Below are 144,179 nucleotides of genomic sequence, written 5' to 3'. Positions count from 1 at the left end.
GACTATGGACGCAGGCGACTCGTCATCATCTGCCACGTCGACAGCAAACACGGGGAGATGACAAAAGAAAATTTTCGGCCGACCGCACGGGCCGGCCGTCTCTATATTACCAACTGCCAGAGCAGGCTAAAGTCTGTCCGCAATATAACAGTTTCGACTCTAAACAAGGATTGACTATTTTTTGGGGCCGATCGCCGGGACTGGCCTCTCTAAACCTGCTAGGCTCTGTAGTGTGCCAGGATGTATTTATTCTGTGAGGCCAGTGGATAAGACTAGCCTCAATCTGTTTTTTGTCGCTTCGATCCGATCACAGTCTTCCAGCGCGATGCCTGAGATCGGCTCTTGCCCTTCTGCGTCCCAGGCGTTCATGTCTGCGAGCGAAACCTCGCTGGAGTCATCTGAACGGACCACCTCCACTTCATCGCCATCCCATTGGACCAACACTGGTGCATCGTGGAAGGAACACAACAATTGGCGTGAATCCAATCCCTCCCAAGCAGCACTGTGTACGTACTCTTACTGTTGATGATGAAGAACGAGATTGGGACGGTCTTGCGGCCAACTGTCAACTCCACATTGAGGACGCCCTGTGCCTCCGATGGCTGGCTGTTGAAATCATTTAGCATCACGTTGGTCTTGATAAGATCAGCAGCAGAACGACCCAATCGGCGCAGTACTGAGAACGACATTAGATTGACCGCGGCGCCAGTGTTGACCAACATCCTGTTCACAGGCTTGCCGTCGATGTGGCCCTTGAGATATAATCCCTTCTGGTGCTTGTAGCTTTTCTCCTTGGGCTTCTCGAAGATGATTGGCTGTGGGCCAAGATCCAGCTGCGCGATGGCCAATTCCTCCGGTTGGGGCGCCCGAAACTCCGACGGGAGCACGAACACCATATTCACATCAGTCGCTGGCTTTTCATCGGCTCTTGTCTGCTTGGGGCGCCACTCCCTCCTTGGAGGGTGCCTTTTCACCCTTCGCGGGTGCCTGACTTGCTCCGTGAGATCCCAACGCGATTTCCTCAGCACGTCGAGGTACCTTGCTTCTGCCTCCTCGAGATTGCGTAAGCGCTGCACTCTTCATTTCTGTGAGCGGCTGAGCCCGTCAGGACACCATCGTGGACGATGATACTTATCTTCCCCTTCTAGATCAAGATCATCATTGGATGGCCGCTCAATATGGTCGTCGTGACGTGTTTTGGGCCCCAAGCGCTGGAACACCGACGTGTCGCCTAGCTGGCGTCCCCGAGTCCTGAAGAACGGGCAATGCCAGTGGTCGCACATAGCCTGGCGCCTCCCCAGTGTCCTCCCTATACGGTGCTCATACTCCTCCTCTTCGATTCATATCGGCGGCACAACTTGTACTGATACTGGAATTTTTCAAGAAGCCGATTGGAAGCTGGGAGTTGATTGCGGATTTGACGCACTTGTTCTTCAGTAACATGTTGCTGCTCCGGCTCGTCTTCATCCTGGAGCCATTTGCCAGAAGCGGTCTCTTTCCTCTGCTCGTCACGACGGCGCATGGGTCCCGCCATGTTAATCTGGAACGCCAAGTTCTGGCCCTCAGGTCTAGAATCCGATAGCTCCACCACATTAGCTTGTGGGAATGGTTGACTGTCCACCTTCATCGTGCGTTGGGCTAGAATTAATCGGCCTTGCTCGATAGCCGATTGGATCTGCCGATGCAACTCCTTGCAGTCATTCGTGGCATGGGTGAACGAGTGGTGCCACTTGCAGTACAGCCTCCCCTGCAGCTCTTGCGTCGTTGGCAGCTTGTGTTTCTCTGGGAGCTTCAACTGCTTTTCCTTGAGCAATAAGTCGAATATCTGCTCTGCCTTGGCCACATCAAAGTCAAAGCCCTTCACAAGCCCCTTCTGTTTGACCCACTTGCATGGGACGGGGTTTGCCCCCCGGGTCCATTCTGCCACAGCCACTTCTTGTTCCCCGCTAGAATCATCAGAATCATCTGCTTGGGCCACATTCACATGGCGCTTGAATCTTTCCTGGTACAGATCAGGGTGATAGTGTTCATACGCTTTGAGCTTCTGTACCATATGCGCCAGAGAGGTGAATTCCAACTAAAAAGCCAGATCCTTGATCGGCTTTGCGAGCCCCAAAACTGCCAAATCGGCTGCCTCCTTTTCTGTGATGCGCGATGAGTAGCATCGATTCTTAACCTCTCTGAAGTGTTGCACGTACTCCGACACACTTTCCCCTCGCTTCTGCTTTACTTGGGCGAGGTCGGCAATCCCGGCTTCAGCAGCCTCTAAGTGATACTGGGTGTGGAACTGATCTTCCAGCTGCCTCGAAGTCCGGATCGAATCTGGGGGCAGTGACGTATACCACCCAAAGGCTGAACCCATGAGAGACTGGGAGAAGAAATGGACCCTTAGAGGATCCGACACTGAGATCATCCGGAGCTGCGTTAGGATTCGGCTCACATGCTCGATAGAGCTGGCCCCTTCTGACCCGCTGAACTTGGTGAACTCCGGGAGCCGATACTTGGGTGGCAACGGGATCAAGTCGTAATCACTTGGATACGGCTTAGAATAGCCAATCGCCTTTCTCTTAGGCAAGATGCCGAACTGGTCCCTTAATATTGCACTGACCTGCTCCACACTCAGAACTCCTGGGGCCGAGGGCTCAGCACTCGGCCCGGTAGTGTACTTCGCTAGCCATGCCTGCTTCTCCGCATCTGTCCATGAAGCTCCTGTATTCGCCAGCTATCCCGCGCGCGTTCGGTTGATGTTATCAGGTATGTACACACACGTGTAGCCGCGCGGGATCTCCTTGGGAGGCTCGCTCAGGAACTGGCCTTCTCTAGGGTCACCGCCGATCTTGTGGATGACGTAGATCGGCAAACCTTGCGGTCCTGGGGCCGTGAGTGAGTACGATACTGGTGGCCTAGAGTGGAGCAAGGCTTCTCCCCTGTGACTCACCAGGATTGGTCCTGATGGGGAGTACTGGTTCTTGGTTAGCTCCTGGACGACATGATGTGCCACACGCTCGAACTCATTCACTAGGCTTTCTGAGTGCCGATGAAGCGTGTGAGCCACCATGTAGTTCATCTCCTGGCGCAGGGCTCTGGTGCGCTCCTCTGATGGTACGGACAAGTCAACATTGTCTAGAGCGCCTTCGGATGAGAACCCCTTCCACCTGATGCCGTGGTTGCGGGTCCTCTCGAAAGAGCTGATGAGATCGACTTCGAACTGAGCTTTGACCTCATCGTATTTCTACTTGTGTTCTGGAGTCAGCTCTTCATATGTGACAGGTTTGGTGACCGGCGGAATCGGTGCTTGGTCCTGAGGTCCTGTCATCTCTGCGGCGGGCGTTGTTGCTGATGAGGGTCCCACTAGGTGTGCCAGAATGTGTTGTCGGTCAAAACCCACCGGCGAGTAGCGACAGGCAACACGAAGAGCCGAGAGGTTGCCGGGGCGCTGGCAGGAACTGTTCCCTCATCAACGGCCCGCAATCCTGGCACACACCGCGGCTTTCTAAGACGCAGGGCGTGCCACCTGACCTATACCTGATCAGGAAGGTGCGAACGTGCCTTCGACGATTTGCCTACAAGCACAGACATGTGTAAACATTAGTCCGAGCCGTGGTCGGCTCCCCGGGATGACTTTTGCATCAGCTTTAAAGAGCCGATCGAGTCCCGGAGTCAGATTGGATCTGCATATCCAGATGGTAATGGATGAAGAAAATAACTGTAAAAACTGCTTCAATTAAATCTAGCTAATCTAATCCACGATGGTAAAAGCTTCACTGCTAGATCGGAACATCCTACACATAGTTAGGCCTAACGAGCGTAAAAGATAACCAAACCTTAACCAGAAAAGAGGCCTAAGAATAAGCGAAAGCCGATTCCCGGATCAGTCCCTATTAAGATCAAGGCAGAGCATCTAATACATCGCCGGATCGTCCAACCCGTTTGCAAGGCCTAAACTAGCAGATATTATGCCAATTCTTAAGTATAAGAACAAACCATAACATATTAGATCTACTAGATAAAAAAGAATCAGAGTGTCAACTCTACGCGACTAATTCCATGCAACGAGAATTAGTATAAGATTAAAACATGATCGCGTAGAGATGGCATGATATACGTAGATGGTAAGCAACAAAAGCACGATGAATCTACTAAAAATCATGCTACGAATATCAGGATAACTAGCACTACTCGCCATAAAAAATGCTTCAGTACAAGTAATACTAAGGTGAAAGCAAGAACAACGCTGCCCTAATCGGAAGAAGCGATCAGGGTAGCATGGCGCTTACTTGGATGAAACCCTAGAATTAGGGGTGGCAGTGCGCCGAGAGTTGTTGTTTGCAAAACGTGATGACGTCCCTTTTACAAATATCATAGGGTACATATTTATAGTCCGGAGACTTGGAAAAGAATCTAAACTAACGTGTCCATATCGGACTCTATCTCTAACTCAAACTGAACTAAATCTAAAGATACATGGCCCACATGGCCCAAACGCTCACGCAGGAGCCGATTCGTAAGCCTCCTTTAACTTCTTCATTAAGCCCAACTCACTCGCGGCCCATTAATTAACTTGTTAATTTATGGCGATAACAGTGGGTTCATCTTCAATCCATACTGACGCATCCTCTCAAGATCAAGTCTTAAATCAGCCAAATGATGATTCAAGCCGGCCGATTTAACTACAATATCATCAATATAGACCTCCAATATTATACCAAATAAATCATGGAAGATCAAATTCATAGCTCTTTGATAAGTAGCACCAGCATTCTTTAATCCAAAAGTCATGACAACCGACTCAAACAAACCAACGAAACCAGGACATCTAAAGGCCGTTTTAGACGTGTCCTCTTCGGCCATAAATATTTGATTGTAACCCGCATTACCATCAAGAAAACTGATAACACGATGTCTAGAAGCCTTATTGATCAACATATCGGCTATAGACATAGTATATTCATCTTTAGGAGTAGCTTTATTAAGATCTCTAAAATCAATGCATACTCTAATCTTTCCCGAATCTTTCTTTTCAACGGGCACAATATTAGAGATCCACTTCGCATAATGACAAGACCGAATAAATCCAGCATCTAATAAATGATTGATTTCTTCTTTTATTCGGTCATACATAACGGGATTAAAACGCCTAGAAGGTTGTTTATAAGGTCTAAAACCGGCCTTGATCGGCAGCCGATGCTCAAACAAATGACGACTCAAACCAGGCATCTCAGAGTATTCCCATGCAAAACAATCGACATATTCTTTCAATAACCTTATTAAATCGGCTTTACAATCATCCGATAAGTTTGCATTTACAAAAGTCGGCCTTGGAATAGAACCATCTCCAATATCAAGTTTTTCTAATGGATCAGCCGATGTAAAAGCTTGGCCTAACTTATCAAAATCATCGAAGTCCTCAATGGCCTCGCACATATTGTTCGTCTTGTCCCGATAATGCTCAATGCGCTGCTGTAGCCAGTCTATGCTGGATCGGTCGGACCGGTCTGATGCACCGGTTTGACCGGTCGGCCGGTCTGAGGTAGTGGTCTGACCGGTCGACTCTGTATTGTCGCCTTGCTGCATCATAGAAGTAAATATAGCCGATTCTCCATCGGCTTTAAGACAGCAGATACAAAACCCTCTTTGGTGCAACTGATCAAGTCATAATCGGTCAAGTCCAGGACCGATAAGCACTTGATGTGATCATGCGCACCAATAAGCTTGGAATCGGCAGTTCCAATGAAAGAAGAGGTATCACCATGCACAACCTAAACTTCATCACCGATCCACTGAATAAGAAACTTGTGCAAGGAAGATGGTACACATTGATTGGCATGAATCCAATCACGTCCAAGTATGAGATTGAAGTTACCTTGTACCTCGGAGACGAAGAACGCCATTGCAACCGTCTTGCTTCCAACGGTCAACTCCATCGAAGCAACCCCCTTGGCACCAATGGGATCACCTCCCCCAATGCCGCTGACCGTCATGTTCGTCTTGATTAGCTCTTCGTCCATCACGCCAAGTTTCTTGTAAAGTGAATAGGGCATCAAGTTCACAATTTCCACACTGTCCACAAGCATGCAAGAAACTGGCTTCCCGTTGATATGCTCCCTCAAGTAGAGAGCCTTCAAGTGATTATCCGAATCCTTGGGCTTTTGGAAAATAGCTTCGCGTGGCCCAAAGTTCAGATGAGCAGTCTCTTCCTCCGAAATCACCCAATAGTCATCAGAAAAGCGCACAACATTGATCTCCTTGTTTGTGCGTTTCGGAGAAGCCTCATAGTCCACCAACTCCTCATCTTCTGCTGCAGGAGTTGCTGGAACCTTTGATGTGCCAGGAGCCGAAGTAGGAACGATCTCTTCGGCCTTCTGCTCGGGCTCAGGATCGACCGGGCTGACCGGTTGCTCTAAGCGGTCAGACCGGTCCGGGACACCAGTCAGACCGGTCGACTGGAGTGGTCCGACCGGTCCTGTGGGCTGGTCAGTTGCCTTGACCTGCCATACCTTGCCTTGAGGGATCCTTGGTCTGTACTTGTCGAATTGCTCATCCCTCAACGTCTCCGCCTCTTTTTCCTTCTATTCTTGGCGGCGAAGACGCTGCAACCTCCTCTTATGAGTATGTGTCAACCCCGGTGGGCACCACCTAGGCTGAAAGTACTTCTCCTTATCCTAGTTCTTGAGATTGCTGCTGCTGAATTCATGATCATTGGCCAACACAAGCTTCTGAGAAACATTGACCGATTGCTCAATGATCACCGGTCCTTTCTGTGCATTGTGATCCTTGCCTTTGCCATCCTCAACTTGCACAATCTTGACTTGAGCCTTCTCATAATCAACTTGCATTGGCACTAGCTCATCCTTGTTCTCTTTAATGCGATACTCTTGGCACACTGGACGAGCTTGGGCTGGCCTCCGTTGAGACCGGTCTGACCGGTCCGGGTAGACCGGTCTGACCGGTCCGAGGTTTTGCCCCTGACCAGATTGGTGCTGTCCCAATCGGTCGTGAACCTGCTGCTTCAACCTGTCAAATACAGGTCCTCTGGAGCTTCCCTCCCCCTGGAAGTGTGGTGGATACGGCATCAGATAGCATTGCATTGCATCCAAAATCCCCCGTTCTCCCATGCTGGAAACTGAGAATCCAAAACCGGTGGAGCCCATGGCATAGTATCATATATCGGCTGCATCTGCTGAGGAGGGAACAAAGTAACCACATCACCCTTGCGCTTGCTAGATTCTCCCCTAGGAGATGAAGGTGCGCCTTGACGCGGAGGTGACCTTGATCTGTTTTTTAGGGGCCGATTGTTTCGAACGGCCTTTGAGTACTTGTTCAACAGTTGGCCAAAGGTAGGCTTCTAATTTGTGAGCTTGCCCTGCACCTTTGGCTGATTAGTCTTCCATGTACCCACTTCCGGACATTTAGGCTTGAACGTCCAGGGCTAACCACCAGGGCAGTCTGACCGGCCACCAGGACCGGTCTGACCGGTCGGAGAAACCGGTCTGACCAGTCTCGGCTGAGCAGCAGACCGGTCACCTGAAGAAGAATCTCCATGCCCCCCGAGCGTGCGAGGCTTAAGTATGATCCTTAGATTCCTCTTCCCATCAGGAGTCTTCTCCTGAATTACCTCCCTAGCCAGAATCTTATTATCAACAGTCAACGGCCTATCATCACCAATGATCATATTTTTGCCCTTTGCCCCTTCTGCTTGATCCGGCCGAATCAGCACCTTTGCATTGTTGAGATCAATGGTGTGGACTGAGAACGGAGCTTTATCAATCTTCATCTCCGGAAAGGCCAATCATCCTTCATTTATGGCTGATTGTACCTGTCGATGAAACACATTACAATCATTAGTTGCATGAAATGAAGAATTATGAAACTTGCAATAAGCACGCCGCTTTAGCTCCTTAAGCGGCGGTATAACATGAGTAATCTTTAAATGCCCATGTCGTTGTAACTCATCAAAAATACGATCGTACTTAGCCACATCAAAAGTAAACTTCATCTCCTCTTGCCGATTCCTTTGAGTCGGCTTGAGAGATGTGCAAGTAGATGGTTTGGCCGAGGCGGGCCAAACAAACTCAGTGGCATATACTTCCTTATCCTCATCGTCCGATGAATCAGAATCATATTCAACAATATGCGTGTTTGAACGATGGGACTTGTAAGTATCTTTTTCCTTTTTAAATTTTACCTCTTGGCCCAAAGCCCTTGCCTGAAGTTGATTTATAGAATAAAAACTAGAACCATCAAGCTTTTCTCTATAACTAGAACATAAACCCGCAAGAGCCAAATCGACCAAATCTTTTTCAGAAAGCGACAAATTAAAGCATCGGTTTTTAATATCTTTAAACCTTTTAAAGTATTCATGGATAGATTCATCTCTACCCTGCCTAACCGATGTCAAATCCGTCAACTTAGTTTTGTTATCCCCGCTATAAAATTCATCATGAAATTTTTGTTCTAATTCGTCCCAAGAACGAATCGAGTTAGGGGCTAACGACGAAAGCCAAGAAAAAGCCGTTCCAGTCAAAGATAAAGAAAACATGCGAACGCGCAAAGACTTGCTAGAAACAGCTTCCCCATGTTGAGCGATATATTGGCTGATATGCTCCCGAGTGGACTGGTTATCATCATCGCTAAACTTGACAAAATCAGGAACATGCCAGCCAGCGGGGTAAGGAATCAAATTGAAAGCATCAACATACGACCTACGATATAGCCGATTCTTACCCGAAACAAAACCAAGTTTTTCTTTAATCATATCGGCCAGATTTTCCTTCGTCCTAGCAAGATCGGCCTCATAGTTGCCTGTAGATGTTTGGCCAAAATGATGTGTCGCAGGATCAGTAGTGGACATCGTTTGTGCAGCATATTGTGGATTGGCCTTAAGCCAATCATCCCAAACATCTTTGGGCAAAGATGGAGGAAACGGGTGTTCACCGTGTGACTTCGTAGTATACGGTGGCACAAAATCTGCCAATTCTTGCTCTAGGCTATACTCAGCCGAAGTAGGAAGAGGTGCGAGTTGTGGCTGTGATGCAGAACCGAGCACCATGGCACCGGTCTGACCGGTCTGAGTGACCGGTCTGACCGGTCCGCCCGCCGAGGCACCGGTCTGACTGGTCGGAGCGACCAATCTGATTGGTTCGGCCCTGGACGGCTAAACTGAGCCTGGTAGGGGTGTCCGTCCCGCGAAGAAATTCGGTGGCATACCATACTGATAATACTCTGTTGGTGCAGCCAAAAGACTAGGATTAGGGGGAAAATTAGAATTATCATTGACAGGTTTCTTACCCTTATTTTGTAGACTCAAATCCAAAAGTAAATCTTGGGACTGTTCGGATCTACCTAAAAAGCTCTCAGTGAATTGCTTAATGGAATCGAATGTAAAACTTACATCGCATGGAGTGGAAGCAGATGAAGCAGCGAATGTGGGCATGATGAATTTATCCTTCTCGAAAACGCCTTGCCGAGTCTTCCCAAAGCATGCAAGTAGTCTCTTCTTGGGCTCCTCCTGCTCCTTCTGGAGCGCAATCTCGAATTGCTTACGGCTCTCCTCAGGTATGTCTTCATACTTGATGTCAACGGGAGTTGAATCTGCCTTGGAGGGGTTAGACTTTTCACCGGCCATTGAAACTGATGAACGCAGATCTGTCCCCAGCGGAGTTGCCAAAAAGTATATTGACGCAGAATTGGTCAACACACAAGCACTAGAACACGCGGATCGCAACGATCAGATCACCAGCGAGAAAACCTGGCGACCGGTCAGACCGGTCGCGCCAATCGGTCAGACCGGTCGGACGCAGAAAGTCCCGCGAAACCTAGAACCTCAAGGTCGGGAGGGACCCCGTCGGAGCTCGAAGATCTAGGGTTGTCTTGGAGTCGGCAGGCCACCCAAGACCCCCTTGAACGCTGTCGAGATGAACAAAGAACAGTACGAGGTTGAAAAAGCTAGGGTTTGAGTAAAAAGTGAAAATAGTAGATTGATTTGTTTCGATTGGGTAGAAGGACCTCAATCGGCCGTGGCCTTTATGTTTATAGGCCGGGGAGGACGTACCCCTTCCAAATCGGGTTACAAACGGACTCTACAAGCCAAATCTAACCTGATTCGGATTACACAGAGCCAGACCGGTCGGCTGCGCACTTTACCAATTTTCGCTGGCAACACTATCTTTAATATGTCCAACACAAAAGCAGCTTGATGATGTATGAGTAGTCCGCTGTTCCTAACAAATGGAAAAATTAATTAAATATTATCGAGCCCCATAAGGAAAATAGCTAGCATAATGGACAAAAGGAATATCGTGTTACAAAGGTGTATGTAACATGATCCCATTCACTACTAGAGAATTGATCATTGCAATCAGACTATCACTGCCGGTTCAAAATGATGGGCCTCATCACCCGGTTTGTAATACGAACTGTTGGTGATACCTTGCAGAGACATCACCAATGGTTCGTAACACAAACCGGCGGTGATGAGGATTATCACAGTCGGATTGGGTTTGGACCCGACAGCGAAGGGGTTCTCCCCAATTTTGCATCAAAATGAAGCCCGTCAGATTGGGAGTTCTCTCGAGAGTTCTCCTAGCTAAAGTGTAGACAGGCGACCGAGGCGAGTTCCTGATGATTTCTCGATCTCCTCCACTGAGGAACATGCGGAGCGAGCTCTTCGGCGGCGTGCGGCGCCTCTACGGGGCGAGCTCTGCGGTGGAGCGTGACTCCCCGTGGAGTGAGCCCCGTGGCGGGACGCGGCTCCTGTGGAGGGAGCTCGGCTCAAGCGACTTTTGTAGGGGGTGGCCGGCATCGACCTCCTCTGTTCCTCCTTCCCTTCCGGCGGCCTCTGTGCTGTCGGAGAGGATGGGGAGCGGGGAGAGAGGTGGCCGATGTATATAGATTTTGTTTGACCACCGGTGGAGTCGTCGCTAGCGTGGGCTATGTTGTGCCTGGCTTCTTCGCGGAGGAGTTGAAGCAGGTCTTTTCGAGTGGCGATGGCGAGGCGGCGGTGTCATCAGCGTTGGGGAACAAGTCCCTTCGGCCTCGTCCCTGCTGCAGAGGCGCTCACTCTGGTGCCGGTGCGAGGTTCGTCAGGGTGGAGCCTCCTGTTCCCGGCGTGGAGCTCCTGTGTTGGAGGCAACGGCCAGCGATTTATCGTCCCGGTTGGGAGGTAAGTACACTGGCGTTTTGGTTTGTATATGCAGCGGCGGCTGTGGGTCTGGCAGATGGTAGCAGACTGGATCGAGCTCGAGTTCTCCTCAACGATGGTCGGCGGCGAGTTTTCATCCAAGATTGTTGGATCTTGAGGCGCAGCCCTAGTCGACGGGCTTTCGGTGATGCCTTTATCTCATCTGTTTGGGTGAGTGTCTACTTCAACTCTTCTCAAAGCCTCGTGGCGATGGAGCTTCGGCGGATCTGGGAAAGACGGCGAGCCAACAATGGAGCCCGGTGGGTGGCCGGTGAAATCGGGCTCGGGAGGTTTCGAGATGCAGAGGTTCCTAGGGGCTTGATTGTAATTCTTTTGTTTTTGAGGGACATGTCTACAAAATAGCTGTCCTCTGTATCCTTCTTGAGCATATCTGTATTTGTATGGACCCATGTACTGAATCTTTAATTTTAATACAAGTATATTCTGATAAAAAAAGAAGCACATCTGTGCCCTGCCTCCCAAATCGGAAAAGATCTACATAACCCCCTCAACTATTGGACCTGAACTATTTAACCCCCAAACTACAAAACCGGTTATTCTACCCCTGTGCTTTCCAAAACCGGCCAAATAACGGCCCAAGGTGGTTTTGGTGGGTGGTTTTGTTTTTTCTTATTTATTTCAGCTGAATCTTTGAAAAATTATAAAAAATATAGTAAAATCCAAAAATTGAAAATCAAATTTTCTTGAACTCTATATGAGTAGATCCACACAGTAAACAAATAATATGGTTTGCTATATATGTTTTTTTTCTGTAATTAAATAGAATAATTCATAGCTGCATTTTTCATGGTCCAATTGTGGTGAAAGTTTTACGGTGGGCTAACTAGTGTATGCTTGAACTCTAGTAAAAACATCATACTCATTAGATCTTGTGTACTTTATAAATTTATTTATGTTCATGCTCGTTAAAGTTAAATAAATCTATAACTAAATTATACATGATCCAATGAGTATGAAATTTTTACGAAAGTTCAAGCATACAATAGTTAGCCCATCATAAAAATTTCACTACAATTGGACAATGGAAATTGCAGATATGAATTATTTCCATTAATTGTAAAAAAGTATAGATCTAAATCTACAACAACAATTTTGTACTAAAGTGTACCATATTATATGTTCACTATGTGGATCTACTCATGTAGAGTCCAACAAAATAGGATTTTCAATTTTTTGATTTGTCTATGATTTGTTATGATTTTTCAAAGATTCAGCTGAAATAAATAAAAAAGAAAAAGATAAAACTACCCTCCAAAATCGCCTTGGGGTTATTTGGCTGGTTTCAAAAAGTTCAGGGAATAAAATAACCGGTTTAATAGTTTGAGGGTTAAAGTAGTCTAGCCCCCATCGTTGAGGGGGTGATGTAGACTTTTTCTCTCCCAAATCCAATAGTTCCCAGCACCCGCTCGTGCCACCCACCCCCTGCCCCGAGCCCCTACCTTGCCGCCGCCCCTGTGGCTAGGTGCCGCCGTCCTCGAGACTCGGCACCGCCGTCGCCGAGCCTAGGTGCCATCGTCCCCGAGCTAAGGCGCCGCCGTCCCCGAGCCCAGGCACCTCCGTCACCAAGCTAGGGCACCTTTGGCCTCCGCTGCGCTTCGGCTGGTAAGAGAGCTCGCTCATCCTCTCCTTCGCCGCGCCGCCTCGCTAGCTTCTTTACCTTGTAGCTCACCAGGGCCTCCCTGCCCTGACCCTGTCCCCTTCAATGCTGTGTTCAATTGCTTGGCTAGATCTATCACTAAATGTGGACATTAAGTGATAGGTGTTATGTGAATTTCATTTCTTGCAAAATGCTGATGCTTTCTTATTTACAGCCCTTGGTTTGGCTGACTGAGTTTAGTGGTATTATGTGATTTTAGTGGATTACTGAAATTTGTATGACATTGAATTTAGTAATCCATACCAAATAAAAGAGGCTATTAAGTGATTTTAGTGGACAGCTTGGATTAGATTGAGTACTTAAAGCTAAGCAGAGGCTTTGATGTTTATCAGAGGACTACTTTAAACATCTTCAGTAGTCATTTTAGGAAAGATGCACAGCATAGTAACCCAGCTCAGGATGCAATGCAGAACAAGGTAGGCCTCTGTTGAAGCATTTGCATGCTAATTGGCATTATGGTTTAGTTGTTGTCTGAACCATTTACCTTGGTTGAGCTCGTACAATACTAACAAAATTTTTCTTTGTATATAGCTGAGCCTTCTAAAAAAGTGGGCTCAATGAAAACAATATATTAGTATTGAGAATTGACAATGTAGATCGCCGATTTGCTGCTATCCAATTGGCTATTCTAAGTTCCAGGTAACTGTCACATAAAGATGACTTGCTCCAAATTTTGATACTTCATAACTAGACCGAAGGCAAACAAATCCTCGAGGAGATCCATTCAGGCATGTGCTTGGTGCACATTGGCACGAGAGCCCTGGTCGGCAAAGCTTTCCGCGAAGGTTTCTACTGGCCTTCGGCGGTGGCAGACGCCCTCGAAATGGTCCGCACATGTCCTAGTTGCCAGAAGCTCGCCCCTTACAGCAAGTTTCCGCCAGACGAGGTGCAGCTCATACCTCCGGTCTGGCCGTTACCACGATGGGGCATTGACATCGTAGCCCCCCTTCCCACTGCTTTGGGATATTATAAATACACGGCTGTCGCAGTCGAAAACTTCTCCAAGTGGATCGAAACTAAGGCTCTCCAGGATATTACTATCGAAGCCTTGCAGAAATTCTTTTGGCAGAATATCGTGTGTCGCTTCGGCTTACCCAAAGAAATCACAGTGGACAATGGAAAGCAGTTCGATTGCATCACCTTCAGGCAGTTTTGCACACAGTTGGGAACGAAGCTGTGCTTCGCGTCGGTGTATCATCCTCAGTCCAATGGAGCTGTAGAGAGAGCCAATGGTATCATCTTCACGGGCATCAAGAAGAACATCACCGAGCAGCCGAAGGGCTAGTGGGCCTGAAAGTGATCGGGTGCTCTAGCCTAAGAGGGGGAGGGGGTGAATTAGGCACTAATAAAAACTTAGACCTATGGCTCCAACTCGTTTGCACAAAACTAAAACTAAAACATGCTATCTAGATGTGCAACTAGGTTGTTCTAGTGTGAAACCCCTATCCCAAAAGAGTTTAGCAACCTATAACCTTTCCTATCAAGAAACTATTCTATGAAAGTAAAGGCACACAAATTGCTAGTAAGAAATACGGAAGCTTAAAGAGAGGGATAGGAGATAGCAAACTCTTGACGCGGGTGTTTATCCCGTGGTTCGGTTAACCACAAAGGCACACCTACATCCACGTTGTTGTAGCACTCACTAAGAGTATTGCTACTCGGCCACCAAGTCTCTTCCGTGAACACAATCACGGTCACCTTGGCCCCGGGTTCCACTAAGGAGCTTCTCCACAAAGGATGGGGGTCTCCACATCCCCCGCACAAAGTGTCGTCGCCGCTCCACACCAAGTCGGAGGGTCAATGACGTTGCCGGCGAGCTTCACGCTCCAAGGTGCCGGCGCACCAAGCTCTTGTTTTGGTTCACTAGAGAACCACAGCACAAAGGCTCAAGGCCTCGCTATCACACTCACCAAGAGCTAATCTAGCACTCACACTTTACAAAGCTAGTACTATAAGCTAAGGATATGATCTATGAGCTCTTGTATGGCTTGGAGATGTTCTTGGATGTGTATGAGGTGTCTTGAGACTCCAGCAAGCTTCAAATGGCCGGGGTGAGGCATATATATAGGCTACCAAGTCTTGTAGCCGTTGCTCCAACGGTCAGCTGAAATTCTGAGTATCACCGGAAGAACCGATGCCTCTTGGCGGGGTAGCGTCGGTTCATCCGGTCACTCATAGCCCGAAGTAGCCGTTGAAGTCCTAACAGCTGACGCAGAGACCACCGGTTGAACCGATGCTTTGTACCGATGCATCACCGGTTCATCCGGTGCTTAAGAATCTTCTCCTGGGCGCTGATGTCATTGCACCGATGCAATACTCCGATGCACCGTCGGTTCAACCGGTGCTGAAGAAACTTCTCCTGGGCACTTTACATCGTCTCTGGAACATAGGACGCCCAATGCACCGATGCCCTTTCTTGGACCGTCGGTCCAACCGGTGCCTATAGGCTGACTTGGCTTCGTTTCCCTCCTGCACCAAATATCATAGCGTCGGTTCTTCCGACAAGCGTCGGATGCACCGATGCCCCTGGCGTCGGTTCTTCCGGTGCTCCTGATCCGAAGAGCTTTCAGGGCGCTGCCGTAGGGGCGGCCCTTCGGGCCTTGTTACGCCTATCTTCTCTTTCTCTTTGTCATCACTTGAACTTAAAAGCCTGAGAATGATCATCTTAACAATCATATTAGTCCAAGTGTTGTGTTGTCATTCGATCACCAAAATCACTCGAAATGGCATAAATGGTGCCATGTTCGTTACTGGGCCGATGAGCTACCGAAGGTCATTTGGTCCCACAATACAATAGAGTCCAGAGCCACCATGTTCTCGCCGTTCAAGCTCTTGTACGGCGAAGAGGCCATGAAACCGGAGGAAATCAAACATGGATCCTGTAGAACGGAGATAATGTCACACGAAGATATGAACACTATGGTCGACACCATCGAGGCCGGCAAAATGCAGGTCGCCATCAACTTGAGAAAATACCAAGACGAAATGAGGAAATGGAAGATGTAACACCCTAGTTTAAATTTCAGCATTTTATAATAAATTTAATTGGCTTTATTTAAATTTCTAAGGTTTATTGTGTTAAACTTGCATTTAATCTAAATTTTTGTTCTATAAGTAATTAAAATTTTATCATAGGTTTAAATTTTTTGTGTTGCATTCATGCTGGTGCATAGTTTTAATTATTTGAGTGTGGTTTGAATTCAAATTGTATTTGAATTCAAACTTTGTTTGAAATAGGAATAGAAAAGAGGAAAGAAATAGAATAGAAAAGGAAAACCAGACCCAGCCCGACAACCCGAGCCAGCCTTTCCCCGCAGCCCGACCCACTCTCCCCTGCGGCCCACATCCCGACTCGCCCCTCCCACGCGCTCGGCCCGCTGAAACCGCTCGCCCCGCGTCGTCCGCGTTTTCCCCCTATCTCTCTGACCAGCTGGGCCCGCTGGCAGAACCTTCCTCTTCCTCCGCCCAAAATCCTCGCCGGACTCCCTGTTCCACCCGCGCCGCGCTCCGCTGCCCCGTGGGCCATCCCGGACCTGGCAGGGCCACTCGCCAGCCACCCTCGCACCTCTTCCTTCTAGAAGCGCCGCCAACCGAGTTCAGGAATCATTGCCGAGCCATTGCGCGATCCCGTTTCCTCACGCCGGTCACGCCCGAGCCCGCCGCCGATTTCTCCGGGGATTCCTTCCTTATCGCACCCCCAGGATCTCAGCACGGCCTCCTTAAACACAGCCCGGCCTCCCCCTGCGCCGCACACGCCCACCTCTGCACTCCAGCGCCGCCAGAGCCCGAATCCCACCGCCCCTGCCTAGCTCCGCCGTAGCAGAAACTCCTCGCCGCCGCGGCTACGCAGCTCCGCCGCACCAGAGCCCACCGGAGCCGCGCAGAATCCTCGCCTCGACTCCAGGAGCATCACAGAGGCCTCCTTCCTCGACTTAGGGCCCTGCACCACTGGAATCGAGCCTTGACTCCACCGCCGGTGAGTTGCTCCGCCGCCGCACTTCTCCTCAACACCGGCCTCCACGGACCTCCCTGACCGCGTGGCACCGTCGCAGGATCTTCGCGAGACCACCCGTGGAGCCCAGAAGCCCGGAGGCGCGCCCCAACAGCCGGACCCCGAACACCACCGTGCGCCGCCGCTCGCCTTCAACGCCGGCCTCCCTGCACATCCTCCTTGCTCGAGCCCGAGCCCCGGTGAGTTTCCGCACCCCCTCAGGCCCCCTTTGGTGCTGGTTTTGGGTAGGCCGTAGCCCCTGTGGACCCCCGAACGGGTTGCGCCGGCGAGCCTCACCGCCCAGAGCCGCCTCGCCGTCGAGGGCCAAGCTCCCAGCCCTGCAGTGCCTCCCTAGGCACCCTAGTGCACTACCCATGCCGGAGCGGTGCTCCTGGGCCAAACCACGACCCAAATAGAGCCCCGCAACACCCCTATCGCTTTCTCCAGCGACCCCGCCGCCGCGGAGCTCTGCTCCGGCGACCTCCCGCCGCCGCCCCGAGCTTCCCTCACCCTGAGCCATCCGATCTCCAGCGAACGCTCCAGATTAGATCGGCGCAGCCCTTCGCCCTGCGCCCTCAGATCGCGATCCAACGGCCCATAACCGGAGATACCGGTTCGGCCTGTCCTTTTTTCTAAAGAGACCCTCGGTTTTGTTAATATCAAACCGCACTCCTTTGTAGTTCAAAAGTAATTGCAGTTATGCCCGAAACTTTGCAAGGACCCCCCTGACCTTCCTAGAAATTGAACCCGCCGTTTTTGCGAGTTAGACCCTGAAGCTTTAGTTTAATTACGTCTTAGCCCTCGGTTTTTGCAGAAAACCCCCTGGAACGTCAGTTTTCTTACGAATAAACCCCTAGACCTTGTTTTTAGCGTAGATTATGCGTTTTAGCTCCGTTTTAGGCGTTCTTTATGTCCACGCGATCGTTGTAACGCGTAGAATAGTTTTAGACTAGTTTAGTGTGCTGTTTTTATGTATTGATGTACTGTTTCTTAGTTTTGTTAGTATTTGCTTGTATGCTTATTATTGTGCATTGTTTTGGCCATGTGTTCGTGAGTAGACGTTGATCCATCTGAGGAGCCCCAGTACCAGTACCTGGAGCAGCCGTCTTCCGAGCAGTTTGAGCAGCAGCCTGAGCAGTACGAGGAAGGCAAGTATAATATGATCAACCCATCACTTTTAAATACATTTACATACTGCATTTTAATACTGTATGCCTATAAGGATTTCCTAGCCACTTTATATCCTTTATATATACCTTTGGGTTGCATTTTGGTTAGTTGTGCTAGGTTGCTGCGCTATAACACACTCTAGTCCTTTTAATTAATTTAATTAATGGTTTACTTGAACTTAATTCTGAGAGTGGCCCTCTGTGCTTCGTGCTTGGGTGGCTCACGTCTCGTTAAAATTGGTTTTGTTAGAAACATGGTTTAGGGGGCCAGCACGGTGCTTAGTGCTTGGTTGGCCACTCTCCATAAGGACCGGTTCATAGAGCGACAACCTGGGACAACAGCGCTACCACAAGACTGGAATGGGACGGTCTTGGCTTACTAATTAGGCCATTTTGGTTCGGGAGTAACTTACCGACAGGGCATGGGGGGTGGTGAGCTTCAATGGTGGCCAGGCTACGAGGCTGGTCTGTGTGTCTTGTACCCCCTCGAGGTGGTTACCATCGTTGCGGAGCCTGATTCCTTAGCGGTTACACCTTACCAACGTGTCCTTTGTAATGGCCTCGTAGTGAGTCGCTAGCCATCTCACCTAAGGAAGTGTGATGAACAACTGGCGTAGCTCACGACTTGTGGGTAAAGATGTGCAACCTCTGCAGAGTGTAAAACTGGTATACTAGCCGTGCTCACGGTTACGAGCGGCCCAGATCCTCCTTTTGATTAGTGGGGTTAGCCCCTTCCGACGAGGGGGTGCCTCTCGGGGTTACCTTGGTGGCTTGGTTTTAGTTTGGTTCTCAGTAGTATCATAAATTAATTCTGATTAATTACTATGTAACTGGGTTAATGGTAATTCATCAACTCGTAGTAAATAGCTGTAATAAAATTTTGCCAAGACTTAAAAGCTAATGCAGTTGAGTCAGCCAACCTTAGAGCCTCATAGTTTGTGTTATACTTGTTGAGTACAAGTTGTGTACTCACTCTTGCCTCTTCTCTACTTTTTCCTCTTGGCTACGCTACTGCTGCTCAGTTCCTGCCGACACGAGGGAGTTCGTCCAGCGCTACCAGGACTACGAGGACTTCTAGGCATTCGTCTCCCAGTCGACGTCCCTGTGGCGCCCTGCTTCAGTTTCGGAGAGTCTTTCATCGTATTTGTACTTCGCTTCCGCTGTATCAGACATTTTTGTCATTAATGTCATAAATAACATTCGTATTTCGATTTATTATATCTTATTCGTGATATGTGCTGTGATATACTGTTCATTCTGTTGTATATACGTGTGACTTGATCCTGGCACGTATATGATTGCTCGGTTTATGTTCTTTTATAAACCGGGTGTTACAGAAGAACAAGAAAGTTAGGCCTCGGCACGTCAAAGAAGGAGACTTGGTCATTAGAAGAATACCGAAGATAAAATTGAAAGGCAAAATGAACAACAAATGGGAAGGACCATTCATGGCCAGACCAGAAGCATGCAAGCTTCGGTCGCTAGATGGCATCGACGACCCGTACTCTTGGAACAATGACATGCTGCAGAAGTACTTTGTCTAGAGTCATGTATAAAAGCCACCAGAGGGTAGATAACCAAAGGGGCTCGTAGTTTTCCTTTTATCCTTGTGTAACATTTTCATTTTCATTTCTTCGCGACAGGGCCGCATGATGTACCCAAGAAACTGTACTCTTTTCCTCATGGGGGAATTCTTCGTGTAGCCACTGCGGATAATGAAGGTGTAAGGTTTTAATGAGGTGGAGTTCCTATGTAAACCCCTTGTGGAATATGGACAAGGCCCCCAAAGAATGAGCACACAGGTCAAACAACGGGCACCGAAGCTCTGATGCTCTACTTCCAGAGAGCAAAGTCATCGGTGCGTGCCAAGTGCCAAGCTCATACGCCGCTGAGGTCAGAGGACCCGGCACCCCTTTGCTTCACTTCCAACCTTTATAAAGCCGTCAACGCGTAATGCCAAAAGCAAGGAAAGTCCTGTCGCACGAAATGTCGAAGGCTAAGATGAAACCCATTTCGAGCTAAAGAGCCGATGGCATATTAGAAAGAAAAGTCCTGTCACGCATAATGCCGAAGGCAAGGATAGTCCTATCGTGCAAAATGCCGAAGGCTAAGATGAAACCCATTTTGAGCTAAAGAGCCGATGGCATCTTAAAAAGAAAAGTCCAGTCGCGCATAATGCCGAAGGCAAGGAAAATCTTGTTGCGCGAAATGCCGAAGGCTAAGATGAAACCTATTTTGAGCTAAAGAGCCGATGTCATCTTAAAAAGAAAAGTCCTACCGCACATAATGCCAAAGGCAAGGAAAGTCCTGCCACGCGTAATGCCAAAGGCTAGGGTGAAACTGTTTCGAGCTAAGAAGTTGATGTCATCCTAAAGAGTGCACGACATCGAAGCCGCGACCCTGACACCCCGGCCAAGTGTGAGGTGGGCGGGGGTGGCTCTTCGCACATGTTCCTCGCACATGATTGGAGGTCCGGGTCATCGCTCAAGGAAAGAAAGGGGGTGGTGCTTCACAAACAGAACATGCACGGTCGCCACGCCGGCCTAGTACGCAAAACGAAGACTGCCCCGGACCCGTGATTAAGCAAGGGGAGGGGGGGCGCTTCGCGTCTTTTTAAGGGCATATAACCGTGGAACTAGGACCCAGTAAGCCAATAATGAACAAAACCGAAGTATCACGTGGATCAATAGTCATTACAAACAAAAGAACATACGAAGGGGCCTCGCCCAAGACATTTACATATTACTGACATCGGACACCTCATCTTAAAAGACTATGCGGTCCGCCTCTTCAACTATTTCGCGAATCATACTGGTTATTATCTCCTCGACCATGCGTCGAATGAATTTGTCAAAGGCAGACCCTGCGGCCGAAGCAAGCGCAGGTCAGCTATCATCCAAGGCATTAGTTCACTTGACATGATATGTAAGACCGGCGCATAGCGGCCCCGCGTCTTCGGGCTCCGGTTTAGGCTCCAGCAGGCCCAAAACCAAAGAGGCGTCCAAGCCTTCGTGCTGGTTCGCTCGGCAACGGGCTTTGTCAGCGGCAAGTTTAGCCCGTTTCCCCGGATCGTCACGAAGACACTCCCAAAACAGCTTCCCCTTGGCGTTGCAACGTTCATACTGGCAGACGTGGGCAGCCCAGAATTGGAATGAAACCGTAAGAAGGATATTTGGAATGAAACCGTGCCCAGGACTCGCCATACATAAAAATATTGTCACGATTCCTCCTCAAAGGTATGATACCTTCAATCACCTGCACAGGTTCCATCGCAGGGTCCTGCATAGATACCGAAGGCATAAGCAATGATAGAATAATTACAACGCTTTCAAAAGGCAAAGTCTCTCCCTCACACCTCTCTAGCATCGCTAGTGTCAGCAGCGCCTGCAGTTCTGGCACCTTTAGCGTCTCCGGCACCGCCTCCAGAGGTGCACTGGACATCCGCATTCCCGGGTCTTCGAAGCACTTGATGGGCGTAGGCCACTGTTGACGGTCTATTTCGATCCATTTTGACCGTCAACTATCACACAAAATAAGGGCATCAAAGGGAATAAATGTTAGCATAGGATGATTTACTGACGAATTCCATAGATGCTAGTCTGAAAATGTGTGCAGGTGAATTTGGGCCAAAAATGCAAGAAACTAGCAAGTATGATCCGAGGCATGAATTCCTGGACAATCACAAGCACTTGACAGCCCCACATGAGAAGGAAACACAGCCCATGAGCCTAAACATGTCATCAATCCAGGGTGGCACCTTCTCGATGAATCAAGCGCGTTCATGAGGACCCACGGACCCACTAGAGGTAGCAAACCACCTTTAGAAGGGCCCACTCACCCATAACCGACATGGGGGCCTTCCAAGCAACTTCTAGGACAAAAACCTAGGCAAACGGCTGGTCCCACCGGTCGGCCGACCAGTGATCGGTTATGGGAAGCTTCATCCTGGGCCCATCTTCCACGTGTTGTCTCTTCATTGGATGGCAAGGTCGGTTCCATGTGAATGGCGGTGCAACTCCCGGCCGAGCACCCTGGTTAGCCCCTATAAATATGAGGGGAGGGGAGTAAGAATAGGACACCCACACCACCAACACATCTCACACTTGCACTCTCTTCTCTCTTTTGGAGTTTAGAGTTCTCTTGTAAGAGTTAGGGGTAGAGGTATGCAAGAGGGGCGCCGGAATATTGGCGCTCTTCTCCATCTAGTACTGCTACGAGAATGAGGGGGAGTCGAGGGAAGTGCCAGACCTGTCGGCACTCTTCTCCCCTTGTACCTCGACGGATGCTTATCGGTCTGCTAGTGTTCGTGACTTATTCAGTATTCATAATTATCTTTCAAGTTTAGTTAGTAGTTTTATGCTGTTTACTGGATTGAGTGTCTAACAATATTATAGTAGTTAGTTCTAGTCTAAGGCTCCTGATAGAGACGGATGTCCTTGCACACGACTAGAGTTAGTAAATGATAGTGTAGGCATGGTGCCTAGGATAGACATTACCATTCGATTGTTGTGCCTCCCATAGTTTGTAGAGGTAGCCTGTAGGTGGTGACAGCCTTGTTTAGTGCTATCGTAATCCTCCATGTTCGGTTGCATGATAGTAGCCTATGCCGGAACTTCTGGTCTGACCAGGCGAAGCCGGTGCCCGACGTGAACAGCTGATTTTTAGTTCTCTCAGCCCCTTACCTCTTCCTTAGTGTGGTGTCCTTGGACGAATTCAAGCCTTAGATAATATACTCACATTCCCTGTGGATACGATACCTACGAATACTCTTGGGTGAAAGCTCCGACAATTTCGTGCGCTTGCGAATTTCATTCGTGATGCTAAGAAGTGTCAACAAGCTTTCTGACGCCATTGCCGGGGACTAACAAATCTGGTAGCGATGTTCGGAAACATCAACAAGCTTTATGGCACCGCTGCCAGGGAACGACAGCTATATTATCTTAGGATCTAATTCGTCCTCATATCTTTTTTTATTTTCTTTGATTCTACCTCAACCCCCGCTACCCATGGAGCAGCTATCCTTTCGACAGCTCTCTACCCCAAGGGGCGAGTTCTCAGAGCCATCACCATCTTCCTCATCTAGCTATGAACTAGGCCCTGGCTTTTTTGCCATGGTTCGGTATTGACCCTTCTCTGGAAAAATCAATGAAGATCCCTGTGATCATTTGTGAGAATTCGAGGAACTATGTTCAGGCCTGGTAATCTTAGGCTTGACACAGGAAGCCTTGCGGTGCAAATTTTTTCCCTTCTCTCTTATAGAAATAGCGGAACAATGGTACACCCGCACGATAGGGAGTTTGAGCGGCGATTGGGAAGAGCTTTGAGTTGACTTTTGTCACTCATTCTCTCTCACCGAACACATAAACTCTCTACCGATTGACATCCTCGATTGTGAGAAACTAGAGGAGTCCATAGGTGCAGCTTGGGCTAGATTCTTATGCCTTTTGGCATCTAGCCCAGACTTATCTATACCTGAGGATGTATTATTGGACATCTTTTGCTCGGATCTAGACATGAAGTCTTCCCTAGACCTCAATTTCACCGTCGGAGGTTTTGTTTGCGCACACAGGTCCAATGGAAGGAAGAGCGATCTTAGATAGACTCTTAGGAAACTCTTTTTCTTTCCTGGTGACCATAGCGAATCCTGTTAGAAGGAATCCACGTCGAGCCATGAGAATTTCTCAACACTAGGATCCGAGCTTTCATCTTTCACATCCCCTTATTCATATGTTGAGCCCTCTCCCGAACCACGAACACTGAAGGAAGAAGAAATTCAACCCTCAGAGTTCTCTTTCTGATTCGAGGATGATAATTCAAGAAACATCAAAAACATCTTGAATCATCTTAGGCACGAAGAGCCTACAAAATCGTTGTGTCTCTATGAGACCCTCGATGAAATTTCCCACCATTCACCCACAATGGATTGTTCGAAGGAGGTAAGGTGAACTTTTGAAGCAATTCAGATTAGCACAACCTCCACGACCATCCCTTGTTCAATGAGGGGAAATACCGTAGATGCTCTTTACGACCCTGCTTCTGAGGATTGTATCATACCCGAGTGTCTAATAGATACTCTTGTGGGTAACAAGCCTCTAACTCCTATCGACAAATATTTTATAAGTCCTTCAGGACTCTTCTTTGAATGTCGGGGGATTGCAAGGGACGTGCCTATTGCGATAGACAAAATTGAGGTGTGCCTAGACTTTCACATCTTCGATGTCCTCGATTTTGATCTTCTCCTAGGCTCTCCTCTCGAAAAACTTCTCACATCTTATCAAGGGAGCCTAGATGAATTTCTTAGGGAAACTGCTTCTGCCACTGCTACCTCTCGTTCAGAAAATCTTTTGGCAAAGCATTCTCCCAAGCAAGACCCGCTCGAGGAGATGATACATATATCTCCGTTCATATCATCTGAGACCATTATCTTTGAGATTGCAAAACCCTTTGGTTCCAAGGAGTATGGCCTAGAAGATACCCTTCACTTTTGTGAAGACGAACGATCGTCATCTCCCTTGATTGAGTTAGAGCCTCTTCCTGCTGGCCCAAAATATGTTGTTCTCGACCATGATCGAGACACAACTCTGATCTTTCACAATGAATCTCTAGAGATAGAGAATCAACGGGCCAAGAAATTTTTTGAGGTGCCGACTCTGGAGTTTGATGATAAGAATTCCAAGGATGAGCATGGGACTGACATTTTTGTAATACCATACTCATTTAATTTTTCTCTAGAGCCAGGCAGGCTTAGTGCCCCGTGCACATAGGAGGACTACAACAACCTTAAAGTCCTCTTTTGCAAAATCCTCAGAAGGCTGGTTGTAGATGTTTATGTTTATCGTAAACATTGCAGATTTCATGGGGCACTATGGCACTGACCTTGTAGCTAGCTTCAACAATTGGTGGTGAAATCATGACACATCATCAATGATAGCTGCAAGAACCCCTATGGTCAATCTTACAACCATAAATAAAGCACTACCGGGAGATAACCCGGATTATTATTTACTTATTTCCTATTTAATAAAAAATTCTTGCTTTCGACATGAAACAAAGCCCTTCTGGTAGGTCGCCCGAGGATCACCATTTATGTGCTCATGCTTATCTCTCTTCGAATAAAGCTCAATGATGCTACATGTGACCTTTATATGTTCTTGTATGCTCGAGTTTGAATGTGTGTCATGAAACACATCCATAGGCCTTTTAAATTAAGCATGGTGGTTAGTTTAAAATGTCTTCTTCAACTAAACGTGACATAGAGTTAAGTTTGATTGATGAACCTAGAGTTAATACCTTTATAGATATTGGTTGTGTATGTGTGGACTTACCCCTGCAGGAAAGCATCAATTCCAAATGGGTGAGTCGTTGAGCTGAATTCAATGGGAAGGTAAGTTAAGGCATTGGATTCGTGTTGCACAACATCATCATGTTGATGCAACTAGAATTAAGCCTTGCTTGAGTAAGTATCATGGTGAGATTAAATCTTAGTTTTAATAAATTTAAGGGCTCCCTGGTTCTTAAAACCGGCAGATCCATTCATTTTTGTTTTTGAATAAAGCACCAGGTACAAGAACAAGTGTGGGGGAGATCTCTCGAAACTTCAACGCACATCTACTAGAGATCTCCCACACTACGTGCACAACATCGAATGAACTAGTATGCAAAAGGCTGAGACGAACTGGTACTAGCATTGGTCGGCAAAACCTCAGGTATGGTCAACTAGCACTAGCCCCCGTTCGTTCTCCATCGCGACGGTTTGTTCACCATACCCCTCACTCTCCCGAATCTATGAGTTTAAATGATATCCATGACTAATCACTAAAATTAAACTCAAAGATATCCTCTAGTTGTGTGTTTCTTTATGATTGGCTTGCAAACACTTTATTCTTCGCTAAACCTGAACTTGTGAATCATATCTTAGGGATCCATAATTGTTAAGTTGTTGAACAGTGAGACAGGGTTTGATGAAAGAATCCTTGTTTTATCTGGTTATATGTCTGGGAAATTTTTATAAAAAGGAAAACCTTCATAGCTTTACAACTCCACGTGTCTGTCCTTCTAGAGGCATGCGTCAACCTTCATGATACAACATTTATACATGTGTGCCTTGTCATTGCATGGAGCTTCATCAAATTTTGTGACCCTAGTGAGATACATTTCATACTTGCTTGATCAAGATCACGTACACGTCACATGCTAAACTTCTACACTGGAAGTTAGCTATTCCATTCCATCCATTCCGCAAAATAAAACTCCATGAAAATGATCTCTCTCTCCATATTATCGTTCAAATGAGGCATGGGCTATTCAAAAAAGAGAGAGAGAGGAAAGATGGCATGCAAAGAAGCATGGCCCATAGTGAGCGAGAAAGAAAAGATGGCATGCCAAAGAAGCACGACAAAAAAAAGGACACATGAATGTCAAGAAAAAAAGAGAAAAAAGAATAATATAGCCATGACCTCATGACATTCAAATAAAAGGAGAGAGGGATTCATGCAAGGAGTCTTTTATTTTGATCATCCACCATCCAAGCTCCACACACATGCACGATCTTGATCAACTTGTATGACTTGTCATCTCCATGGATCCATTATTTGATTTTGCAATATATGTGACACATGTGCATGCTTCCTCTTTACCTACCATGAGCTCCACATAAGCTATCATTAGAAGCAGGAAGAAAAAGAAGCAATGCCTTGGTGAGGATATATACACATTGAGCGACATGAGAGATCCTATGGGGAAGTAAAGCTATGGTTGGTCTTTGCAAAATAATTTTCAAAACCCCCAGTCATATAGCAGGAAAGTGGAGGAGACTGAAGTCAGCACCATTCTACTCTTCAACTTCCCAAACAAATATGGTAGACACATCAAAATTCACAGGTAAAGGTGAAGCCAAGAATAATCTGTATGCAGGTGTCATATCATATGGGAGCCGGGTCCGCTTTAATCCTAGCCTTTACTCGGGACCAGCAAAGAACTAAGTGTGGGGGATCTTGTTGACGGTCTATTTCGATCCATTTTGACCGTCAACTATCGCGCAAAATAAGAGCATAAAAGGGAATAAATGCTAGCATATGATTATTTACTGATAAATTCCACAGATGCTAGTATGAAAATGTGTGCAAGTGAATTTGGGCCAAAAATGCAAGAAACTTGCATGTGTGATCTGAGGCATGAATTCCCGGATAATCACAAGCAAAAAATGGCCCACTTGATAGCCCCACATGAGAAGGAAGCACAACCCATGAGCCTGAACACGTCATCAATCCAGGGTGGCACCTTCTTGACGAATCAGGCGCGTTCACAAGGATCCACGGACCCACAAAAAGTAGCAAACGACATTAAGAAGGGCCCTACTCACCCATAACCAACATGGGGGCCTTCCAAGCAACTTCCAGGACAAAAACCGGGGCAAACGGCCGGTCCCACCGGTCGGCCGACTATGGGAAGCTTCATCCCGAGCCCATCTTCCTTGTGTTGTTTCTTCATTGGATGGCAAGGTCGGTTCCAGGTTGAAATGAACCGGGTTTCCAAGTGGCGAGCCCGACTCTCTGTATCGTCGTGATAGTCCCTGGATCAGTAGCTATCAGATACAGAACTCATTTTAATTACATATCACAGGTGTATCTCATGTTAAAATCATTAGATGGGTTTATTTAGTACATAATCCAAGGGATTGTAATACGAATCTTTGAGTACAAGCCCCTTGGGCTAAAGGGAAAATAGACAGAAAACGAAAGCAATAGCTAATCTTCTGGGCATCTTCATCTTTTCGACTCTTCTCCACAGGCAGTTCGGAGTGTAGCTCGGGCCATCCTTAACTTCTTCCTTCTTTGTCTTGGTGTAATCCTTCACCCGGATCCTGCATCTAATAGGCTATCCCCAAGGATGGGATAGGTTCACGTCACCATCCGTATGTAGCTTTTTGTGGATGCATCAGTATAAAGATTATAGTCAAAGGATAAGGCTGGGGGTTTCCTATGCAAGCAGCAATTATATAAACATATACTTCAACCAAACACCTCACGCGGGCCATTCTGGCATCCCGGACTCTCGGTCAACACACACCTCCAAGAACCCCCCCAATTTTGGTACGAGAACTCCCTCTCCTCGCACCTCAACTGCTATCCGAGCAGGAAAACAAAACTACACTACTAGGAAATTGGGCAATAGCGATGAGTTCTCCGTTGCAACGGCACTCATGTAGATGCAATAGGGTTTTGTATTGCATCCAAACTGTAAAATGGTGGTAATATGTAGTCATAGTGCAATGGTGTATTTTTGTTGTGACATGTATGGATTTCGGTTGCAAAAGAATGGGGTTACTACAACCATTTCCCTATTTCTGTTGCAATTGGTTGGGTGTATTGCCACGGCATTTCAGAGTTGCATTAGTGATGCTTGGCATTGCAAAAGAAATGTGATATTGCAACTTTATAAGGTTGTGTTGCTTTAGTTTGCCACTATCGCAACCGTTTTCTTGCGTTGCATTACGCTTGGGTGGGGTTGCAAGAGGGAGTTGGGTATTGCATCGACGAATGCCACTGGATGCAATAACATGTTCATATTGCCATGGTTTGTTGTGGATGCAATAATGTTCAAAGTCATTGCAATTACTAGACCCTTACTGCAAGGAACATGATCCCCGTTGCAATAACTTGTACATATCGCCACGCTTTCTGGTGTTGCAATAGACCTATTTCTGTTATGGTGGGCCTCCAATATAGCCGCATCAGGGCATGTGTGTGCTATCCCCTTTGCGGCTGCGGTGTCCCCTTCCATCGTGACACACTGGATGCAGCAATATGCTCATATTGCCACAATTTTTTGTGGATGTAATAATGTTCAAAGTCATTGGTTCTAAGTGAGAATGTGTTGGGGATGTAGAAACAACTGATGAAACTTTCTCATGGCTTGAGGATCCCGCTGCTGGAAGGGTTTCTGTGAAGGATGTGTTCTCTAGAATACGGTCTAAGAGAGCTTCTCCTTTGGCTGTGGTTTTATGTGTGAACGACCAGCGGTGATATCAAGCTGTAGGGCAGATTCCTTGCTAAGCCCTAACCAGTTGTGTTGAAGCAACATGTGGTTGGGAATAGACAAGTCTGCACCGGCGTGAGTGAGCTGTGAAAACCTAGCCCAGGCTGCACCTATGGTCTCCTTCTCTTGCTGACGAAAGTCGAGGATCTCTTTTCATAGGGTAGCAATGCGAGAAATGGGGAAGAATGCGAGACAGAACCTATCCTGTAGTTCTTCCCATTCTCCATTTACCTTTCCTACATTATGGGCGTACCATTCTCTCACCCTCTCATTAAGAGAGAAGGGAAACAACTTCCACCGAAGTGTGTCTTGTGCCATGCCTGCGATTAACAAACAAGAGCACAACTGCTCGAACTCTCATTGGTGGTGGTAAGGATTTTCGCTACCGTAACCTGAGAAGGTTTGTTCCCGAACCATGGCTATGAAGCCAGGGCAAAGCTCAAAGATGGAAGTTGTGATTGGCTTCGAAGAATGTGGTGGCTCTACGAACTCGCCCTTGGGAGTAGAAAGGTTTTGGATTGAAATGTTCTACGTGGTAGAAAGGATAAAAGAAGCGAAAAGGTAAAAGAAAAGATACACAAGCAAACTAGGTTCGAAGATAACTACAGCAACCATTCTCCGGTAACGGTGCCAGAAATACTTGTTGGTATTTCTTAACGTTCACAGATAAGATCCGCAAGCGCATGGAAGATACCATTGTAGCACTTCACCCGGAGATTATTCAGGGTATCGTATTTCCTCAGGGAACAGGAGTGTAACGATGTTCTAACTAGTGTACCCTTGAAGAAGAAGAGGTAGGAGAGCTTCGGGTAGTGTGGTTTACCTAAAGATAAGGATCAAGGCAAGGAAAACTTAGGCTTGTCACTCGTTCACTTCGGGAACCGGTCTGACCCAGGTACTGTTAGGGACCTTCGGCTTGCAGCTCTATGCCGCACTCAGACAGGGGGGAGTACACTAACCACGAAGCAGCTTCGTAGCGGACCAACGGGCTGTCACCACCCGCGGTCTACCCCGCAATTCTATGGAGGACGAGGCAAACAAAGGTAAAATAAGACCTAAACACCACGTTTAAGCTATCGACTACTACTCTAGTGTTGTGCAGGGTTACCCGTCTTTATCAGGGGCCCTCTACTAGAGTATCCGTTACGAGAATGGACGATGAACCCGCAAACGAATGAATAACTTAAGAATACTAAACTAAGAACTTACCAGAAGACGAAGTCTGGATACTTACTCAAACGAATCATATCCGTCGAGGTACAAGATGAAGAGAGGCCGACTAGTCCGGCTCTTCTCCGATCCTCCTCCTCACACACTCCCTACTCTAATAATATAAGTGGAATTCTCTCCCTCTACTACTTCTTGAATCCTACTTGAATGTGTATGTGAATGAATTTAGAGGGGTGAGTGGAGGCCCTTTTATATCTTGTATGGTCGGTTCCCACCATCTCTTAGTATGGAAACCTGCTCAACCGCCTTTGAGAGGACAAGACAGAATCACTAGCCAAGCTGCACCTGGACTGGTGTCAGTCCAGCTTCGGCCGACCCTATGGTCGGCCAGCCCCACATTGCCGCCTCTGGTCACCGCCTTTGGCTGGTTGACTGACAGGTGGGTCCTTGGTTCTTTTGTACATGGGCCAGGGTTTTGTACATTGGTTTGTTCTGACAATTGGGCCAACTTTGTAAGTGTGACACAAGTTTGGATTTTCTATGCATTTGTGTTGTGTCTTGTGCTCGTTTTCTCCTTATTTCACATATGGGCACATGCAAATCAAGAATCACCAAAACTCGTGGAATTGGTTAGAATTAAGTCCTACTACTACGTTAGGTGATTGAATGTTACGAAAAGATGCAGGAGTTGATTGTTCTATTTCTGACTTAAGGACCATCAACAGAGATGAAGTCCACAGCCCAGTCAGAAGAGATCTTGGTTATTGGCTTGTACTCAATCCACTTTGTAAACTTATCGACTGCCACTAGTGTTGGTAGTCCTTAGCCTAACAGAATAAATCCGCAAGCGTACAGATATCGATGTAGCTTTCACCCGGGAGTGTTCCAGGGCATCGAATCCACGAGGAACGAGAAGTGTACTGAGTAGTGATTCTTGTTTATCCAGGGGGTATGATGGGAGTGAAGAGGTCTAGATAAAGTAGGTAGAGGTAGTCTAACGTCATGTTTCTAACTACTCCTGTCAAGAATACTTGACTTGTACTCTAGTTACTTCGGCGACCTAAGAGAAGGACTCAGACTGGGGTGAGAAGGGAGTCCAACGTCCGTCGGCAACTACTGCTATAAAAACACCCGAACTGTCGGTGTTTACCAGCAAGCCTGCTCAGGGATACCCTTAGTAGTAGGGTTTGTAGGTAGTGATCGACTGCTCTAGAACTCGATGGTATAAGAAACACAAAGATTTAGACAGGTTCGGGCCGCGAGTTTGCGTAACACCCTACGTCCTGTGTGGTTTGTATTGCCTTAGATGTTGATGATTGTTTGGAGGGGGTCCCTGCCCGCCCTTATATATCCGAGGGGATAGGGTTACATGGAAAGTCCTAGCCGAGTACTGTTGGCATCCTACTACAACACAATCGGGTAGTTTCCTTTGTATTGCAGCTAGTCCTACGCCTATTCGAGTAGTTACAAAAGAGGTAAGGTACATCCATAAGCTATCCCTTACTCTAGAACATTCTATGCCTATAAGCAGTCCCGCTGCCCCAGGTCTGATACGAACGTGGTGGACTACAAAGGACGGACAGGGCTGTCATCACCTGCCGCCTACTACTGCGGTTCCATGGGGTGGAACACAACCCAAGGTAACTAACCAAATTTAGGTACCTCTCCTAAACTATCGAGTCATTGACTTCCGCCTCATGTTAAGGCAAGAAGAAACCCCAAATGGATAGAACTTGCTACCCACGCGGACAAGGGATCCCGCAACTAGAGAGACCAAGTATTCAAGTACAAATAAAGTAAAGGAGAGAAAGTAATACTAACGAAAGAAGAGGAAATTACTCGAGTCGAAGCTTCATTCCTTGGAGGCACAAAGTTGGAGAGGGGCCGACACACTGGCTCCTCTCCGGACTCTTACCTCGTCTCCCTATTTTCTAAAGATATGCGGAGCGCTGCGCTTCACCTTGGACTTGCTCCAATTCACCGTGGCTTGAATGAGGGGTGGGGGCTCCCTTTTATAGTGCTTCCAAGGCGGTTATCACGAAGTCACCTACACTTCACGCAAGAAGGTCGGCGTCGTAACTTCCACGCGAAGGCTGGACACGTGGCGTGATAGAGTCAGGTCGGGCGGCCTCCCTTAGGCCGGTCGGCCTAGGGATCACACCACCTGTCCACCGCCTTCGTTTGGATGCTCCTGATGTTCTCTGGAGGTCGGTGCAAAAGGCAGTTTGCTCAACCGACATTTCTTGGTCCGGGCGGCCTGGCTCTGGAAGCCTTTCGACCCTCCGTTGCACCGACACGATCCTCTCTTGCCATAGATCCATCCTTGATGGGGTGGACGTTTGTGCTCTGATCATGGCCCAGGATGCCTTCACTTTGGATATGGGTTCATACCTTCCAGGTCTAACTTGTACATTTTGAGGTCCTACCCATTGGAATGTCTTGATTTCTCCCTCTGGATGATACTGTTAAAATCTCATGCCAAGATTCCACAGAAAGTATGCCGGTCGGCCGGATTCGGGCCTTCCGGTCCAAACAGTGTCTGTTTTGGGTCAATTTTAGATATGTTGTTCCTATGATCAAATGTGCACTAAAACTTGTGGAACTCATTAGTAATAATGGTTATGGCATGGTTATGGCCCATATTTCATGAAATTAGGCGAAGCGTTGGCGGCGAAAATCATCGATATCAACCGCCAACACACCCCCACAGCCAAACTTTGCTCGCCCCAAGCAATAAGTTCAAGAAAAGAGTGAAGACTGGTTTCATGAACTCAAACTATGCATAAGAATTATTTCTTAGCTTTCTTTGCATACCTTGGATTCCAAGTGGCTAACATCGTCTCTTTCATCTATTGATCCTAAAAACTTGTCACCAAGAATATCGAGTAGTTTATAACTACTTTGTCTTTTTAGTGACACGGTCCTGGGGAAAGATGCTGAGGACGACTCAGCTCCCAAATCAGCGATGGAGAAGCCTCTGAGTACTCCTGATATGAGTGCTCGTGAGACAGAAGACATGGTGAATTCCATGCTTCGGGATTCTCCGTTACCTGACACCGAGAGGAGCGATGAGAAGCTCCCAGAGGATGATGGAAGCGGAAAGCTTCCAGAGGAAGAGGATGATGGCGAGAAGCTTCCCGAGGGAGGCAATGATAAACTACCAAAGGAGAGCCCTGCAGGTAAACTTGTGCCGTCTTGTATAGGAAAACTATCTTTTTCTCTGCTCTTAATTTGATTAAGTAGCATATTATTCCTCTAGATTCCCAAAACACAGGGAATACTGTAGGGAGGGTTGAAGATGTGCCCAAGAGGGTTGTATCTGAAGTGCAGGCGAGTACTTCCTAGGTCCTATCAGGAAGTAACTTGCCGCGAGAGAAAGTGGTGCTTGCTTTCAAGCTGCTGGAGGTAAGTAGTCGAACAATTCGAATACTTTTAGTATAGATCAAGTAGTATACTGATCTTTTTATTTTTGCAGGAAGCGCTGGGATGGGAGGGTTGCCGGTCCCAGGATGATACGGAAATGAATGCTCTGAAAGAGCTGGTTAAGACGCTCTCGACCGAGAAGGCTGCTTGTTGGTATTTTGCAACGTCACAAATAAAATCCGCAAGTGCATGGATACCGCTGTAGCTTTCACCCTAGAGTATTCTAGGGTATCGTATCCACTGAGGAACAAGAGTACGCTATATATAGGTTCAGGCTCATCCAAGGACACGCGCGCCGGTGTGGAGAAGAGAAAAGAGAGGACTTTCTATATCTAGAATCTATGCCTAGAAGAAGAGATCACGTCGCCATTATACTTTGACCTAAAGGTATCGACCGACTTATGCAAACTAGTAGTTCGAATATGTGCTCTATCTGATATCCGAACATGGAGGATTACTAAAAGGCTCGAACAGGGCTATCACCACCTGTCGGCTACCTCTACAAACCGTGGGACTATCAGACAACTGAGTGGTATAGTCCAGCCTAGACACCACGTCTACGCCTTTCCCTACTAACCTTAACCCTGGCCAAGACTATCCTTTTCTATCCGGGGTCTTAAGCTAAGATCAAATGCTACTCGCTAGCATACACATCAACTAATATAAGGCAGAGATGCTAACTTGCGATCTAAACTCTAATTCCAAATAAACAAACAAAGAAAGTCTCGAACACTTACAACCGAATAAGCATCCGTCGAGGTACAAGCAGAGAAGAGTGCCGATAGACTCGGCACTTTCCTCGACTCCTCCTCACTCTCCTCCTCTTCTTCTACACCTCCTAGTCTACCTAAGCATCTAGGATGAAGGCCTCAAGCTCCAAGGGAGAAAGGTGAGTTGAGAGGGTGTGATGTGTGTGTGTGTCCATTCCTCTACCCCTCCCCTTGTATTTATAGGACGGAGCCACGGGCTGAAGCACCTGGAACCGACTTAAGCAACCAGCAGGGCGGTGCCACGTGTCGAAACTGAGGCAGTGGGGCCCATGGGCCTAGTCGGCCGACCAGTAGGTCGGTCGGCCTGCCAGGTGGGCCAACCGCCCCCAGCTTCATCCAGCAGGCTGTCTTGGGCCTCCTTGTCTTAACCCAGTTGGGCTTGGCCTGTCTTGAGTGGTCTGAACTGGGTTCTTGGGCTACACTTGTTCCATTTGAGCCTGAATCGGTGCTTTGATAATTTCTGCGATTTATGTCAAACAAAGTGTACTTGAAACCTGCGAAATTAGTTCAAAACCACCTGCACACATTCTCAAGCACCATATGTGGAATTTGTTAATAAATAAACCCTATGCTAGCATTTATTCCACTTTGTGGTTCTCTTTTGTGCAGGAGTTAAAGGTCAAAATTGGTCGCTAATGACCGTCAACAAGATCCCCCACACTTGGCCCTTTGCTCGCCCTGAGTAAAGGTCAGGACTAAGGTGGGCCGATAGCTTCCTGATAGAATATCCTACACAAAAGTTATTTCATACCTTGCTCTTGCTTGTGAACTTGAATGTGTCTACCATGATATCTTGAGTTGTTGAAGAACAGAATGATCTTGGCTTCAAGTGTCATCCTGTCATGTTGCCAGACTTTGGGGATTTTGAAAAATATTATTATAAAATTGTTCCTGGTCTTACTCTCCTCCATGGGTCTCTCAGAGTCGCTCGTAGCCTCTTACCAGCATTTATCCTTATTTTACCTCACCAGATCTGATGGTATAGATGGAGTTTCGATGGATGACGTAGAATGTCTCTGCTTGGCCCAAATCTGTTGCAAGATCAAAGATTGGATCCACAGGTGTATACTCATATTTACGACTGATCAGGTTAGTGCACAGAAAAATATGTGCTCCTTTTCATGTCTGATTTTATTTGCTGGGTCATGCTTCTTTGGCATGCCATCTTTTCTCTCTCTCTCTCTCTCTCTCTCTCTCTCTCTCTCTCTCTCTCTCTTTTGGGTCATGCTTCTTTGGCATGCCTTCTTTTTCATGTCTCTCTCTTTTTTTTGATAACATTGTCAGACAGTGTTTAAGGAGCACAAGATTCATCTGAACATAAAACCTTAAATCAAGTGCGTAAACAGAGCAGAACCATGATGGGTCACAAAATTTGATCAAGCTCAATCATGTAGCCGAGAGACATAGCATGGGATTTTTATATGGCTCTGGTAGCATGGTGGATAAAGAGATAAGACCAAGAACTTAGTTTTTTGTTTTTTTTAACTAAAAATCCCAGACTGGTCAACATGAAAGAGACGACCAACTTTAACCAGACATGTTATGTTAGTCAACAACTAAGCATCATGGGTCCTATAAAATATGGTTCACAAACTTAAGCGCGGTATAAAAAATATTTATGCAGGGCATCTATCAAGAGCTCTTATTAGCAAATTTCTTAAACATGTTCAAGGATTTGAAAAGATATGCTCATGTTTAGAAACGCTAAAGGGAGGAAACAATTGAGGTAGTGCAAACTTATGAGTCGGAGCGGGAGGTGCACGTGACGTGTGAATGTGATCGTAGATGTGTAGCGTCATGGGATGTCCCCCCACACTTGTTTTCGACCTACTCTTCGATCATAGACAAAACAAATCAAATATGAAATATAATGGGGCTCTGCCGGCATTAACACCGGGGAGCCAAAGTTCACAAATCTTGATGAAATAAAGATCGGAGCGCGACTAGACTGACCTAAACCTAAACGACTCGATTAAGACTAGCGCCCTAACTAAACCTATGATAACGAGAGGGGTCTTATCTAAGATCCCTACTCAAAGTTTTGGATCCCTAGTGCCTTTGCTAGATGATCCATCCTCTCATCAAGAAACTCGAGGTAAAGATCGAGGTCCCCTTGCATCTCTCTGACCTCCTCTCTCAACCTCTGCTGAGATGTGTCCAATCTGATACCAGCCATATGAGCTTTTGTAAGCTCATTGGAAAGTTTCCTTATCTCAGACTTGTCTTGATGATCTTCCGCTCTTGCCGGTGGCCTCACTCCAAAGATTGTGAGGCGTGGTTGGAGTGGCAGCTCATCAGGAGATATCTTGTTGCGCCGGTAGTCGTGGCTGATTATCCGGCCCTCCTTTGTCATCCACGAGTGCACATATTCTTCGTCGGGCTTAAGTCTTGGCCCGGGTGCATTCTCGTCTTGGAACAACTTGACCGCAAAGACCTCCAATTTCTTTTTGGAGTGCCTGTTTCGTGGTTTGCTTCGCCGTACCTCATCTGGAAGTGCTCCACCAGGCGATGGAGAACCACCAGAGGAGCCTGGAGCCGAATGGGCTCGTGGGGAAGTCGGCCGACCAAGGTGATCGGCCAACCTACCCCTAGCGCCCCTCGGGTTCTTCCTTCTGGGGATGCTTCGAGGTGTTGCCGGCGAGGTTGCTGTCACCGAGAAGGCTTTTTCTTGAAGAGCCTCTGCGAAGTACTGCTCCATAGGGCTAAGTGGATTGTCCTGGCGAGATTCTGGCACAACGTAAGGGACTATCTCCTTATCGGCCATGGGTTGATGGTGATGGAATGCTGGTGGAACCAATGGAGATTTTGCGGAATAGATGGAAACAAGATATGGAGTTTAGGGTTTATGAAGAGAAGAAGAAGGGTACGAGACTCCTTTTCTCATCGCGAAATGCTGTCACGCCTTGCGGAGTTGGACTCTAGGTGGGTCAAGCAGGCCGTGCCCCGAAGCTGGGCCTCACTGGGGCTGGCCCAGATTCCTCCGACCTATAGGTCGGCCGGCCCAGGCTGGGCCTCAGTAGGCCCCAGCTTGCGCGGGTCAACTGGTGGGGTTATAAGTTTGAGAGGTAGGATGGGCCCACCTGCCCTTTTGGCCTATATGGCTCTTTTTGAATGTAAGTACGGGATCAACTAAGTCAATCATGTCTATCTCCTCATCAAGAGCTTTATTATGGTCCAGGAAAAGCTTGAGTCGTTGACAGTTTACCTTATAGGCGTTACCATCGTCGTCTTGTATCGTGATGGCTCCAAGTGGTGATGTGTCGATGACGTGATATGGTCCTTGCCATTTACTTCATAGTTTCCCATCACCAAATAACTTGACCCTGGAATTAAAGAGCAATACTTTGTCTCTGGGATTGAAGTTCTTAGGCTTCAATCGCTTATCGTGCCATCTTTTGGTTCTTTCTTTGTAAATCGAGGCACTATGATAAGCTTTGTCTCTCCATTGTTCCAATTCCGAGATTTTACGCTTTTGGTTTTCTTCGGCTATTTTAAGATCCATGTTCCACTTCCGAATAACCCAATGCGCTCTGTGCTCTAGCTCTACGGGTAAGTGGTAAGTTTCCCCATAGACAAGCTGATAGGGTGACATTCCAATGGGTGTCTTGTATGCTATACGGTATGCCCACAGTGCATCCGGTAATTTCAGCTTCCATCCCCTCCCCATCTCATTCACGGTCTTCTGCAGAATATTCTTGATTTGCTTGTTAGATGTTTCTGCTTGACCGCTGGTCTGAGGGTGATACGGAGTCGTGATGTTGTGCCTTGTCCCTAGTTCCTTGAGAAAGTTCCGGAAGGCTGAGTCAATGAAGTGTGACCCTCCGTCACTGATTACCATCCGTGGTGTGCCAAACCTTGGAAAGATAATCTCATGGAACATCTTACGGGCATGCTTTGCATCAGCGGCTCTTCATGGCATGGCTTCGACCCATTTGGAGACGTAATCTACGGCGACCAGAATATACTCGCATCCTTGGGATCTTACAAAAGGTCCCATGTAATCAATACCCCAGACATCAAAAAGTTCCACCTGAAGATTGTAGTTCAGGGGCATTGAATCGCGAGCTGTAATCCCTCCATGCCTCTGGCAGTTTGGACATCTACGGATGAAGTTTTTTGTATCTTCATACATAGATGGCCAATAGAAACCACTCTGCCAGATTTTCGCTTGAGTGCGAAATACACCATAGTGACTGTTGACGGTCCTTAAGTGCTAAAATTAACCGTCAACTCCTGCAGTTTTTTAGGATATTTAATCACCAAACTTAGATATAGGGCTTATAACTAATCAATTCCATGAGTTTTGGTGAATTGTCATCTACAGGCACCCACATCTGCAAAGCAGAGAAAACATAGGAAAACACACGATGAAATGCACAAAATATTGCTACCCAGAAATGCCACTTACAAGGATGGCCCACAAATCAGACAAAACGGGCACGCCAAGCAAGATGCACCCAAGGATCAACACCAGGGCCCACCTATCAATTATCCAGAAGAAGACAGGCCTGAGGGATCCCCATTTGGGCTCGGCCGACCCAATGGGTCGCCCGACCCCCTATTGGGCCTAAATGGGCCCAGCTTTCTCCTGCGGCCTCCCACAGCTCCCCTACATCTACTCCGAACGTGCATAGTACCACCTCACGAGCCTAACCGCGGATCCACCCATGGAGAGGCTATATAAGGAGGAGGAGAGACCCCTCTCAAGACACACCATTTCATTGTGAAGGAGTAGAGTAGAGAGGCTCCCACTTGTATCCTTAGCCTAGGGAGTGTGTGAGGAAGAAGTGCGGATAAGGGCCGGACTTGTCAGCGTCTCTTCGGCCTTGTACCTCTACGGATATGGTACATTTGGAGTACATATCCGGGTTCTTCTATTCGGTGAGTTCTAGTTAAGTTATTCTTTTGTTCTCATTCGTTCGCGGGTTCATCATCCGTTCTAGTAGCGGATAGTCTAGAAGAGGGCCCCTGATAAAGACGGCATAACCCTGTACAACTCTAGAGTAGTAGTCGAAGGCATAGGCGTGGTGTCTGGGCCTTAGATTACCTTTGTTTGTCTCATAGTCAGCTGGTATTGTGGGGTAGATGGCAGGTGGTGACAGCCCTGTCCGTCCGCTACGGAGACAGTCTGCATGGTTAGTGCACTCCCCCTCGCCTGGGTACGACATAGAGCGATACCGGATATTCCTTGGCATACTAGGGTCAAACCGGTGCCTGAAGTGAGCGAGTGGAAACATTAGTGTATCTTCGCTTGAACCTATCCATAGATCAGAATAACACTACCCTAAGGTCTCTTTATCTCTTATCTTCTTCGGGGTAAACTAGTTAGAAGACTGTTACACACCTGTTCCTCGTGGAAAATACGATACTCTGAATACTCTTGGGTGAAGTGCTACAACGGTATTTCCGTGCGCTTGCGGATTCCTCTGTGAGAGTTAAGAAATACCAACAAGCATTTCTAGCGCCGTTGCCGGGGAACGGTTGCCGTAGTTTTCTTCGAACCTAGTTGCTCGTGTGTCTTTTATTTTATTTTTTCATTTCTTTTATCCTTTCTTTTATTTTATCCTTATAAAATGTCATCCTTTTCTATCCATCAACTCTCTGCTCCCTCGGGCGAGTTCTTAGTGCCACCATAGTCATCCAAGCCAATCACAGCTTCTGGCTTTGAACTCCGCCCTGGCTTCATAGCCATGGTTCGGGAACAACCCTTCTCAGGATATGAGCTTGAAAATCCTTACTACCACCTATGAGAGTTCGAGCATTTGTGCTCTTGCTTGTCAATTGCAGGCATGGCACAAGAAACAATTCGGTGGAAGTTGTTTCATTTCTCCCTTGCTGAGAAAGCGAAACAATGGTACACCCATAATGTAGGAAAGGTAAACGGAGAATGGGAAGAGTTGCGAAATAGGTTATGTCTCGCATTCTTCCCCATTTCTCGCATTGCTTCCCTACGAAAAGAAATCCTCGACTTTCGACAGGATGAGAAGGAAACCCTTGGTACAGCCTGGGCTAGATTCACACAGCTTACACATGCTGGCCCAAACCTGTCCATTCCCGACCATGTGCTTCTTCAGCACTTCTGGTTAGGGCTAAATAACGAAACAACCCTATAGCTTGATATCATTGCTGGGGGATCTTTTGCATACAAAACCACCTCCGAAGGGATGGCACTCCTGGATCGTATCCTATAGAATACTTCCTTCACAGAACCTCTCCCAGTAGTGGTACCTTCAAGCCAAGAAGAAGCTCCGATAGCTGAGTCCACGCACTCCCTAACTACCCATGATGACTCACCAGCCAAACCTTCTCCCAAACCAGAAGACCCAGAGGAGGAAGAAATCCTTCCTCCGAAATTCCCATTCAACATCAAGGAGGATATATTCTTTGATTATGGCAACACCACGCTATATCCCCTCCAGAAAAGGCCTCCAGTCCCTTCGGACCCTCCTGACGATCTCAATAAGGCTTCCCTTAGAGAGACCGTGAAGAGGGTAGCCGCTGTCTTGAATAGCGAATGGATACAGGAAGGGGAGACTTCGCCTGAAATAATCCTGTTTCATGCCCCGTCCTTAGCCATTCCATGTATCATAGAAGGGACTGCAGTCACAACCTTTTACAATCCCACGGTTGGGGTGAACCTCATTTCTGCCTCGTTAGCTTCCGATCACTCGGGTGAAAGATGTTTTACTCCAACCACGAAATCCCTTAGAACTAGACCACGTTCCATTATAAAAAGGATTGGGATTATGCACGATGTGCCAGTTTGGCACATGAAAACAGAAATTGCTCTAGACTTTCATGTCTTTGAAGTCCAAGATTTCGACATCCTCATAAGGCATCCCGTAGAAAAGCTTTTCCTAGATGTTTCTACTCGAGGGAAACTAGAAGTATCACTTGGGGGAAGATCTTACACCTTGCCCATCGACCAAACCAAGAACTCCTTGGCCGAACCAACCCCCCAAGAAGAACCATCCAAGGAAGTGTTGGCAGTCATGCTTGATGACACCTCTAAACCCTCCTTACAGCAAGATGCCAAACTTTTCATTCAGGAGGAGGATGAATTAGAGGAAAATCTTAAACTCCCATCCATGAACAGCCAACACGTCCTCTAATAGAGCCAAAGCCTCATCCCACTAGCCCACACTTTGTTGATCCTGATCATAATCGGGATACAACCATGATCTTCCACGATGAACCTCTTGAGACAGAGAACCCTTGGGCTAGGGAATTTATTGAGGCATTGTCTCTGGAGTGCGAAGAAAGCAGTTCTATAGACAAGCATGACAGCTTCACCTTGGAATCACCACCACCATGCTCTTTTAGCATCCCTCCAGAGTCAGCCACTTGTTGCGCCACGAATGCCTTCGCGAGCTGCAACCTCCTTATAGCTCTCTCTAGAAAAACTTTTAGAAGGATGGTTGTAGATGCCTTCGTTTATCGTAAACATTGTAAATTTAGTGGTTGCGCTATCGCACTAACCTTGCAGCTTAAGCACGATCGACGGATGGTGGTGAAAACGGGGGTTACATCACCGATTGATAGCTGCAGGAAGAAGCCCCCATGGTCAAGCTCATGATCTTAAACGAAGCGCTGCTAGGAGACAGCCCGGATTATCAAAAAGAAAAAAAGAGTATATATATATAATAAAAAAATTCCTTCTTTATCATAATAAGCATGAACATGTTTTCAGTTTAGTATGCACCTTTGGGTATTCTTGGACCTAACCGTTGCAGGTTAAGATTAAGAAGAACAGGGGACATACGATAGCCAGAAACATTGGAAGTGCATCAACACTTTGGTACATCTGCGATGGAGCACACGCTGAAGGAGACACCAACACCGCACACTTGATTTAGTGTCATATGACACAATCCAAGTGTGGGGGAGATTGGTAATCACCCCGCAATAAGGTCCATCCGTACCAAGGTTGGTATTTGTCTACTCTTCTAAAGAAAAATAAAAAAAGAGAGGTGAAGAAAAAGAAGGAAAACAAAAAGAGTGGAGAGAGAGAGAGAGAGAGAGAGAAAAGAAGGTATATATATACAAAAAGGGGGACTGAGGAAGGAAGGGAGTGAGAATGAGCAAGCTGGCTCTACATACATCAAAGGCTGTCTTGTGTGCACACCTTCAAGCCGTGGCATTACACTTTAGCAGAAAAACACTTCACCGCCTGCTCCACCCAACCTTACTCTCGCGCGCTTGCAAAGCCTTGCCATAACTCTCATCTGCTGCCAGCTTTGCATAGTGTCGTTAGCTGCCCCAACGCACGCAAAGAAGAGGAATGCTCCTCTCACGATACAGGGCTTTGCTACTCAACCCCGTGTGGCACATGCTCATATGCAAAGAAAGGAGACGTACTTTGCACCTCCAATCCCAAACCATTGTGCCAACAGATCATGCCACCTAGGTCCACAGTTTCTACACACTAGCCATGTGTGCAACCGGGCCTTCTTGTTCACCTGTGTCGGCATGGTGCCCTCCTCCATTTCAGTTTGCATCAGAAGGAGGAGTCTTTGACAACCATATGCGACCATGACGCTGCCGCAGCAACTCCAAGACATCCATCCGTATATGCTGCTGATAAGTATACTCAGGTATGTACCAAGGTAAGTCAATATTCACCAATCCTTCACTCATATTTATCTCCTTTTGAACATAGCTTGATTCTCCCGAATGCATGCAACCTTTACCTGTTTTTTAGTATACTCTGGTTTTAGCCTAGTGCTTGGGATCTTTGATCAAATGAGACTTCATGTCAAATTTGATTAATGAACCACCAGTGTTCATACCTTCATAGGCATTGGATATATATATATTTTGCGGACTAACCCCTGCAGGAAAGACTTCAATTAGGTGGGTAAGTCCTGAAGTTAAGTTCATACTGGAGGTGAATCAAGGCTTGAGATGTACTTCAAAGGAAAAACAAATGCACAACATACAAAGGAGGCACAAATCACCTTTCATGGTGCACAGTGAGTATTTTGCCAAAATGCCCCTTTGCGTTCATGCAGTTTTATCCTAGCCTTGTTTGAGTTTTCTGAAAAGATAAAAATTTGGTGAACAACAATAAAAACCCTTTGAAAAAAAGAGAAAGTATATCTCTCTCTTGAAAAAAATGATGAAATGAAATAATGGCAAACAATATGGGATCCATGGCTTTTGAACCTCCAAATATGATTTTCCTTAAAGCATGGATGTGAACAACTAATCTCAAGGTAAAGATAAAATCCGTTCAAAACTCTTTAAACATGCCTCGAGTATTTGTTGCCCACTAACATTTTGCAGGGAATAAAAAGAAAACAACTAAGGAGAAACGTGCAACAACCCAACACTCATGCAACACTCCTTGGTTCCATGGAGGACAGATGCACGAGGAACTAAGCAAAACAAAATGCAAAACTTTGCTTCACCAAACTTAGCTATTGCATTATTATTCATGCTTGGCGAGTTCTCAGGTAAGTAATCTCATAACTCGTGCATCCACATGTCATGCTTCCACCCTGCCAAGTTACCCATCATGCCTAGCTTGCCATGAAAAAAAACATAGAAGCAATAAAAAATAGAATAACTAAAAAACAAAATAAAATAAATTTAGGCTTTTTCAATTCCAATAAAAGTTTAGACTCCCCGGTGTTTACAACTGGCAGAGTCCTCGCTTGTTTCCACCTTTGTTTTGCTGAATAAAAACAGGTACAAGAATAAGTGTGGGGGAGATCTCTCAAAAGCACAAGGAGCAAACTCACTTGAGATCTCTCCCCCAACATCGCGCGACACCGACAGACCAGCTCCAAGCAACATGCCCAAGACAGGACTTAGCAGGCCAACTAAAGGGTTGGTCGGGCCCCCAAGGCCCGCCAAACTCCTAAGGAGGCCTGTACAGCCCTTCTTCATCCATCACGCTGGTTTGCATCCTAAACTCACACCTCCCTGTTCAAATAAATTCTGATATGAAATTTTCAACTCCAAATCACAATGCAAAGAAGGGCCTTGCACTCCATGTGCTTTCATGAATAAACATGCATACTCTTTATTCCTTGCATTCTCTCTGGTTCTTGTGAACAATCATTTATCATAGGGAACCCATGCTATCTAAGTAATTGACGAATGTGATATAATTGGATGAATGGAACCATGCTCTTTCTTGCAAAGTACTTGGGATTTCTGTGACACCCCGGCCCAGGGCTTAATAGGATTAATAGGATACTCATACCAACAAGTTGCAACTTCTTTTCCGGAAACCGGTCTCCAAAGAACTCCGAGGTTAAGCGTGCTTGGCCCGGAGAAATTTGGGGATGGGTGGCCGACTGGGAAGTTCTTCCCGGGTGCGCACGAGTGAGGACAAAGTGTGCAGAAAAGACTGGTGTTGGTCTGTGAGGACAGTCTATGTCCTAGAAAGCAGCCAGATGTAAGCGGGCCCGGCCTCGGGGAGGCGGGACGTTACAATTTCTTTTCAAAAAAAAAATTGGCTTGTCTCCTCAAATTACAAATTCCTACCAAGGCCAAAGTTAGATTTTCATGATCAAACCCTCATATGCAGTTTGACTTTGCTTTAAGTTTTGTCAAATTCTTCGACCCTTGTTAGAGACTTGTCATACTCTCATGATCAAGATCACATACACGTCCACTCACATGCTATACTTCTACCACTAGAAGATAGCAATCATTTCCCTCCACTCACAAAATAAAACTCCAAGTTCTATCATGACTCTCTCTCCAAGGTTATCATTAAGGATATGGGCTATACAAAAAGAAATAAAAGATGCATACCCAAAGAAGGTATGCCACATGCCCAAAAGGCATGACAATGAAAAAAAAGAGAGAAAAGATGCATACCCAAAGAAGGTATGCCACATGTCCACAAGACATGTCAAAAAAAGGGGAAAAAGAAGAAAGAAGAAAATATATATATATATAGCCCATGACCAAGAAAAAAAATACAAAGAGAGAGAGAGAGAGAGAGATAGATCATCCAATGGAGTTCATCCGCTATCCACCAAAAATATTTCACACCCTTGCACCTCTTTATCAGGTTGTATGACTCGTTTCTGCTTGGATCTTGTTTTTGACTTAACAACATAAGCAAAGCAAACGTGCCTCTTTACCCCTACCCTGAGCTCCACATAAGCTGGATTAGACGGTAGGAGAAAAGAAGGCAACAACTTTGCCTAGGTGAGGTTCTGAAACCAAAAGAGAGATTCAAGAGAATAATTTGAGGAGCAAGACTATGCTTTTGTTTTCAAAAATAAAACCCAAGTTTCTGAGCAGGAAGATCTAGGAACCTGAAATCCGCTTCATTCTGTTTTTCAATTACCCAAGAAAGCAAGGTAGCCACTCAAAAGTTCCACAAGGACTAGAAGAAGCTTGGAATAACTTGTATGAAGGTTATGTTCAAAGAGTGCCATCCGCCTCAGTCCTTCAAACTTTACTCGAGGACGAGCAAAGGGATAAGTGTGGGGGGATTGTCGACGGTCCTTAAGTGCTAAAATTAACTGTCAACTCCTGCAGTTTTTCAGGATATTTAATCACCAAACTTAGATATAGGGCTTAAAATTAATCAATTCCATGAGTTTTGGTGAATTGTCATCTGCAGGCACCCACATCTACAAAGCAGAAAAAACACAGGAAAACACATGATGAAATGCACAAAATATTGCTACCCAGAAATGCCACTTACAAGGATGGCCCACAAATCAGACAAAACGGGCACGCCAAGCAAGATGCACCCAAGGATCAACACCAGGGCCCACCTATCAGTTATCCAGAAGAAGACAGGCCTGAGGGAGCCCCATTTGGGCTCGGCCGACCCAATGGGTCGCCCGACCCCCTATTGGGCCTAAATGGGCCCAGCTTTCTCCTGCGGTCTCCCATAGCTCCCCTACATCTACTCCGGACATGCATAGGATCACCTCACGAGCCTAACCGCGGATCCACCCATGGAGAGGCTATATAAGGAGGAGGAGAGACCCCTCTCAAGACACACCATTTCATTGTGAAGGAGTAGAGTAGAGAGGCTCCCACTTGTATGCTTAGCTTAGGGAGTGTGTGAGGAAGAAGTGCGGATAAGAGCCGGACTTGTCGACGTCTCTTCGGTCTTGTACCTCTACGAATACGGTACATTTGGAGTACATATCCGGGTTCTTCTATTCGGTGAGTTCTAGTTAAGTTATTCTTTTGTTCTCATTCGTTCGTGGGTTCATCGTCCGTTCCAGTAGCGGATACTCTAGAAGAGGGCCCCTGATAAAGACGGCATAACCCTGTACAACTCTAGAGTAGTAGTCGAAGGCATATGCGTGGTGTCTGGGCCTTAGATTACCTTTGTTTGTCTCATAATCAGCTGGTATTGTGGGGCAGATGGCAGGTGGTGACAGCACTGTCCGTCCACTACAGAGACAGTTTGCGTGGTTAGTGCACTCCCCCCCTGCCTGGGTATGACATAGAGCGATACCGGATATTCCTTGGCATACCAGGGTCAAACCGGTGCCTGAAGTGAGCGAGTGGAAACATTAGTGTATCTTCGCTTGAACCTATCCATAGATCAGAATCACACTACCCTAAGGTCTCTTTATCTCTTATCTTCTTCGGGGTAATCTAGTTAGAAGACAGTTACACACCCGTTCCTTGTGGAAAATACGATACCCTGAATACTCCCGGGTGAAGTGCTACAACGGTATTTACGTGCGCTTGCGGATTCCTCTGTGAGAGTTAAGAAATACCAACAGTGGCCTCCATATGGTGCCGCATGGCATTTCTCTTTGATCTTTTGTCCTTCTGCCGTGGGTACACAACGTCTGAGTAACCCATCTACACAGACTCAGTACAGATATGGTGCATCCCATAGGTGGTATCTGCTCTCATGCACTAACTTCTTTTTTCTTTCCCCTGGGGGTATATACCCCGAAACCAAAAAGTTTACGATATTTGCATACCAGGGGTGCGAAGCTGTTGCCTTGAGAAGCATATCATCCCGTAGGAAGTCATTTATCGGCGGTTCTTGGGTATTCGTATTGGTCATACGCGATAAATGATCTGCCACTGAATTCTCTACTCCTTTCTTATCTTTAATTTCCAAATCAAACTCTTGGAGTAGCAGAATCCATCTGATCAACCTCGGTTTAGCATCCTTTTTAGTGAAGAGGTACTTGAGTGCGGCATGGTCTGTATAGACAATGATCTTGGTACCCACTAAATAGGATCTAAACTTGTCGATAGCGAAGACAACTGCTAGGAGCTCTTTTTTTGTTGTGGCATAATTGAGCTGAGCACCAGTAAGTGTCGTGCTTGCATACGCGATCACGTGATGCTTCTTATCCTTGGTTTGACCAAGTATGGCCCCCACCGCGTAATCACTAGCATCACACATGATCTCCAACGGGAGCTTCCAATCTGGGGGTTGAATGATTGGAGCCGAGATGAGTGCCTTTTTGAGCGTCTCAAAGGCTTTATTGAACTCATCTGTGAATTGGAAATGAGCATCCTTGGATAGGAGACTTGTGAGGGGTCTAGCAATCTGGGAGAAGTTTGCGATGAACCTTCGATAGAATCCGGCATGGCCAAGGAAATTTCTAATTCCTTTCACATTGATGGTAGGCGGAAGTTGTTCAATGACTTCAATCTTCGCCTTATCCACCTCTATCCCTCTTTCGGACACTAAGTGTCCTAAAATGATGCCTTCATGGACCATGAACTGACATGTCTCCCAGTTGAGGATCAGGTCCTTCTCTTGGCATCTCTGCAAGACTCTGTCTAAATTTTCTAGACAATGATCGAAGGTCGTCCCATAGACCGAGAAGTCGTCCATGAAAACTTCCATAATTTCTTCGATCATGTCGGAGAAAATGGACATCATGCACCTTTGGAACGATGTGGGTGCGTTACATAACCCAAACGACATTTGTCGGTAGGCATATGTTCCATAGGGGCATGTGAACGTCGTCTTGCTCTGATCTTTGGGATGTATGGGTATTTGATGGTAACCAGAATAGCCATCAAGGAAATAGAAGTAGGAGTGCTTCGTCAAACGCTCTAACATCTCATCGATGAAAGGTAGTGGGAAGTGATCCTTCTTGGTGGCCTTGTTGAGTTTCCTGTAATCTATACACATCCTCCATCCCGTGATGGTTCATTGGGGAATTAGCTCGTTCTTACTATTTTCCACCACCGTCATGCCTCCTTTCTTGGGCACAACATGGATTGGGCTTACCCACTCACTATGCAGAACAGGATAGATAATGCCGGCATCTAGGAGTTTAAGAACCTCTTTCTTTACCACCTCCCTCATAGCATTGTTCAACCTTCTTTGGGGTTCCCTAGAAGGTGCTATTGCGGGATCCAATGGGATTCGGTGGGTGCAGAGGGCAGGACTGATGCCCTTGAGTTCTTGTAGGGTATAGCCTAAGACCGATCGATGCTTCTCTAAAATAGCGATGAGCTTATTCGTCTCCTCTTCTGAGAGTTTGTCGCTGATGATCACGGGAGACTCTACATCGCTATTCAGAAAGGCGTATCTAAGCCCTGAAGGTAAAGGCTTTAGCTCAATCGGAGGTCGTGATGACTTCTCAGACGCGAGCAATTCAGAAGTTTCACCGGATTCTTCTTCTGCATCGCTGACTTCTTCCAGCATTTCCTCGATATCCTCCTCGAGGCCCAAGTCAAAAAAAACTCGGAGGTCGAAGTGGCCATTATTTCCTCGATCGGCTCTGGAATAGGAAGATAAAGGCTTTAGCTCAATCGGAGGTCGTGATGACTTCTCAGACGCGAGCAATTCAGAAGTTTCACCGGATTCTTCTTCTGCATCGCTGACTTCTTCCAGCATTTCCTCGATATCCTCCTCGAGGCCCAAGTCAAAAAAAACTCGGAGGTCGAAGTGGCCATTATTTCCTCGATCGGCTCTGGAATAGGAAGATCCTCCACTGAGCATGTCAATGCTCGATCCACGGGGATGTGGAACGTGTCCTTCCCTAACTTGATGTTTAAACATCCATCCTTAGGAACGTCCGAAAAGAGAGCTTTAAGGGGATGTCCTATCAAGAAGTCGACGTCGAGATCTTTGAAGATATGGAAGTTCAGACGGATTTTAACATCATTGTGCCATAATGGCACATCGGTGATTATCCCGTAGCTACTTGCAAGAGAACCTGAAGGTCTCTTGAGCTGTCTGTCTGTCGGAGTGAGTTTGTAATTGCCTAGAAAAGCTAAGGCAAACTCATCTGACATGAGATTAGCTCCGACAACAGGACTATAGAGAGTGTCCACATTTTGATTTTGGAGACGGCAACGGAATGATGTGGAGGGAGAGTTTAGATAAATTGGATATACGGATGACTCTCCTTCCAGCAGCCATTCGTTGCTGATCAATGTTGTCAACTCTTGAACTGTCTCCCAAAGAAAATTCTCCTCTAAGGGATCCGTAGGAGTGACAAGGCTTGGTGGTCGCTTCTAGCAAAAGTATCTTGAGGTGTTGCCGAAATCTTCAAAGACATCTGGCTCGATACTTCGGAGAAATTTCGGAGGTAGAGGGTCTTCTTCCTCCGATGTTTTGGATTTATGTTTAGGGGCGGTCTCATAGATCGAATCTACTGATTGGCTTTCAAGGGATTCCGATTCGATTTATGAAGGCTCCGCTTGACGCATCTCGGGCTCTGTGGGGACTAGCTCGTGGATACAGACGAAAGAGGTTCTGTCCAAGATTTTGTCGAGGACTTCCCTACTTTCGGTTGGGGTAAGATGAGCGAAAGATCCTCCGGAGGTAAGATCGAGATGGTGTGCAGACTCCTTGTCAAGACTAGCATAAAAATGTTGGAGCAATAAATGTTCGGGTAATGACAAGTCTGGGCCTGATTTTACCAATAAGGTAAATCTAGCCCAAGCTACACCGATTGATTCCTTATCATTCTGACAGAAAGTTAAAATTTCTGTTCGTAAGGTGCATATTCGTGAAATAGGAAAGAATGTAGAACAAAATCTGTCCTGAAGTTCAATCCAACTTCCATTCACACCGCCTACGACACGAATATACCATTGCTTCGCTTCTCCAGAAAGGGAAAAAGGAAACAATTTCCATTTAAGAGTTCCGTGTGTCATGCCCGAAATTTTCTTGCATGAACATACTTGCTCGAACTCGCGCAAATGATGGTAGGGATTTTCACAATCCCTTCCTGAAAAGGAATTTTCTTGAACAAAGGCTATGTAGCCTGAGTCGAGCTCATAGCTAGTAGAAAGAATTGGGTCAGCAGAGGGTGTTGGCTCGTAGAACTCGCTCTTGGGTGAAGAGAGCTATAAAAGGGATAGCTGCTCCATGGGTAGCGGGGGTTGAGGTAGAATCAAGGAAAAAGAAAAAAAGATACGAGGATGACTGAATTCGTAGATAATGTAGCTACCGTTCCCCGGCAACGGCGCCAGAAAGCTTGTTGGTATTTTGCAACGTCACGAATATAATCCGCAACTCACGGATACCGCTGTAGCTTTCACCCAAGAGTATTCCAGGGTATTGTATCCACTGAGGAACGTGAGTACACTATCTACAGGTTCAGGCTCATCTAAGGACATACGCGCCGGTGTGGAGAAGACAGAAGAGAGGACTTTCTATATCTAGAATCTATGCCTAGAAGAAGAGATCACGTCGCCGTTATACTTTGAGCTAAAGGTATTGACTAACTTATGCAAACCGGTAGTTCCAATATGTGCTCTATCTGATATCTGAATGTGGAGGATTACTAAAAGGCTCGAACAGGGCTGTCACCACTTGCCGGCTACCTCTACAAACCGTGGGACTATCAGACAACTGAGTGGTATAGTCCAGCCTAGACACCACGTCTACACCTTTCCCTACTAACCTTAACTCTGGCTAAGACTACCATTTTCTATCCGGGGTCTTAAGCTAAGATCAAATGCTACTCACTAGCATACACATCAACTAATATAAGGCAGAGATGATAACTTGCGATCTAAACTCTAATTCCAAATAAACAAACAAAGAAAGTCTCGAACACTTACAACCGAATAAGCATCCGTCGAGGTACTAGCGGAGAAGTGTGCCGACAGACCTGGCACTTTCCCCGACTCCTCCTCACTCTCCTCCTCTTCTTCTACACCTCTTAGTCTACCTAAGCATCTAGGATGAAGGCCTCAAGCTCCAAGGGAGAAAGGTGAGTTGAGAGGGTGTGATGTGTGTGTGTGTGTGTCCATTCCTCTACCCCCTCCCATTGTATTTATAGGAGGGAGCCACAGGCTGAAGCACCTGGAACCGACTTAAGCAACCAGCAGGGAGGCACCATGTGTCGAAACTGAGGCGGTGGGGCCCATGGGCCTGGTCGGCCGACCAGTAGGTCGGTCGGCCTGCCAGGTGGGCCAACCGCCCCCAGTTTCGTCCAGCAGGCTGTCCTGGGCCTCCTTGTCTTAACCCAGTTGGGCTTGGCCTATCTTGAGTGGTCTGAACTGAGTTCTTGGGCTACACTTGGTCCATTTGAGCCTGAATCAGTGCTCTGATAATTTCTGCGATTTATGTCGGGCCAAAGTGTACTTGAAACCTACGAAATTAGTTCAAAACCACCTGCACACGTTCTCAAGCACCATATGTGGAATTTGTTAATAAATAAACCCTATGCTAGCATTTATTCCACTTTGTGGTTCCCTTTTGTGCAGGAGTTGATGGTCAAAATTGGTCGTTAATGACCATCAACACTGCTCTCGAGAGGAAGCATAGGAAGCTCTCCCAATCCAAGAAAGGTTAGTCTTTAGCATACATGATGCAGTCGACTAGTTGATCTGCTTGGTGTTTATAAGATTTCTTTTAATCGAGTACACGGCTTGTGCAAAATCTTTAAAGATTCTGGAAAGCTTGGTACTGGATCTAAAGATTCTTATATACCGAAACACAGATAAGATTGAAAGACTCAAGAAGAGCAAGGCGGATTTAGACCAAGAGATGAAAGGAGCCCTAAAGCAGCTGAAGGAGCTATCCGAATCCCGAGATTTGATGTAGCACAAACTTGTCGCGCTGCGGGAAGTCAGGGATGCTGCCTAGAAAATAGACGAGGCTATGGATATCCCTGAAGGGGACGGAGATGAACCCCTTTCATTAGCGGGGAGACTTCGTAAAGTACCCGAGGCATTCAAGAGGTATGTCTCCACAATCACCCGCCAGTACGTGGGTCACGTACTCGGGCTGGTGAAGTCTTACTGGCCATCTACTCATCTGGACACACTTGGGAAGGGAGTCAAATCTGACTGTACGGATGAGCAATTCTGTCAGTATGTGGAAGAAACTTTCGTGGTGGCCAACTAGATTGTGGAGTGCCTGAACAAGCCTGATTCTCCTTGATCTTTGAATGAGTTTGAGTTTGGCACGTAGGCCGGGAGTACTGCTTGGACAAATATTGAATATTTGTGTAATGTTTGAGTACTCATTTTATGGTAGGATTGTAAAATCCTTTGATGTGTCGAGTAGTTATACTCAAGGATCCTGAGTGTAGGCAGCATCGCGCCCACTCAGTTATAATAGTAGATACAAGAAGTTGTATCTGTAGGTGCCTTAGGAGGCAAAGTATTCTCGAATGGGATCGAGTTTTATGTGATTCTGAGTCAGAATTCTAGTGCTGACCAGTTAGGATTGAATCCCGTAGGATTAACCAAGTGGGAAAAGCACTATAAGAATGTTTGAAAAGTCATATCTTAGAGCAGATTTCCCTTTATAAAGGAGATGCTTTGTTGGAGCGAAGCTCATATGGACTTTGTTGTCCAATCGGGGGGATACCTCTTATAGAGTATTTGGAGAGAAGGATGTTCCTTGATAGATAGGTGAACAAGAGACTCTTGTCAACCTATTTTAGAGTATCAATGACTTATTCGTACTCCTTGAGGGATTTTCATAGTTGACCAGTTAGGATGGACCCTGTTTGGTCAACCAGATAGTATACAACTGTTTGTGAAAATATCCCGGACTATTCGATCTTATCGAGTAGTATGTCCTATACATGGACTGGATTATCTTCTAGAATAGGACTGTTAGGATTGAACTCCATCGAGTTAACCAATATGTAAATATTCTAGAAATATCCCAAACTTACTCGAGCGAGGCGAGTAAGGTGTCCTATGCGAGGACTCGGAGTAACTCTTAGGGCAAGTCTATTAGGTACCGACCCCGTCGAGTTGCCCAAGATGAAAATGCCAAAAGAGTATCCAGAACCTACTCGAGCCAGCGAGTAGGGTGTCCTTTTAACCAAGGACTGGAGTAATCCTTAAGACAGAACTATTAGGTATGAACCCCGTCGGGTTGCCCAAGACATAAATGTCGAGAGGACATCCAAAACCTACTTGAGCCAGCGAGTAGGGTGTCCTAAACACGGACTAGAGTAATCCTTAAGGCAGAACTATTAGGTACAAACCCCGTCGGGTTTGCCAAAGACGTAAATGTCGAAAAGATATCCAAAACCTACTCGAGCTGGCGAGTAGGGTGTCCTAAACACGGACTGGAGTAATCCTTAAGACAGAACTGTTAGGTACGAACCCCGTTGGGTTGCCCAAGACGTAAATGTCGAAAAGATATCCAAAACCTACTCGAGCTGATGAGTATTGTGTCCTAAACACGGACTGGAGTAATCCTTAAGACAGAACTATTAGGTACGAACCCCGTCGGGTTGCCCAAGACGTAAATGTCAAAAAGATATCCAAAACTTACTCGAGCGAGGCGAGTAAGGTGTCCTACCCAAGGACTGGAGTAAGTGTTCGGACAAGTCTGTTAGGTACGAACCCCGTCGGGTTGCCCAAGACGAAAATGTCGGAAGAGCACTCAAGGGTAAACCATAAAAACTACTCGATAGCTGCTCTAGTGCTGAGCATAACTTTCAAGGTGGAGTATTGGTCGTATGAGCGAAAGCCAAGTAGTCGATTTATGGAAGAAATCAACTTTTATTTGGATTTGTCAAAATTACAATATTTGTAAAATGACAGACTCTGGCTCTTAAGACCTACCCCTTGCCCGTTAGACGTGAGCAATGGTTTACATAACTGAATAAAACTATTGGACGGTAAAACTAGTCGATACAGGGGTCGACTAGATTGTTGGTAGGGTCTCCTTCAGGATTGGTGCCCCAAGGGCCTTGCAGAGTGAGTCACACTGAAAGATCGTGTGGGAGCTCTTTGGGTGGACGAAGCACTTGCGTTGTAGTGCTTTATTGATCCTGTTTCCGCCTTGAGACGATTCTCCTTGGTGCGTGGCGCGCGGTTTACCCTGACGACGGGTACTGGTGGTTGTCGGCTTGTGCTTCTTGGAGGAAGCAGAAGTCTTTGGTGGGATGCGGTAGTTGGAAGAAGGGCTGTAAGCCTCGACTTCCTCATGCTCCTTTCTTCTTGAGATGATGACATTGCGCGCGTCGCGACCAACATTGATCACGTTGCGGAGGTCGTAGTTGGAGTAGTCACAGTTGTCGCCCTGCTATTCCTGCTGATTGTTGGCTAGGTGCTGGCGCCTGAATGCCCTCTTCAGGTTAAGTAGGCGGCGATGCTCGTAGAGGTGTTCTTCTAGATGTTGCTCTTCCAATTGCACAGTGATTGTCACTGCTGGAGGAGGCGCAGGCGGATCTTGCTTGATAGTAGCTTGGGCTTCTGTGATTGTGGGGGGAGTAGTTTCCATGTTGTCAGAAAGGTACTCGTCGAAATCATCAGAGTTGTAGTCGTCGAGGTTAAGACACTCCGCGGCATCATCCTCAAGTTCCTGAACTTCAGAGATGCGAACCATGAGGATTTCTCGGCAAAGATCTTGAATCTTTTGGTCTTGTTTGCTTGAGGACGGGTCTAGAGGTGTCCTCTGCTGGAAGGGCGGATTCGTTGGCTGTGAGCCAGAAGTATCGGGATCTTGTGTCTTCCTTAGGTGCACTGTCCGTCCTTGCGGCATTGCATATATGACCTAGTTATGGAGGCAGTCCTGATCGGACATGGAATTCTTGGTCGAGTTGGACTCGACTTGCTTGCTGTACTGGATTAGGTCATCCAGTTCGTCCTCTGAGTTGGAAGAGTACTCGGATTCAGAATCAGTTAGTCCATCAATTTTAGAATATGTGTGCTTTGGGTGAGCGAGAAGCGGGATGCCCATCTCTACACGGAGGGCGTTCTCGTTCATCCAATGTAGCCATGATTGGGTGGGAGTTAGCCCTTCGGGCTCCTTAATCTAGGATTTGTTGAAAATGGACTCGCTGGATTGTTCTGGAGCTTTGGCTTTTCCCTTCTTACGCTGGCTAGTTCCCAAAGAGCGTCAGCGTGTTTGGGTGGATTGGCCATAGCGTCCATGAACAGGTCGACGTTATCTTACCAGTCTTCGAGATCATCGAATGGTTTGAAGTTGTCAAGACCGTCAATGAAGTGATCAAAGTCCTGATCGAATGAGGACTCGACTGGTTCGGGAGTCCGAATGTGAGCAGGCTTCGGTGAAGGGCTCTGAGGTATCCTGGAGATAGACGGTCCCATCCGAACAAGTCGGGGGTTTGTCTCACCAGATCCCTCGCAGATTCCTCCTCCCGATTTCTGCTCCTTACTTTGCAGGGTGCTTTTAGCTATCTTGATGCAGTCGGCGAGCTTGGAGTTCACTCGATCAATCCCTGAGAGTATATCTCCCGACCTTTTCTATGGTGGGTTCAACACTTCTGGGTTCTACTGTGATGTAGATGAGCCCAGAGCAGCTTCTGCAAGTTTGATGCAGCCCTCGATTGATCGTGAAACTTGTCCTACTCCACCAAGTAGTTCTAAGTTGTTGATCTTGGGGCGTTTGATCGTCTTGAGATGAGTCAAGTATTTTCCGAGGGATTCAGAAAAGTGGAGTTTTTCGGAATCAGAGTTTGTGTCAAACTCGACTGAACTAAGAGTTCGAGTTGGAGTTGACATGTTTTCTGAGTTGTCTGAGTCGAGCTTGGGTAGAACTCTTTTTTCATCGAGATCCGCAGACTCATAGATGTCGGCGAGTTGGGGGTGGTTTTCGGTGTAGGTGAGTCAGGCGTGACAAGGTGACTAGAGAAGCCGCCCGATCCGTCAGCCATGCATGCCCAGGAACCGAAAGCAAGAGTTGTGCCCTTAGGCACATTGTTGGTGTTGCTTGATCTGGCCATCGAATTCGCCGATGAACTCGCCGAATCTCCTACCTGGCGTGCCAGCTGTCGGTGTTTACCGCCAAGCCTACTCAGGGATACCCTTAGCAGTAAGGTTTGTAGGTAGGGATCGACTGCTCTGGAACTCGATGGTGCAAGGAACACAAAGATTTAAACAGGTTTGGGATGCGAGTTGCGTAATACCCTACGTCCAGTGTGGTTGTTTGTATTGCCTTAGGTGTTGATGATTGTTTGGAGGGGGTCCCTGCCCGCCCTTATATATCTGGGGGGACAGGGTTATATGGAAAGTCCTAGCTGAGTACAGTTGGAGTCCTACTACAACACAATCGGGTAGTTTCCTTTATACTGCAGCTAGTTCTACACCTATTCGGGCAGTTACAAGAGAGATAAGGTAAATCCTTGAGCTATCCCTTACTCTAAAACATTCTATGCCTATAAGCAGTCCCGCTACCCCGGGTCTGACACATTGCGCTTCACCTTGGACTTGCTCCAATTCACCATGGCTTGAATGAGGGGTGGGAGGCTCCCTTTTATAATGCTTCCAAACAGGTTATCATGAAGTCGCCTACACTTCACGCAAGGAGGTCGGCGTCGTAACTTCCACGTGAAGGCTGGACACGTGGCGTGATAGAGTCAGGCCAGGTAGCCATGGGATCACGCCACCTGTCCACCGCCTTCGATTGGATGCTCCTGGTATTCTCTAGAGGTCGGTGCAAAAGGCGGTTTGCTCAACCGACATTTCTTGGGCCGGGTAGCCTAAACTAGGCCGGGCAGTCTGGCTCTGGAAGCCTTTCAGCCCTCCGTTGCACCAACACAATCCTCTCTAGCCATAGATCCGTTCTTGATGGGGTGGGCGTTTGTGCTCTGATCATGGCCCAGGATGCCTTCAATTTGCATATGGGTTCAAGCCTTTCGGGTCTAACTTGTACATTTTGAGGTCCTACCCATTAGAATGGCTTGATTTCTCCCTCTGGATGATACTGGTAAAATCTCATGCCAAGATTCCACAGAAAGTATGCCGATCGGCCGGATTCGGGCCTTCCGGTCCAAATAGTGTTCGTTTTGGGTCAATTTTGGATATGTTGTTTCTGAAGTCAAATAAACACCAAAACTTGTGGAAATCATTAGTAATAATGGTTATTGCATGGTTATGGCCTATATTTCATGAAATCAGGCGGAGCGTTGGCGGCAAAAATCACTGATATCGACCGCTAACAACCAGTACGTGATTGAAACTGCCTGTCACTATTGGAGGTGGTATGGTGATATCATTTCCAGACTCTAGTAGTTAAACGGCCATGAAGGTGGTATGGTGATGAGGTTATGAGTTGCGAGGTGGGTTTGTTTGGCGAAGTACTAGCACCCTTGGCACCGACGAACGAGTGCTTTGGGGTCCGCCAAAGCCGTAGGCCAGTTAAACCCATATCTGAAGACCTTGCCATCCAGATTTCTTGGGGCTGTGTGGTTGCCACAGGATCCCTCATGGACCTCCTGTAAGATGGCTTTTCCGTCCTTAGTTGTAACACACTTCATGAGTACTCCTGATCCTGCTCGACGCTTGTATAGCTTGCCGTTGATGAGGATATAACTTTTGCTGCGCCTCATTAGTCGAGCTGCCTCGGTGCTCTCCTTCTTGACGCCTGGGGGCAGCATTTGTTCTCTGAAGAAATCAATGAAGGATTCTCGCCAATCAATGTCGATCATCATGACCTCTCGGCTTGACTCCAAAGGGCCCGAGTCGATGATCATTTGATTGGTAGTGGCGACTGACGGGTGGTGCAGCTTATGGACAAAGATTCCCGGAGGGACATCTGCTTGATCAGAGCCCAGCTTCGAGAGGACGTCGGCTTTTACATTGTTGTCACGGATTACGTGATGAATCTACAGCCCTGAGAATTTGTTAACCTCGGGTCCGGTCGGGACCTGGCTAGCAGACGGAGCAGAGTAATCACGGAGTGTCTTCTGGGCCATAGCTCTAGGAGCTGACGATGATGCGATGACTGGATCAACTGCCGAGAGTGATCTCCGAGGTGATACGAGACGAGCTCGCGTCCTCCTCAAAAGTGACTCTGGATCGGAATGAAAGTTTTGCGGCAAGTCGAAACCGGTCATACACTACCCTATTTTCATATCAATGAAGACAAGAAAACAAAGCCAAGTTAGCCTGTTTAGCAAGCGAATACCAATTTCGATTTTGTTCAGAAGTTTTGCATCAGAAGTGCAGCCTCAGCCAGGTTGACCACAGGGTGGTTAAACAGAGGGCCGCCCACTGCGTCGAAATCTTGTTCCAGGTTGCGGGGGCCACTGGTGGTGCCTGATTTGCTTGTGTGCGTGCGGTAGTGTTCCACCTGCGAATGTTATGCCGACGGTTCCTTAGCCTTCTTGCGTCTTTTTCAGCTTGAGGTTTATCCGGTGGTGCGTTCACTGAAGGTTCATCATTGGAGATTTCATCCAGTCGCTCGTTGGCATAACGAGCTGCCCCTGGTCCGAGGTCCTCAGTGCCAGTGATCGTCACATAGATTTGGCGATCTGAGGGCGATTCGTGGGTGGTGTTGTAGTCGACCAAGGCAGTATCATCTACTCCTTCTTCTTCAATCGGAGAGAGTGGCTTGCCTTGCTGGAAAGGCAGATCAGGGATGTAAGCCACAAGACGGAGATTATCGAGTAGTTCGGCGGGCTCAAAGCCCTTCCAATACATGGCGGTCTCAAAGCCCTTCCAGATCATTAACGGAATTAGACTTGTCGTCTGAATCTGGGTAGGAATCGAAGATGGGTGCCTCCCAGCAAGCGGTGGTTTCCTTCTCTAGAGGTAGCTGGATACGCGGAGTCTCGGAATAGATTGAATGTAATCCCGAGAGGAGTTGTTGGAGAGCGAATTGAAGTTGCGTCAGAAACAGACAACGTTTCGACTTCTTTGGCAAGTTCTGGGAGCAAGATCTTGCCGGAATTCTCCATGAACTCGTCAAGATTATTGCGTAAGGCTGGTGAAGATGCCTCCGGCTCCATGGGGTTCGCTAGATGGCTATTAAAACCGCCTAAGCCATTGGCTATGCAGACCCATGAGCCGAAGACGAAGGTCGTGCCCGCGTCGAGCACTGTGCAGTTGAAGTTGAAAGATGCCATCGAATTCTTTCGATGATCGTCGGCGAAGGTCCATACCTGGCGTGCCAGCTGTCGGTGTTTAGCCGCCTAGCCCACCGAGGGATACCCCGAAATGGTTGATTGTAGGCAGGGACTCACTGAGATCAGAACGCGATGGTGCAAGGAACAAAAGATTTAGACAGGTTCGGGCCGCCGGTGATGGTTTGTATTGCCTTAGAGGTTGCGTATGTTTTGGAGGGGGTCCTGACGGCCCTTATATAGTCTGGGAGAACAGGGTTATATGGAAAGTCCTAGCCGAATACTAGCAGAGTCCTACTCCAACATGGTCGGATAGTTTCCTTGTACGTCGACTAGTCCTATGCCTAACTGGGTAGATACAAGAGGATAAGGTACATTCCATGTGCTATCTCTTACTCTAGAATATTCCACGCCTGTGAGCAGTCCCGCTGCTCCGGGTTTGACAGCAGGCGATCGAAAGATCGCCGTCCCACAGTGCCCCACAAAACTCTAGACTTGACCCGATCTAAGAGGCGCTGAAGCGAGGGGAAAATCTCATTGTGCCGTCGTCGACCGCGCTTCTCCTACTCCGACTCGCCAGTACACATAAAACTTGATGCCTTGGTTAGTCCAAATCACGCTCGAACCACCTAAACCAAAGTTTGATCATCTCGCCTTGACAATCGCTCATCATCCATAATATGGGCATGTATCCTCATTTTTATTATTTATTTATCGTAATACAATCCCATCAGTCATTGATACAGTAACTAGAAAAATCATTATATTCAAATTAAAGGGCGAAGTCTTTCGCGAATTGAAGCAGATCGGTACTCCTTATTCTACTACATTCATTTGTTTTTGCTCAGGGCTGACGTAGAGTCCCATTGCATCGAGGAACCATGCCGCACGCCCATAGAAACCAACGATGCTGCCGTTGCCCTGCGCTGGGGTATGGAACGGAGTTCCTTTTTCTTGTCCAAAAGGTCCATAGCTTTTGGCATTTGTAACCAGTGTAAGTGAGGTTACGACATCGGAACTAAACTGACCGAATGTTCCTGAAACTTCAGTTAGAATCTCCGAAGGACCAAGCTGAATCTGTTAAGAGGATAATGGCAGCATGCATGGATTAGCCGATCGAGAAAATGCACTCTATATGTTATGCTTTAATTTTCTAGAAAAAGTAACTAATGGAGGAACTTGGATTGACCAAGCTGACTCACCATTTGATGGACCCCGCTTTGACGACCCCATGGACCTACGCAGTGCATCCAGCCTTGGTGGTCACTATATGAAAACGCAAGAGAATTTACAGTTGTGTCACTGCAAATTGCTATGCTATCTAGACGGTGAGGTGGCGTCCCCATGATGTCATAACGGCACCCTCCATTTCCGCCCCACGGCCCAATCTTGGCAAGCCCAGCCTGTGTCTGTGTGCATACAAATGAATTAAAAACAACGACAAATGCAAATTAAGGAGCAAATTAAAAGGAAGAAAGAATTTTAAGCAAGCAAATTATTACTAGTAGTAGATAAATGAAACCCTACATCATCCTGCTTAGGGTTTGCATAGACGACACCAATTGCGTCAACACTTTGCCCTGCATGCGCAAAGAAGCCAACAATGCTACACTACCAGAAAATGCCTCATTCGTCTCTGATGTCACGACCTCTAGTTGGTACCGGTTGCCACGACCGGTACTAACAGCTCCTACCAGCCGGCACTAATGTCACTTTTTCTTGTAGTGCTACCACCGCCGTTGTGCTGAGCTGTAGTACGGAAACGAGTACCGCCTCCATGGCCAAATGGTCCATAGGTTGCAGAATTAGTGACTAGTGTAAGTGATGTTATAACAGCAGAACTGAATTGGCCATATGTTCCAGAGACCAACAGGAATTCTGAAGGGCCTAGCTGAATCTGGTATAATATAATGCATGAGAAGAAAAAAAAATATTGTCAAATTATACTATTGATCAGCAGCAACATTGGGGAATAATATGGGAAATTTATTAACACTACTCACCATGTGGCTACGACCGCCATTACCACCCCATGGACCAACAGTATGCTGGTGCTGACTTTGGTCACGGAATGAAAACGCAAGTGAATCTATCACCGCACCGCTGCAAATTGTAACATTTTCCAGATGATATGGTTCCACCTTGATGTCACATGGAAACCCTCCATTTCCACCCCACAGTCCGGTCTTGCAAATCTCAACCTATGTGAAGTGAGCAGTTAAACAAACAATGGAAACCATTTTTTTTCGAATTCTCAGCAAGAGAGTTGACGAGTTAATTTATTAGAAGGAGATTAAAAGAACATCAAAACAAAATAAGCAAACAAAAGTGGAAGGAACAAACAGGAAGAACAAAAGAAAAACACAATATATGACGATGTAAGTACGTAAGACAATATATACATAGAGAGTGATCAGCACCTTTTCCTTGTGTTTTGTTTTTTCCAAATCTTGGTCGTTGATATAGACGCCAATTGCATCAACATACCAACCTGCACGCCCAAAGAAACCCACAATGCTGTTGTTACTCTGCGCTGGAATGTGGAAAGGAGTTCCTTCTCCCTGGCCAAATGGCCCGTAGCTAGCAACATTTGTAACAAGCTTAAGTGATGTTATAAGGTTGGAGTTTGGAGTAGTGTATGGTCCGATTGTTCCACGAACTTCGGTTATATACTCTGATGGGCCAAGACAAATCTGCACCAAAATGAAAAGATAGATAAACCTAACCTAGCTATATTTTTGGAAATCAATATTGCAATATTGAAATATGAACCTGCTAGTAACTTGTATTAAAACAAGAAGCTCTAATTAGCACTCACCGTGTGGCCGCTTCCGTTATGCTGCACTCCATGGTGATCATTATGTGAAAATGCATAACTACCCCATGGACCAGCAGTATGGCGCAGCCCATTGTGATCAGTATACGAAAATGCGAGTGAATCAATCCCAATGTCACCACAAATTGTGACACTTTCCAGACGGTGGGGTGCCACTTGGATGTCGTGAGACCATCCTTCACTGCCACCCCACATCCCAATTTTGGAAAGCCCAGACTGGGTGGGAACGGCCTGTCATCAGGCAAGCAAAAAAAAGAGAGTAAAATATGAAAGGAAGAACAAAACGAAATAAATAGATTACCAGTAAGTATATATACGTACCTCTCCTTGGTCCTTTATCTTTTCAAGTTCCCGATTCATATAGACACCAAGTGCATTGACACGAACACCCGCACGAACATAGAAGCCAACAATGCTGCTGTTGCCATGTGTTGTTGCACGGAAAGGAGTTCCTTCTCTTCGTCCAAATGGTCCATAGCAACCAGAGTTGGTGACAAATGTAAGCGACCTTATAACAGCATCTGGATGCATGGAACCAGTTGTTCCGCAAACTTCCTTCAGGAATTCTGAAGAATCAAGAAGAATCTGTAACAAGAACAGAAAATAAGGCATTTAGACCTTGTTTAGATGCACTCAAAATTTCAAAATTTTACAAGATTCTCCATCACATCGAATTTTTGAATGCATGCATGAAATATTAAATGTAGCTAAGCAAAATAACTAATTACACAGTTTGACTATAATTTGCGAGACGAATCTTTTGAGCTTAATTAATCCATGGAGGGACAATAATTACCAAATACAAACGAAAGTGCTATAGTACTTTACACCCAAAACTTTTTCATCTAAACAGGCCTTATGCATCTTGATATTAGTTAGTAACTAAAATAATGTAAGTGATGGGAAGCACACAGGTCAACAGAAAGCCAAGGGACAATATGTTTTGTTTGTGCGTGCTTTGTCGTCTTTACAATATATATGACTGGATTCTGACTCACCGTATGATTGCTCCCGCCATGGCCACCCCATGGACCTGCAGTATGATATTTCCCAGTATGGTCACTGTATGAAAATGAGAGTGAATTGACGACTGCGCCACTACAAATTGTCACACTTTTGAGACGGTGGGGTGCCACTTTGACATCATGAGGCCTCCCTCCATTCCCACCACATGGCCCCACACTACTGGAAAAACGCACATTCGTCAGCGGCAGTTAGTACCGGTCATGGCTTTGCCCGGTACTAACGTGCAAATTTAGTACCGGGCCAAAGGAACGGTGTCCCTAGGAGCCTATTATTACCGGCTGGTGCCTCCAGCCAGTACTAAAGTCCGCCACCGACAGGCCGCCACCGACAGCTAGTGATAGTTTAGTACCGGCTGGAACCACCAGCTGGTACTAAACTGCCGCAAGGAAATTTAGTAACGGCTGGTGGCTCCAGCCGGTACTAAATGTGGCACGTTAGTACCGGCTGGAGCCACCAGCCGGTACTAATGCGCCCACTATAAATTGGCACCCTTCTTCCTCCCCGAGCCCGAGCCAGTGCCATTTCACCAGAGAAGCTCGAGCTTGGGGTTGTTCTTCCTTTAGAGAGTTGCCGCCATTTGTTCTAGTTTTAGTGAGTGTTCTAGTTATCCAAGTATGCCAAAGGTTTGCAACTTCATCCTCTCTTCATCGATAGTCTTTATTCTTCGTTTTATGCTCTATAGTTAGAGAAATTTGTGACTTTTAGAAATAGTGAGGATGAGTATGATTTCGTTGATTTATGCAATGATTTGAGATATATAGAACCAATGACTTGAATGTGGGAGTAGGTTTATTGGCTAGGTTGAATATGAAAAATTTATAGACATATTTTTCAATCATTTTCTATATATTACAAATGACCGTAGCAAATTTTTTATTTTTAGATTCAGATGAGCATGTGGATAGTAGAAATTTTTAGAATGAGTGTAGACAAAACATGTGATTGTAGTAGATATAACCATAATGTGGATAGTTAATTTTTTTTATAATGAACTAATGAAAGAATTATAATAGAATTTTTTATTATGAATTGATTATTTTGACACTCTAGTGATGTATTTATTCAGGCTCACATTGAAACTATCTATAAGCTAAAAAATCTTTATTACGAAACAAGTATACGTCGTTAATCTCCATCCAATAGTGATGCCATTACCTTTCGGGGAAACAGTATGCGCTATATGGACGTCGCGAATCGGTTGGTCGCATCACCAGCACTTCCAATTGATACAAAGACAGCATTTGACGCAGTCAGCGTGACCGTTGTTGCACTGAGACCATATCAACGAGCACGCTGCCTGTGCCTAGTGTTGTGTTCCTATTAACCGGAAATATTAGTGCTGCGACTGGCCGATTGGTGACATCCTTGTACCGCACCGTGTCCCCCCGAAAAGCATTGTCATCACCGCAGGGTCAAAGTTACCGACATATACATTTTCCGAAATAAAGTTTTTTTTCTTCTAGATGGTTTCTGGATATTGAAAAGAGTGTTCTCCTGGAACTGAAGGGTGTCAAAATAATTAGGAGTCATCATCTTCTCTTGTTTGATGGTATTTATTATTTGTTTCATGCTCTGTAGTTTGAAATATTTATGATTTTTAGAAATATATAGAATGAGCACGATTTCTTTGATTTATGCATGGATTTGAGATGTATAGAATCCATTACTTGAATTTGGAGAAGGTGTATTGGATAGTTTCAATGTGGATAATTTATAGGGATTTTTTTAATTTTTTTCAAGTGGCATGGTTAATTAGTTTGGTATTTGTTATGTATTTAGTTGCATTATTTTGGCACTCTAATGATGTATTTATTCGGGCTCATATGGAAACCATCGAGAAGTTTAAAAATATATGTTTCGGATCATGAATATGTCATTAACCTTGATCCTGCAGTGAAAACACTGCTATTCGGGGCTAGCATCGATATCCACGAAACGATGCGGTATATATGTGGACGCGATGAAGGAGTACGGTCTTGGTCTCAATTATGAAATCCACACCTTTTGAGCCAGTTAAGAATGAAATTATCCGGACCAAGGCCGTACTCCTTCATCTGGTCCTATTGTACCGCACTATGTCGTGGATGTCAATAGTAGCCCCGAATGTCAGTGTTATCACTGCAGGGTAAAGGTTGACGACATAGACATGATTCGAAAACAAATATTTTTTCTTCTCGATGGTTTTATAGAAAGTGAGCCTGAAAGAAAGCCGTGAACATTGATTGCGCATCCCTTATGGCGTGGAACGATGTGTTCGCGTTGAACTGAAGAGTGTCAAAATAATTATAGTTTATAATTTATGTTTTCATTTTAATTCTAATAAATTGTTCAGTTTTTTTTCAATTTTTTTCAAGTGGCATGGTTAATTAGTTTGGTATTTGTTATGAATTTAGTTGCATTATTTTGTCACTGTAATGATGTATTTATTGGGGCTCATATTGAAAACATCGAGAAGTTTAAAAAATGTATGTTTCGGATCATGAATATGTCGTTAACCTTGATCATTCGGTGAAAACTCTGCTATTTGGGGCTAGCATCGATATCCACGATGCGGTGCGGTATATATGAGGATGCGATGAAGGAGTACGGTCTTGGTCCCAATAATGAAATCCTTCATCGGGTCCTATTGTACCGCACTGTGTCGTGGATGTCAATACTAGCCCCGAATGTCAGTGTCATCACCGCAGGGTCAAGGTTAACGACATAGACATGTTTCGAAACAAATATTTTTTTTTTCTCAATGGTTTTAGAGAAAGTGAGCCTGAAACAAAGCCGCGAACATTGATTGCGCATCCCTTATGGCGTGGAACGACGTGTTCGCATTGAACTGAAGAGTGTCAAAATAATTATGGTTTACAATTTATGTTTTTATTTTAATTCTAATAATTTGTTCAGATTTTTATATTTATTTGATTAGTTTACTTAAATTAGTTTTGTTTCTTAATGAGACATATAATTGACATGTTATTAATATTACTTATTAGAAATGCCTTTGCAACATGATGCCTTTGAGCGCCTAGCTGCGGCTCAGGTGGCGGTACACAATCAATTGGAGCGCACCGGTCATTCGCTTGAGTTCCACCCTACAGAGCGTGTTGGTCTTGTTAGCGGTCGTATTTGTCGTTTGATTAAGAAAGCTTTTTATATATTCTCCCTTGGCAAAGAAAGCCATAAATTTTGTCGTGAATTTAATGTCGAGTTGCATGGTACTGATGATGATCGTGAGTTGATGGCTCTATATAATGCATGACGTGAAGAGTCGGGGCTGGCGGAATATGACCGTTCCGTGTCAAGACTTCGCGAGGCAGTTCACGAGGCATTGGTCCAAAGATCTCATGATGAGTAGTTTGTATTAGGTAGATAGCATGTAGTGTAATGTATATATTAATTTGGACTTCTATTTATCATGTTCTATAATTTAAGCATGTAGTGTAATGTATCTATTAATTTGGACTTCTATTAATTTTGTATTTCAATGTTAAATTCGCAAAAATGGCTTTTGTATTTCATTATGTTATGTGCCAATTTAAATGATATGAATACAAGTAAAAAATGTTGTTACTTAATTCAAAATATTAGATCGATGGACCGACAATGGATGTACGGCGACCGGTGCACCATGGCGTGGATTAATGGTCTAAAGTCTTTTCTCGATGCGGCGGAGGCCCACAAGTCATCCAAAGGTTTTATGTGTTGTCTGTGCCGCGTTTGCCAAAATAAAAAGGAATACTCTAAGAGGAGAACTCTACACGTCCACATTTATGAAAAGGGTTTCGTGGATAACTATACTCTTTGGACCAAGCACGGTGAACCTGGAGTTGTGATGCAAGATGGTGAAGAAGATGATGATCATAATATTGCAGACTGGGCTCATCTATATGAAGCGGGAGCCTTTGAAGATGAACCCATGGATGATGCTGAAGAAATGGACGAGGCTGGTGAAAATGCAGCAGAAGATCAACCACCTGATGAATTAGGTCAGGTTCTAGTGGATTCACAAAAAGACTGTGAAACTTTAAAGGAGTCAAAGAAGTTTGAGAAGATGTTGGAGGATCACAAAAAATTATTGTATCCAGATTGCAAGCAGGGGCTTAAAAAGTTGGGTACCACACTTGAAATGCTGCAGTGGAAGGCAGCTAATGGTGTCACTGATAATGGATTTGAGGAGCTACTTGGAATCGTAAAGAACATGCTTCCAGAGGGAAATGAACTGCCCTCTACAGCATACAAAGAAAAGAAGGTTGTTTTCCCTCTTGGATTGGAGGTACAGAAAATTCACGCATGTCCTAACGATTGTATTCTCTATCGAGGCGAAGAATATGAGAAACTGGATGCTTGTCCAGTCTGTGATGCAAAACAGTACAACATCAGGCAAAATGATCCTGGTGAGGTCGACGGGGAGCCCATCAAGAAAAAAGTTCCCGCTAAGGTGATGTGGTATTTCCCAGTAATACCACGTTTGAAGCGCTTTTTCAGAAATAAATCCAATGCTAAATTGATGCGGTGGCACAAAGAAGAGCGTAAGCAAGATCAGATGCTGAGACACCCTGCGGATGGGACCCAGTGGAGAAACGTGGATAGAGATTTCCCAGATTTTGATAACGACCCAAGGAACATAAGGTTCGGTTTAAGTACGGACAGAATGAATCCATTCGGCGAGTGGGGCAGCAGTCACAGTACATGGCCTGTGACCCTCTGTATGTTCAATCTTCCTTCTTGGCTAAGCATGAAGCGGAAGTACATGATGATGCCGGTGCTTATCCAAGGCCCAAAACAACCAGGCAATGATATTGATGTGTACCTAAGACCGTTGGTTGATGAACTTTTGCTGTTGTGGAAGGAGGAAGGTGTACGTGTTTGGGACGAGTACAAACAGGAGAATTTTGACCTGCGAGCATTGCTTTTTGTTACCATCAACGATTGGCCTGCACTTAGCAATCTGTCCGGATAGTCGAATAAGGGATACCAGGCATGCACTAATTGTCTAGAAGAAACAGACAGCTTGTATCTAAAAAATTGTAGGAAGGTCGTGTACATGGGTCATCGTCGATTTCTTCCCCTCAACCACCCCTTAAGAAGAAAAGGAAAACATTTCAAAGGGGAACCAGAAACTCATGCTAAGCCTATATTCCGAAATGGGAAGCGTGTTTTCTCGATGGTGAAGGATGCCCATGTCGTGTTTGGAAAGGGCCGTGGAAGCAAACAAGTTCCGAATGATGAAAACGGCCATGCCCCAATGTGGAAGAAGAAGTCCATACTATGGGAGCTCCCATATTGGGATGTCCTGGAGGTCCGCAACGCAATCGATGTGATGCACTTGACGAATAATCTTTACGTGAACATGCTAGGATTCCTTGGTACGTATGGGCAGTCAAAAGATACACTAGAAGCAAGACGTGATTTGAAAGAAACAAAACAATGAGAAGACCTACGTCCTGAGAAGAGAGAAAATGGACAGCATTACTTACGTCCTGCTAGCTACACTCTCAGCAAAGATGAGAAGGAAAGCATGTTTGATTGCTTGAACAATATGAAGGTACCGTCCGGTTACTCCTCGAATATGCAGGGAAGAATTAATATGAAAGAGAAAAAGTTCACAAACCTAAAAGTCTCATGATTGCCACGTTTTGATGACCCAATTGCTTCCAGTCGCGTTGAGGGGTATTCTACAAGAAAATGTAAGATTAGCAGTGGTGAAGCTATGTGCCTTTCTTAATGAAATTTCGCAGAAGGCAATCGATCCAAATAAGCTCACAAGGCTACAGAATGATGTGGTCCAATGTCTTGTCAGTTTTGAGATGGTCTTTCCACCTTCGTTCTTTAATATTATGACCCACCTCCTGGTTCATATTGTGAAAGAGATAAACATTTTAGGCCATGTATTCCTACACAATATGTTCCCTTTCGAGAGATACATGGCAGTCTTAAAGAAGTACGTTCGGAATCGTTCTCGGCCAGAAGGATGTATCACCAAGGGCTATGGAACAGAGGAGGTCATTGAGTTTTGTGTTGATTTCATTGATGAACTTAGTCCGATTGGGGTCCCCATGTCACGCTATGATGGGCGATTGGAAGGAAAAGGCACACTAGGTAAGAAATCTAATATGCACATCCCTGAAAGTGAAATCCGCAAAGCAAATTTCACCGTTCTACAGAATTCATCCCTCCTGGCCCCATATATGGATGAGCACATCAATATTGTCCGATATGAAAACATAGGGAAGTCTGAGGCATGGATTACACGTCATCACATAGATAGCTTTGCGGTTTGGCTGAGAAGAAAACTCATAGGTGACAACACGATTGATGTACAACTACAATGGCTTGCTAGGGGACCATCGGCCATAATCATGCAATACCAAGGATACGAGATCAATGGATATATGTTTTACACAAGAGCCCAAGATGAAAAGAGCATGAACCAAAATAGTTGTGTGCGTATTGATGCAATAGGCCATGATGGAAATAAGGACAGCTACTTTGGTGTCATAGAGGAAATATGGGAGCTTGACTATGGCCCCTTGAAGATTCCTTTGTTTCGATGCTAATGGGTGAACCGAGCAGGTGGCAGTGTAACGATAGACCGGTATGGAATGACATTAGTGGACTTCAAAAAGATTGGATATAAAGACGAACCATTCATCCTCGCCAAGGATGTGACGCAGGTTTTCTATGTGAAGGACATGGCAAGCAAACCTAAGAAAAATCAAGGCAAGTCCGACGATGAGCCAAAATGCCACATAGTTCTTCCAGGAAAAAGAAAAATCGTTAGAGTTGAAGACATTTCGGACAAGTCAGAAGACTTTGATCAGTTTTACGACCGTCCTCCATTCTCTGTCGATGTTGACCCTAGCATCCTTACTTATGCCTCGATCATGATCAAGGGACATTCGTAAAAAGAAAGGTTGTCAACGTTCCATTAAACAATGATGTGTAATCATTATATTATACTTTCATGTTCATGTAACCAAGTGATTGATGTAATATATGGTGTATGAAATAACTTATACTTTAATTTTTATGCATTTATATAATAGTTTGCACTGAAAACACAACTGAAACAGATATATAAAAAATTTAGACTCAAAATGATAAATTAATTAAGTGCATACTCAATGTGATAAACATAATTAAAACAGAAAATCTATTTAATTAAGTGCATGCACATATATGATAAAACACCCAAAAAATAGAAAATCTATTTAATTAGCTATTTAATTAACATGTATGAAATAACTGTGTGTTATCGCCATAAATTAACAGGGTTAATGTAACACCCGGTTTATAAAAGGACATAAACCGAGCAATCATATACGTGCCAGGATCAAGTCACACGTATATACAACTGAATGAATAGTATATCACAGCACATATCATGTAAAAAGATATAATAAAGCGAGTACGAATGTTATTTATTACATTAATGACGAAAATGTCTGATACAGCGGAAGCGAAGTACAAATACGATAAAACTCTCCGAAGCTGAGCAGGGCGCCACAGGGACGTCGACTGGAAGACGAAACGCCTAGAAGTCCTCGTAGTCCTGGTAGCGCTGAGCGAACTCCCTCGCGTTGGTAGGAACTGAGCAGCAGTAGCGTATCCAAGAGGAAAAAGTAGAGAAGAGGCAAGGGTGAGTACACAACTTGTACTCAACAAGTATAACACAAACTATGAAGCTCTAGGTTGGCTGACTGACTGCATTAGCTTTTAAGTCTTGGCAAAATTTTATTAAAGCTATTTACTACAAGTTGATGAATTATCATAAACCCAGTTACATAGTAATTAATCAAAATTAATCATGTTACTACTGAGAACCAAACCGAAGCCACCAAGATAACCCCGAGAGGCACCCCCTCGTCGGAAGGAGTTAACCCCACTAATCAAAAGGAGGATCTGGGCTGCTCATGACTGTGAGCACGGCTAGTATACCAGTTTTACACTCTGTAGAGGTTGCACATCTTTACCCACAAGTCGTGAGCTACGCTAGTTGTTCATCACACTTCCTTAGGTGAGATGACTAGCAAACTCACTACGAGGCCGTTACAAAGGACACGTTGGTAAGGTGTAACCGCTAAGGATTCAGGCAATGCAATGATGGTACCCACCTCGAGGGGTACGCAGACCAAGCCTCGTAGCCTGGGCACCATTGAAGCTCGACTCCCCTCTTGCCCCGTCGGTAAGTTACTCCCAAACCAAAATGGCCTAATTAGTAAGCCAAGACCGTCCCATTCCAGTCTTGTGGTAGCGCTGTTGTCCCAGGTTGTCGTTCTATGAACCGGTCCTTATGGAGAGTGGCCAACCAGGCAGTAAGCACCGTGCTGGCCCGCTAAACCATGTTTCTAACAAAACCAATTTTTAACGAGAAGTGAGCCACTCAAGCCACACAGAGGGCCACTCTCAGAATTAAGTTGCATATACCATTAATCAAATTAATTAAAAAGGACCAAGTGTGTTATAGCGCGGCACCTAGCACAACTAACCAAAATGCAACCCAAGGTAATTATATAAAGGATAAATGTGGCTAGGAAATCCTTATAGGCATACAGTATTAAAATGCAGTATGAAAATGTATTTAAAGTGATAGGTGTTGTTCATGTTATACTTGCCTTCCTCAAAGTTCTCCTGCTGCTCAAACTGCTCTGAAGATGGCTGCTCCGGGTACTGGTACTGGGGCTCCTACGGTAGCTCAACGTCTACTCACGAACACACGGCCAAAAACAAGGCACACAATAAGCATACAAGCAAACACTAACAAAAGCTAAGAAATAGTACATCAGTACATAAAAACAGCACACTAAACTAGTCTAAAACTATTCTACGTGTTACAACGATCACGTGGATATAAAGAACGCCTAAAACGGAGCTAGAACGCAAAATCTAGGCCAAAAACAAGTTCTAGGGGCTTATCTGCGAGAAAAACTAAGTTCCAGGGGCTCCTGCACAAAAACCAGGGACTTAAACCTAATTAAAGGATAAATCTAGGGTCTAACGCGTAAAAACAGCAGCTATGGACGGCGGGTTCTATTTCTAGAAAAGCCAGGGGTCTTCGTGTAAAATTCTGGGCCTTTTTGGGAATACTTTAACACTGAGCAGGACTGCGGGTTGATTCTCCTAAAGTACAGGGGCTCTTTAGCAAAACTGACAGGGCAAACCGGTACGTTTAGATCTCGGCCGCTGGATCGAGATCAAAGGGCTCCAGATGAAGGGGTATGACGATCTAATCTTACGCGTTGATTTTGGATCGGATGGACCAGATCCGATCTGGCGCGCGGGGCGGCGGCGCTTGACGCCGGCGGCCGATTCCGCGGTGGCGCAGCTCTGGGAACTCACCGGACTTCGGCGTTTCAGTGTTCCCGGGCTCAAATCGATCGGGATTTGGGTCTAGGATGGACTACGTGACACGCGTAGTCCACCTGGGGCCTTTGCGGGTCTCGGGGAGGTTAGTAGCGGCACGTGCTGCGACGGCGGTGGCTCTGCATGGCGGACTTCACCGGCGAGCAGGGTTCTAAGGGCGCCAGGGGCTACGGACCACAAAATCTAACGCCAAAAGGACCGGGAGGAGTTGCGGGTGCTCACCGGGGTTTGGATCGAAGAAGGTGGCCGGCGCGAAGTGTTGGCGTCGGGGTCCGGCGGCGGGATTCGGGCGGCGCAGGGACGGAGTTCGTGGGGGAGTCGAGGGAAAGCGTCTCCGGGCTTCTAGGCTCCTCGGTTCGGCCCCAGGAGTGCCTGTGAGGGAGACACGGAGGTCAGGACGGTCCGGGGTGCTCCGGCGGCGTAGAATCGCCATGGCGGTCCGAGCTCACCAGAGTTGAAGTCTTGCTCGATTCCGGTGTGGTCGTTGCGGAGGCCGAGGGAAACAGGCTCGGAAGACTTCCTGAGCCCGAGGCGGAGCTGCTGCGAGGCTTGGCCGGGGCACCGGTGTAGCGGGGCGGCGTGGCCGCGGCGGAGCAGAGGCGTGGCGAGGCGGAGCGGCACGGAGCTAGGGTTTCTTGGTGGCGGCTACGGATGGGAGGATGAGGGAAGGCACGGGGGTCCCTATTTGTAGTGCGGCGGAGCGCATTGGCGTGCGCGCCTGGGGTGGGAAGGCCGGCGGAATCCTCGGTGAGGATCACGGCCGTGCTGGCGGGTCTGTTGCGCCGTGGAGGGGAAAGAGCTGACAAGCGGGGCCCACGGGTCAGCGGGAGAAGCGCGCGCGGCGCGGGGCGACGCGGGCTGAGCGGGGAGAGCGGGGCGCATAGAGGGGAGGCAGGCCGAGCGCAGGCGCGGGGAAAGGGAACTGGGCCGGCGCGTGGGATCAGGCCCGGGAAGAGAGGGAGAGGAGCAGTCCGCGTGCTGGGCTGGTGTGGGGTTTTGCTGGGCCGAGGAAAAGGGTTGAGCTCGGGGAACAGGAACTGGCCATGGGCTGTGTTTTGGGCTGGGTTAAGTTCCTGGGCTTTGGGCTGGTTAGGGGAGGGTTTCAGGTTTGGGGTTTGTTTTTCTATCTCTATTCTATTTGCTATTTTAAACACCACTCAAACTAAACACCATTTGAACTCAAATTCAAATTTAAATTCAAACCTAGCACTCAAACAAAAGAACAATGCACCTGCATGAATGCACAAGCATGTTGAACTTAGACAAATTTTAATTGCTTGTGAAACAAAACTAGATTAAATGCAAGGTTAAACCTAATAAACCTTAGAAAATTAAATAAAGCCAATTAAATTTATTATTACTTACTAAAATTTGAATTAGGGTGTTACAGTTAATTAATGGGCCGCGAGCAAGTTGGGCTTAAGGCAGGAATTAAAGAATGGTTGTGAATCGGCTCCTGCGTGAGTGTTTGGGCCATGTGGGCCATGTATCTTTAGATTTAGTTCAGTTTGGGTTAGAGATAGAGTCCGATTTGGACACGTTGGTTTAGATTGTTTTCCAAGTCTCTGGACTATAAATATGTACCCTATGATATTCGTAAAAGAAGAACGTCATCACGTTTTGCAACAACACCTTGGCGCACCGCCACCCCTAATTCTAGGGTTTTCATCCAAGTAAGCGCCATGCTGCCCTGATCGCTCATTGCGATCAATGCAGCATTATTCTTGCCTTTACCTTAGTATTACTCGTGCTGAAGCGTTTTTGATGGCGAGTAATGCTAGTTATCCTGATGTTCTTAGCATGACTTTTAGTAGATCTATCATGCTTTGGTTGTTTATCATCTACGAATATCATGTTGTTTCTGTGCAGTCACATTTTAATCTTATGCTGATTCTCATTGCATAGAATTAGTTGCGCGGAGACAACACCCTGCTTCTTTTCTATCTAGTAGATCTAATCTATTATGGTTTGTTCTTATACTTAAGAATTGGCTTAATATCTGCTAGGTTAGGCCTTGCAAACGGGTTGGATGATCCGGTGACGTATTAGATGCTTTGCCTTAGTCTTAATAGGGAATTGATTCGGGAATCGGCTTTCGCTTATTCTTAGGCCTCTATTCTGCTTAAGGTTTAGTTATTTATTACGCTCGTTAGGCCCAATTACGTGTAGGATGTTCCGATCTAGCAGTGAAGCTTTTACCGTCGTGGATTAGATTAGCTAGATTTAATTGAAGCAGTTTTTGCAATTATTTGCTTTATCCATTACCATCTGGATATGCAGATCCAATCTAACACCGGGACTCGATCGGCTCTTTAAAGCCGATGCAAGAGTCGTCCCGGGGAGCCGACCACGGCTCGGACTAATGTTTACACGTGTCTGTGCTTGTTGGAAAATCGTCAAAGGCACGTTCGCACCCTCCTGATCGGGTATAGATCAGGTGGCACGCCCTACGTCTTAGAAAGCCGCAGCGTGTGCTAGGATTGCGGGCCGTTGATGAGGTAGTAGTGCCTGCCATCGCCCCGGCGACCTCCCGGCTCTTCGTGTTGCCTATCGCTACTCGCCGGTGGGTTTTGACCGACAACACATTCTGGCACGCCCAGTGGGACACTCATCAGCAACAACGTCCACCGCCGGAATGACTGGACCTCAGAGCCAAGCGCCGATCACCAGCCCTGTCACGTATGAAGAGCTGACCCCCGAGCACAAGTAGAAATACGATGAGGTCAAAGCTCAGTTCGAAGCCGATCTCATCGGCTCTTTCGAGAGGACCCGCAACCACAGCATCAGGTGGAAGGGTTCTCACCCGAAGGCGCTCTCGACAACGTTGACTTGTCCGTACCATCAGAGGAGAGCACCAGAGCCCTGCGCCAGGAGATGAACTACATGGTGGCTCACACACTTCATCGGCACTCAGAAAGCTTGGTGAATGAGCTCGAGCGTGTGGCACATCGTGTGATCTAGGAGGTGATCAAAAACTAGTACTCCCCATCAGGACCAATCCTGGGGAGTCACAAGGGAGATGACTCACTTCAGTCTAGGCTGCCAATACCGTATTCGCTCACAAATCCAGGTCCGCAGGCTTCGCCGGTCTACGTCGTCTACAAGATCGGCGGTGATCCCGGGGAGGGCCAGTTCCTGAACGAGGCACCTAAGGAGATCCCGCACGGCTACACGTGCGTGTACATACCTGACAGCGTCAGTCCAATGCGCGCGGGACATCTGGTGGGTACAGGAGCTTCAGGGGCAGATGCGGAGAAACAGGCATGGCTGGCAAAGTATGCTAATGGGTCGAGTGCTGAGCCCTCGGCCCCAGGAATTCTTAGTGTGGATCAGATCAGCGCAATACTAAGGGATCAGTTTGGCATTCTACCCAAGAGAAAGGCGATCGGCTATTCCAAGCCGTACCCAAGCGAATATGACTTGATCCCGTTACCACCCAAGTATCGGCTCCCGGAGTTCACCAAGTTCAGCAGGTCAGAAGGGGCCAGCTCCATCGAGCATGTGAGCCGATACCTAACTCAGCTCGGGATGATTTCGGTATCGGATCCTCTGAGGGTCCGGTTCTTCTGTCAGTCTCTCACGGGCTCAGGCTTTGGATGGTACACATCATTGGCCCAGATTCGATCCGCACTTGGAGGCAGCTAGAAGATCAGTTCCACACCCAGTATCACTCAGAAGTGCTGAAGCTGGGATTGCCGACCTCGCCCAAGTCAAGCAGAAGCGAGGGGAAAGTGTGTCGGAGTACGTGCAGCGCTTCAGAGAGGTTAAGGATCGATGCTACTCATCACGCATCACAGAAAAGGAGACAGTCGATTTGGCAGTTCTGGGGCTCGCTAAGCCGATCAAGGATCTGGCTTTTCAGTTGGAATTCACCTCTCTGGCACACATGGTACAGAAGCACACGATGTATGAACACTATCACCCTGAGCTGTACCAGGAAAAATTCAAGCGCCATGTGAATATGGCCCAAGCAGATGATTCTAATGATTCTAGCGGGGAACAAGAAGTGGCCGTGGCAGAGTGGACCCGGGGGGCAAACCCTGTCCCGTGCAAGTGGGTCAAACAGAAGGGGCTTTTGAATGTCTTTGATTTTGACATGGCCAACGCAGAGCAGATATTCGACTTACTGCTCAAGGAAAAGCAGTTGAAGCTCCTAGAGAATCACAAGCTGCCAACGACACAAGAGCTGCAGGGGAGGCTGTACTGCAAGTGGCACCACTCGTTCACCCATGCCATGAATGACTGCAAGGAGCTGCGTCGGCAGATCCAATCGGCTATCGAGCAAGGCCGATTAATTCTGGCCCAACACACGATGAAGGTGGACAGTGAACCATTCCCACAAGCTAATGTGGTGGAGCTGTCGGATTCTAGACCTGAGGGCCAGAACTTGGCATTCCAGATTAACATGGCGGGACCCATGTGCCGTCGTGACGAGCAGAGGAAAGAGGCCGCTTCTGGCAAACGGCCCCAGGATGAAGACGAGCCGGAGCAGCAACATGCTACTGAAGAACAAGTGCGTCACATCTGCAATCAACTCCCAGCTTCCAATCGGCTTCTGGAGAAACACTAGTATCAGTACAAGTTGCGCCGCCAATATGAATTGGAAGAGGAGGAGTATGAGCACCGCACAGGGAGGACAGCAAGCCTGTGAACAGGATGTTGGTCGACACTGGCGCCGCGGTCAATCTAATGCCGTACTCAGTACTGCGCCGATTGGGGCGTTCTGCTGCTGATCTTATCAAGACCAACGTGATGCTCAATGATTTCAACGGCCAGCCATCGGAGGCACAGGGCGTCCTCAATGTGGAGTTGATAGTTGGCCGCAAGACCGTCCCAACCTCGTTCTTCATCGTCAACAATAAGAGTACGTACACAGTGCTGCTTGGGAGGGATTGGATTCACGCCAATTGTTGTGTTCCTTCCATGATGCACCAGTGTTTGGTCCAATGGGATGACGATGAGGTGGAGGTGGTCCGTGCAGATGACTCCAGCGAGGTTTTATTCGCAGACATGAACGCCTAGGATGCGGAAGGGCAAGAGCCGATCTCAGGGATCGCGCTAGAAGACTATGATCGGATTGAAGCGACAAAAAACGGATTGAGGCTGGTCTTATCCACTGGCCTCATAGAATAAACGCATCCTGGCACGCTACGGAGCCTAGCAGGTTTAGAGAGGCCGGTCCCAGCGATCGGGCCCAAAAAATAGACAATTCTTGTTTAGAGTCGAAACTATTACATTGCGGATAGACTTTAGCCTGCTCTAGCAGTTGGTTAATTAATGGGCATTCAGTTTCGAGGGGTAATATAGAAACGGCCGGCCCGTGCGGTCGGCCGAATATTTTCTTTTGTCATCTCCCCGTGTTTGCTGTCGACGTGGCAGATGATGACGAGTCACCTGCGTTCACAGTCGATTTTACAGGCAATGGCAAGTTGGGGTACGGGTTTACATCAGCTGACGATTTGGAGGAAGTTGATATCAGTCCCGGGGATAAGCCGCGACCAACATTTATCAGCAAGAAGCTAGACCCGAGCCTGCGTGAGCTGATGATAGCACTGTTGAAGGAATACCGGGATTGTTTCGCGTGGGATTATACTGAAATGACTGGTCTGGATAGAAGCATCGTCGAATATCGGCTCCCGCTTAAGAAAGGATTTCGGCCGTTTCAACAACGTGCAAGGCAGATGAAGGCTGAAGTCCTGGAGGAGGTCAAGAAAGAGGTGCAAAAGATGTTGGACGCAGGGTTCATCAGGCCATGTAGGTATGCAGAATGGATCTCCAGTGTGGTTCCTGTACAGAAGAAGGATGGCCAATGGAGAGTCTGCGTGGATTTCAGAGACCTCAACAGAGCGATGCCAAAGGACGAATATCCGATGCCCGTGGCAGAAACATTGATCAACGCTGCTGCCGGTCACAAAATGCTGAGCTTTATGGATGGTAACGCCAGCTACAACCAGATCTTCATGGCCCTAGAGGATATAAGCAAGACCGCGTTCAGAGTACCAGGCGCGGTCGGCTTGTTCGAGTACTTGGTTATGACCTTTGGATTGAAAAATGCCGGCGCAACGTATCAACGCGCCATGAATTACATTTTTCAGGATCTCATCGGCAAGCTGGTAGAAATCTACATTGATGATGTTGTGGTCAAGTCCACATCGGCTGGGGGCATCTAGAAGATTTGCGTAAGGTTTTGGAGCGGACTCAGAAGTTTGGGCTCAAAATGAACCCGAAGAAATGTGCCTTTGGCGTATCGGCCGGTCAGTTCTTAGGATTCCTGGTACATGAGCGAGGAATCGAGATCGGCTTGAAGAGTCAAGAAGTGGTAAAGACAACGAAGCCGCCTACTACTACGAAGGAGTTACAGAAGCTCATCGGCAAAATCAACTTTGTCAGACAATTAATCTCCAATCTGTCTGGGCGTATCGAGCCGTTCATGGGTTTGGTGAAGATCAAGTCCGAGGATGAGTTTCACTAGGGGGGCAGAACAGTAGCAGGCTCTTGATCAAATCAAGGAATATTTGTCGAAGCCTCCAGTATTGGTTCCGCCTCAACAGGACAGGCCTTTCTACGTGTACTTGTCCGTGGGTGACACTTCCATCGCCTCGGTTCTGATTCAGAAACTTGACGATCAGGAGAGGGTTGTCTTCTACCTCAGCAGGCGCATGTTGGACGCCGAGACCAGGTATCCTAAAATTGAAAAGCTTTGCCTTTGTTTATTCTTTACATGTACAAAGCTTCGACATATTTTGCTCTCGGCGGAAATGATCGTCATATGTAAATCGGATGTCATCAAGCATATGTTGTCGGCTCCTATTCTAAAAGGCCGACTAGGGAAATGGATGTTTGCGTTGTCAGAATTCGATATCCGATATCAACCTGCAAAGGCAGTCAAGGGACAGGCACTGGCGGATCTCATTGGAGACAGGGTCAACATTGATGTGTCTGTATTTTTTGTACGTGCCTGGGCCATGTTTTTCGACGGATCGGCTTGTGATGATGGGTGCGGCGTAGTAATTCATTTGGTATCGCCTCGTGGGGCGACTTATTCTTTTTCCATCAGGATGGCTACTCCATGCACCAATAATTTAGTAGAGTATGAGGCCGTTCGCAAGGGGATGGAATTACTCCTGGAAGCTGGTGCAGAAGCAGTGGAAATATTTGGTGATTCGAAACTGGTGATTTCTCAGCTCACGGAAGAATATAAATGTGAGAGCGAGCTTCTTTTTCCGATATGGATGCAGTGCCGTGAGTTGATATCACAATTCAGGTACATTAATTTCCACTGGATACGAAGGACTTTGAACAGTGAAGCCAATGACTTAGCACAGATGACTTCCGGATACAAGGAAACAGCCGATGGGGTCGATGTAGAGGTTCAGTTTCTAGAACCTGGAGACTGGAGAGCCGATATTTTCAATTATTTGAAGGATTCGGCTTGGGGGTGAAAGCATCTAGGCCCCTAATTTTAGTTTTCATAATTAATGACAACGGTTTATGGATTAACGATTTCATTTGAGATAATAAGTATAGGTTGATCCACGGATGAAAGAGATTTGGTTGTGAACGTGTGGAGTTTTGGAGATGATGAGCAAAGCTCGGGCTCAAGGCAAAGGTATAAAATAGGGGTTTTGTATTTTACCGGTCATAAGGTGTTTAGTGGATGAAAAGTGACCGGATTTGTTGGATAGATAGTCGTACTATCAAGAGGGGTTGAGTACTCGTGCTTGACGGGGTGTTAGTGTCATTTTGCTCATAATATCTAGGTGCATGCATGAGGGCTAACGACGTTTTGAAAAGATTTGAAAAAGAACAAGTTTGAGAGCTGACTGCACAAGCGCGGACAGTCCGCTCCTTGGAGCGCGGATGGTCCGCACACGTACCAGAGAGCATGTTTGGCTCTGGTGGAAATTAGATGTGACTGGCGGACAGTCCGGCCCAGGTGGGCGGACGGTCCGTAGCTCTAACTCAATTTGTACCAGAGAGGGTGTTTTCTCTGGTAGAGGTTATGACCTGTGCGACGGACGGTCCGCCGGCTTTTTGACAGTTTGTACCAGAGACATTGTTGTCTCTGATGGATTTCAAGGATGAACGGCGGACGGTCCGCCCCTAGGGCGCGGACGGTCCGCCGGCCTTTTTCAAAGTTGTACCAGAGACGATGTTCGTCTCTGGTAGTGTGGAACACATAACTGCGGACGGTCCGCCCTTGGGGCGTGGACGGTCCGCCAGGGCTGTAACGGCTAGTTCTGACACGCATTAAATGCACTCTGACTCGCTGGTTTATAACGGCGGACGGTCCGCGACTTCGCAGAAAAGAGTGTAACGGCTAGTTTTTGAAGGGATGTCTATATATACCCAATGCTCGGCCATTGGGTCACTCTCTTGCCCATTTGGACTGCATACTTGACACCATAGAGCTAAGGCATCCCTCTCTCACACACACTTGCTTAGAGATTGCATTATGGAGGGTGTGAAGGCTTCCTAGTGCATTGCATCAAGAGTTTGAGCTTTGTGGCACTAGGGAAACTTCAAGCAAGCGTCATCGACTTGTTACTCTTGGGAGTTGCCGCTCCCTAGACGACTTGGAGAAGAGGATTTCGTGGAGCTCCTCCAAGGAGATTGTTGAGGAGCCCCGATTTTGGTTGTGAGAGGTCTTGTGCTAACCTCACCGGAGTGGTGAAGAGCAACTCTAGTGGAATCGAGGTGTGGAGCGGTTCCTTGATTCAAGCCGGCTCAAGATCAAGAGGTTCTTGATAGAGGAACGGTTGATTCTTGGAATCCACCTCAACGTGGATTAGGGGTGACCGGCAAGTCATCGACACCACGGGATAAATTCTTGTGTCAAGCTTGGTTACTTCTCTTGCTCACTTTAATTCTTGTTTTTACTTTGAGCAATTTACTTTACTAGAGCTTGATTTGTATCTTGTCACCCTAGGTTGCAAACCCATCTAGAGATAGTAGTAGCATGACATAGGGCTTTCCTTTGTTACTAATTAAATTTCTCTAGTGTTGTTGGTTTTAGATTTTAAACCGCCTATTCACCCCCGCTCTAGTCGGTGTTCTTGATCCTACAAGTGGTACCAGAGCTAAGTACTCCATTAATTGCGGATTTAACCATCTTGGAGTAGAACAATGACTAGTGATCATGGGATTCATGTTGGGAAGCCACCGTTCTTTGATGGGAACAATTATGATTATTGGATGACTAGGATGTCGGCTCATCTCAAAGCCATGAGTAGAAAGCTATGGAGAGTAGTAAGTGATGGATATGTTATTTTGGACCCTAAGAGTTTGACACCCTAGATGAGGAAAATGAGATACTAAATGATCAAGGGGTTAATGTGCTCTTTAGTGCTCTTGATGTGACTGAATTTAATAGAGTCAAGAGCCTCACAAATACAAATGACATATGGAAGAAGCTCATGGAAATTCATGAGGGCACATCAAGTGTGAAGGAGGCCAAGTTATATTTGCTTAAGGGCAATTTTAGTGAATTTACCATGAAGAAGGAAGAGAGTATAGCCGAGATGTTCAACCGGCTAAATGACATTGTGAATGACCTCAAGGGACTTGGATTTGAGGTACCGGGTGGGGATTTCAACAACAAGTTTCTTAGATGTCTTCCGGAAAGATATGACACAATTGTGACCTTACTTTTAAGGTCAAATGTGAAGACCGCAACTCCCACACAAATATTGGGAGAAATTCTCAAGAGGAAGCTCATGGGAGAGAAATTGATATGAAAAAGAAAAGTGTGGCATTCAAAGCTCAAGATAGCAAAAATAAAGAAGAAAGTGGGTGCCAAGAAGAAGAATCGGATGAGGAGATGGCTCTCTTTGTCAAGAGATTCAATAGAATGATGAGCAAGAAGAACTTTGGCAAGAGAGGTCAATCATCAAGAAAAAATCCTTTTGTGGACAAGACTTGCTTCCAATGTGGTGAAGTAGGTCATATCATTGTCAATTGTCCAAAGAAGAAAGATGACAAGTACAAGAAGGACAAGAAAAATGATGAAAAGAAGAAGAAGAAGTTCATCAAGAAGAATAAGAATGGCCAAGCTTATTTTGTTGAATGGGATTCCGATGCAAGCTCCAATGATGATGATGATGATGACAAGCCATCCAAGGGAGTTGTCGGGATCGCCATGAAGGAGGCTCCATCACTCTTCTCTACACCACATTGTCTTATGGCAAAAGGTGGTGCAAAGGTACAACAAGATGGTGAACTTGATGAACTTTCATATGATAATCTTGTTGAAATGCTCACTGATGCCGATGAATTCATGACAAAGGAAAAATGCTAAGTTAAAGGACTTGAAGTTGAAGTTTACTTCTCTTCAAGATTCCTATGAGGAGCTAAAGACTTCTCATGAGAATCTCAAAGAAACTCATGAGAAGCTTGAGGAAGCTCACAATACCTTACTTAATCATGAAAGAAAAGCAACATTGAGCATTGGTGTTAGTTGTGATTTAATTGATGATAAACCTTGTGGCTCTAGCTCTACTAGTTCTTTTTGCACCAAAATTGATAACCCATCTTGCAATGAATCTCTCATTATGGAAAATGATTTGATAAAGAAAGAGATTACTTGTTTGACTAATGATTTGAGAAAGTGCTATGATAGTAGAGCCAAGTTTAATCATTGTTGGGCAAGCCAAAAGTTCACCTTGAACAAGTAAGGGTTTGGATACATTCCTAAGAAAGGGAAGAAGGCTTTTGTGCAAACCAAAACTACTTTTGTGAAGAGTAGTGGTAAGTCATATTGTGCAAAATGCAAGAAGGTTGGTCATGTTGAGAAGAATTGCATCAACAAGAAAGTCATATCCTTTGATTCAAGTTACATTCTTATGAGAAATTCAAATGGCAATGTTAGTGCAAAATTTGTTGGGATACCTATAGATGGTGCTAAAAAGAATGCCATTTGGGTGCCAAAAGTCTTGGTCACTAACGTTCAAGGACCCAAGAAAGTTTGGGTACCTAAAAGAGTTACTTCCTTTTTGTATGTGAATTACAAGTCCGGAGGAAGACATTGGGTGCTTGATAGTGGATGCACTCAACACATGACCGGAGATCCAATGATGTTTTCCTCTCTAGATGAGAATGTGGGTGGCTATAGTGACATGATCTTTGGTGACAATAGCCGGGGCAAAGTCAAAGGAGTTGGTACAATTCCTATCTCAAGTGATTATTCTCTTTCAAAAGTATTGTTGGTTGATTCTCTCAAGTTTAATCTCTTAGCGGTCACTCAACTTTGTGATTTTGGATATAAGTGTAGTTTCACTAAAGATGATGTTGTAGTGACTAGCTTGGATGGAAAAGATCACATCTTTACGGGATTTAGACATGAGGATGTATATCTTGTGGATTTTGCTACTAAAGAGGCAAACTTTTCCACTTGCTTATTCACTCAATCATCCTTGGGTTGGTTATGGCATAGAAGGCTTGGTCATGTTGGCATGAAGCAACTCAACCGACTTTTGAAGCATGACTTAGTAGTTGGGTTGAAGAATGTGAAGTTTGAAAAAGATAAGTTATGTAGTGCATGTCAAGCCGAAAAGCAAGTTGCAAATGCTCATCCCACTAAGAGTGTCATGTCAACCGAGAGACCATTGGAATTATTGCATATGGATTTATTTGGTCCTACAACATATAGAAGTATTGGTGGGAATTGCTATTGTCTTGTGGTAGTGGATAATTACTCAAGATATACATGGGTTTTCTTTCTTCATGACAAGGCCGATACATATGACACATTCAAGAAATTCTTGACAAAGGCCGAAAATGAATTTGAGCTCAAGATGAAGAAAGTGAGGAGTGACAATGGAAGTGAGTTTAGGAACACAAGAGTTGAGGAATGGTGTGATGAGAAAGGAATCAAGCATGAATTCTCAACCAAGTACACTCCGGAACAAAATGGTCTTGTTGAGAGGAAAAATAGAACCTTGATTGATATGGCAAGATCAATGCTCTCCGAATACAATGTTTCGGATAGCTTTTGGGCCGAAGCAATCAACACGGCTTATCATGCCTCTAATAGATTGTATTGCCATAGATTTCATAACAAGACTCCATATGAATTGCTCATTGGAAGAAAGCCAAATATCTCATATTTTAGAGTGTTTGGTTGCAAATGCTATATTCTTAAGAAGGGAACTAGGTTATCAAAGTTTCAAAGCAAATGTGATGAGGGTTTTCTTCTTGGGTATTCATCTTGTAGAAAGGCTTATCGGGTCTACAACAAAACATATGGCATTGTTGAAGAAGCATATAATGTTGAGTTTGATGAAACCAATGGGTCTCATAATGAACAAGAAAATCTTGATGATGTGAGAAGTGATGGTTTGAGAAATGCAATGAAAAATATGTCAATTGGTGATGTTAGACTAAGAGAAGAAGATGAAGATGAAGATGGTCCTTCTATCTCTATTAGAGTTAATCCTTCAACTTCTATCTCAAATGATCAAGCACAACAAATTGTACAAGATTCTAGTAATGATGATTCTCAAGTACAAGATCAAGTTGGTTCATCTAGTGCACCTTCTCCATCAACTCAAGAACCCATTGTTCCTCAAAGAATTCATCATATTCTTGCAAAGGATCACCCGGTGGATCAAATCATGGGTGATATTAGTAAGGGTGTCCAAACTCGATCTCGCATTGCTTCATTTTGTGAACATTATTCTTTTGTATCTTTTCTTGAACCTAATCGTGTAGATGAAGCATTGAGAGATCCGGATTGGGTGAATGCTATGCATGAAGAATTAAATAATTTCTCCCGGAATCAAGTTTGGGATCTAGTTGAGAGGCCCAAGAATTATAATGTAATTGGCACTAAATGGGTCTTTAGAAACAAGCAAAATGAAGATGGAATGGTTGTGAGAAACAAGGCAAGATTGGTAGCTCAAGGCTTCACTCAAGTCGAAGGTTTGGATTTCGGTGAAACTTTCGCTCCCGTTGCTAGATTAGAAGCTATTAGAATCTTATTAGCTTATGCTTGCTCTCACAACATAAAACTTTTTCAAATGGATGTGAAAAGTGCTTTCTTGAATGGTAAAATTAGTGAACTTGTTTTTGTTGAGCAACCTTCCGGTTTTGAAGATCCCAAGAAGCCAAATCATGTATACAAGCTCTCTAAAGCTCTTTATGGTCTTAAGCAAGCTCCACGAGCTTGGTATGAAAGATTGAGGGACTTTCTTATCTCTAAGGGCTTCAAAATTGGTATGGTTGACACTACTTTGTTCACTAAAGAAATTGGTAAGGATTTGTTTGTTTGTCAAATTTATGTTGATGATATTATCTTTGGTTCAACTAACCCAAGTTTTTTGTGAGGAATTTAGTGAAATGATGTCTAGGGAATTTGAGATGTCCATGATTGGTGAATTGAGTTTCTTTCTTGGACTTCAAATCAAGCAACTCAAGGAAGGCACCTTTGTGTGTCAATCAAAATATGTGAAGGATCTCTTGAAGAAATTTGGTATGGAAGATGCAAAACCAATCAAGACTCCTATGGCCACAAATGGGCATCTCGACCTAGATGAGGGAGGTAACCCGGTTGACCAAAAGCTTTACCGTTCTATGATTGGAAGTTTGCTTTATTTGACCGCATCTAGGCCCGACATCATGTTTAGTGTTTGCATGTGTGCACGATTTCAATCCGCACCTAGAGAATGTCATTTGACCGCCGTCAAAAGGATCTTGAGATACTTGAAATATACTCCTAATATTGGCTTATGGTATCCCAAGGGTGCTCATTTTGATTTGGTTGGATTCTCAGATTCGGATTATGTAGGGTGCAAGGTTGATAGAAAAAGCACCTCTGGTGGTTGTCAATTTCTTGGAAGATCTCTTGTATCTTGGTCATCAAAGAAGCAAAATTATGTGGCTCTTTCAACCGCCAAAGCGGAATATATTTCGGCCGGAAGTTGTTGTGCACAATTATTATGGATGAAGCAAACTCTTGTTGACTATGGTGTGAAATTTGATAAAATTCTCTTGTTGTGTGATAATGAAAGTGCCGTGACGATTGCTACTAATCCAGTTCAACATTCAAGAACCAAGCATATTGATATCCGCCATCATTTTCTTAGAGATCAAGTGAACAAGGGATATCAAGATTGATGGTATTAGCACGGATGATCAATTAGCCGATATATTTACCAAGCCTTTGGATGAATCTCGATTTTGCAAGTTAAGAAATGAGTTAAATATCATTGACTTCTCAAATGTGGCTTGAAAACTAGCACATGTGGCATATGGTTCTTTCATGCACTCCTTGTTTCATTTTTCTGAATTTTTGAGGTATTTTTGAGCCATTTATGAGTTTTCATGATTTTACTCGATTTATTTTTGAATTCTTGTTGTAACTTCCTCATATGAGTTTTTTGAAGGTTTTCATACAAGATTTGAGATTTTTGGATTTTTATATGAGCAATGATCCAAAATTGAAGTTGGAATTGAGAAAGTTGGCAAAATTCTGGGCTGTCTAAAATTTGGTACAGCGGACGGTCCGCGGGTAAGCGGCGGACAGTCTGCCGTTCATGAGACTTGTTCATCAGGGGCTCTGCAGAGAAGTTTTCAATCGCAAAAATACAGTGCGGACGGTCCGCCAAAGGACCGCGGACGGTCCGCCTGTGTTGGGCAGAATTTGCCAGAGGCAGTTTCAGTCGTGTGTCAGAGTAAAAATTCATAGGCGGACGGTCCGCCAGGATACCGTGGATAGTCCACGATTGGATAGAATGGTGGGGTCGGCCAGACTTGACTTATAAAGGGTGTCCCTCTCACTCACCCCACCAAACCGCACACCTCATCCAAAAGCTCTCTCTCTTTCTCTCTCAAGCACGTGGGGGAGATGACAAGGTCAAGGCTTTTTGGCGTGGTTCCCGGACGGTCCGAGAACATCCCCGGACTCTTCTCAAGTTTGTACATCATGTCCTCTCGGTATTTTGACGAATCCCAAACTCTTGTTCTTGGATTTCTTTATTGGAAAGAGTTAGGGTTAGATGCTCTGATCTGTTTTTGGACCATGGATTCTTGAAAATACTTGGGGGATCTTGTTCCTATTGATGAGGAGATGCTATAGTTAAAATTTGGTTGGTGGATTTGAATCCAAACTCAAAATATGAGTGAATCAAAGTTGGGGGCGATTTTGTGTTCCTGCGCAGAACAGATGGGTCGCGGACAGTCCGCCTGCTGAACGCGGACGGTCCGCCGTGGTGGTTCATGAACTGTGGACGGTCCGCGTTCAGAAGTGCGGACGGTCCGGTAGTGTCAGATTTTTTCAGATGCCTGCTGAACTGACTTATATCATTATGGATTGGTTCTATTGCTTTAGTAATTGTTCTTATAGTCAAATCTTGATCTTAGGCCACCCCGGAAGGTCCTCAAGGCCACTGCTTCCAAAATCAAGAAGGCTATGACTTCCAAAAGACAAAGAGACAGTGATGACTATGATGATGTGGACTATGCTCCAAATCTCAGTGAGATGGCTGCAGCATCTTCAGTGGGAGATGTTGGTGATGAATCTTCAGAGGAAGAGACTGAGGAAGTTGTGGACGATGTTACAGATCTTATGGGGCTAGATCTTCCTAGCCGACAGTGGACTGCTGAGAGCTATGCCAATGCTAGAGCAGTCAATTAGTTCAACTTGCCTTGAGACATCAACATCCTCTTCTTCAAAACTGAGGTACAAAAAGATACTTACTTTGGTCATCTAGTTAAGAAGAATGTATTCAAACATCAGACCATTGACCTAGGCTATATGAGACAACAAGTCATGTCTGATCTAGTGGATAGATTTGAGCAAATGGGGTTAGCAAATTTTCTACAACATAGGTGTGATTGGAATGAAACAGTCATACATCAGTTCTATGCCACCCTAGAGATCAACATGGTTGAAGAAACATTTTGGTGGACAACTGGCAAGAGAACCTATTATGCTACATTTGCACAGTTTGCGGAGGCTAATCAGTTGGATTATGATTTCATCACTAGTGAGCAAAGTGTGAATGTTGTGTTAGAAAACCCTCTAGATGAGAATGACTACCCCATGTACTATGAGCTTGCACATCTTGGTATTGCTAGAAGCTTTGGGGCCACTTAGGGTTTGAGGCATCATCCTGCTGTGATTAATAAGATTGTCAGAGTCACATTCATGCCTAAGAGTGGCAACAAGGACAAGATTAGAGGGCTCTATTGGAATGTGATATCTCATATCATGAACGGAAATAGAATAAATGGCATTGCTCTTATTATGGATCAGCTTGCAGATTTAAGGCTTAACATGGAGATGAACTTATATTTTGCTCCATACATTATGTCCATCACCAAGGTCAAGTCTAGCTTCAGAGGGATATGTGAAAGCAAGCACACACCTTTCAGGCCATTCAAGAATGACAATGTTTTTCTTTTGAGGCCTTTGACTCCTTTCCCTGGAGATGATATGGATGCTGAAGCACAGGGGCAAGATGGTGCTGATGATAGTGATGATGATGTTCACATGGGAGCAGCTGCAGCTCAGCATGCCATGCCACCACCACATCCTCCAGTACAGCAGCAGTGGGCTCCTCCAGCTGGCTACTTTGAGCCTTACTTTGCATCCATGCAGGAGAGCATGTCCTCTCAGATTGCGGAGTTGGCCAGTCAGATACAGAATCAGATGAACCTCAACTTCCAGAACATGCAGCAACAGATGTTCCAGCCCATGATGGCTCAGATGCAGGGAGTTTAGCAGAGTTTACACTCAGACATAGTAGCTCTTGACTCACGCTTTGAGGATTTCCCCTCTTCTGAACAGCTTGAGCAGCTTGAGCAGAGGCAGGACTAGCTAGAGCAGCGCTTTGATACTTTCAACACAGCCTTCACCGGGTTTTATGACCACTTCTACTCAGTATTTCCGGCTCCAGTGCCGCCTCCAGAGTTCTACCCACCACCACCTCCTCCACCGCCGATGGATTGACTTTCTTGACGATTGATGCCAAAGGGGGAGAAGGAGCTTTGGAGTGCTTGAATCTAGGGGGAGCTCATGGACTTCTCATGGAGATCATTCGCTTTTGGCTTCCGCTTGCTACTCGTATTTATTTGTGTTGAACTATTGCATTACATGTTTATGATTTGTGTCTTGCTTGAACTCGGTTTGAGACTTGTGTTTGGATTTGAACATTTGATTTGTAATGTGTGATGAACTATGTTGGTTTGTGTTACTCTTATCTATTTATGTTCATCTTGTGGTTGTGAGGTTGTGCTAATCAAGCTAAAATTCATTATATATATATATATATATATATATATATATATATATATATATATATATATATATATATATATATATATATATATATATATATATATATATCTTGTATTTTGTATGCCTCGATTTCCACTTGTAGGGAAAACTCCGTCAAAATTTTCAAATATGCATATGTGCTCTTGGTATTCATGCAAATTTATATGCACATATCAAGGGGGAGTTCTCTCTACTCATCGAACTTGGTGAATTTATTCATACCATATTCTGAAATTTTCAAGAAAAATGAGTAAATTCTTCCAAAGTTCAATTCCAAGTCCACCTTATGCCTAGTGTATAAAGTTGACTTCAACACTTTTATCACTCCAAAATTTAATGTTGTCATCAATTACCAAAAAGGGGGAGATTGAAAGCATCTAGGCCCCTAATTTTAGTTTTGGTAATTAATGACAACGGTTTATGGATTAACGATTTCATTTGAGACAATAAGTATAGGTTGATCCACGGATGAAAGAGATTTGGTTGTGAACATGTGGAGTTTTGGAGATGATGAGCAAAGCTCGGGCTCAAAGCAAAGGTATAAAATAGGGGTTTTGTATTTTACCGGTCACAAGGTGTTTAGTGGATGAAAAGTGACCGGATTTGTTGGATAGATAGCCGTACTATTAAGAGGGGTCGAGTACTCGTGCTTGACGGGTCGTTAGTGCCATTTTGCTCAAAATATCTAGGTGCATGCATGAGGGCTAACGACGTTTTGAAAAGATTTGAAAAAGAACAAGTTTGAGAGCTGACTGCACAAGCGCGGATAGTCCGCTCCCTGGATCGCGGACGGTCCGCACACGTACCAGAGAGCATGTTTGGCTCTGGTGGAAATTAGATGTGACTGGCGGACAGTCCAGCCCAGGTGGGCGGACGGTCCACAGCTCTAAGTCAATTTGTACCAGAGAGGGTGTTTTCTCTGGTAGAGGTTATGACCTGTGCGGCGGACGGTCCGTCCCTGGGGCACGGACGGTCCGCCGGCTTTTTGACAGTTTGTACCAGAGACATTGTTGTCTCTGATGGATTTCAAGGATGAACGGCGGACGGTCCGCCCCTAGGACCCGGACGGTCTGCCGGCCTTTTTCAAAGTTGTACCAGAGACGATGTTCGTCTCTAGTGGTGTGGAACACATAACTGCGGACGGTCCGCCCTTGGGGCGCGGACGGTCCGCCAGGGCTATAACGGCTAGTTCTGACACGCATTAAATGCACTCTGACTCGCTGGTTTATAACGGCAGACGGTCCGGTTTTTGAAATGCGGACGGTCCGCGACTTCGCAGAAAAGAGTGTAACGGCTAGTTTTTGAAGGGATGTCTATATATACCCAATGCCCGGCCATTGAGTCACTCTCTTGGCCATTTGGACTGCATACTTGACACCATAGAGCTAAGGCATCCCCCTCTCACACACACTTGCTTAGAGATTGCATTCTTGAGGGTGTGAGGGCTTCCTAGTGCATTGCATCAAGAGTTTGAGCTTTGTGGCACTAGGGAAACTTCAAGCAAGTGTCATCGACTTGTTACTCTTGGGAGTTGCCGCTCCCTAGACGGCTTGGAGAAGAGGATTTCATGGAGCTCCTCCAAGGAGATTGTTGAGGAGCCCCGATTTCGGTTGTGAGAGGTCTTGTGCTCACCTCACCGGAGTGGTGAAGAGCAACTCTAGTGGAATCGAGGTGTGGAGCGGTTCCTTGATTCAAGCCGGCTCAAGATCAAGAGGTTCTTGATAGAGGAGCGGTTGATTCTTGGAATCCACCTCAACGTGGATTAGGGGTGACCGGCAAGTCATCGACACCACGGGATAAATTCTTGTGTCAAGCTTGGTTACTTCTCTTGCTCACTTTAATTCTTGTTTTTACTTTGAGCAATTTACTTTACTAGAGCTTGATTTGTATCTTGTCACCCTAGGTTGCAAACCCATCTAGAGATAGTAGTAGCATGACATAGGGCTTTCCTTTGTTACTAATTAAATTTCTCTAGTGTTGTTGGTTTTAGATTTTAAACCGCCTATTGACCCCCCCTCTAGTCGGTGTTCTTGATCCTATATGGGGGCACCCAGAAGGATAAGACTCAAAGCTATGAAGTATGTTCTGATAGGGGACGACATGTTCTACAGGACTTTGGAAGGACTGCTGCTTAAATGTTTGGGGCCTTCGGAGTTGAATCGGCTCTTGCATGAGGTTCATGAAGGAGCCTGCGGTACTCATCAATCGGCTCATAAGATCAAATGGCTGATTAGACGATCGGGATATTACTGGCCTACCATGCTTGAGGATTGCTTTAAATATTACAAGGGATGTCAGGCATGTCAGAGATTTGGCAAGATTCAGATGGTGCCGGCATCAGTAATGAATCCTATCATTAAGCCATGGCCGTTCAGGGGTTGGGCCATGGATATGATTGGCCAGATTAACCCGCCATCTAGCAAAGGTCACCAATGGGTGTTAACTGTCACGGATTATTTCACAAAATGGGTGGAGGCGGTACCCATGAGGTCGGTGGCATCGAAAGATGTGATCAGTTTCATTAAAGAGCACATCATTCATAGGTTTGGGATTCCTCAGACCATTACGACCGATGGAGGATCGGTCTTTATATCGGAGGAATTTAGAAAGTTTGCCGCTGACACGGGGTTCAAGCTGATTAGATCATCCCCATATAATGCCCAGGCTAAAGGACAGGCTGAAGCATCTAACCAGAGCCTTATCAAGCTAATCAAAAGGAAGATCGATGAATGTCCTAGGCGATGGCATGAGGTGTTGTCAGAGGCTTTGTGGGCATATCGTATTTCGTGTCACGGATCCGTCAAGACGTCACCATACCATCTGGTCTACGGTCAAGACGCTGTGTTGCCATGGGAGATCACTGCCGGATCGAGGCGTGTTGTGTTCCAGAATGATCTGTCGGCTGAGGAGTATGCAGCCTTGATGAGCGACAATGTGGAGGATCTCACAGAGCTAAGACTTTGGTTACTTGAGAAGATCAAGGAAAACAAGGCTAAAGTCGCTCGTGCATACAATAAAATGGTCAAGCCAAAAAATTTCCAGGTTGGAGACCTGGTTTGGGAGGCAGTGCTACCATTGGTAACTAAAGATAGAAAGTATGGTAAATGATCTCCAACTTGGCATGGGTCGTATAAGGTTGATCAGGTCCTACCTGGAAATGCGTACATGCTTGAAGAATTAGACGATGTCAAGTTTCCTGTAGCCGTCAATGGCCAGCACCTCAAGAAATATTTCCCGAGCATGTGGGAAGGCGAATAACAAGAGCCGATGAAATCCATCTGGCTGTATTATAAAAGGCCAACACGTTGAGTTGAAATCCATCACCTCCAGCATATAAAAAAAAGAGCAGGATCTATTCTATCGACCAATTGTTGAGAGCATCGGGAAGCTACAGGAGATCACCAACAAATTGCCGATGCCGCCAACACTGCTGATACCGGTATGACGAGCAAACTTTATTTCTTACTGCAAAATACTTGGGAATTTTGAATTTAAATAGCTTAGCTCCTCAGTGATATGATAAATTCCTACCAGAGCCATATATACACATTAAAAACCTTTATGCATATGCTGCTTGTGTTTGCATTGAGCATTGTCAAATTCTTTGTGATCCTTGTGAGATTCGCTTCATATTTTTAAGATCAAAATCACGTACACTTCATGTACTCAACCACTCATATGCTGACTTCTACACTAGAAGTTATGCAAGTATATGCCTTCCATCCATAAAAATGCTCCATTTCTTTTTTGACAGAACTCTTTATGTTCATCATGTAGAAAGATTTGGGCTATGTAAAAAAAGAAGAAAAAAATATAAATGTCCGTGCCCCAAAAAGCATGAGAAGAAAAAAAAAAGAAGAAAGAAAAATGAAAGACAGCTCATATCTCAGCAAAAGATAAAAGGGAGAGTTCTGCAAAAGGGGGATGCGAGTTCCAGCCACAAAAATTCCACACACATGCACATCTTGATCTGATTGTATGACTTGCTTTCTCTATTGGATCCGGTCTTTGACTTTGCAACATGTGCGGCCCGAGTATGCTACCTCTTCATTCCCTACCCTGAACTCCACAAAAAGCCATACTAGAGATAGGGAGAAAGGAGGCAATATAATGTTTTGGTGAGGAATCATACACATTGAGCGATTTGAGAGAATCATTTGAGGAGTGAAGTTATTTTCTGTTCAGAAGATCCAAGTTATTTAGCAGGAGGAGTAAAGTCGATTCGTCTCTTTGCGTCGGCTATCAGTATAGCATCAGCTATCAGAAGAGCAGCATCAGAAGAGCCGAGGCGCTGAGTCCATCATGCAGATTGAGGCGTCGAATATACAAAGTTTCAAAGCATTCATACTTTGAAACTTGGGGGGGCTTGTGTTATCGCCATAAATGAACAAGGTTAATTAATGGGCCGCGAGCAAGTTGGGCTTAAGGCAGGAATTAAAGAAGGCTTGTGAATCGGCTCCTGCGTGAGTGTTTGGGCCATGTGGGCCATGCATCTTTAGATTTAGTTCAGTTTGGGTTAGAGATAGAGTCCGATTTGGACATATTCGTTTAGATTGTTTTCCAAGTCTCCGGACTATAAATATGTACCATATGATATTCGTAAAAGAAGAACGTCATCACGTTTTGCAACAACACCTTGGCGCACCGCCACCCCTAATTCTAGGGTTTTCATCCAAGTAAGCGCCATGCTGCCCTGATCGCTCATTGCGATCAAGGAAGCATTGTTCTTGCCTTTACCTTAATATTACTCGTGCTGAAGCGTTTTTGATGGCGAGTAATGCTAGTTATCTTGATGTTCGTAGCATGACTTTTAGTAGATCTATCATGCTTTGGTTGTTTATCATCTACGAATATCATGTTGTTTCTGTGCAGTCACGTTTTAATCTTATGCTGATTCTCGTTGCATAGAATTAGTTGCGCAGAGACAACACCCTGCTTCTTTTCTATCTAGTAGATCTAATCTGTTATGGTTTGTTCTTATACTTAAGAATTGGCTTAATATCTGCTAGGTTAGGCCTTGCAAACGGGTTGGATGATCCAGTGACGTATTAGATGCTTTGCCTTAGTCTTAATAGGGAATTGATCCGGGAATCGGCTTTCGCTTATTCTTAGGCCTCTATTCTGGTTAAGGTTTAGTTATTTATTACGCTCGTTAGGCCCAATTATGTGTAGGATGTTTCGATCTAGCAGTGAAGCTTTTACCGTCGTGGATTAGATTAGCTAGATTTAATTGAAGCAGTTTTTGCAGTTATTTGTTTTATTCATTACCATCTGGATATGCAGATCCAATCTAACACCGGGACTCGATCGGCTCTTTAAAGCCGATGCAAGAGTCGTCCCGGGGAGCTGACCACGGCTCGGACTAATGTTTACACGTGTCTGTGCTTGTAGGCAAATCATCAAAGGCACGTTCGCACCCTCCTGATCAGGTGGCACGCCCTGCGTCTTAGAAAGTCGCGGCGTGTGCTAGGATTGCGGGCCGTTGACGAGGGAGCAGTGCCTGCCAGCGCCCCGGCAACCTCCCGGCTCTTCGTGTTGCCTGTCGCTACTCGCCGGTGGGTTTTGACCGACAACACATTCTGGCACGCCCAGTGGGACACTCATCAGCAACAACGTCCACCACCGGAATGACTGGACCTCAGAGACAAGCGCCAATCACCAGCCCTATCACGTATGAAGAGCTGACCCCCGAGCACAAGTAGAAATACGATGAGGTCAAAGCTCAGTTCGAAGCCGATCTCATCGGCTCTTTCGAGAGAACCCGCAACCACAGCATTAGGTGGAAGGGTTCTCACCCGAAGGCGCTCTCGACAATGTTGACTTGTCCGTACCATCAGAGGAGCGCACCAGAGCCCTGCGCCAGGAGATGAACTACATGGTGGCTCACACGCTTCATCGGCACTCAGAAAGCTTTGTGAATGAGCTCGAGCGTGTGGCACATCGTGTCATCCAGGAGGTGATCAAGAACCAGTACTCCCCATCAGGACCAATCCTGGGGAGTCACAGGGGAGAGGACTCACTTCAGTCTAGGCCGCCAATACCGTATTCGCTCACAAATCCAGGTCCGCAGGCTTCGCCGGTCTACGTCGTCTACAAGATCGACGGTGATCCCGGGGAGGGCCAGTTCCTGAACGAACCACCTAAGGAGATCCCGCACGTCTAAACGTGCGTGTACATACCTAACAGCGTCAGTCCAACGCGCGCGGGACATCTGGTGGGTACAGGAGCTTCAGGGGCAGATGCGGAGAAACAGGCATGGCTGGCAAAGTACGCTACCGGGCCGAGTGATGAGCCCTCGGCCCCAGAAATTCTTAGTGTGGATCAGATCAGCGCAATACTAAGGGATCAGTTCGGCATTCTACCCAAGAGAAAGGCGATCGGCTATTCGAAGCCGTACCCAAGCGAATACGACTTGATCCCGTTACCACCCAAGTATCGGCTCCCGGAGTTCACCAAGTTCAGCGGGTCAGAAGGGGCCAGCTCCATCGAGCATGTGAGCCGATACCTAACTCAGCTTGGGATGATTTCGGTATCGGATCCTCTGAGGGTCCGGTTCTTCTGTCAGTCTCTCACGGGCTCAGCCTTTGGATGGTACACATCATTGGCCCCAGATTCGATCCGCACTTGGAGGCAGCTGGAAGATCAGTTCCACACCCAGTATCACTTAGAAGCTGCTGAAGCCGGGATTGCCGACCTCGCCCAAGTCAAGAAGAAGCGAGGGGAAAGTGTGTCGGAGTACATGCAGCACTTCAGAGAGGTTAAGAATCGATGCTACTCATCACGCATCACAGAAAAGGAGGCAGTCGATTTGGCAGTTCTGGGGCTCGCTAAGCCGATCAAGGATCTGGCTTTTCAGTTGGAATTCACCTCTCTGGCGCACATGGTACAGAAGCTCATGACGTATGAACACTATCACTCTAAGCTGTACCAGGAAAAATTCAAGCGCCATGTGAATATGGCCCAAGCAGATGATTCTAATGATTCTAGCGTGGAACAAGAAGTGGTTGTGGCAGAGTGGACCCAGGGGGCAAACCCCGTCCCGTGCAAGTGGGTCAAACAGGAGGGGCTTGTGAAGGGCTTTGATTTTGACGTGGCCAAGGCAGAGCAGATATTCGACTTACTGCTCAAGGAAAAGCAGTTGAAGCTCCCAGAGAATCACAAGCTGCCAACGACGCAAGAGCTGCAGGGGAGGCTGTACTTGTTGTCGGTCGAAACCCACCGGCGAGTAGCGACGGGCAACACGAAGAGCCGGGAGGTCGCCGGGGCACTGGCAGGCACAGCTCCCTCGTCGACGGCCCGCAATTCCGTCACGCGCCCGGAGATTCTGTGGAAAGCCGGGCGTGCCACCTGACCTATACCCGATCAGGAGGGTGCGAACGTGCTCCAAACAGTTTCCTGCATACAAAGACACGTGTAAACGTAAGTCCGAGCCGTGGTCGGCTCCCCGGGACGACTCTTGCATCGGCTTTAAAGAGCCGATCGAGTCCCGGTGTCAGATTGGATCTGTATCTATCCAAATATTGATGAATAAAGCAAATAACTATAAAGCTGCTTCAATTAAATCTAATTAATCTAATCCACGATGGTAAAAGCCTCACTGCTAGATCGGAACATCCTTCACGTGACTAGGCCTAATGAACATAACAGACAACTAAACCATAACCCAAAACAGAGGCCTAAGAACTAGCAAGAGCTGATTCCCGGAACAATCCCTATCAAGGCTAAGATAAAGCATCTACTACACCACCGGATCATCCAATCCGTTTGCAAGGCCTAACCTAGCAGATATTACGCAAACTCTTAAGATAAGAGCAAACCATAACAGATTAGATCTACTAGACATAAAAGAAGCAGGGTGTTGCCTCTGTGCAACTAATTCTATGCGACAAGAACTAGCATAAGATTGAAAACGCGACTGCACAGAGACAACATGATATTCGTAGATGATAAGCAACGAAGCACAATAGATCTGCTAAAAGCCATGCTACGAACATCAAGATAACTAGCATTACTCGCCATAAAAAATGCTTCAGTACGAGTAATACCAAGGTAAAAGCAAGAACAACGCTGCCCTGATCGCAAGAAGCGATCAGGGCAGCATGGCGCTTACTTGGATGAAACCCTAGGATTAAGGGTGGCGATGCGCCGAGAGTTGTTGTTTGCGAGACGTGATGACGCTCTCTTCTTCATGAATAACATAGGGTACATATTTATAGTCCGGAGACTTGGGAAACAATCTAAACTAATCTTGTCCCGATCGGACTCTATCTCTAATCTTAAACTAAATCTAAGGATACATGGCCCATGTGGCCCAGATGCCCACGTAGGAGCCGATTTACAAGTCTTCTTCAATCTTCTGCTTTAAGCCTATCTTGCTTTCGGCCCATAAATTAATCCTATTAATTTATGGCGATAACAGTACTGCAAGTGGCACCACTCGTTCACCCATGCCACGAATGACTTCAAGGAGCTGCGTCGGCAGATCCAATCGGCTATCGAGCAAGGCCGATTAATTCTGGCCCAACACACGATGAAGGTGGACAGTGAACCATTCCCACAAGCTAATGTGGTGGAGCTGTCGGATTCTAGACCTGAGGGCCAGAACTTGGCATTCCAGATTAACATGGCGGGACCCATGCGCCGCCGTGACGAGCAGAGGAAAGAGGCCGCTTCTGGCAAACGGCCCTATGATTAAGACGAGCCGGAGCAGCAACATGTTACTGAAGAACAAGTGTGTCACATCCGCAATCAACTCCCAGCTTCCAATCGGCTTCGGGAGAAATACTAGTATCAGTACAAGTTGCGCCGCCGATATGAATCGGAAGAGGAGTATGAGCACCGCACAGGGAGGACGCTGGGGAGGTGCCAGGCTATACGCGACCACTAGCATAGCCCGTTCTTCAGGTACTGTTGGAATTCCAGCATGAGCCGATTGCCTACTATCGATGATTGCTTGGAGTGCAGGCCTCGGGGACGCCAGCCAGGCGAGACGTCGGTGTTCCAGCGCTTGGGGCCCAAAGCACGTCACGACGACCATATTGAGCGGCCATCCAGGGATGATCTTGAGCTAGAAGGGGAAGATAAGTATCATCGTCCTCGATGGTGTCCTGGTGGGCTCAGCCGCTCACAGAAGCGAAGAGTGCAGCGCCTACGCAATCTCAAGGAGGCAGAAGCAAGGTACCTTGACGTCCTGAGGAAAGCGCGTCCGGATCTCGCGGAGCAAGTCAGGCACCCGCAAAGGGTGGAAAGGCGCCCTCCAAGGAGGGAGTGGTGCCCCAAGCAGCCAAGAGCCGATGAAAAGCCATCGGCTGATGTGAATATGGTGTTCGTGCTCCCATCGGAGTTTCGGGCGCCCCAACCGGAGGAATCGGCCGTCGCGCAGCTGGATCTTGGCCCACAGCCGATCATCTTCGAGAAGCCCAAGGAGAAAAGCTACAAGCACCTGAAGGGATTATATCTCAAGGGCCTCATCGATGGCAAGCCTGTGAACAGGATGTTGGTCGACACTGGCGCCGCGGTCAATCTAATGCCGTACTCAATACTGCGCCGATTGGGGCGTTCTGCTGCTGATCTTATCAAGACCAACGTGATGCTCAATTTTGTCTTGTACAGCTTTATCTAATGAACTTCTAATTTTCTTTGTAAATTTTAGTTTGCTATACTATAAACAGGTGTAATTAGTAGAAAATCTTAGAAAATTCAGGGCACATTGTATATAAGATGTATATGATGTAAATTTTAGAAATTTTGTCCATGTATGCGTTGTGCGGCTTTATCGAAGGTGCACTTGTAATTTTTTTATACATTATTAATTAGTACAAAATTGCATATCAAACATATGTAGATTCACATAGGAAACGAAATGGAACCCTTTCACCGTGATGATGACGAGGCCTTTCTTGCGGACATAATTGGTACGGGCACTCACCACAACGAAGAGGATGCTGCCGATGACGATGGCAGCCAATACCTTAACGATACTGGCGATGGCGATGATAACCAGACAGAACAAACGACTGTGCAAGATGATAGCGCAGAGGTATATACAATTCGTGCTTATATATATAAACATACGCATTAATTCTGTATGTAAGTATAATGCATACTAAATATATATTTTTTAGGCATCCGGATCGACTAGGAAACCAAAACGGAAACGAGGGTCGAAGAAAATCATGGAGAGGCACACTATTATCACTTCATTGCATCCTGACGATGAACCAAAGTCTCCGAAGGGTGTGAAGACGACGGTGGTGAATCAATGTGGATGTTATGTCAGGGACCACATTCCCATTAGCTTCAAGCTATGGAAGAAAAGTAAAGCCACAGATATCGATGCTGATGTCGTTCCCGAGACCGAGAAAGAAATGTTATGGGCAGATGTCAAATGGCACTTCACCTTTCCGGAGGACAAAGAACAGCTGTTTAAGGATTGGGTCATGAAGAAGATGTCTATTGCTTTTCAGACGTTCAAGAAAAATTTGAACAAAGATTATGTTAAAAAGGGACTCACGCCGGACTTCGAGAAAAACTTAAAGAATCAACGTCCTTATTGGGAGGCATTTGTGCAGTACAAGTCGTCCGAGGATAGCGAGAAGAAGACAGCCCAAGCCAAGGAGAATGCGAGAAAAAAGAAGCACTTCCATCATCTTGGGCAAGGAGGATATGCGTCGGCGATTCCGAAATGGCACAAGATGGAAGATGATCTCATTGCCAGAGGAATCGTACCGGCGACTTTCAACTGGCCGTTGCGAGCAAAACATTACTTATACGCTCATGGAGGCTCATTGAATATGGAAGATGGGTCATTCGTCACTAGCGATGCCATAAGGGAAGCGGCCGACAGGCTCGATGTGGCACTAAAGGCCATGTCCGAAGGCAGCTTCAAGTCAGACAGAGAGAAACAAGAGCTGACGTATGCTCTTGGCACACTGGAACACACAGGACATGTGCGAGGCATGGGCGTAGTTCCATGGAAGCATGGCTTCAGTGGCGACATAGAGACGTATCGAAACCGACAGAGAAGAAAGGCTGAAGTAGCAGAGAAGGTGCGTGCCCTAGAAGAATGGGTTGCTTCGATCGAAGGTGCACTTACAGCTAGCCAACAGCAGCCACCAGAGGCCAGATCAACGGCTCAGCTGGAGACTAGCCCCGTCGGCTCGCAGCGTCGTAGCAGCGTCGCTTCAACGGAACACCCAGCCGCAGATCGAGAGGAAACGGTTTGCGGAACATTACCCCATGGATGACATCGCCGTGAGGACCCCCTGTGAGCTTCTATTTCCGCTAAGGAAAAAACTGAAAGTAGTCGCTCACGGGGTTGCTGAAGTCCCTGTTCAAGGCGGGACAATCCATGGCATGACGATTCTAGAAGGATATGCTAGAGTCATGGTTGACCGTGTCGAGAAAGGATGGTAAGACCTCGACCTCGAGATCCCAGGAGGCGATGGAGAAGAGGAACTAAGACAGACCCTCCACACTTGGATCTGTTGGAAAAAACAGTACATAAAAATTGCAGGAAGGGATCCTAGCCCGTCTCCGAGGTCACCGCCAGCTACTCAAGGGTCTCCGAGGCCTAGTGTTGATCCACTATCACCGCCCGTAGCCCAGGACCCCAGCATTAGTCCATCGCCGTCACCGGCCGCTTCCGGGGAGCCTAGTGTTAGTCCGCCTCCGCCATCTCCTCGCCCCTCAAAGAAGAAGAAATCTTCTTGGGTGCCGCCACCACCACCTCCAAGATATAAGAAGACACAAGAACGAAAGAAGAAAGAGAAGCCCGCGCCAGAGAAGTCAAGTTACGAAATGACTCCAGAGGAATTGGATGCTTGGTGCAAGAAGACGTGCGCAAGCAGTTGAAGCCAAAGAAGCCTCTGCCAAAGGAACCAGTAGATCCGGCAGCGAAGAAATTCTATCTATCCATGATGTGCCAACCAAAGCCTCCACTGATGTTGGACTACGACCGCTCGATTACAAAATCATGGGAGAAGAAGAGTAATCGGAGGTACAACCAAGTCCCCCAGCTCGGCGAACAACCCAAACAAAGCGTACTCCCTCTAGTAGTGCTTTCAAAAGAGGATGAAGCTACTGCTGAGTTTGTTAAGGAAACGAACCTCACAAAAGCTCAGCTCCTATGTCAGGAAAAAATCCCGGTTCACCAAGGGGCAGGAAGAAAGCCATTTGTACTGGGGGAACCTCTGATGTGGCCAGAGTTGATTGACACCCTACCAACAAGAATGCGTGAGTTACATCAGTGGTACTTGAAAGCATGTGTAGAGGGGTATATAATGCTAGCTGCTCGAATTAAACATACCCATTTCTATCGGGGAATGGATGACATTTGGATTGATTTTGACCTTTTTTGGTTTCTATTCCATCAAGACGCCCTAGACAAGCCCCTCGTCAGTGTATGGTCTATGTAAGTGTTTTCTGTCAATTGTATACTCTAGCTCTACTAAGTCGTTTAGATTTCTCATTCCCTCCTTTTATTTGTAATCGTGCAGGATGAAAATGCAAGAATGCCGGAAGAGTGAGATTTACAACGTTGGCTTTATAGATCCGAATGTTATACATGAGGAGTGTGTACGCCAATATCCTAATCAGACCGAGAATAATTTAGTCATGTCCTTGGAAGGGCAGCACGATCACACATTCATTCTGTTGCCGTACAACTTCAAGTGAGTCCTTTCACTTTTTGAGTCACTTCAACTAGCCAATAAATGTATATATCTAACATTTCTTGTATCCATATGTATGTATCAACAGTTTCCACCGAATCCTACTTGTGATCGAAATCGATCGGTCCCGAGTTACTGTATGGGACTCCTTGAATAATCCACCAGAATTATATCAAAATCTCGTAGACATCATGTAAAGGGCATGGTCTCGATTCCTCAAAACACAATCAGGAGTCGCGTCAACACCGACTGAGCTTGAATTCAACTATAACAAGCCGGTACGAATATCGCACATCTACTTTCATTTATTCAAACAGCATGAATATTTCATAACATGTATATATGTATATAGTATTTGAGACAAAAACAAGGAACCAACCTCTGCGGATACTACGTATGTGAGCACATGCACTTTTTTTGCAGAGATACCAAGAGGGTGACACAAGAAAACTTCGAAGTACGTATAACATTAGTAACAATTTCTTGTATCTAATTCCATGCAGGTACTAAATTAAACTATTGGTGTATATTTGTTGTTGACAGATTTGGAGACTGAAAGAGAACCTCATTGAACCGGAAAGAATCAGGGCAATTCAAGAAGCACTCTGTGGATTCCTGTTGGATGAGGTGATAAATCCAAAAGGTGAATTTCATTCCGATCCAAGGATAGATGTGGCTCGAGCTGATAAACTCAACAAACGCCGCAAGAATGATGCCGGTGCCGATGACGATGCAGATGATTAGAATTATGAGAATTCATACATGTAAATATTATTGTCTTTTATCCATGTATGTATATAATTTCTAATATTTCTTTTATCCATGTATGTATATAAATTTTTTTTATTTGCTTTGCTCCATATACAAATACGAATTCTAGATACAAGTACGAGTACGAATACACAAACCGCTACGAGTACGACTACTAATACTAATTAATTGAAATTGAAAGGAAAAGAGAAAAAATATAAAGCATCAAAAAGAAAAAAAATCGTTTAGTACTGGTTGGTATTACCAACCGGTACTAAACTGCTCGGCCTAGCTGCTGGCGTGGCCAGCAGTTTAGTACCGGTTGGTGTTACCAATCGGTACTAAACGGGCCGTTTAGTATCGGCCAGCTGACCGGTACTAAGTGCGCGTGCACTTAGTACCGGAGGAGCGGTACCGGTCGGGAAACCGATACAAACCAGGGGTTCCCGACCGGTACTAATGAGAGATTTTCTAGCAGTGCCGTCTTGGCAACCCCAGTCCCAGCCTGCACGCACAAATAAATGATGAACAAGGAAAAAATAGAAGGAAATGGGTAAATTAATAGAACTAGAACATTCGGCGCGCGATGGGCGCCCTATGCGCGCCCTACTGTTTGAACAGTCAAATGCAAAGAACCATAATAAGACGATAAAATATATTAAACAGTATGCATGGTATAAGATGAATTCAATATGAAAACACCACATCCAGTAGGAAGCACATCAACATATGAACATAGGTTGTGGCAAGCATATTATCAACATATTAACTATATGCATTTGTTTAATATTTAAATCGAATGTTGCTGAAAGAAACTCGTGTTCAAGTTACAAGCAGAGGGAGCAAGCATCATAGCTGCTTGTCCAGAACAGAGGCAAGTTCAGTTCGTAATGCTTGACAAACCCACTGCCCGATGTTTATCTCTCCAAAGAACATAGGTTAAAGGAACAAACACATCACACTTGACGATGCCTTTCCGAAAGATCCATACTCTACTCTGCTCAAGAATTCAAAAACAAAATTGAATCAGGATTGTTTAGGGGTTAATGAGATTGTTTGACATATGTGTAGGAAGTATAGCTAAGAATGTTACAGTGACATCACAATGAAGTTGCTATATAGGTCACGAAAATCTTCATAAGTTCAGATAACAAATCAGGAAGGGCCCAGCTTATGATCCTCCAATTCTAGTGTTTGCACTTCAGCATATAACTGTTTTATGTTGAAAAGTGAAATAATTGCACTTTACTTGAAGAAAGTAAATAACTATTCCAATGTAGCTCATCAATTGTTGACTCATTTAGTCAATTGAAATAAAATAACATTTCAACACGTACTTGAAGAGGAAATATGCCAAGGCAGCAATGATATGCTGAACATCTCAGATATTTTATAATTGCACACTGGTGTTGGAGTTAAGACTCTCTTCAAATATGTAACAATTAACAGTCATAAGATCCATTGCAATCACAAAATTAGATGATATAAAGTTTCCTACTTTAGAAAAGGATACCACAATTTGATCCAGTACAGCCAAGGGTAGTCAATATGTCTACTTTTATCTCATAACAGATATAGGCTGAAAGCTTTAGTATGATTAGAGTGAAGTAACCGATAACCAGTCTATTTCATTGACCTGTTCCATTAATGTTTTAAGTGAAGCCAGGTGATACCTAGGCTTAGTAGTCAGTTGTGCAGCCATCATCTTCATATCCAGTGCCTTCATCAAGGAGCAGCTTCCTGGCGATTTTCTTATTATGTGAGAGAGACCTAGATAGTTGAATTGTTATGTCGATATGAGGCTAGTTATTTATCATGCAATTGAAAAAAAGTAACTCTGTATTAGTGAGACCAACCTCTTAGTTGTGACATTTTTCTATCTTGGTTGAAGAATTACCAGCCACATCTTTACATGCACCAAAATTAGCATTAGATTGTAATATAGCACAGGAAAAACAAAATACAAGATCATGGTTCAGGCGTTCAGGAAACCAGTAAAGAAACACACCATTACTGATAGTGCAGAGAAAATAATAGTGTTGCCATTGGAGTTTGAGAATTAAATCCTAGGCTTCTGAGTGCAGATATCTTAGAATAAATTTCTTGAATTATTCCTGAACAAGATACCCAAGAGTGGAGGGGCTACCTGATTCTTTGGTCTCCAGTGAGAGCCACTCTGCACAATGAATTATTGCCTCCACGTCCTAAATAGTTGTATGGACAGAAATAAAATACCACTATAAAATAGAAACAAAATAAGATCATATTATGAATTGCTTTTTGATTAGTACTACCCACTGAAATGAGTGGGTAGACGGACTCAAAATACAGCCCCTCAGCAGATATTAAAATATATAAAAGAATAAGAAAGCAGAGAAACAGGTAACCTGAGATCCTTTCCTCCATTTATCCTTTGGAATAGCAGGAGACATGTTTTGATTATAACACTTCTCTGTCTTGTCAACGAAACTGCACATGAATTGGCTACATCTGAGAACAAATAATCGAAGTAGTTCATATTAAGAGAAAATTGGAAGGAACAAACTTATCTGTCTACGGAACCTTTAAGAGAAGCCATCAAATATATATGTAGCTGAAATTGTAGAGAGGAACATAGCTGCAGAACAAAAAGGACAAGTATTGAAATGTTAAAATAGAAGCTGCAAACTTCAAATAAGAAATCAAGACATAATTATATCAACATTGGAAAGCAAAACACGAATGTGATATGGAGACAGTAGCAAATATAATCAGACTGTAACTTCTGACTCTCTTTAAGCCCAGAGACCAAGCAGCACAATCAGAAGTGTTTAGAACTCATCAAGGAAAATAAATAAAGGATTCATAGAATTCCTTAGTGGTTGCAAACTTTCAACTATTTAAGGTACCATCACTTAGCAGATCCAGAAAAGGTAAACAGTATTGACAGCACAGGGGAAAAGGAATGCCTAAATGCATGACAGCATGACTAAAAAACTTCCAGGTCCCAGTCAAATTCAATTGTCAATTACCATTACCAAACATCTCTAAAAGGGTCAAAAGTTAATTACCAGCTGGCCCCAGCTTCTATCCCTTAACAAGCAAGCACTGTTACGACAAAGGTGAATTAACCTTGAAAAACAATAAAAATCCCAACATGGCAAAGCTTCAATTATGTACATGTGACTGCTTTATTCTAGACCGGACCAGTCTGTGAAATTTTATAAGCAGGGTAACTTTATTACAGCTCATCAATAGTCATGATTTTTACTTTATTATATGATCGGGCCGACTATAACTGACAGAATAGCGTAGGGCATACTCAAATCCAATGTTTGATAAAGAAAAGAAAATGTCACTGTGCAACCTACATTCCCACTTCTATTTCTCAAATCATAATCAGGAAACTCTTAAAATGTAATAGATTGGGGCAATAAAATATCATTAAGTTACCCACTCATAGGTTTCATCTAGTGATGGCGCTGGATACAGGGACGCGAAACTCGTAGTTGTTGAAGCCCTTGTAGATGTCATCCAGGTGCATGATGTAGGGCCTGAGAGCAAGGGAGCTCTTGAACAGTGCACGGACAACCAATCCAATCCACCACAACAACGCAAGAACAAAGGTGTCAGCGATCAATCAAACCATAGTCTCCGATGGGCCTCGAGCAGAAGCAGACTTACAGAGGGAGGTGAAGTCCTCCAAGTTGAAGGAGAGGGACTTGATGTTGGGCTTGCGCTCGACGGAGTTGTCCTTGTAGAACCAGTGTGCTACTCCAGCAGGAACAGGATCAAGTCCAATGGCTCCAGCTCCTCCTTACTCCTTGGGCACAATCAGCAGGAAGCGGCTGCAGAGCGATTCAGCTCGGATTGGTTTGGATTGATCTGAGTGAATCCCAGAAGAACTTGCAAGATGGCAGCATCGTCGTCGTCCTCCTCCTCAACCTCATCTTCGCACTCGCCCTCGTTGTCGTAGGATTGGAGGAGGGAGCCAGTGGTTTTCATGAAGGTGACCGTGACCTCGGTCTCACAGGCGCCGTCACCCTCGTCGTCAGAGGAAGAGGAGGGCAGGAGCTCGTCGGAGTGGTGCACGGCAGAGTGGGCAAGCCCCTACCGCTCCGTGTGCCCGCGGCGGGGCCGCACCGCCTCCTGGTTGCGAAGGGGGACGAGCGCCGCCTGTTCGAGCTGTCCGTACGCTCGCGCAGCGCGGCCAGCCTCGCCATGTCGGTGCTGTGCGTCCGGACGGCAGCCGCCGCCGGGGCCGGCCCGTGGCCAGGAGGAGAGCAGGAGTGGGCGGATCTGGATCCAGCTGAGCGGGCGCGGCGATGGAGAGTAGGAGCGACTCCCGCTACCTCGCACGCACGCCGGCAGCCCCGCGGGCACGCTTGCTCGTGCGCCGCCCGGCCATGCGCCTGACCTCGCCAGCGCGGCGGAGGAGGGGCTGCCGAGCGCACAGCGGAGGCGGCGTTGTGGAGGAAGGGCCGAGCGCGCGGGCCCATGGCTCGCGCGGGCCCGTGGCTCGTGGCCCGGTTGTGCGGCGGAGGAGGCCCTGTGCCGCGGCAGAGGAGGGGGGTGTCGAGAGTGGGGGGGCGCAGCTCCGGCGGAGGAGGAAGAGCGCGGTGGCGGGGAGCCGGGGAGGAGAGGAAGGGAGGTGGCGGCGGGCAGGAGCGGAGAGCCAGGAGGAGAGGAGGGGGTTAGGGTTCCGCTGTGCGGGAGGGGCCAAATGAAAAATGGCTCGCGGGTGTTTTTTGTAAAGATAGCAGGAGTATCGATTTTTCTCTTTTTCTCATCGAAATAAGCATTAGTTTGGGGGTTTATATGGAAAATAAATGAATCTGAGTACTGTACCATCACGATGAGCTGGGTTTTGTTGTGATTTTGAGAAAATTGAAGGGCTTTTCTGTAAAAATGCCGGAGCTCGTGGGGAGCTGACACGCATTCCGTTTTTCCGGTCGCACGCGGAGAGAGGAGCGCAGGGGAGGAGGTTTTAACCATTGCGATGAAGAAGCTATAGATGGAACCAATGCAAGCAAAGCCATACTAGTTGTTGTTTCTCAGTTTCCAACTCTGGGATAGCTCGATTTCCATCCCACAGCATCTCCCTTTCAAAATGCCTAGTCATGTCAAGGGTGGGATGGTTTGGATTCAAGTTGACTGCATTCTTTATGGCATCCTCTGCAGCCTTCACCTCCCAAAGAAAAGCAGAGTGACAGTTGATTGCAACATCTATAGCCTTAAGAGAGGTGAGATTCTGAAAGCCATGGTTGAAGCAGGCAAGAACAGTCTTCGTTTCCTTGAGACGAAAACTGAGCGAAAGAACTTGAAGCCTCTGCATGGCACCTCGTTTGAACACCAGCACCATTGCACTGCTTGCGAACTTGAACTTCACTAGGCACCGGAAAGCTGGCTCTCCGGTACTACTGGTGATCATTAGCTTTTCTCTTGTGGCTTCTGCCACGTGCAAATCAAGGGAATAAAGTGTGGGCAAATCCCTGAGAACTTCAAGATCCTCCTGCGACAGTTTGGAAACCATGATGGATAGGTCAGAGAGTTTCAGAAGCGATGAATTAATCCATCTTGGTAGTGTAGAGAATGGATTGATGACTTGTGCAAATTGTTCGAATGTATTCTCATGGTATCCAGAGACACATGCCAAAAATCGCCTGAGGAGTCTAAGTGGTGAGAAACCTGCTGCTGACATAAAATCCAGGGACACACATGAAGTAAAAATAGTGAGTGTTTGGAGCTTCTTCAGATTGCATAGACATCCAAGCACCCTAAGCTTGGATAGATTGCCCAGCTCTGTCAAAAGGTATGGATACTTGCTGATATCAATTTCAGACAGCTCTTCAAGAGATTTCATATTCCCAATCCCATCGGGGAGCTTTGTTTGCGTGTTAACATGAAGGCACCTAAGCTGTCTTAGCTTAACCACTGTTGATGGCAGTTCCTTTACTATGGCCTGTTCCAGGTCCAGTGTCTGCAAAAATTGCAAATTTCCAGTTTCGGCTGGAAGCTCAATATAATGTGTAGAACTAAGCCTCAGATACCTCAAGTGAGGCAAGCTGCCAATACCCTTAATGTTATAGCTACAGCAGTCTTTCAATTCGAGGACATGTAAGAGTTGAAAATTAGAAAGGGGCAGGTTCAAATCTGTAGCTCTGCAAAATACAGTAAGTGACCTCACATGGGACAATCCTTCCTTGGTCGCATGATGTACTATGGCATGCTTCTCCATGTTGCCTTGGAGGGATAACCGACGGATCTTGCTTGGTATAGATGCGGGTTTCATAGTAGTACTATTTATTATTGTAACAAAGTTCTCTTCGATTGACAAGGAAGTGATAAACTCGAGTACCATGTCATGCACCCGACAATCTTGCCACCTACCATGGGTGCCAACATGCATAGGTTGTATCAAGCTTCTATTAATCAGCTCCTTAAAGTAACTCTCTGCTAGTTCATACAGGTTGATATCATGTTTTGCATGGACAAAACCTTCAGCTATCCACCTCCGTATCAAGTCATCTCTTTCAATTATATGATCCTCTGGAAATATACTTAGATACAATAGGCAAGTCTTCAGCTGGGAAGGCAGGTCACAGTAACTAAGAGATAGTATGCCCCGCATGTCCTTCATATCACGGTTGTCTTCAAGTCCGGTTTGAATAGAGTTGCATAAGCTGTACAATCGGTCATCTACCTGTGCCCAGTTGTTAGCAAACAGACTTGTAACAGTAACAATCGCTAATGGTAGGCCCCCACATCTTCTTAAGGTTTTCTGAATCATGTCCTTAAGTTCAGGAGGGAGTATGCCTTGTCGGCAAACTTTGTGATAGAATAGCCTTTCAGAGTCAGCTAAAGAGAGAGGCTGCAGTTCATATATTCTGCCATCAACTTGATCAGAGGAGCAACAAATTTCAGCAACACCCATGATGCGAGTTGTTGTGATTATTTTACTACTAAGGTTGTTCTCAATCAGGGCACACTTGATATGCTTCCAGGCTGATTCATCCCATAAATCATCAATAACAATGAAGTACCTAGCATATTTTGAGTAGAAGCATATTAGAAGCATATTCATCCCATAAATCATCAATAACGACACTGTACGTTGACATCTCAAAGAAATTAGGATAACTGAGTAGACTCTATATATGGTAAAATAATGTTACAAGTAGTCTCCCATGTCAATACTAAGGGCTACGAATTCCCACAGTAATTAATCGAACAAAAGAAACGCGTACCTACACTGTATAACTGAGGGATCTGGGTTATTAATCACCATATGTTAGTAACATATTTCAATTGACATCAACTGAAAACGTTTCTTTAACAGGTACGCATGATGAGTGAATAACTATCACTACTGGAAACCATCAAAATGCCGAGTGCCAGAACGCGGGCACTCAGCAAAGAGGCCGTTTGCCGAGTGCCTAGCCTTAGGTACTCGGAAAAGACAAGGCACACGGCAGATATTGTCTCTGCCGAGTGCCCGCCGTCATTAAAGACACGGCACTCGGCATAACTGATCTTTGCCGAGTGCTAGTGGGCCCGCACACAGCAAAGGCAGAGCACGTGCCCAGCACGCGCGTCCGCCATGTGCCGGCCGTCACCTATGCCTTGCCGAGTACTTAAATCCTTTGCCGAGTACTGCAATCCAGCCACTTGGCAAAGCCTAAACTTGGCCGAGTGCAATCTCCCGGCACTCGGCAAAGCTTGTGCCGCCGAGTGTCTAACATCTGGCACTCGGCAAAAAGTTGTATTTTTTTTTTTTGCTTTCAAATTTTTGTATGCTCAACTCAAAATTGAAATGTTAATCCTTGGTAACATATGATACTTTTATTGATTGGGTTACTATATTCTGTTATTTTTTCGGTTTGCGGGGAATAATTGGTCGAAGTTAATTATAAATTAGAATTAGGTCGAAATTTCGAAATCATTGAAAGGCAAAGTGATATTTATGTACCTGAATCAAAACTGATGCCGAAAGAATTTAAAAGTTGAAACATCTTTATCACAAAACTTGACTGCAAGCCTGTGCATGGACATCCGGAAAAAAAATAGCAAACAATATCTGAAAATCATGGGACTTGTTGAAAGGTCATGGTTTCATGCGGGGATAGTGTGAAAAAAAATTGACAGCATTTTGGACAAGTGACAATGTACGCTGCTTACAAACCAAAGGATGTCCGAAAAAGTTTTAGAGAGATGCGAAGTATCTGGGTGGACTTATAGTCGAAATGATAGTCGCATAGGATTTTCACTGCAAAAATTTTTGTATGGACATCTAACAACAAAATATGTGTCATGTGAAATTTGGGTTAATTTTTGAGTTCGTTATAATTTTTTTGGCACTCATTGAAAATAAATGTATTTAGTTTGAACCTTAGCTTTATATGCATGAAATAATAGAATTTTTCGCATGAAGTCATGAACCATAAATTATTAAATGATTTTGGCAAGTTATTTAAATAAACTTCATTAAAATTTTATTATACACCTGATAAAAAAAGAATTAGTTGATATAAATTAAATTGGACATGGAAACACATCAAATAATAAATTTTTTGCATAAAATCATGAAACATGAAATGTGAATGGTTCTAATTTGAATTTGAAATAATAATGCATGAAATAATGGATTTTTGTTGACTTTGTATATCAAATTCAAATTTTTTTTGCAATTACTTGATCTTCTGTAAAAAAAATATTTGCCGAGTGCGAAGAAATTTTTTGTTTTTTAAAAGCCTTTGCCAAGTGACTGATCGGGGGCACTCGGCAAAGCATTTTTTTATTTTTTTAAAGTCTTTACCGAGTGCCAGATTGAGGCACTCGGCAAAGATGGGCCCATGACTTATCCCCACAACACCCACGCACGCACATCACACACTCCACACACACGTCTCGCGCCGCCGCCGTCCCGCGCCCGCGCCGCCACCGTACCGCACCGCCCTAGCCCACACCTCTGCTTGCGCCGCGGCCGGTCCACTTCGCCCCGGTCCGCGCCGCCACCGGCCGCCATCCACGCCGACCCGGCCCGCACCGCCGCTGGCCGACCTCCACGCCATGGCAAGGTATTTTTAAATTTATTTAGTGTATTTGTTAGTTTTTAGTTTATTTAGTTTAATTTGTTAGTTTATTTAGATATTTATTTATATTTTTAGTTAGATATTTACTAGAATTTAGTTAGAATTTAGATATTCATAACTTTAATTGTTTATTTAGTTTTTAAGTCTAGTTTAGTTTATTTAGATAGTTATTTATATTTTGTGTTAGAGGTTAACTAAAATTAAATTAGAATTTACATATTCATAACTTTATTGGTCTATTTAGTTTTTAAGTTCGGTTTAGTATATTTAGATATTGATAAGTAAAGTAGATATTTAGTTAGTTTATTTTAGTTTATATAGATATATTGATAACTAAATTAGAGTTTAGTTCATTTGGATATTGATATTTAGTTAGTTTATTTAGTAAATGATGTTCGTAGATCACGTAAACCAGTTCGGCGTCTCCCGTTCGGAAGAGATATGACTCGAGATATGCATATATTTGCATATCTTTAATCGTATATGTTTCAAATTGTCCACGGTTATTTGGACAGCCCGAGGATGCGTAGATAGGGTAAGTTTCTATGGTCCGCTCCGATCCGAGGTGGAGTTTCGGCATCATCTCCCTGTTGTTCTCCGGATACACAATCTCCCTTTCGGGATGTGTATTTGGAGAACAGCGGGGAGGTGCTGCCGAAATTCTATCTCGGATGGGAGTGGATCTTGGAAACTGACCGCATCTATGCATGGTCGGGTAGGATTAGGACATATCTCACATACTAGACTCTAGACCCAACGTCTACATGCTTTTAATTTTGATAGTAGTCGCTGATATCTTGGAAGATGGATGACTGTGAGTGGATGTACACGGGCCGGGAAAGTCGAGCTAGCATGACCTATGAATGAATTGAGAAGACCAACGGGTTCTTGGAAGGGGCATGGGTGCATGCTGAATGGTCGAGTTTCATTTGTTGTCACTGCAGCAGTTGTGGAAACTAGAAACGAAAGACAAAGAATGTCATGGGCGAACATCTTGTCAAGTATGGATTTACGCCATACTGTACCCAATGGATCTTTCACGGTGAAGCCCATCGTATGAGGGACGAGGTTGTTAGGCAACACATCGATGAATGTGATGCAGCCGATGGGATTGGAGACATGTTAGACGACTATGAGGAGGCACATTTCGGTGAAGGACCGCAGGAGGAGGAGCCAGAGGCAACCACAAAGGCATTTTATGAGATGTTGGAGGCGGCACAAATGCCCCTTCACAGCCAAACAAAGGTTTCTCAGCTGTACGGCATTGAACACCTAATGGCCTTGAAGTCTCAGTTTGGCCTGAGTCGAGACACCTTTGATAGTATGTTGACCGTTTTTGGCAGCATGCTTCCAGAAAATCACATTCTGCCCAAGACAATGTATCAGGCGATAAAAATCCTTGGTGCACTTAAGATGCCATATGAGCAGATACATTCTTGTCTGAATGGGTGCATCTTATTTAGGAAAGAGCATGAGACTGAAACTTACTGTCCAAAATGCAAAGCGTATAGGTTCCTGGAGGTGGATGCTGGTGACGGTCAGCCTAAGAGGCAGCTCACGATTCCTGTGAAAATCGTACATTATCTTCCATTCAATCAGAGGATCCAAACACTGTATATGACCGAGGAAACCGTGAAACAGATGACACGGCACAAAAAAGGTGTTCGATACAACCCTGATAAGATGGTGCATCCCTCTGACGGTGAATCATGGACTAATTTTGATGGGATTCATCATGAGAAAGCTGAAGAAGCTCGTAATGTACGTTTTGCGCTAGCAACCGATGGGTTCAATCTTTATGGTATAATGGCCACATCGTACTCATGTTGGCCCGTGTTCGTTATCCCCTTGAATCTCCCTCCCGACGTTCTCCTTCAACGACAGACAATATTTCTGTCGTTGATTATTCTTGAGCACCCAGGGAATAAAATGAGTGTTTACATGGAGCCTTTGATCGATGATTTGATCAAGGCATGGGAGGAAGGGGTGTGGACGTACGACCGAGCGACAAAGACAAACTTCAGAATATATGTCTGGTACCACTACTCCCTGCATGACCTCCCAGCGTATGGCATTTTCTGTGGATGGTGTACTCATGGAAAGTTCCCATGCCCAACATGCAAGGCAACTCTGCAATTCATTTGGTTGAGAAAGGGGGCAAGTATTCGTTGTTTGATAAACATCGACAATTCCTTACTGCTGACCAATCATTTAAAAGAAACATTAGGAACTTCACGAAAAGTGTCATAGTTACAGACCCTGCACCGTAGATGCTGATGGGTGCCATGCTTCATGCTCAGATAGATGCTCTCTAGGTCAATGATGCAGGTGGTTTTGTGGGATATGGCGATGAACATTCTTGGACTCAGATCTCTGGCTTGTGGAGGCTTCCCTGTATTAATGATCTTCTCCTTCCACACAACATTGATGTCATGGACACTGAAAAGAATTGGGGCAAGGCTCTTTTCGGAATAGTCATGGACATCCCTGATAAGATGAAGGACAACATCAAGGCTCGAGTGGATCTGATAACGTTGTGCGATAGACCAAGATACGAAATGAAGACTCCGAGACCAGAGAGACAATGGAGGAAGACTCAGGTGGATTTTGTCCTAACAAGGCCCCAAAAGAAGGAAGCACAAGAGTGGATCCATAAGTTACAATTCCTCGATGGGTATGCAGCGAATCTGAGGAGAGGAGTCAATTTGACAACGATGTGAATCAATGGGCTGAAGAGTCATGACTACCACATATGGATTGAGTGGCTTCTTCCTGTGATGGTTCGAGGCTATCTCCTTGATAATATTTGGCGAGTGTTGGTAGAGTTGAGCAATTTCTTCCGCCAGCTTTGTGCTAAGGAGTTATCTCGGGCTGTCATTTTGGACATGAAAAAACTGGCCCCTGCATTGCTATGTAAGCTGGAGAAGATCTTTCCACCCGTCTTCTTCAATCCGATGCAGCATTTGCTTCTACACCTTCCGTATGAGGCACGGATGGGGGGGGGCCTGTGCAGTACCGTTGGTGCTATCCAATTGAGATGTTAGAAGATTCTTCGAACAAAATGCAAAAATAAATGCAAAACTGAAGCTTCAATTGCAGAGTCATATATTCTGGAGGAGGTGTCAAACTTCACAACCAAATACTATGGTGAGAAGCTTCCCATCGTGCATAATCCACCCCCTCATTACAATGCTGGCGATAATGATCGAGTCTTAGAATTTTCTGAGGACAATTTGGAAGTTCAAGGGATGCGAGGTACAAGTGTAACACCCAAAATGAACAAAGGGAAAAAAATACGCTTTCTGCATCGGAAAGCGTAAAGTTGATAGCAAAAATTATTTTTTTTATCCATGGCTCAAATGGAAAAAGAGACACAGTGGTTGTGTAGAGCTCGTCGAGTACATTCCGTTTGACTATTTACATGACACGTTTGGAGTTCGGATCAAAGAGTTATAGTTTCTTTAAGTTGCTAGGCGGGTGGGCCCACGCTACATTAGTGCTACAGTACCATGCACCCAGACCACTCTCAAACCCTAAGCCATGCCTCTCCCTGTGCCGCCACTCCTTGTTGTCATCACCAGATCAAGAACAGAGAAGGAGAGGGAGAGGAAGAGAAGAGAAGAGAAGGCAGATTAGGGCACGCTGCCATCTGTCGTCGTTGTTCCCCTCCAAAAACCGGTAGGATTTCCTCTCCTCTTTCCGTTTTTCCCCATATCCATGGCTTCTCCTCGCTGTTCACGGTGGTTCCCCCATGTGTGCTGCAGTTTGGGGGCAATCGAAGGGTTACCGCGACCCTCGCCGCCAAGAAAACGGTGGGGAATCGTTGTTTGGATGGCCGCCGTTGCCTTTGATATTTTCAAGGGGAAACCCTAGGTGAGACATTCCTCTGCTGTAGAACTTGTTTTCCCTCTGGTTTTAGAGGTTTTTAGTTCATGGGAGTAGTGGTATTAGTCGCCGTTCGGACTAGGGTTAAGGGTTTACCCTCGTCGCTGTTCTCAGCACGCTGTCAATCTGTGCAGTTTCTATTCGTGGCAGATTTTCGTGCTCTTATTGATCTCAAAAAAAAATAAACCTTTATATGAGTTGGAGAAGGCTTCGAGATATTTCCGTGGTCATAAACAACACCTCAATCGCATTTAAGATGAGGGAGAAATAAAAGTTTGAATTTGACTGTTTTTCAGTCTCTAATTCTGGTCAGCATCTGTTAACATGAAGTTTAGGAATCCTTAATTGCCGAATTGGACTTTCTATTAGTTAAACGAGTTGTAGATATTTTCACAAGCTTTCCAGATTGGTAAAGTTCATATTCACACAATTTTTTGTGCTTCAGTTATGACTGTTTTAGTAGGACTGTTCTGCAGGATCTGTCAGATTGTCAGATTAAGGTTAACCTCAAGTTTACCCCATAATTATGATTTTTCCTCCAATTTTTTATAACTATAAAGTTGTAGTTCCCGAAATTTTCTTTCATGTGGAAAAATACCAGAATTTTTGTCCATCAGGATTTAAGTATACAAAAAGAATAATCTGCAATGCTGCTGTTATGTCTAGATAGAATGTTTTGTGTGAGGACGTTGGATTCGGAAGTGTGAATGCTTTTCTCGATGTATTTAATTTGAAGTGTAATTGTTTTGGTGCTGAAATATATTTGTGAACAGGTGGTGCACCTTTGGATCATGCTTTGCTCACGTTCTTGATCTTCGGTGAAGGCAAGTAAATGTGGCACTGTGGTCCACACGCTTTGGCTTTGTTGTTTGAATTACCTCCACTAAATTTTAAGAATCTCACACTAACCATATAATCTGAAATTGGAAGTTATTTGCTTTACTTTGCTCTACATTCAAGTATATGATGTTATATCTTGTGGACTATTGTTGAATTATGAAGTACATGAAGTGCATACATTGAAATATGTGCATTTGCACTCTTCCCGTTGATATGCATTTGAAGAAACCGTAGCCGAATTGGTGCGGTAAGTACCGGTACAGCAACGCACATTAATGAGCAATGTGGTTGCAGCTCTCACTCCCTCTCTTTGGGATGTGTGGGTAGAAGTGAAGTCATGCATGCATTGCATCATTTGCATATACATTGCACCATTTGCATGTGCATTGAAGTATTGATATGAAGTTTTCATATATTTTTCTCTACCTGAAGTTATTCATTGTCGCAGTATGATGCTTCTTTTTATCTGATTATTAATCTGATTTTTAATCAAATTGCGATTTAAATAGCTTGGTTAAAGCAGTTTGCTTTGTGAGGTTTTTCCATAAACCTCACATGTTGATTTTCCCCCTCACAGGTGCTTGAGCTTGGACGTTGCATGCTTGGGATGGGAGTAGCAGCACGTGTGCACACACTTAACAATATATATTGAACAAATATTGTATAATAAAATGTTTCGATGTGGAGACTTCGTTGTTGTTGTTTTAAATTTTCTCGTGTGGTTCGGTTTGTGAAATGTTTTAGTTTTTGTTAATCTATCTAAACAATTTATGTTGCTTCCGCGTACTCTGTTTTGGTTTGTGTTGTCTTGTGGTAATTCTCCAGAGGATTATTCTGTATTCTTCTAGGGTGTTACACTTAGTATCAGAGCCAGTTTATAGATTCTAGGCTTAAGTTGTTATGATAAAATTTGACCAACAATAAAACTTGACACACTTGCGCATGTAGGAATGAGAGTTTTTATATAAAAGTGCAACACCTTTCCTTGGTTTATCTATCGCTTGTGTTATTATTGTATTTTTTGTGTTGGTGTTATTTGTGCTGTTATTTTAAATAGTTGTGAATATCTTTTCTTCAATGATCTAAACATTGGAAGCTTTTGTTGTTATCGTGGCCTGTAAGATCCAATAGGTTTTGAATCATATAGAATAGATTAAGTTTGGATTTGCAGATGGGTTGAGTGGAGGGCCCCCACAACGCCTCTCTGCTTTGCCAAGTGAAGTTGGCCGAGGGTTAGGTTGACCCAATTGTTTATATCCAAAGGAAATGGTTCAATGACGGATGGATTGGCCACCATGCCGTGCATTGTAACTATTTTCTCTTGATATATCAAATGGGTGGGTCATTGTGTGCCTTGTCCTATAGTTTGGAGTGGCGACGTTTCAGCCAAACCTTAGCCTGGTGTAGGTTTCTTTCCACTCTATTCAAAGTCCACCTTAGTGTTAGTTGTCAAGATAAGGTGATAACAGACTCAGTTGGAGTTTTGTGTGGTTGTTATTGTTTAAGCCTAGTGTTGCGCTTGGTGATAGTCTGGATGCTTAATGTGACAAAGTCGCAGAGGCTTTGTGGACTTGTTTGACTAGTCTATGTTTGAGTGGCCCTGATAGCTGCAATAAGGATCTCAGTGGTTTTGTTTTATCCTACCATAGTGGTCCAGATGATCTAATAGTAGAAGTTTATCAAATGTTCTTTTATTCACATAGGATAAATGACATTCTACAATATGGTGCAAGGGACCAATTTGCGAGGATGATGACTTATAGTTATTCCTTGGCTAGTGCCTATGCGGACAAAAGTTTTGGAGGTTGTTCAATGGTGATTTTGTCATGCTTCTTTGGTGAACCTGTCATGGTTGACACAATGTTTCAGAAATATGATGTTATGAGCATAACCCTTAGTGGTTGGTCTAGCATGGACTTTCTAGAAGGCATATACAGATGGAATAAAGATGTGATGCTATGTTGGTGTGAGTCTACGAACATACTGGCAGCTGACCTAGTGGTTCTTGTTGTTTAATGATGCTCGTGTCAAGGGAAGCTCTAAGACATTTTGGCTTTGAAGGAGAAAATGATGTGGTGTCACTATGACGATTCTTCAAGAGACTTAAGTTCTCTGATTTCTCTCCTATATTCTCTAATAGATCGAGTGGGGCTAAGAAAGTGAAGCTAAATCTTAGCTTAAAGTTTTAGGTTATAGTGGAGGTACGAGTAGTTGTTCTAGGGTCTTTGATGAGAAGGTTAAATAAAGTATTTTCATTAAGTGGATTTTTTTGAAGTAAAGTTTGATGTGTGGATGGATACACGTGCTGATTGAAGTGTTTGGCACGATTTGCTTGGCATGATTGCTATATAAAAAAAAGGTTTGTTTACTTGACAATGTGACATCATGTGGTTGCAGCTGCAAGTGAAGAAAGTGTAATGCTTGGATAGTGTTGTCCCAATGGATCCATATGTGATTCCTTAGTCTTTTCTTTTTCGCTAGTCGTGAAGGAGTTCAAGTGTTTTACCATCATCTACAAGAAGTCTAATGACAAGTTTGGAGAAGAGTTTTCTCTAAGCTTAGTTCTAATAGTTTGCGCTTTGTTTTGAGGCATGTCAACAAGAATGTGTTGTTATTATGCAATTTTGCTAGATAGAGAATGCTAACACTTGTTACCATGGTTAGAAGGCAAAGTATTCATCTGATGAGTTGCCATGTTTGCCTCCTAAATTGGAGCCTCTTTATAGGATTAAGTTGATTCAGGGAACTCAGCCCACCTTTAGGTCTCAATATAGGATGGTAGCCATTGAGCAAAAGGAATTGAAGAAACAGATTGGTGATCTTATAGTAAAAAGATTTATTAGACAAGTGTCTTGCTTTGAGCAACTCCTATGATATTTGTGGAGAAGAAGGACATAACAAAAAAGCTTTGTGTGCATTATAGAAGATATATCAGGATGGAATCATTGTTAATCCCTGGAATGTTGCTTCTGTGGTCGAGTAGGAGAGACCGACAACTAGCATGGATGTTTGAAGTTTTCTCGGTCTTGCTGGTTTCTATCGTTGGTTTGTTTAGGATTTTCCCACCATTGCAAAGCAGAAGACGAAGCTAACTATGAAGGGTGTTCCATTTGTCTGGACTGATGATTGTCAGGTAAGTTCTTATACTCTAAAAGAGAAGCTACTGAGTGCCCCTATTTTGGTGTTGCCAGAGAGTGGCAAGCGTTTCACATTGTACACGGGTGCCTCCCATGTTGGTCTTGGTTGTGTGCTCATGTAGGAGTGTAGGGTGATCTCTTATGCATCAAAGCAATTGAGGAAGCATGAGGAGAATTATCCAACACAATGACTTAGAGTTAGCAGCAGTGGGTTTTTGCATTGAAGATTTGGAGACATTATCTATATGGTTTGTCGTGTGATATCTTTACAGATCATCAAAGTCTCAAGTATATTTTCACTCAGAAGGAGTTAAACTTGAGACAGAGGAGGTGGCTTGAGTTGATTAAGTACTATGATTTGACTATTCAATATCATCCTGGCAAGGTAAATGTCGTGGCAGATGGGCTTAGTTGGACTGGTGTTCCTAAGATTTGTATGTCTTTGATAGCTGACTTGGACCGTATGGGTACTTCTCTCTGCTATGCTGGTGTTGCCCATGAGGAGACTCGGTTGTTGATTCAGTCACCGTTGCATGAGCAGGTGCGGGTGGCACAATTGCAGGATCGCTTGGTTCTAGCTGTTCGCAAGCGTATTGAGGCGGGGAGACCCCGCAGGTTCAGTATGGAGGTGGATGGCACTATTTTTCTCAGAGGTCACCTTTGTGTACCACAGAAAGCCACAGTAGAGATGGAGATTTTGAGGGAAGCTCATCGCAGTCCATTTACAGTGCACCCTGGTGAGACAAAGATGTATCAAGATTTGAAGCAAAGCTTCTGATGGAAGCGGATGCGGGTTGATTTTGATAAATATGTAGCTTCATGTGGTATTTGTCAAAAAGTGAAGGCTGAGCATTAGAGGCTAGCTGGATTGTTGAAACCGTTAGAGATCCCTATGTGGAAATGGTAGAACATTACCTTGGATTTTGTGGTTGGTTTACCACATTCCCCTAGGGGTAAGGATGCTATTTGGGCTATGTTTGATAGACTCATGAAGGTTGCCCATTTTATTCCCATGGAGACAGCAAATTCTGCTTTGGGTTTGGTTTCCTTGTATATCAAGGAAGTGGTAAGGTTACATGGTGTGCCTAAGTCTATTGTTTCTGATCGCGATTCCAAATTTGTAAGTAATTTTTGGAAAAGTTTGCATAGTGCTTTGGGTACTGGATTGGATCTGAGCACTACTTTTCACCCATAGGCAGATGGTCAGTCGGAGCGTACTATTTAGACATTAAAAGACTTGTTGCGATCTTGTGTCCTCTCCTAGAAGGGTAGTTGGGAAGATCACTTGCCTTTGGTAGAGTTTGGTTATAATAACAGTTATCAGGCTAATATCAAAACGACTCCATATGAAGCATTGTATGGCCGCAGGTGTATTTCCCCACTTTGTTGGGATGTCGTCGGTGCGAGGTCATTGGTTGGTTCGGATTGGGTACAACAGACTCATGATAAGGTACGTGAGATCCGCCAGAACTTGTTGACCGCTCAGAGGTGTCAGAAGAGCTATGCAGATGTCAGATGGAGGGACTTAGAGTTCTCAGTTGATGATGAGGTTCTTCTCAAGGTGTCACCGACAAAAGATGTTGTTCATTTTGGCAATAGAGGAAAGCTCAGTACGAGGTCTATTGGACCTTACATGATTACCGCTCGAGTTGGAGCTTTAACTTATAGTTTGCAGTTGCCTGAGTCGATGAGTGGTGTGCACCCTGTGTTCCATGTATCGATACTGAGGAGGTATCTAAAGGATCCAGAGCAGAAGATGGATGCTGAGCCATTGATTATTCGGCAGGATTTGACTATGGAGTGTCACCCAGTGCGCATATTGGATTTTTTTTATCGTGTTATTCGGAATAGGACCATCAAGTATGTGAAGTTTCTATGGACTAATCAGTCAGAGCGGGAAGCCACATGGGAATTGGAGGCGCAGATGCGTGAGAAATACCCGGAGCTCTTCGAGCCTGGTAAGTAATTGGATATTTATATGTGGTTTTTTTCCAATCATGTATTAGTGATGCTGAATTCGGGGACGAATTCCTTTAAGGAGGGGAGAATGTAACACCCAAAATGAACAAAGGGAAAAAATATACTTTCTGCATGGGAAAGCGTAAAGTTGATAGCAAAAATTAATTTTTTATCCATGGCTCGAATGGAAAAACGAACACTGTGGTTGCGCAGAGCTCGTCGAGTACATTCCGTTTGACTATTTACATGACACGTTTGGAGTTCGGATCAAAGAGCTATAGTTTTTTTAAGTTGCTTGGCGGGCGAGCCATGCTACAGTACCGTGCAACAGTTCCAGACCCCTCAAACCCTAAGCCCCGCCCCTCCCTGTGCCGCCACTCGTTGTTGCCGTGACCAGATCAAGAACAGAGAAGGAGAGGGAGAGGAAGAGAAGAGAAGATAAGGCAGATTAGGGCACGCCGCCGTCCGTCGTCGTTGTTCCCCTCCAAAAACCTGTAGGATTTCCTCTCCTCTTTCCATTTTTCCCCATATCCATGGCTTCTCCCAGCTGTTCATGGTGGTTCCCCCATGTGTGCTGCAGTTTGGGGACAATCGAAGGGTTACCATGACCCTCGCCGCCAAGAAAACAGTGGGGAATCGTTGTTTGGATGGCCGCCGTCGCCGTTGCCTTTGATCTTTTCAAGGGGAAACCCTAGGTGAGACATTCCTCTGCTGTAGAACTTGTTTTCCCTCTGGTTTTAGAGATTTTTAGTTCATGGGAGTAGTGGTATTAGTCGCGGTTCGGACTAGAGTTAAGGGTTTACCCTTGTCGCTGTTCTAAGCACGATGTCAATCTGCGTAGTTTCTGTTCGTGGCAGATTTTCGTGCTCTTATTGATCTTAAAAAAATATTAATCCTTTATATGAGTTGGAGAAGACTTCGAGATCTTTTCGTGGCCGTAAACAACACCTCAATCGGATTTAATATGAGGGAGAAACAAAAGTTTGAAACTGACTGTTGTTCAGTCTTGTAATTCTGGGCAGCATCTGTTAACATGAAGTTTAGGAATTCTTAATTGCCGAATTGGACTTTCTGGTAGTTAAAAGAGTTATAGATATTTTCACAAGCTTTCCATATTGGCAAAGTTCATATTCACACAATTTTTTGTGCTTCAGTTATGGCTGTTTTAGAAGGACTATTCTGCAGGATCTGTCAGATTGTCAGATTAAGGTTAACCTCAAGTTTACCCCATCATTATGATTTTTCCTCCAATTTTGGATAACTAGAAAGTTGTAGTTCCTGAAATTTTCTTTCATGTGGAAAAATACCAGAATTTTTGTCCTTCCGGATTTAAGTATACAAAAAGAATAATCTGCAATGCTGCTGTTATGTCTAGATAGAGTGTTTTGTGTGAGGACGTTGGGTTCGGAAGTGTGAATGCTTTTCTCGATGTACTTAATTTGAAGTGTGATTGTTTTGGTGCTGAGATGTATTTGTGAACAGGTGTGCACCTTTGTATCATGCTTTGCTCACGTTCTTGATCTTCGGTGAAGGCAAGTAAACGTGACACTGTGGTCTACACGCTTTGGCTTTGTTGTTTGAATTGCCTCCACTAAATTTTAAGAATCCCACACTAGCCATATAATCTGAAATTGGAAGTTATTTTCTTTACTTTGCTCTACTTTGAAGTATATGATGTTATATCTTGTGGACTATTGTTGAATTGTGAAGTACATGAAGTGCATATATTGCAATATGTGCATTTGCACTCTTCCCGTTGATATGCATTTGAAGAAACCGTAGCCGAATTGGTGCGGTAAGTACGGGTACAGCAACACACATCGATGAGCAATGTGGTTGCAGCTCTCACTCCCTCTCTTTGGGATGTGTGGGTAGAAGTGAAGTCATGCATGCATTGCATCATTTGCATATACATTACACCATTTGCATGTGCATTGAAGTATAGATATGAAGTTTTCATATATTTTTCTCTACCTGAAGTTGTTCATTGTCGCAGTATGATGCTTCTTTTTATTTGATTATTAATCTAATTTTTAATCAAATTGTGATTTGTATAGCTTGTTTAAAGCAGTTTGCTTGCTGAGGTTTTTCCATAAACCTCACACGTTGATTTTCCCCCTCACAGGTGCTTGAGCTTGGACGTTGCATGCTTGGGAAGGGAGTAGCAGCATTTGTGTACACACTTAACAATATATATTGAATAAACATTGTATAATAAAATGTTTGGATGTGGAGACTTAGTTGTTGTTGTTTTAAAATCTCTCGTGTGGTTCGGTTTGTGAAAGATTTAAGTCTTTGTTAATCTATCTAAACGATTTATGTTGCTTCCGCGTACTCTGTTTTGGTTTGTGTTGTCGTGTGGTAATTCTTCCGAGGACTATTCTACTGTATTCTTCTGGGGTGTTACAACAAGACCTTGAACCATGAAGAGTGGCGTCGTATCATGCTATACGTGTTGACCAACCTTTTTGAGGTGGAGCCGTACATTGCGTAAGTTCTCAATATTGTTTCCACTTCACGAGTTTCCGCTTCACGAGTTTCTACTATTTAGCATCTAACCCCCTTTATCATGTTTGGTACAGGGAATTTCATCAACTATTTTGGCGTCGCTCAAGGGCTCCAACCCCGATGGAAACGGAGACTCTTCTTAAAAATGGCACTGGAAATTCATAACCTGATTTCATTTATTGGTTTCAACAGAAGATAGTCTTCAATTCACAGTCCTATTTCATTTTGTTGTCCTTGAACAATATGACAAACTATCCTGCATACGCTTGCAGGGCCAAACCGATTCGTCCATGAGTGCCGAGTTGAGACAGGTTGCCGATGGCTTTAACTATAGGGTCAAGTCATTTAACGTTTATGATGTGAATGGATATCGCTTCCACACAATGAGATATGAGCAGAGTCGGCCCAATCTAAGAACCACTAATACCGGCATTTTTACGCCAAGTCAAGATGGAGTCGAGTATTACGGAAGAGTTGAAGAAATATACGAACTCAAGTTTCATGGTTATGTATTGCTCACTCCGGTCATTTTCAAATGCCATTGGTTTGATCCAACATTAACAAGGCATACCCCTAATGTTGGCCTAGTTGAAATTCGACAGGATTCAACGTTACAAGGTGATGATGTCTACATTGTGGCTCAACAAGCCACACAAATTTATTATCTCTCATACCCGTACCAAACCGACCACTGTCTTCGGGGTTGGGATGTTGTGTACAAAGTATCGCCACACGGCAAACTGCCTCTCCCAAACAATGAAGATTACAACAATGATAGATAGTTCTTTCAAGAAGAGGGGCTACAAGGGAGTTTCGAGATAGACTTATCCGACGTGATCGGAATGGAAGTCGACAATGAAATAGTAGTTGACGAGGAAGCTGGAGATGAGGTTCAAAATATTCAGGACTTACAATTAGTAGAGCGACTATGTTTAGGCAGAGGCAGTGAAGACGACATTCCTCCTTCAGATTCTGCTGGTTATGTTGACATAGCTAATAGTGATGATGAGGATTACAATCTAGCTGTTGGAGTAAGACACTCTTCGGACTGAAAGAGAGTCACAACAACTCGATTCGTCAGGGGCGAAGCCTAGAAAGATCTATCAAGACCAGAGTGACGGCACGAAAATCAAAGCAACAGTGTAGTTGCTCTGTATTCAATAATCCTTCCCTGTACAGTTACATGGGGGGTATTTATAGCCCAATGGCTCAACTACCCACTGGTTAAAATTCCTACAATACCCTCTAACTGCTACAAATACAGAATATTTTGTGGGCTCTTAGGTACTATCAAATTTACAGCCAACTCTATGGATCACACCTGGCCCGACATGTGGGCCTTTGTTAGTGCTGGGAACCCTTCGACATTAGGCGCCTTCGACTAGGACTTCGGGCACGACCTTCGCCGCGTGAGCCCATTGCTTCTCCTTCGCTTGCTTACCCTTCGTCCTTGCACCTTCGCTGTCTACCCTTCGCCATCATGCGGGACAAGGGTCGATTCGCCGCATTGTCGATCTAGAGCGTTCGTCGAAGTTACTTCGCCTCAAGGCCTTCGCTTCGTCTCGTGCCTCGTCGCGTCCCGGTGTCTTCGCACCATGGCCGAAGTTAGCTCCCCCAACAGTAGCCCCTGGAGGCTTCGGATGCTCCACTGGGCACCCGAAGGCTCGACTCCCTAGTGCGTGAAATGCGGCCTCAAGCGCCACCCTTCGGGCGTGCAAGCACGCGAGGACAACCTGAATATCTGTGGAGTCAGAAGAGAAAGGGAGAGGCCTGATGGCGAAGTTAGGAAATGTTTTGTTTCCTTTGCGAAATTGAATAGGATTATTAAATTGAGAAAAAGAAGGGAACAAAGGTTTTTGGCAAAAGACGCCGTTATCCCTACGCCTCTATGGATTCCCTTAACATGGTGTGAGGGAAAAGAGACATTTCACGTCGGTGGCGCGCCCCCCAAGCATCATGGGCTGGGGGGCACTATATAAACTAACCCCGGGGGGGAGGGGGGCGAGAGCTCACGTCCTCCACGCTTCAGCCCCCCAGCCCCTGACGTCTTCTTTGCTTTTACTCTCAGACACCTTCGCGCTGCATTGGTCGACTGATTCGCTGCGGCTTCCTACTTCGGGCGCGATGGCTTCCTCCGAAGACATGGCGCCATGCGAACGAGTTCGGTTTCCTCGAACCAACGTCCTCGGGAAGAGCTACATGAAACAAGGCATGATCGAAGACCTGGAGAAGCGAGGTGTTCTTGAGGCTGGACTCGCACGGCCTCCTCCGGCCGGGGATACTGAGGCGAAGACTCATCCTGACGAAGCCGTTGTTTTCCGTGACTTCTTCATCACCGGCCTTCGATTCCCGCTGGATCCGGTGGTGGTCGAGATCTTCAAGCTATTCGACGTCTACACTCACCTGATGACACCGACATCTTTCATTTGGCTCAACCTATACATGTGGCTGACGAAGACCTGCAAGCTGAAGCCTACCGCTACGGGCTTTGCTCGCCTCTTCAGATGCCACTTCCAGCCGAAGACTGTGTTCGTGAAGATGGGCGATGGGTCTACGACTTCGGAGGCGGAGCCCCAATTCGGTGTGTATACCTTTGCTTTCCACGGCACCGTTTCAAGCCCCGTCGTTGCTTATCGCAACAAGTGGGGGGACTGGACATCGATGTGGTTCTACCACAAGGTCCCCGTTGACGAGGTGACGCGAACCCATCCTCTGGTGGTGAGGGAATTCAGTCCGCTTCGGGAGCAGCCTCCGTCCGTGGAGGTGGACGAAGGGACGGAGGAAGCGAAGGCTCATGCTACGATGATCCGCGAGGTGCCCAAGGTCTTCGGGACCTATGACATCGTTGAGGAATACATCGCCTGCAAATGTTTTCACGTTCGCGAAGGGTGGTCCATAACTTTGTGGGCGGGAAAGGAGAAGCGAGTGGGTGGTTTTCCGATGCCCAACTTCTCCACGTCTTTCAGGATCACAAAGGATGGTAAGATCCTAGCTGTGCCTTCATTTTTTAATGTTCCTTTGTGTCTTTTGCGCAGGGGTGGACCCCGTCGCCATCGAGGTTCTTGCGGATGAGGCCATTGGTGCCGAAGCCGTGAAGGAGCGGACCCTGCTCGAGTCCAAGTTGGGGGGCACTCAGAACAACCGGGTGTTCGCCTTCTTCGAGATCGAGGCTCCTCGGCGCACCGCCGATGCTCGACTGGCGGAGGCTGAGGAGAGGAAGAAGACGAAGGGGAAGCCTTCGGGTGCTGCCGGGGGCAAGCACAAGAAAAAGTCCAAGGGCGGTGGTTAGGGATGGCAGCGGGCGAGAAATCCGGTGGGGGCAGGGGAACGTACCAATCCCCACCTGGGTTAAATTTCCCTGCTACCCGCCCTGCTATCCATCTCGGGTACCAATTTCACTCCATACCCGCCACCCGTTAGGTAACGGGTACCCATCGGGTAACCCATCCCCACATAAGAAACTAATCAATGAGCATATCAAATTATCAATTGCGCGCCTTCGTTCTCCGGTGGCGGGTTCTAGCTGCCGGCTCCAACAGATGATGCCATTAAGGGCAGCAGGGAAGGACGAGACATCGGAGTCGAAGAGGCAGGGGGCAGCAGCCAACGGCCGCGAGGGGCGGCGCGACGGGTGACTTGCACTCCTACAGTGCAGACTGCCCCTGGCCGCGGCTGGAAACTGGATGGGGTAGGGGGGTCTAGACTCTGGCGGCGGCTGGATGGGGTGGGGGGTTTGGAACAGTGTGGGCTGGTGGGGATTAGGTTAGGGTTTCGGTTCTTATATAGCCAGGGTTTGGAAGGTAGGCCCACGTGTCATAGTAAAAACGGGTGCCCCATCGGGTAACGGGTCTGGGGTGTGAAAGAGCGTACCCGTACTGGCTTCACCCGATGGGTGAAGAAAATACCCGTTAGCAGACCCATAGGGGCAAAAAAAGCCCATACCCGTACCCTAATAGGGTTTTTACCCGCGGGTAATCGGGTTGTGGGTCCCCATTGCCATCCCTAGCGGTGGTAGCACCGGGGCCCTGGAGAAGAAGAAACACAAGAACGACGGCGGAGGGGCGCTTCCGAAGAAGCGTTCTCGTCTTATTGACGCCGTCCTCAGATAGTCCCCCCTTCGCAGTAAGGGGGATTCTGAGGAGAAGGTGGAATCGAGCGGGGACACGGAGATGGGAAGGGCGCTCCACGGGGAGACTTGGGATCCGGCCATCGCGCCACTCTCTGGAGAAGCCATCATGAGGGCGGGAGGCGGGAAGAAGCACGGCCGGTACTGGATCGCCCATAGCTTGGTCGACACGGCGAGTACGCCCAGCCTCTCGCAGCTTCGGGCAAGTACCACCGACTCGACCCTGCTCATACGCCCACAGCCTGAGACTTCAGTAGCCAGCGTGCACCAGAGACAAATTAGTTCAGATTCAGTTGTCGTTCTATGATTTTTATGCAACTTTGCTTCGTATTGTAACATGAATGTTAAAATCTTGTAGGCCGAGATGGAGGCTAAGTTTGAAGAGGAGAGGAGGTGCCGAATGGAGATCGAGGCCAAGTTGGAGCAGAAGCGGAAGCTGAGGGAGGAGCAGTTGATTATGTTGTAGAGTATGGTCACCTGGATGCAAGGACTTGGCGCGGGTGAAATATGGAACGTCGCCTCCGGTGCCACCCTTCACCTTACCTCAGGCTTACTTTCCTCCGGGACCTGGAGGCACTCCTGTGAGTATGCTTTGTTACTAGGTGCCACCCTTCACCCTTCACCTTATCTTTGTTATGTTTCTTTAATTTATGTGTTCCTATTTGTAGAATCAGTCGTGGAACGCATTGATTGATCCTCCTCCGGACCAGAACTCGCCGGCGATGCAGTGGCCAACTTGGCCCTCCGAATCTGACCAGTGAGTGTCTTGACCAGTGAGTGTCTCAGTTGACTTGTAATATTCATGGACAAGTAGTACTTGTGGACTTGTTGTTATATTAGTGGACTTGTGGTACTTGTAGTAGTGGACTTGTGTTATATGTATCGGACTTGTGTTATATGTATCGTTGTTCTGGGTCATTTTGGTATTTGTGAATTATATATTTGTTATAATAACTGCCTATAATGTGCCTTTAATAACTGCCTGTAATGTGAAATATATATTCGTTATAATAACTACCTGTAACGTGCCTATAATACTGCCTGTAATGTAATAACAGCCTCGCAGGAACACCTCTTTGCCAAGTGCTAAAGCCTAAGCACTCGGCAAAGATTTGAACTTTGCCGAGTGCCAGAGGTTGGGACTCAGCAAAGGTTTGATGTTTGCCGAGTGCCGGAGGTGGGGCACTCGGCAAAGTTTCAAATCTTTGCCGAGTGCCACCCGGCCGGCACTCGCCGAAGTTTGAATTTTTGCCGAATGCCGACCATTAGGCACTCGGCAAAATCTTCGTCACCGTCGCCCAACGTGGCTATTTTGCCGAGTCTTGTTTGGCTCTCGGCAAAATCTTTGCCGAGTGTCCGAAAAAAAGCACTCGACAAAGCCTCCTTCGCCGTCACAGGGTTTGCCGAGTGTAATTCGGCCTTTGCCGAGTGTAACTGGCACTCGGCAAAGTGCCTAATTCCGGTAGTGTATGCTCTAAATTACATTACAAAACGAAATTCATAATTCGGCATATATAAGATTAGCTAATATAAGATATCAAGATGCCAATCGGTAAAAGTCTACGCTATGGGGCTATAAATTCTCATATCACCACCATTTAGTTGGTGGGTACATATATGTTATAGGATATGTAACTTGCACATATCGAATATTAAAGTTTGAGCAACTTATATAATATGAAACATATGTATTACAGCAAACAGCATGTGCCTCATGCATCTTATAAAATAGCTGTCAACCAGTTAGAGTAACTTTCCTGTATATGTATGTAGCCATAAGAGATTGAAGTATAGAAATTGTATAAGAGAGGTTTAGGAGAAAACATGCATGCATACCTCTTATCCTTGAGGATCTCTCTTATTCTGTCGATGACTTCCTTCTCTTCCCATGCCTCAGCATTTTCGGGCCTTTGCTGGCTTACTCCCCGGAGTATGCTACAGAGGATATTCTTATTGTTGGGCTTGAGGGACATCGAAACGAAGGCTACGCAGTCAAACTGCGGCCGGAAACTTTGATACACCAGGTTGGCAAGAGTTGTCTTGCCTAATCCTCCTGCGCCAATGATGGAGACTAGCTTCAGCTTCTTCTGATTCTTCTGATTCAGTGGGTCGTCCGTCTCAAGCGAAAGCAGTTGTATTAGTTCCTCCTTGGAGCGATCGATGCCAACAATCTGGGCCACGTCTTCGTAGAGAGCTGGCAAGCGAGGATCCCTCGGCTGGGCTGGGGTTACAAGCAGGCTGCTATCAAGTTTGAAGCTCTCCCGACGCTCACTCGCCTCCTTGACATCGTTCTTTATTCGCTCGATCTCCATGGCGATGGCTCGGTGGGCCCTGTATGTGGCCGGCAGCGGCGGCAATAAGCCCTTCATCCTGCTCACCAACTGCTTGATGCTGGCGCTGCAGCTGCAGCACCCCACAGAGGCGGGCTGGTCTTCCATCAGCACATGGTCATGGCTGGTGCCATGTCTGCACACCATGTAGGAGTCAATGGTGTCCTCAATGTCATAGGACAGCTCCCTCACATGCCTCGCCCACAGCTTGACGTGCCCTTCAAGCTGCTCGGTCGGCACCTCCGACACCTTCTCCAGTGCAACCTGCATGCTCTCCAGATTTTTCTGGAGGTGTATGATCCCATCTTTGACGCGCTTGTGCAGCTTGTATCCATCGCCGAGCAACTTAGATAGCTTTGGAAGGAGCGTGTTCAAGGCACCCGTCGTGGCGCTCACCGCGAGCTCCATAGGAGCAACTTAGATAGCTTTGGAAGGAGTGCGCGCTTCATAAGCAAGCAGGGGATGGATCGGAGGTACTAGCAGCTAGGGGAATATAGGACACCAGCAAATTCGTGGTCATCTGGCTTAAGTAAGGCATATAGAATGGAATAATCTCAGTAAAAAAAAGAATGGAATAATATAATCTCAGTCGCTGGGTTGGTACGAATGGACCGGCTGATCATTGTGCTTGTGTGTGATTGAGGGAAATGACAGCAGCGATGTGCGAGGCTTTGTTTTCTTCAGATCTTTATACAGTATTACTATTAGAATGAAAATTTGAATTGTTTTCTTCATCTGCTTATCCAAAGTTGATTTCAGAGAGGATTTGTGCCACAGGAGGCAGAATGGTGGGGGCAGGCTGTGAAGATGAAGGAGATCTTGCACCCTTCTGTTTCATTTTTCCCTTCTCTTCAAAATCTGTTATGGATTTGACTTTTCTTGGTCCATGCTTTTTTGTCCAGCAAACTTGATTTCCATTCTGACTTGCAGATCAATGGGGTTTGTACACATGAGATTTGGGATCTAACATCCCTTTTGGGTTGTGTTGCCAATCAAAAGTGCGCTAAAAGAGAGATTGGGTTTCACTAATAAGTTCGAATTTTTTATTTTAACCCTTTTTAATCTAATATTTTAATAATAACCCGTGATGATCTAAATTTCCAAGAACTAATCCTTTTGGACATGCCAAACCACATAGCACAACTCCCTGAAGGGTCGCGCCGCATGCTTTGGCGCAACCGACCTACCACGCTAGCGGCGCGTTCCTGGCAAGGTTGAGTTAGGCCACATGCTTTGGCGCGACTCAGCCTATATATACAGGCCCACACAACCAACCCTTTCTTTCTCCTCTGTTCTTTCTTTCCTGCCCCAACCTCCACCCGACCCGAGCCCCATGACGCCGCCCCTCCTCCTCTCCCTCTAGATCCACTCGTTCTCCATCGAATTGGGTGAAGAACGAGATCCTGAGCAGCTTGTTGTGCAGCCTGTTGTCCATGACGCCGCCCCTCCTGCTCATAGTGCAGCCCCCATCCTCACCGCCGGCGTGCTAAAGAGGCCGCGAGAGAGATCAGTAACGCCCCAGCGGCGCGACCTGGGCGAGCGCGCCGCGGCCAGGGTGGCAAACAGTGGTTGAGATGGTGTCAGCAGACAGCGGCACCCTGGGTGTCAGCGGTAGTGATGGTGGTAGCTGCATCAGCGGCGGTGGACTTGGCTCCTCATCCTCAACTGCTGGTGGTGAGTGCCACAACTGATTTCGCGCTAAGCCCTTGCTTCATCGCGGAGATCCTTTTTCTATTCTTATGACCCATGTTGTGGATTTAGGGTTATACTATTCGATTTGGGCACCGCCAGTGATTTGCTTCTCGCTTGGCTCGTTCTTGAAACCGGCATTCTTCCTTCTCTTTTCGATGACTTATTGATCAGCATCTGCGATGTAACACGTTGGTGAGGTCTTCTGAAATTTCTTCCTTGATCATATCGGCCCTATCCCTCGAGTTGGTTGGGCGATGCTTGTGCTTTGGGATCAACTGCCCTTGAACGCTTGGCCCGTCCAGAAGTCAAGATCTTGATCCCCTCATCAGTATCATTCTCCTTCAGCTCCACCATGTTGGTAGGGAAGGGATGCCCGTCGATCTTCATCGGCTTCTCTGGCGCATCGAACTTGATTCTTCCTGCTTCGATAGCTGATTGGATCTCCCTGCAGAATACCCTGCATTCACAAATACTATGGGGATACAGCATTATGCCACTTACAGTACTTGCGGTTCTTCAATTCTGCAGCCGACGGAATTGTATGATTTGCGGATAACTTGATTTGTCCCTCCTGCAGTAACAGATCGAAGATCCTTTCAGCTTTTGTGACGTCGAACCCAAAATTCTCCTTCTCCTTCTTGGCGAATGGGCACGAAACCGGCTCTTTCTTCTTGGTCCATTCGGCCAAGTTGATCTCTGCTTCACCTTCTGTGTCAGAGGAATCCCCAACAAAGTTGACCCTCTTTTGGTACGTGGTCTTCATGGAGATAGGAGCTTGAACGTCAACACTTGCTAGCCTCTGGGCAGGATGGCTTAAAATCTCAAATTCTTGAGATGCAAACTTCTTTCTGACGTGAGGCAGCAATCCTTGAAAGGCCAAGTCGGCTAATTGGCCATCATTGAGAGACAAATTGAAGCATCTGCTCCTGATGTCTCTGAACCTCTGAATGTAATCGGTGACAGGTTCTTCATTCCTATGCCTGACAGCAGTCCTATCTGTGAGCTTCATCTCATGTACTCCTGCGAAGAAGTACTTGTGGAATTGCTTCTCCAAATCGGCCCAGGTAATGATAGAGTTCGGTGGCAAGGAGGAGAACCACACAAAGGCCGAACCAGATAGCGACAGTGGGAACAGTCGAATTCTCAAAGCATCAACTGCAGACGCATCCCCACACTAGATTAGAAAACGGCTAACGTGCTCGACTGTTGTCATGCCGTCCTATCCGAGAACTTGGGGAAATCCGGCACCCTATAGCGATGAGGTAGAGCGATCTGATCATAAGCCTCAGGGTAAAACTTGCGATACATGAATGTTGGCTTCTTTGGCTTCAAACCGAACTGATTCGTCATCACATCGGCTATCTGTTCTGACTAGTCAACGACTTGCAGCGCAACAACCTGCTGTAGGACAGGTGGCTGCTGTACCTGAGCCTGCATGTATTGCGGAGCTAGAGATGCAGGAGGACTTAGATGTAATTTACTATAGACTTTAGGGTCAGATGTGTAAAATAATCCTAAGTGGTAGCCCTGTACAATTTCTAAGGACTTAGACATAATGGTTAGTTCTGTAAAATAATGCAAAACAGTAGCCTTATACAACTTCTAAGGACCTAAACACAATTAACAATAGACTTTAGGGTTAGTTCTGTCAAATAACCTAAGTAACATCTAAGGACTTGAACTTCTACAAATTTATCTAGTCAAAATAGACACTATACAAATTTCTAGAATTTTTTCTAGTCATTAAAGTAAATATCTAATTTTCTAGAATTTTTCTAGTCATTAAAGTCACTATGCAATATACATGTAATATTCAAGTATTTCATCTAGTCACAAAAGTCCCAATGCATATACACACACATACCTAAGTAATTGAAATCATAATCTAAAAATCATGATTGAAATCATAATCTAAAAATCATAACTGAAATTCAAAATTGAAATCATAATTGAAACCATTGTTTACAATTCTTAGAATTAAGTAGTAAACTAAAAATCATGAGAAATAATAAAGTAAGTAAATGATAGATGAAATAAAACAAAACAATTGAATATATATATAATTGAAATCCTAAATCTAATTCAAATTGAACTCATAATTCAATATATAACCAAATTCACTAAGTAATTGACTTTATCAAAAACACTAAGTAATTCAAATATATGTATACACAATTTCACATAACCAAAAATTACACAAGCCATTCTCAAACATTTATCCTTTTGTCAATTGTTTTGTTTCAAATTCTATGCACTAACACTAGAACTAAAATTGAGCACTAACACTACACCTAAAATTGAAACCTTAATAATTCATTTGTAGTAACAATATAACTTCAATTAAATTACAATAAAAATAATTGAAACCCAAATAATTTATTTGTTGTCTTATTTCATTTGCACACAACAGTAACTATATACATGTTCTCATTTTGCCCATACGTTGCAGTAGCACAACAAATCAAAAAAAATTCATGTAGATAGTTACGGCTATGTGCAAATGAAATCGAGATGCAAATTAGTCATGAATTTGTGGCTCCCTGTATTTGTAAACCACCTGCTCATTTCCTTAGTTCCTAAGTTTTTCAAATTTGCCACAAACACATTGATTTGGGCTGGGGAACCAACGGCGGCCACTCACCTCACTCCTCGACGGCACGACGGTGCACACGTGCGGCTCGGGGGCGTACGCGGAGGAGGGCACGTGGCAGATGGCACGGCTGCGTGGCTCGGGGGCGCAGAGGATCGAGGGCGCGGAGGGGGATGCACTGGAATGACGACCGCACACGGGTATGATGGCGGAGGAGGAGGAGGACGGCGGCGCTCGGGGGCACACACAGAGAGGGAACGACGGCGCGGCGGAGGAGCTAGCCGGGGTGAGGGCGGCACTCGGGGATGACGGCGACGGAAGGAACAAGGGCGGTGGCGTGGCAATGCTGGCGGAGATCAAGAACTGTGCTATGTGTTGGAGGAGGAGGTGACGAGAGGCCAGGCCGGGGCATTTATACCCAGGGCCTTTAGTCCCAAGTTGTGGCTGGAAAAAATATGGCTGTAAAGGGTCTTTGAAGAGGAGAAATCCTTCTGGTTCTGGCAATCTCCGCACGGGCAGCACATGAAACCATTCTGCTTGTTTGTCTCGGCCACATCCAAAAAATAATGCAGGCCATCAATGAACTCCTTGGAACGTCGGTCGGCAATGTCCATCCATTGCTGGTTCATCTGCATTGTATTATGTGAATTATCATTAACTATTATTCCAAAAATATCCATCCCACAATATGTATAATAAATTAAGAGGTCCAGAATTAAAAGGTCAAAATATCCATCACACACCATGATTAATTAAAAGGTCTAAATTATCCATTACACAATATAATTAATTAAAAGCTCCAAATATCCATACACACCATGATTAATTCAAAGGTCTAAATTATTCAGTACACAACTTGATTAATTAAAAGGTCTAAAATACCGAATAAGCTACATGCTAGTATAAACTACTCATGAGACCTATTGACCCATGCCTTGTGAGCCGCCTCAAGAGCTCTCGACACCGAACGGTCAATTTCTGCCATCCCCGACACTTTGCGCCTTGCATTCCATCGAAGCCATCAAGTCTCGATCATCATGGGTACCATGCAACTCGACATCAAATTCACGCTCAAATTTGCGGCTTGCATTACCTAGTGCGAGGCAATCAAATGCTTTATTAATCCAATGACGGATGCCACCGCTAACAAGTCCAAGACGCTCTTCAGGGTGGAACTCAAGAGAATATCCGGTGCACTTCAAATGGTGGCGTACCAACGCCCGAGCGGACGCACGGTGCTCCAATGCATCATGTTGCAAAGCCATTTCTACGGAACCATATTCATAGTTATTTCACTACACTTACCAAATAAATGTAAGAAATTGAATAAATATTATAATTAGAATAATAGTATACTCATTATCACTGGCTATATTCAAATTACATCTTTGCATTCACATTCGACTTAATATTTCACATTCACTATGTGACACCTCTGGTGTCTGTGCACTAAAGGTCAATCCATTTAACTCAAATAAATCATAGAAGGGATTTGGAAATTCAATTCTAAAAGAAAAAGTCAAATACAATTCAAACTACACATTTTGAATATTGAATGGGAGAGCAAAGATATTTAAAACATACTCAAATCATGTTTGAAAAACATGCACAAAAATAAGTTTGCAGCTAGTACCTTAAATGACATGTGCCTAATTCAAGTTTCAGCCAAATCCACTTAAAAACCAAATAAAAATCCAAGCCCTTTATTGCAAGTTTGAAATTATAAAATAGTTCAAAATGTGAACTTCAAATGAAAAATTGCCTAAACCAAAAGTTGTAGATCTTGAAAAATTACACAACTTTGTATTCAACACATTTTCATTTGAGCCCAGGAAGATAGATATAATTTTAGTTTACAGAATGGTCCCTGAAATTCTTGGAAATCACAAAACAGTCACTAACTCCATCTCCCTCTCTGTTTCGCCGCCGCCCGACCGTACGCCGCCGGTGGACCTCGTCCATGGCGCGTCCGTGGCCATCTGGACCCAGGAGAGCCCGCTAGGGACACCTGTACTACCCCTTGGCCTCTCCTCCAGAACACATGTCCCTGGACACTTGAGAGCTCGCCACGCCACCTGCCATGCGCAGCCCCACTCCGGCCGGCTGCCACCTCGCCGACGAGCGCCTCTTTCCTGGTTCGACCTCCCCCAGAGCTCATTTGCTTCGCCTCTAAGGCCTCCAGCCTATAAATAGGACCTGAGTCCCCGCCGTCGCGCAACCCCCCTCTTTTCCCCCTTTCTCCGCCGTCCGCCATCGCCGGCGAGTCCGGGCTCGCGCGGACAGGCCATGTCCGACCCACATTCCTCCATCCAACCTCACCAGCAGCTGCCGGTGAGCCCTCGTCTCGCCGTGGACCGGCCGATTCCGGCGATAATCGAGCACGAGACCTACCCCAGCATCTTCCCCAGGCCCTCATGGTGCTTGTGCGCTCGACGTTCGGCCACCTCGAGCCCTCCTTCGTCCACAATGCCGACGATCCAAACGCCACCGCCGCCATTCACGCCGGCGAGCTCGTTTCCGGTCACCCCAGCCTCGAACATCGATACTGGAAGGTAGCTCTCGAACTCCTCTACCCCACGTGTCGCAGCACCGGTAAGCCCTGCCTAGCAGAACACCATCGGCAAGCGTGCGGCTGTGGAGAGGGCCGGCGAAGGACCCGGTTGTAATTTCTTCTTTTCGTTTAAGGGGCTAAGTGCAAGTTTTTCTGAGTGTTGCAGTGAACTTTAAAAATGCATAACAAATCACAAAAAAATTGTAAAAATGCAAATCCAAATGTTCTTGAATCCTTGCAATGAAATCTACTAGTTGTGTTATAGACAAATCATCAACATCAGTCCACATTTAAATCTATGAAAAAGAATAGAATAAATAGCCAAAAATATTCTGGTAGTTTGGTTCAGTGGCTAGGCTTGATTTTTTAGATATGTTAATGTTGGAGTTATAAGCTTCTGGTAAAAATATGAGGTCTGTTTGAATTTGTTTACTTGCTTAAATGGCAAAGATTCTTAGATCTACTAGTAAATTTCATATATTAATGCTGGTAAACCTAGACATTTTCTAGCTCTAAAATTTTTCCTGGATGAACACATTACTGAAATCTTGATGATATATAAGTTTGAGAAATTCTAGATCTAGTTTTCTATATATTCTAATTAAATATTCATTTAAATGACTTAATTCATGGTATATAGTTCATATTTGTAGAAAAATCTAGATTTATTTTTGGAACTTTTCTTTAGTCATGTAATCATATCTACAAAATTTGAACTACTGTTACTGAGTATTTCTATAGTTAAAATTAATGCTTGATGTATCATGCTTAGATTTGTTATTTTTGTTCTGCATGCAATCTTTCGTATCTGGTCTTAATCTTTGGGCATGTTCTTAGTTATAATTCATAATATCAATGGTAAAACTTTCATATGTATTACTAGTCACCTTGAATCCCAAACAAATATGCATGTTCATATCTAGTTTAATGTATAAATAATTAATCTAATAGAAGTAATGCTTGATAATTTTTGTGAAGCATGGTTAGACCATTTTTAGGCTCTGGTAAAATTTGGAGATCCATAACCTTTGTAGAACTCCCTGTGGAATTTATTCATGTTTCTAGCATGTTAGTTTTATTAATTTTATAACTCCTGATGCATGAGTAGAAAAAATCTGGTACATTTACCATACTGATTATAGCATGTCTAGATGCTGCTGTAAACATTTTTGCTCCAGAAACCATGCCTAACAACCTGTACGAAATTGTGAAGTCTCTAGGTTAATCTGTTTGCATGATTTTTCATGGTTAGATGTCTCGTTGTTAAATGCTGAAAATTTTACAGCAGATGCTAGTTTATCTAACCTGTGCTACAAAAACTTTTCATCACCATATCATGAAGACATTTTCTGTTATGAAATTGTGAACATATGCTTATGATTTAATTCTAGAAAATGGAACACACCCCCACACACTCATTCATGAAGTAAGTTAATTATAAGTTCTACTCTATACATGACTGCCCATGAAATGAAAACACAAGATCATAACTGAATTAACTTTTGTTGGACTACAACTTTATCGTGAAGGAAAGAAAGATCATATCATATTGTAATAATGAATCTTTGCATTGCATATAGAATTGGTTAATATCGCTGACGGTGATTACGAGTTGGTTCCATCGGACTCGGTTTCTGCGAAGAGCATTGATCATAACTATACTAATGTGAATCAAGACCTGGGCCAAGCCCCAAAGGACTCTTAGCCTGACAGTGCCCCAAGAAGGCAAGCCCCGGTGCATAATTCCTTTATTTTCCGCGTTATATTCATCTAACTATTCGTATATGTTGTAATAATTTTATTTGCACATTTACGTTTTCTAGGCGTTGATCGAAAACCTTAGATGCATGATCCCTAGGAACCTATGTTTGACCTCCGGATATTTTTACCGACTAGTTGCCCCGCTAACTAGGAATGGTAGAAGTCGAGTGGTTTTCTGCCTCTCGTGAGCATATAGGATTTGACTGACTTTACCTTCCGCTGAAATATAGGGACAATGGGCGGGATTGTGTAATTGTGATACCCCGCTGGTGTAGTCGAAAATGGTTAAGGTCGCGGTGTGTAGCTCATTTCGTTAAGCGTTTGAAAGTACTAGCCACATGTCGAGAAATATGGTAATCGGTAAGCTTAAGTACCTGATTGGACCAGTGAGTGGAACGACCTTGGACCCTCTTGGTAGAAGTAGGTTTATTTTTGTCCGGATGTACGGGTGCAGAGTGGTCGTACTCTATAGTCGGGGAGGGTGCCCCGGATCCACGGACTGGAAAGAAAGGGGAACAGTAGCATGGGTGAAAGCGAAGTCGACCCCCATGCGTGTGCGTTAGGTTCCCCTGGCCAGGTTGAAATTCGATTCGGAATCTTCAGCCTCTCACGGCATGAGATTGCTTAATGTTTTCAGTCACATAGCATAACAAGTTGAACTTGATGATGATAGTACTGCTGGTTGATTAAATGGTTGCTCTACCATGGTTGTGTAGAGTTAGATGCAAACTTAGAACGGTTAATCCAACTAGAATATGGCAAAGTTAAAATCTGAAAATAAGGATCAACTCTTAGTGGCGTTTTTGGCAAAACAAACTCCACAAACCAAAAAGTCTTGCATATCTAGTTATCGGACTATGGTATATTCGGTGACGGGTAAGTCTTGCTGAGTATTAGTATACTCAGCCTTGTTTGTGGCACTGTTTTTAGGTACTAACTTCGAGGATATGATTGCGAGTCTGATTTGGCCGTGTACTTTGCCTCCGGGCTGGTCTGTTGAGTGGGATGGCCCTTCAGCTGGTGCTGACCACCCTCCCACTGAGTGATGCATTTCGTACAGGCTTTATCGATGCGTCACACGTTTCGCTAGTTGTCGTTTACTTCTTCCGCTGCAATAATGAGACATGAATAATTTGTGTAGTTTGGAACTCTGTAGTATTTCGCTACTCTGAACATGGTTTTGTAATAAATTTACTTTCCGCTACAAACTCTGATGATGTATGAGATGTTCTGTGTTGTAATCTCTAAGCTCACCTTCGTGTGAGTGTTGTCTGTGCGATCCTGGAATAGTGTGGCTTTTATCGAGGCTTCACTTGAGGAACTATCGGTGCGTGCCGAATTGGGTCAAAATTGCCTAGCAACGAAGATCAGTGCACCCAGGCCCAGTATTTTTGGTGGTTCCGCCACACACTATTTCTAAACCCTAATTATTTTGACACTCTTCAGTTTGAGGCGGACATTCGTCGTCCCACGCCATATGGGATGCAATCAAGGTTCACAACTTTATTTCAGGCTCAATAGCTAAAACCATCAAGAAGTATAGAAAAAAGCTTTGTTTCGGAACATGTATCTGTTGTTAACTTTGACCTGGCTGTGATGACACTGCCATTCGGGGCCAACATTCATATTCGCGACATGGTGCGGTATAAGGATGTAATGAAGGAGTACGGCTTTGATTCGAATGGTGGCATTCTCTCCTCGCTCAAATGTGAGGATTTCTTCATTGGGACCAAGGCTGTACTCCTTCGTCACGTTCTTATACCACACCGTGTCACGAATATTATGTTGGCCCCGAATGGCAATGTCATCACCACATGCATGATCAAGGTTAACGATAGATATATGTTGCAAAACAAATATTTTTTTACTTCTCCATAGTTTCAATGTGAGCCTGAATAAATACATCATTAGAGTGTCAAAATAATTCATTCATAATACAAAATAAATACCAACTATACATCTTTTTTCACTTTCAATAATTTTTAAATTTGACATTTCACATTTCACCAAGTATAAATTTTGTTTACTATATTCATTTTCATATCCATATTTTTTTCTAAATAGTATTCCTCTCTCTCTCTCTCTATATATATATATATATATATATATATATATATGACGAGTTTTTTCTACACTCGCGTGTAGCTACTCTCACCATCATTAAGCCATCATGCGTATGTTCAAATACATATTTATCGCTTTGAGTATGTTCATGTACTAATTCTAAGATACTTGAAAGGGATATATACGAAAAATTTCAAAAGCCTCCCTGCTTTTAAAATATATTATGATTATACCTTGCAACTATATATTAAAAATAAGTATGTTCACATACTCCATGTATGGTCACATACCCAATGTATATACCATCATAGATGTTCTAGAATGATCACATACTCCGCGTACATACTCTTTGTTGGATTAGATATGTCATAAATCATGAGATTCACACGTGAGAGTAGCTACAAGTGAGTATATATATATATATATATATAATCCTCATTTTGATCAACTAATGCAAGTAAATCACATCTACATATGCAAACCATAAGTAAATTTGAGCTCAAATGCTGTATAAATAGAAAAAACTCTAACATTTTTCCAATCAAAAAAAATCTCAAATTTCTCTATTTCTAAACCGTGAAGTGAGCTACACTAGCAATGGAAGATGAGGATGAATGTTCTAACCTCTAGAACCGTTGGAAAAATGCAATTCCTTTCTTGATAGCATCGTTTTTTCCTCTATGTCATAACCTCTATTTCTTTTCTTTTTTTTGCATGCTAGTAGCTTTCTTGATAGCATCGTTTTTTCTTCTTTCTTTTATCGATTCCTTTCTTTCTTTTTTTGCATGCTAGTAGCTTTCTTGATAGCATCGTTCTTTCTTCTTTCTTTTTTTCTTTCTCTCCGTGGGCAGAGTGAATGAAAACGAAACGAATATAGAATTCCCAGCGATTAATGAATCTTGCGAAGGCGTGTGGATCGCATGGACGATATGCAGGATGCATGCATTGTGTAACACTCTAATTCAAATTTCAGTAATTAATAATAAATTTAATTGGTTTATTTAATTTTCTAGGATTTAATTTGCTTAGCCTTGCATTTATAATTTATTTTTGCTTCATAAAGTAATTAAAATTTATCTTAGGTTCAACTTTCTTGTGCATTCATGCTGGTGCATGGCTTTATTTTGTTTGAGTGCATAGGAGTTGAGTTCAAAGTTTATTTGAATTCAAAATAGATTTGGGTGTAGTTTGGAAGAGAAAAATAGAAATAGAGAAGGAAAGGAATTAGAAAACCCAGCCCAAACTCAGAAACCAGCCCAGCCCGTTTTTCCCCTCTCCTTTCCCCGTCGGCCCGATCACACTCTTCCTGTTCGGCCCAAGTAGCACGACCCGCTTCCACCGCGGCCCAGACCGCAGCAGCTTGGCCCAGCAAGCAGCCCGCGGCGCCCTTTCCTCCTTCCCTGTTGGATCGGCCCAGCAAAACCCCATGCGCGGCCTGCTCCCTCCGCTCGCGCTCAGCCCAGCGCCCGCTCGCCCGTTTCCTCCCCCGCTTCAGCGCCGCGCGCGCCGCGTCCGCCCGTCTCGCTGACGCCGCGGCCCCACCGGTCATCCCCTTCTTCCCCAATGCGCCGTGCAACGGCCGCGCCAATCTCTCCGCGATCCTCGCCGTGCCTCCATACCGGGCACGCACGCCCCGATCGAGCGGCCGCCCTACAAGTACCGCCGCAGCCGCACCCCGAGCTCCCCACTCCACCTACGCCACCGCAGCCTCCTACCCTAGCTACCACCTCTGCCATCGCCTTTGCTCGGAGCTACACCTGCGTCGCCGTGGTCTGGCCGTTCCGCAGCACCTCCGCCACCGCAGGCCACCGCCGCCGCTCCGCCTCGGGACCAGGATCCTCGCCGAGCTCTCCTTCCCAGACCCCGGCCCCGCTGCGCACGGGGATTCTAGAGGAGGAGCTTCGTCGAGCCACCTCTGCGCCGCCGCAATTCTGCCCCTACACCGCCGATCTTCGACTTCTGTGCATGGCTACCACTTTCCCCTTTCCCGAGGGGGTAATGACCATGCCGTGCCCCTTTCCCCTTTTCTTCTCCCTCTGCGCGTGCGAGTATTCCTCGCCGTTGTTTGGCAGCGCCGCCCCGCCGTGGTCGACCCGCCGCACTGCTGTGCCGTGGCCCATGT

At 45.4% G+C, this 144,179-nt stretch overlaps 2 protein-coding genes across 28 annotated transcripts; both read right to left on the bottom strand.

The window, feature by feature from the left end:
- Positions 1 to 60,300: 60,300 nt before the first annotated feature.
- Positions 60,301 to 132,177, bottom strand: LOC120678794 (disease resistance protein RGA5-like). 2 transcript variants are annotated; one of them, XM_039960168.1, is made up of 12 exons: positions 130,906 to 132,177; positions 108,564 to 110,565; positions 104,027 to 104,048; positions 63,466 to 63,647; positions 62,789 to 63,052; positions 62,450 to 62,698; positions 62,052 to 62,324; positions 61,635 to 61,832; positions 61,363 to 61,528; positions 61,159 to 61,241; positions 60,834 to 61,040; positions 60,301 to 60,708 (listed from the first exon to the last, which is right to left on the bottom strand). In XM_039960168.1, the coding sequence occupies exons 1-12, from the start codon at positions 131,805 to 131,807 to the stop codon at positions 60,448 to 60,450; spliced, it is 4,809 nt and encodes a 1,602-aa protein (XP_039816102.1). In that variant the 5' UTR covers positions 131,808 to 132,177; the 3' UTR covers positions 60,301 to 60,447. The 2 variants fall into 2 exon arrangements, 1 of the variants encoding a protein (XP_039816102.1); XR_005676779.1 differs by having other exon boundaries at positions 60,433 to 60,708; positions 61,134 to 61,241.
- Positions 104,288 to 108,167, bottom strand: LOC120678795. Of its 26 annotated transcripts, none has more exons than XR_005676796.1 (8): positions 107,207 to 108,150; positions 106,976 to 107,076; positions 106,106 to 106,160; positions 105,931 to 106,033; positions 105,690 to 105,780; positions 105,400 to 105,449; positions 104,881 to 105,313; positions 104,296 to 104,755 (listed from the first exon to the last, which is right to left on the bottom strand). XR_005676796.1 is itself a non-coding variant. In XM_039960170.1 (6 exons), exons 1-6 carry the CDS (start codon positions 106,990 to 106,992, stop codon positions 104,483 to 104,485), a joined length of 312 nt encoding a protein of 103 aa, XP_039816104.1. In that variant the 5' UTR covers positions 106,993 to 107,200; the 3' UTR covers positions 104,288 to 104,482. The 26 variants fall into 26 exon arrangements, 2 of the variants coding, with proteins under 2 accessions (XP_039816104.1, XP_039816103.1); XR_005676795.1 differs by having other exon boundaries at positions 107,169 to 108,149; XR_005676789.1 differs by having other exon boundaries at positions 106,976 to 107,093; positions 107,207 to 108,148.
- Positions 132,178 to 144,179: the final 12,002 nt, after the last annotated feature.

Source organism: Panicum virgatum, chromosome 6N (genome assembly GCF_016808335.1).
Source record: "Panicum virgatum strain AP13 chromosome 6N, P.virgatum_v5, whole genome shotgun sequence".
NCBI classification, from domain to species: Eukaryota; Viridiplantae; Streptophyta; class Magnoliopsida; order Poales; family Poaceae; genus Panicum; species Panicum virgatum.
Note: the sequence above shows the minus strand (reverse complement) of the source record. Positions and strands in the feature narration are given on the sequence as shown.

Coding starts and splice junctions, on each gene's coding strand:
- LOC120678795 (XM_039960169.1), bottom strand. Junction 105,748..105,930: donor AATGGAGGAAAGGATCTCAG/GTTACCTGTTTC, acceptor ACAACTATTTAG/GACGTGGAGGCAATAATTCA. Junction 105,314..105,689: donor ACTGGAGACCAAAGAATCAG/GTAGCCCCTCCA, acceptor TCAACTATCTAG/GTCTCTCTCACATAATAAGA.
- LOC120678794 (XM_039960168.1), bottom strand. CDS start 131,807: ATGGAGCTCGCGGTGAGCGCCACGACGGGTGCCTTGAACACGCTCCTT. Junction 104,049..108,563: donor AAACTGAGAAACAACAACTA/GTATGGCTTTGC, acceptor TTGTGCGTGCAG/GCTGGGACTGGGGTTGCCAA. Junction 63,053..63,465: donor ATGGCGGGAGCAATCATACG/GTGAGTCAGAAT, acceptor TTCTTGTTACAG/ATTCTTCTTGATTCTTCAGA.